Here is a 119,373-nt window from a genome sequence, read left to right on the forward strand (position 1 = left end):
AACATATAGATTATTTTTTTAGTTTGGAGCAGTGAAGAAGGCAGTAATATACTACCATATATACTTCCATATAAGCCCATCTGCAGATAAGCAGACCCTCAAATTTTTAACCAAAATACCATGAAAAATGCACCACCCATAGATAAGCTGACTCTAGAAATTTTTGTATGTTTAATTTTCACAGTTGGCTTATCTGCAGGTGGCACATTTTTCATGGTATTTTGGTTAAAAATTTGAGGGTCTGCTTATCAGTGGGTGGGCTTATCAGTGAGTATGTATGGCATATCCGGATACTTTTAAAAAGCTGAGGAAAAAATCTACCGTACATACTTGCTGATAAGCCCATCTGTGGATAAGCCAAACCCAATTTTTGAGGTGTATTTTGGCACCTAAAATTCTCAGCTTAACCCCAAGTATATACAGAATGATTAATTTGGGTGTAGTCTAGGCATAGCAGATATTGAGTCTAAGGAAAGACAGTTTCATTAAGGCTATGAAAGAATATTTATTAAAAATAAAATTTATCATCTTAGGCTCCTAACAATCAGAATAGAAATATACATTCAGGGGTTCCCTTTCTTTTGGGGCTAGTGCCCGGTCATAAAATGGCTGCCATTTGGGAATGGCTTTTCTGATTTATTAATTGGCTAGTATAATAAGTGAGATCAGTTACAGAAACAACAGGTGGGATGTTCCTTCAGTACTCCTTGTGGTCCCCAGAATGTTCACTGCATTGAGGGCAATAAAATTGATGCTAGAAACTAGTATCTTGCTGGGCTGTTTGTCAGTTTCCTATATACTGTTTTAAAAAAAACAATACTATTCAAAAAATGTAATGCTATATACTTTTAATTTTTTTTAAAAAAATGTATCCAAGTAGGACAGAAAGCAAGTTGGTGCCTCATCCCCCAGACATTGTGGAGAATTTACAACTACACAACAGTTTAGAACAGTGTTTCTCAACCTTGGCAACTTTAAGATAGGTGGACTTCAACTCCTAGAATTCCCCAGCCAGCACAGGGTGGGGAATTCTGGGAGTTGAAGTCCACGCATCTTAAAGTTGCCAAGGTTGAGAAACGCTACTTTAGAATCAGAGCCTGAACAGGCATGATGATAAAAGCAACTTTGCTGAAGATAAACATGTTCATGAAAAAACAGAGACAGGATACAAACATACACAAAATAAGTATATTGTAATATCCTCAACTTTTCTATTATGCCAGTACAAAGATTTAATTGTGAGTGATATTCCAATAGAAGCAAGGAGTAGAAAAGGAATTTGAGTCTTTCAAAAGTGAACACATTACTCAGGGCAAAGTTGTTAGTAACAGAAAATGCAATTTGGGAAAGCCATCTGGGTGCCTGAAAATTGTATTAACCCTTGGAAAACCTGGGTTGCATGCTTCTGGTTGGAAGACTGACAGAAGACATTATGAAGTTATTCTGTCTTTTCAACAGACCTTTTTCCAGTAAGCAAAACTCACAGAGAGAGAGGGGGGGGGTGGAGGTGGGGGGGGGGGGGAGAAGAGGTTGGAAAACACTGGAAGGCTGTAAATTGAAAACATCAGTATCTTACCCTTGTAAGATTTTGTGAATAAAGGATGCTAATTGTCCCACAAAAAAGCCTTGAATGGAGACTGTGTGTTCACTAAAACAGACAAATCTTGCTGGATGTATACATCTCCCAGACCTTATTAAACTCTAATTTTATAATAACTGACAAATAACAGCAGCAAAAATTACTAAGTACTCCATATCAAAGTTATTAGAATGAATCATCTGCCTAATTTTCAGGAATGATGTAATTTGATGAACTAAAGTTGATTGGATCTATTCCATTAAACAGATTTGGGGAAGTCTGTTTGCAGGCATGTTCAGCAATTTAATTAGATAGAACAGATACCAATATAGTATGTTCAGTTCAATTTTATTACGGTCACTGACCTGTACAAGATACAATTCTATAAAGATATACACATTAGCTTTAGCCTTAAAATACGAGCCATCTGATTTAAAAGAATTTTAAATCTGAATTTACAAGTTCCAATTAAATGTTAAAATACGTTTAGATCACAATGTAAATGAGCCCCTTAATCAAATTTAAAACCAATCTTATTAATTTGCATTATCATGACTAATATTCTATCAAATATAAGTGTCTATAAAGATATATGTAAATATTAAAAAGAGTAATAAAAAGAGTAAAATATTATATATACAATGTGATATATTGACCACAAAGTTATTGCAAGGAGTGCATTACTACATTTTTCCAATCATAATCTCACGAATCTTCATAGCAGCTACGCAGAATCTGGCTACTTGAGCCGTGACAGTTGGATGTTCGTCTATAAGTAACATTTGCATATAATCTATATCTTTCCGTCTAGGGTATTTATTGATGAAAGGTAATAATAATTTACTCCTGAGCTCTTTATAAAAAGGACAACGTAGTATGTGTTCTGCTGGTAAGACGTTTCTATTGTCTCCCAAAAACCGCAAGCCATGTTTCTAAAAATATTTATTTTTATTTTTATCCTGCCTTTATTATTTTTATAAATAACTCAAGGAGGTGAACATACCTAATACTCTTTCCTCCTCCTCCTTTCCCCACAACAACCCTGTTAGGTGAGTTGGGCTGACAGAGCGCGACTGGCTCAAGGTCACCCAGCCAGCTTTCATGCCTAAGGCAGGACTAGAACTCACAGACTCCTGGTTTCCAGTCCAGCACCTTAACCACTAGACCAAACTGGCTCGTAAAGTTGCAAAGTTTAGTGAAAAATAATTCCAATTTCAAAAAAAACTTGAAAGTTTGCAATACAGCTTCAGTAAGGAATCTGTTTAATCATCTTTACATTTTCTAACTGGTATTTTAGCTTTTCACTTTGAAAGACCAAAAGTGGGTTTTCGTCCCCAGTACAAGAAAGTAAATTCATTATTAGAGGAATTGAAAATAACCGCCCTTTAGCTAAAAATGAGTTTTTCAAAAAGTATTGAAACAGCTTGTTACTGTCATATTTATTTCACACTGAATTACCTAGATTAGTTTAATTATTGATGTTGTTTTATTTGGTTGAGTTAGTTCTTTTGCAACATTTGTTAATTATTAGCTATTTTAGTGTTTTATATTTGCCATAGATGTTTTAACTATTACAGAAGTTTCCATTGATTGTTTTGTAAACCACCGTTGTCTGTATTGATTCAGTGTTATCAAAATAGGATAAACAAAGAAACAAACTGTGGCTGGATTGTACTGGCAATGGGCCAAGCAGAAAGTGCACATCTGGCCAGAGACTGGGTAGTTTTGGTGAAACTCACTGACATGCATCACCTCCCATCCTGGTGGTCCCACACTGGAGACAGAGCATCAGAAATACCAGATCCTTGCCAGGTTTATAGGCCAGTTTTAAATAATAGCTGCAACTAAAGAAAAGGAAAATAAATAAAAAAAAAAGCCAAAACCCAGATGCAGTCTCTAGGCTTTTTCTTTCTGGCAGAAATAGAGGATGCGAAAAGGTTCATAGTCTTGACAGCATTTTCCAAGCTCCATTCTTTGAATAACAAAAATATTCCGTAAAGGCCAATAGGTCGCAGCAAGATAGTGGCCAAATCTACCATTGTTCTACCAAGTTCCCACAATTGGAAATGCAGGTGGGAAGGCACTGGAGGAATGTTTACATGACTTCTGGTTGCCGCATAGTGTGCTTGTGAAGATCAGCCTTTTATTTCATTATTGCTGCCAGGGGGGATTGAAAACAGCGTCTTGAAGGCACCCGCCCACTTTTTTGCCAGTCTAGATTCCTTTTGCAAGAAACCCAGACTTACCTGCCAGCCTCCTTGTAGAATCCACCCTGTTTCTAGAGCTTAAGGGTGTCAGTACACCCTAGGAATCAGCTACTTGCCGCCAATAGCATTTTTAGCCTTTCAGTTTTATTGAGGCTGTGGAAACATGGAGCCAAATTAGGTGTACACAATATGGAAAAGGAAGCAGCAAATCCAGAAACAAGCAGCAGAGCAAAAACTTTGCTGATCTACATGGACCTAATGATGAACAAAAAATCTGCCTGCTAGATGGATGAATGATCTGACTCAGTTGAAAGCAATTTGCTGCAATCCTAAGTTTACAGATCAGCATTCACTTTTTTGGGGGAGGGCAGTTAATATTCAATTATTTTTGTTTACTGAAAGTAATAACTTACGGAGCCCCATCTGCCTAAGTGACAAAAGCAATGTTTCAAACCAATATTTTTTTCCCCTTGCTATTGAAGGGAGCCTGTTGCTTTAAATTTGGGTGCCTATTGAAGATAACTAAAAAGTGCTATTCAGATCTACCAACAGCATATGAAGAGCCATTTTCCCATGTAATGTAACAGCTGATAAAAGCAAGCAGAAAATCAATTGGTCACGGTCGAATCTTCAGTGGGACCACTGTCAGGAATGATACAAATTCAGACTTGATTTAATTATGCTTTTCCTTGATTATTTAAAGCAAGGCCTCAATCAATCCACCTTTCATATCTCATAAAGAAACGGAGGTTGAGAAAGAGCACATCATTCTCACATCCCCTCTAGTCAAGGGAAAGGGATAAATCCTAGCAACTGAATTTTTTGGCCCATCAACTCTCCCCATCTGGCCTGTGGGACCTGAGGTGAAGCCCCCCTTGTCTACAAAGAACTGGGACAGGAAGGATCCAGTTCTCTGTGCTGAGAAAGGCTAGTTGCCAGGGATGTCCGCAGGAAGGGGTCAAAATCAGCAAGGTAGTAGACAGAACAGTGATGCAAGCCCCATCCCTTTTAGTTGCATTGACCCTGCATACCCTTTCAATAATGGCAGGGCTTTCATTGCACCATTCTGTCTACTATTCTGTCTACTATTCTACTATTTTGATCCCCCCAACAATCCTAATACTTGCCTTTCTTTGCATGAAGAGGCAAGGTACAGCTTTGAGAAGGTTGGTTGTGCCCCCAACAGCACCTAAACTCAGAAAAGATTTCAGGTCAGTCTTACAGAGTTTACTGACCCAGCAGCTTCCCCATGGCACTTCCCTGAATCCAGGGTCTACAATCAAGCCACCTCAAGTCACAAACAAATCCCATTATTCATAGGAAGACAGTCCACAGCCTGTCCACATAAAACAATGAAGTCCATCCCCTACAGGGATACCATTAATACATAACAATTCATACTTATAGAGGACAGCTGCCTAAGAGGCATCTGCTGACTAACAACTCTCCTTAAAGGTATAATACCTATATATCACAAGTCTGATATTTTGATCAAAAGGGGATTCTCTGATGGCAAACTGCCTTAAAATGAATTAGATTGGGGCAAAAATCAAGAGGGAGGTATTAGCTGGTTAGGTACATACTCAGGTATGCAAAATTCAAGAAGGCCTGCTACCACCCAAAGGAAGCACTAGCCTAAGGACACCTGAGCTTACTCAGTGATCATAAGGGGCCATTTAGAGGAAAACAGTAAGAAACTGGGGAGCAGACAATGAACAGGCTGTTTATAGTATCCTCAAAGGAAGAACGTTGGGCTGGCAAATCTGAATTCTGAACAGGAGATTTGTTCCTAAGGTCTGAAGACATCCCGCCAGATGATGTTGCAAGCCCTGCTAGTTGCCTTGATTCAGAAGCCTGCCTTTGACACAGTGAAGTCTAGAAGTGGAGTTCAGAAAACTACAGGCCGTGTCTCTGTATATCATTCATAAAATCAGACCAGAAAAGACTTGAGCACAGGAAGAAATAGGACTCCTGGCTCGCTCTACTATATCCGCAGGGTTGCTGCATAGCGATCAAGTTACAGCCATCGTTAATCACTTCCTTTCCTTCAAACATGAGCAGAGGAAAAAGCCATCCAGCCTGGATGGTAGGCAAAAAAGCAATAGAATTAAAGATGCAAGTAAGTTGCAATACTGAGAAGGAATTCTGAAAGGGAGAAAGCTGGTTGGCACCCTTGCAGCTGGAATTCCTCGATAAATATGGAGGGTTTGGAAATGCTGGTCATCTTGCTAGTCAAAAGCAGGCAGCTCACTTTCTTTCAGGCAGATGGAAAGTTCTGCAGAGGTGCAGATAGCTGGCATTTCCAAACATTTAGAGCAGATATAAATTGAACTCTGTGACCTTTGAATAAAGCTTCATAAAATAAAAGCAAGGATAGCTCCAGCTGAGTAGAGTTCTGCGTGAGTTTCATATGAATGGAGCTGAATGGCTGGAGTAAGAATTGCCTTTGTTTTATTTTACCCTGCCCAGAGCCATCTTGTGTGAGATGGGTGGCCATATAAATCTGATAAATACATACATTAAACAAACCTCCTTGCCATAAAATTGTTACCATTAGGATAGATGCGCAAGTCGATTAAGCAAGATATTTATTGTAGGCTAATGATTTTTGTGCACTTGCCTGCAAAGCAACTCTGTGGAACAAAAGACAGTCCCCAACATTTACAATCTCTGAGACCATGTTTATTTGGTGTTGATTTAGCATACTGTATGAATCCAGCCATTGTCATTTAGAAACTATGTTTAATGCACTGTGTTATATGCTTATTCAGCCACTTATATCATAGTCAGCAAACCATGACTCCCATTGTTTCTGCCCAGCCGGTATGTTTGGGCAGAGTGGATGCGCTCCAGGTTCCTTCTATTAAAGGTTGCCATCTTGTGGGACCAAGGAAATAGGCCTTCTCTATTGCAGACACCATCCTTTGGGACAGCATCCCCTCAGAGATAGGGATGGTGTCTTCTCTCCTGGGGTTCCAGAAAGCTCTTAAAACCTGGCTTTGGTCCAGGGCTGGGGTGAATGTGTTGCGGAGGCTGTTGTGCTTTATTTTAATGGTTCTGCTTTGTTTTAACGGTTGTTTCTAGTTTGGGTTGTCTTGTTTTGTCTATGTTTTAAATTGTTTTAATTTAGTATTACATTTTGAAAGCTGCCCAGAGTTCGCTGCAGAATATGGAATAAATAATAAAATGATTAAAATAAATCATGGCTTAGCATTCAATTGGCATTCAGCTTTCTAATGAAAAATGCTAGATGTACTCCAGATCTAAGTACTCAGTGGAAAAGCTTTTTGGATTCTTGATGCAGCATGCTCAGATTTCAGCTTTATCACAGAATTACTCTAACCTTTTATGGAAGATGAAAGAGAATTGTCCTTAAATAACTCTAGCCCTATAGCAACAATGGACAGTGGAGAATTTCTGATTCTTACAAGCCCTATATACAGCCCCTGTACCTTAAATCTTCTAGCTTCTGAAACCAACAGATTATTGCCAAGGTGAAATATTGGCAGAGATGCCTTGGTTTGCCATTCTATGTCTGGCTCTGACATCACATTGGTAATCATGACCAGCCAGAGTCAAACAGATTCCTTGAAATAGTAGTAGTTTCCTTCAGAAATTAGCCTCTATGGGCAGTAGAGGAGAAGTAGAACATTTTGAACAGCAAGAATTTGCCATGGCAATCCTTGAGCCAGGGATGGGGATGTGGGGGAGAGGGAGGGGTGAAAAAACAGCCAAGATGGTGGCTGTCGCCTTGCAATCAAAGACCTACCCTTTTTGCAACAAATGTAAAAATGGGGTGGGTCTTTGGCAGCTGCAGCCACCATCTTGACTTTTTTGATGCCTCAGGCTCTGCATCTAATGATAATTCCTAATCATCCTCATATGAGAGAGGTAGAGATTTTCATTTGCCTTAAAATAGTTTTTGTATGTGTACAAAAGAGTGGATTACAAGTGACATAAATAATATACCCTGCATTTCTGTTATTTATGCTCAGAAGATAGATCTAAGTAATCTTCTAATTAAAAGCTATGCAATACAGAAAGCTATGAAATCCATAACAAAGGGATCTCAAAATAAAAGCTAATTATTTAGGTCTATATGGAATGTCTATAATATTCTTCAGGAGTAAGCATCATTGAATTCAGTGCTGCTTACCGTATTTCTGACTGCATAGGATCAGGTTTTTAAAAGACATTGAGTTTAACAAAAGATAGAAATAACTTCAAGCAGCTGCAATGCAACTTCTAGGCTATTAGAAATGCAAGGAAATAGCAATGTTATCATTTAACCTACAAGCATTAAGTGGGAACCATGCTGAAGAAGTCACATGAAAGACATATTTGGCATCTGTTCATTAAGGTCAACTACACTGCAACCTACTGGGGTACAGGTCTTGACCAAGTTAGAGCAGATGCACTCCCTAGAGCCTCCACATTGCTCCCAGGCTTGCTTGCAGTTAGCAAACTATAGGCTGGGAAACAAGACATGGTGTGTGGAGCCAGCATTTCCAGTCCACAATTCAGAGAAACCCATGGGAGAAAAAGAATCTCATTTCTGGGGAATGAGGAACACCTGGAATGTTCACCTGGTCTCAATAAGTGACTTATGGATTATAGGCAGCATTATGACAGAGGTCCCTTCAGGAGCAGATGCAAGGTTTTCCCCAGCTGTGGTAAACCATATTATTTCCAGCCTTCTCCTCTATGCTGTTCTATGTCAAACACTAGTAGAACTAGGAACCTTCATTATCTCCACCTTCTCTTGCCTGAGCAAGGATAGTCTGTCAGCAGAGGCTTTGTCAGATAATATCACCACTCCTGCTTTGGGGAAAACAAGTTGCACTTCCATGGTTCCAAAGGCTAGGCTAACACATTCAAACAACACGTGTCTTCAATTGTTACGTTCAGATACTTTTTATTTGTTGGGCATAGGGCCTGAAAGGAGAATCTATGCAGGTACAGATAAAATACTTAGAGTCTGCCTGGCACACCAGAGTCCAGATTGCATTGAGAAGCCCACATACCTTCAGCTTAATGAACAGAGGTTTTCCGAAAGATCTTCTCCCTAATATGCAAAAGTTTAGGGATGCAGCTAGCAGGAATCTATGACTTTTTTGAATTTCTGAATTGCAGATTTTGAACAAGTGAATAAATAACTAGTTTGCTTGACAAAGCAGTTGCATGCTTTTGAGGGTTCCAGGAACTCTACATTAGGCATTTGGTTAAAAGCCAGGAGGGAAAAATAGGGAAATATGGCTGATCTTGGGATGTGTGTCTATTAGTTTTAACATTCTTATCTGGAGAGGAAACACATTGGGTCTTACCAGGTAAAGGTGACTGTTAGATTATATTGGGAGTTATCCTAAAGCTTGCTGATAAAGAGTGTTGATTTTAACAGCTGAAATTAATCTTTCCAAAAATGTGAACTTCCAAATGCTTGCTTGCTTTCTCTTTCCAACAAACATGAGAGAGCTCCTAGGAGTCCCTAACTAAATTCTGTACTTGATCAGAATCTAGAGACTTCATCTTATTCTAAGAATGTCAGATGCAAAGATGTGGTTTCAAGATCAAGCATGTTTTGTCCTTACAATCCCTTTCTTTTTTAAACCTTAGCCTTCTCATTTAATCCAGAGTTCTTAGGAATATGAAAGCTTGCAACTATTTTTGAAAACCTTGCTTGGTCTAGTAGACATATCACTCATTCATACATTGTACAGGTAGTCCTTGCTTACTGACCACAACTGGGACAACTCTGACATGGTCATTAAGCAAGACATCATATGACCATCATATGGACTTATGACTTCACTTCCACCACAGTTGTTAAGCAAATCACCTGTGGTCATTAAGCAAGACATCACGTGATTGCAACTTGCGATTTTACTGTCGGTTTCTCCATTGACTGCTTGTCAGAAGCTGGCTGTGAAGTGCGCAAATGGTGATCACATGACCGTGGGATGCTGCAACAGTCATAAACCCCTGCTGGTTGTAAAGCACCCTAATCACAATCACATGACCACAGGGATGCTGTGAAGGTTGTAAGTGCAAGGGCTGGTCGTAAAGTTTCTTTACCAGTGCTGTTGTAACTTGGAATGGTCACTAAACAGAGCATTTGTTAAGTGAGGACTACCTGTAGTTTTTTATTCATGGCCATCAGAATTACCATTTTTATTTCTTCGATTGGTAACATACCTCTGCTCACTTCCCGCCTCCATGGAAATCCTTATCTACATGTGTTTCTCCCATCAGCAAACTCTACAAAGGTGATGCAGGCTACTGTAGCTCATATCGGGGAGAGGTGTGTAGTGCTTTGTTGGCAAAGGATGCATTTGTTTTCTTTAATACTTCCTACGGAGACCCAGAGAAGACCCAGGAACTGCTTGTTCACACAGCCTGGGCTGAGCTGAAGACAGTGAGCCCATTTTGCCGTCCAGCTGCTGAGTCGCTGCTGTGTCACTACATCTTCCAGGAGTGCAACCCCTCCAGGATTGGACCTGCTCCAAAACCTGTTTGCAGGTAACACAAGTGAGCAAAGCAGACTTGATTCTTGGCCTGTCCCACATATTGCATGACATTCGGTTATGCAGACTGAACTTGAGATGTGTGGCTCAAGTGGACTTCTTTTCTTGAAAGCTTCATGGTCCTAGGGAGACAGTAAAAAGACCAACTTTTGTGTACAATTATATGCTATTTCAGCATACATGTGTGATGTCAGTATAATAGTCAGATTTCAGTACTCAGTGTGCTTCTGGACAAATGCATGGCATGAAGAGCAGTAATGATTCTCTATGAGAAGTGCAATATTTTATTTATTATTCATTGCATTGGCTAACCCCAAGTAAACTAGTAAGCTCCATGGTTGACTTCACCACTATTCTCTATAGGGTAGTATAAATGCAGTATGTTCATATAAGCAATTACATGAGTGCAGTTTAGGATTGATATACTAATATTTGGAATTCAGGGGGTTTGTGCAAAAAGGGAACAGGCATACTATACTTCTATAAGCAGGCCCAAGTAATTGCACAAAACCCAACTTCTGCTCTGCTGGATCAGAGCAAAGGGTCTTTCTAATCTGGCATTCCATTTTCAGAGTTAGGCACTTAGATACCCAGAAAAAAAAGCCCCACAAGTGATGTGCATGATATAACTTTCCTTTCTATTTATTTTATTCCATCATTTCACATTACAAGCCCATTTTCCTCATTAGTTCTTCCATGGCAATGATCAGAAAAGCTACATTACATGCATTCAAAAGTTTGCATGTCTTCAGGGCCTCTACCCTGTGCCACTGAAAAACATGCTTTGGGCATGTTCCTGAGTTTAAAGCTGTTTAGTGTGGGGTGAGAGGTTGCATGGAATTGGTGGCATATTCCTTTGGAATCTGACCAGCAATATTTTCCACCTATGCACCATGCAGGAGTATAGATTCACAGGTCATTCTGACAACATTAAGCCTTCTCAGATACTTTCTGGAGTAGGTTTCTTCCTTCACCCAGTACATAGAGACAGTCAATCACTGCTACCACCACCTGTTAGCAGAGTTAGAAGTATGGCTTTCTGTTTAGCTTCCAAGTGCAGTTAACTTCTTGTGAATGGGTGTGTTCTGCCCTTGCAAAAAATAGATATGCTGCATAATTAATGCCTTCTAACTATGTGCATGAATCAGATACACAAGCGTTGGTGCCATGTTTTGATAGGAAAGCAGTCTACTGGTCTTCTTTGTTGTGGATGGAATACAGTATGGCATTTATGTCTTGGTAGCTTTTATTAGTGGGCAGAATGTTGCCACTGAGTGACAGCTAGAGAATAGCAAGTGAGAAAGTGAGAGTATCCCCCATCATTGCCAGCTTCAAAGGTGCATTTGTTCATTTATTTATTTATACCCAGGATGTGCTGCCAATGCTCTGGGTGATTTACGTTCTATAATAAAGTTTTCAGCAGAGGATATGTAGGGGGAAAAGGAAGGAAAATAGTGGTTGAAGGAGAGGGAAATAAGCAAATATGAAATTCTCTTTCATACCATCACAGTTGCATAGCAACGTCAAAAGAGATGACCACTTGTGGAGACAACTCTGCCTCCTTTCTTCAACCAGCACATTCCTGGGGGTTCCTTTTCCAGCCAGTGGGGGTACTATGGAGTTTTGTTCTTTATTGCCAAACAAAGTCTTTGACATCAGAAGAAAGTATGGAGTGGAACACATGAAGAACCTTCTTTGCTGTTGACAAAACATGTTAATGCATGCACACAAAGTGAGTAAAGAAAACAAAGCCAAAAGGTGGCATGGTTGTCCCCAAAACAGTCCCAGACAACATTTAAAAGATCATTAAGACAATGTCAGTGTACAAAACAGATCCTCCACTAGTTTAAAAGATTCAGAATTAATATTCCAACTCCAATCTTATTTACACCATTCTGTGGTTGTGTGTATACAATCCATTGTGATTGCAATACTGTGATTGTGTGGCTGACTATGCATTCCACTGTTGTTTATAAAACAATGTAGAGAGCATTGCCTTGCTGTAAAGGATCTCTACTGCTTTAAGGAATGGCTTTCAATGGAAGAAAATGCCCGCAAAGGCATTTACAAGCCTGCCCTGATGTTGCTTACTTTGCCAGAGTGTAACAGGCTTCCCAGCATGCACCAGGATCCCCCAGCCTGCACCAGAATCCCACATTTTGGTAAGTGGCTTAGTAAACTGCACAACTGTGGAATAGAACCTATCTTATGGAGCACTCTCCTTCCAGCAATCTGGCTGACCCTCACCCTTTTAGCCTTCTGGAAAGCCATCAAGACCTGGCTCTTCCCCTGGGCACTGGGGTAGAGTGAGGAGAGCCTGTGGATGGTTGTTGGGGCATCCTGGGAGGATGAGTGAGATGCTGGGTTTTTAGTTTCTGGTTTTCTCCTTTTGGTAGTTTTATTGTGGTTGTGAGCCGCCCAGAGGTGTGCTCTAAGATGGGTGGCCATACAAATCTTTTAAATAAATAAAATAAATACCCCCAAAAAAATACTTGTGAAAATTATGGATCTGACATGAGCGCTAGCTGTCAGACCCAAGGTTCTGCCCAATTTTCCTTCCCATCTGTTTCCCAACTTACAAAGGCAGGATATATATTGAAACAATAAATATAATAAACAATATAAACAATATAATAAACAGTTGTGTGGGTAATGGGACTCTGATTTAGCGTCTAAGTAGTCATGGGCACAATAGGGCAAGAAGCAAAAGGGTTCTGCCCTTAGGTAGAGACAAGTAGCTGGCAGCTTTGGCACATGTGAAATTTTCCAACTTCCACATATTACTGAATGCATTTTAATCAAAATGGTGAGAATCTCTTTCACCAAGTGCTCTGGGGCCTGGAATAACGATTTGACCTGGAGAAAAAAATCAGGTTAAAATGTCCATGCCATGGTGATTTATAGTTACCTGCAAATGGCTGATCATCTAGCTGGGGATGAAGGCATAGCTATGATGAGTGGTTGAAAAGTTAATATCCCTATAATCATGTCTTCCTAAAAACCACAGCAACAAACCTTTCATCTTGGGATCACTATACAGGATCTTGATTATATCTTTTTTCTATCTTTTCCTTTCCTCAGATCTGAAAAAAGAAGGCACAACAAGTAAGTAGTTCTCTTTGGAATCTGGAGTTTTCACACAATATATGATTTTGTAAAATGTATTGGACAATTTAGCAGGATGTGCAGAAAGTTCATTACTGTAACAGTAAGAATTTTAAATAAATTAACTGGATTTATAAAGAAAGAGAAAGAATCTGAGGTTTAAGAGAGCTGTTAAAGCAGCCCCATAAATAATCTTGCTGAGTTCCCGATCTATCAAAAAGACCCCAGTGAACTGTATTCATTCTCCCCATTTAACCCTTGAAAGAAAACTCATGAATTTTTCAATATTGCCAGAGCAAATACAGTTTGTCTACTAAGTGGAATGTGTTCGCTATTTGACCATCCTGTTTGGTTTTGTTTCTCTTCAGAAACTTGTTATAAAGGCAATGGGTTGACATATGAAGGTTCGGTGAATGTCACAGCCTCTGGCATTCCATGTCAGAAGTGGAGTGCGCAGGTAAGAAAACTTTTTCAAAGTGGGGGAAAGCTTTGGTGCAAAGTAGATTTGAACCTACATCTCCCTCTGGGAATCATTGATAAATTATTTCTGGACAAGGAAGAAGATTAGCTTTTGTTTACAGGAGAAGAGAGATGGGGCTTGTTTATGTCAAGTTCATTTGCAGATTAAAACGGGCTTTATGTTGGGAGATGAACAGCAGAGTTTGAACTGTACTGCTTAGTAAGAGGCCAAAATGAGAAACACATTACTAGCATGCCTAAGGATTTTGTTCGTTCTGTGTTACAAAATGAAATGGACTGATCTTCCTGACTAATGAGTGGATTAAGATGCAGTCCTCTTCTGCAGTTCTCACTGATTTGCTCTGTAGTTCTCTCTGCTGAAAAAAAGTACCAAAAATAGATATGGAAACAAACCAAAAAATTGGTAATATATTTTGAAAAGCGGAGAAAATCAATTCAAATTCGTATTTTCTTGCAGAGTTGTTTTTTTTTTAACAGAGTAGTGTGGCAGTAGAGTAGACATGACAAATGGATATGTGAAACATACGGCTTGAAAATAAATGGATCATTCCATTCATATTTTTCAGTGGGGAAGGTATAGCCTAGGACTGATTCATCAGCTCTGCCTTCCTGGAGCTTTCATTCTTTACAAAATTCTATTACGATTTATTTTTCAGAAAATGGTTACTTCTTCAAAAAAGCAACTTTTTCAATGTCAAAAGAGTTGAGAAAATACTTGAAAAATATTCACTATCTTCTCCCTGTCACTAGGTTCCTCATGCGCATAGAAAAACACCTGAGATTTTTCCAGAGCTCTTCAATGCAATCAATTATTGTCGTAATCCAGGGGGTGAAAATGCACGGCCCTGGTGTTATACAAGGGATCCTTCTGTACAGTGGGAATACTGCCATATACCTCAGTGTGAAGATGGTAAGGTCCCATTACAAACACTGTACAGTAAAAGGAATGGTTTGGTGTGAATGTTACACAGTGGATCTGCTCCAAAAGCTGCAACTCACTACTTCAAAAGTTTTGATTTGGCATTACTCCAGGATCTTCTGCTTCTGTTTTGAATTTGGCTCTAAACAGTAACAAAATGGTTCTGAAATATTACAGTATCTTATTCTATTGGTAGCTTACCACAATACATTACGAATGACTGGTATCAATAATTAAATCTGATAATCAATGATGCTTTTTTTCAGGGTGGAAGGAAAGTTAACCAATAAAGAACCATCTGTTTTTGAATTTACTAAGTTGCAAGGGTTTAATATGACTTACTGTACTTTAATAAAAATGTATATATCCTGAATCTTAGCTATTCATTTCATATTGGTTCCCTTCTTTCTTTTGAAGAACTCAGGGCAGTGTGCATGTTTATCTTTCTAACGTTCCATTAAAAGCAAAATAGTGTTCAGCCAAGAATGGAACTATGTTATGAAGTGAATGTAGGAGCGGATGTGCATCTGCTTTGGAGAAGATCTGGCACTTGTAAGAAGGGGGGGGGTACTTAATACCCCTCATCTGCAGATTCTTCCTGCAAATGGTCCCATGGTATTTTAACCTTGTTCGACATACTGCTAGTTCTAAAATCATTTGGAGATCACATGTGATGGGAAGATTAAAGCAGTTATAGAAAGGTTTGATGGCCACTTTCAGGGCTGGGTGAAACACTAGGACTATTTCAGAAGGATTGTTTGCAAACCAAACACCTCTCCTTGGAATGCTAGAGTGACTGTGATCCTTAGAAGGCTCATGCAGCTGCTGTGAAGACTGTCCCCAGCTGTCAGTGCATGCATGCACATGTACAGCTGTTTTGCTGGCCATCTCCATGAAGGGTGGTCTGGGCCTTTAAAGCAGCTGCTATCTGGCTCTCCAGAGGAGGTGGTTGCTTTAATGCTGCGATGGGAGGTGTTTTGTTTGGGTCAATGCACTTTGCAAAGTGGCTGTGTTGAATGCTTTGTTCCACCCCATTGAGTGCTTCTGTCCATTATCATTTACAAAGTCTTTACTTTTGCTGTGTGGGGGTTAAGAATGGTATGGTGTTCTCTTAAAATAGTTTTCTGCACTAAAAGAAAAAGAGCCCAACTCACTATTCCCTACACCTCACTGGACAGTGCTTCTGCTTATTCAGGCTGCTTCCAAACTAATTTCCATGGCAATATGATAATGGCATTATCATGGCAACGGGGCCTTCAAAATTGAAGTCTCATTTGTTTCCATTTTAGACTCTTTGTCCCAGGAAACAACAACAGGGCCTACATACTCTATGACTGTCATCATCTCCATCATCTCCAGCTTCGCAATGCTCATCATTCTCATTATTACGGTCCTTGTTTGTTGTCGGAGACGCAAGCGATGGAAAAACAAAACAAGGTAAGTGTTAGTGAGCAGGAGCAAATTCAGAAAAATGAAGAGTTGCACCAACTTTACTGAACTGAAGAGCTAGTTTGGTGTTGTGGTTAAGGTGCTGGGCTAGAAACCAGAAGTCTGTAAGTTCTAGTCCTGCCTCAGGCACAAAGCCAGCTGGGTGACCTTGGGCCAGACTCTCTCTCGGCCCAACTCACCTCACAGGGTGGTTGTTCTGGGGAAACAGGAGGAGGGGCCATTGTGTAAGCTGCCTTGAGGTGTGTAAAATAAAGATGGCATATAAATCTAATGAATGAATTAGGAACAGGTTAAACCAAACTGTGGTATGAAAGCAGCTGTAAAGTAAATGCATATATATAGTCCTCTGACTAAGTACCATAAATAATACCAGATTGCAGTCCCAGGAGTAAATCCTATTCAGGGAATGTGCTCTCTCCTAGGCTGGAGTTAGGAATGGGAACAAGCAAAAATGTGGTTATTCAGACAAACTCTAATTTCAAAAAGAATTTTCATGGCCAGAGAGAGACATGCAAGAGTAATTAATAAGTTGGTCCAGAAATCAAAAACCGTGCCAATCTGAATCTAGTTGTTCCAGAATCTGAAGACAAGACAGCAGAAGTTGGGGTCCAGGCAGTTAAGAATCATTACGTGAGGGAGGTCTGTAAGGCAATTAGGATTCAGCACATACAAGAAAGTAGCCATTCATGCTCACAAGCAGCCGACATTGCTTCCACCAATCATCTACTTTGAAATAAAGAACTTCATACTATATAAATAGTAGACCGAAGCTACTAATCCTTTATCTTGTTGGTCTCATTAAGAGCACATCCATACATGGTGTTTGCACTCCTCAGCCTATGTCATCCTGCATCATCTCTGTTCAGCAGCTGAGCCAACTTATCTTCAATAGAAAACAAATCTGTTTATTTTTTTTCCAGTAGAAGTATTATACCTCTCAGACCTTAGGGCTGTGGGCCACTTTCAAAGGAGCTCTTGCATCACTCCACCCATTGGGTGCATCCTCTCTGTACAGAACTTAAGCCACTATAGTTTTGTATTATCTGATATTTTAATGAATTTAGCAGGGAAATAGCTCCTTTGTGATGTGGCATCTTGATGGGTTTGTAGATGATCTTGATTCTAAATGCGTAGATGTTTTAAAAACAGACTGAGGATTGGGGGTTGGGTGAGACACTGGTTTTTACCCTTTGTTGGTTAGCTACTCAAGAGATTCTCTGGGTTTTGAGGCCAGCAGCTTTGAGAAGGACCACAGGCTGAACTGAAACTAGTTCAGAGCATTTGGGCAACAACAGTAATAATGGCTGCAAGTTACCTAGTCTATGGGGTTATCCTAACTTGGTAGATCCTGCTTTTGGCCCAGATGCTTTGCTAGGATCTAGCTCTACTGGTGCAGAGAATTTGATGGGCTCATCAGCCTTGTCTTCCTTCAGACGAGGCTATTGATGTGGAACTGATTCTGAATAATCATGTATGGGGTTGTATTCTTAGGAGGGGGAAATCCAGAATTCACCTGGATTTGCTTCACCTGGTCACTCACAGCTTTAATTAGGTTTTCAAACTGTGCAACTTCTGCCATTAGATACTTAAAACTTTAACAGCAAATTAACAAGTTGTGTTTTTGTACTGTTCTTTGTTTTTAAATGTTTTAGCAGTTGTAAACCACTCAGTCACTGGGAGTCGGACGGCATATACATTTAACAAATAATAATAATAATAATAATATAATAATCTCTTCTGTTGTAATCCCCTGCTGTTGCTCTTTCATTAGCCTTACATAGCCAGATGGGGATTATGTGACCTGCAATCCTACAGAACTGGAGGAATCAGTTTAGGGAAGGCTGCCTTTTGTATATAGGCAGATTTAGCCTTTTGTAAGTAAAGGCTTACTCTTAGTGCAAAGAATCATGGATACAGATGCTCCTAAGAGTAATTCCTGAGACAGGATTGCATACCCTAAATGGTGCTTTGTCAACACCTGGGATATAAATAACTTCCTAGTTTAATTTGTGTTTTATCATAATTATGGCATCCCTCTATTTTTGCTTATTCCATACACCCTGTGTTGAACAGACCCTAGAATTCTGAGTCCCCTAAGGTTACATGTTGGTGTGATGCAAGGCTTACTCCAATTAAGCCACAGATTCTCCCTCCCTCCCTCATTTCAGGGAATTGGCACCACCAGCCCTGACAACTCTTCCTTCGGAACTCCTGTTGGACAGGCTGCACCCAAACCCTATGTACCAACGCATGCCTCTACTCTTGAACCCCAAATTGTTCAGTTTGGAATACCCACGAAATAATATTGAATATGTGAGAGATATTGGAGAAGGTGCTTTTGGACGGGTCTTTCAAGCAAGGTAAATGAATGGTTAACCAGTCATGATTGGGCAGCTGTCCTTGGGTTCTTCCTGTTTAGAGTTGTGCAGCCTAGTTAAAGAGACTGAAAATAGGGACCTATTTAAATGAATTGCAGGACCCAGAAAACTGGGACTACACAAGCCAATATTAAACGTCCTTCCAGTAAGAGGACTTTTCCACTTCTTCCAGGCAAGCCAAGGCCTTCAGTGCTGTGGTACCATTGTATGTAGGGGGGAATTCTGACTTCGAAGCGCTTAGTCATAATCCCACAGGTAGCAGTTTCATCTATTGGCTCTTCAGACACCAAATGTCTGAGTCTGCTGTTCTTCTTATATTGAGCAGAATGACTAGTGGGGCAATATATTCTCACTAGAGTAAAATTAATCTAAAACAGGAGTGGGGAATATATTATACAAAATAATAAATAAATGTTTAAAATTAGTGAAACCGTGCTGTGAAGGAAGCTGTAGCAATATGGAAATGTAAATAATTCTTCCAAATTGCAGAATTTTAGTTTTGTGGCTGCAGAATTCCAGATCCTATGCTTTGGCTCTAGAAAGCCATTAATATGCCCCAATCCAAATTAGAACCCCGTTGAACTTCCATTGCTCCAAGTGCTCTTTAATGGCAGCAAGGAAATCACACCTTTTTCCTTGTCTCTTTCTCATGGAACAAAATATGTTGCAGGCACATTAAAAGAGCTCCCTGTGGCTCATCACCAGTGCCCAACACTTTCCGGAACACAGTTCACTTGAGCTTAAACATTTTCAAAGAATTGTGTTGCTCTTGGTTGCAAACTTACACAGGCTTGCCTTGCAGCTATGTGGCCACTCTGGATGATTTGATTTCAGACTGGCATTTTGCCATACTCTGGCATTTGACAATGACAGGACATTTGCTGCATCCAGCTGCACCTGTCCGGCTGCCATATGGTCAGAGCAGCCATCACAAAAACTAGAAATCTGTTTTGGAGACTAGAACCGCTGAATAGCTCCTGAATTGTAAAACAGCCTGACATTTAAGCCAACAGCTGAGCAAGTTGACTGTATGCAGCTACTATTCCCTTCTATATACAAGAACAGAGAGGAACTACATGACTAGGATATCTCTTCCTCATGGGCAGATCAGATGTAAATGTCTATTAACGTGAGATAGTTTGAAGTAGAAATTCCCCTCCTGAGCTTTAATTGTATTCTGTTTGAAGTGTGTTCTTAATTACAAACTGCATATTCTTTTTTTTTATCATTAGCCATTTGAACTTCAGGAAGGATGTAAATAAATAAGCATTCTTTGGTTGAGGCCAGGGAGATATCACCATGTGTCCCATCACCTATGTTAGTTTTCCTGTATAGCAGTGTTTCTCAACCTTGGGAACTTTAAGGTGTATAGACTTCAACTCCCAGAATTCCCTAGCCAGCATGAGTTGAAGTCTGCACATCTTAAAGTTCCCAAGGCTGAGAAACACTGCTGTAAAGGAATGACTTACTAGTAGTGATGGGCTATGACTTCTTGCTATGTTCCTGTGTTCTTTCATGGTGATAACAGTGATGGAACTGATTTCCATAACTGATGGAAAGAAAATACTTTCCATGCAGTGCTAAGATAAAGATCATGGTCTGAAGTAGTATAGATATGGTGTGGGTATGGTAATCTCTTGTACCATTCTTGTCCTATCTATAACTTCATCCTTTTTGGACCCTCCTGTCACATTTAGTCATGACAGCATAACAGCCAATGGCAGGAAATTTTGGGTGTTGCATTTCCACAAAGGGCTCCATCCAACCTGTAACTTTTCTTTCTGTGTCTTCCCTTAGGGCTCCTGGACTGCTTCCATATGAGCCCTTCACAATGGTGGCAGTGAAGATGCTCAAAGAAGAAGCCTCAGCAGACATGCAGGCCGATTTTCAAAGAGAGGCAGCTCTCATGGCTGAATTCGACAATCCAAACATTGTCAAACTTTTAGGTACCAAAACCAATCCTCTCTGTTTTCCCTTTCACATTGTATATGTACGTTTTAAAATGTGCCTTTACTATATAGATGGCCATCAAAGATAACTTACTGATGTACCAGAACCTGAATTTTGATCTGGGAATGCTTTGGACACATCTGGCTATTTAGCATCCTCTGCAAAATTACTTGAAAGTCTTGAGAACCTTCTTGCCCTCAACCTGATATATCAGAGGATCCAACACTTCCCTTCCCTTCCTTTCCATAATACAGTGCTCCATTTGATATTCTCTTTCTGGCCCTTTCCTTCTCTGTCACCTCACATCAAAGGCTATTGAGAGTTGCAGATGCAACCAGAATCAAACTGCTTTTCAGTAGAAATAATACCAAATGGGCATTTATGGAAACTGAAGGGTTTGTTGTGACTTCCCCTGGCTGAAAGGATTGCATATATTTCAGCAACAGAAAGAGGAAAAAGAAAACAGGAAGTTGACCCTCTGCTGGAGAAGTGTGGGGGTGTTTATTATCACCATATTGGATACATTAGGAAAGGCCAAAGGGTTGTGGGACCGCTGAACATCCCTTGACCCAAAACTTTCATGTGGACACTTTTCTTTGAGTCAGATCCAGATGTTTTCACACAAAGAAATTCTTCAAAATATTGGGGAGGGCACTAGCAAAAAATCAAACCCAGCTACTGAATGTTGATTAGAAAAGTATATACATATGATCAATATTTATGCATTTCTCATTCTCCATTTTTCCTAGTTCAATAACATTACTAATGGAAGATTGCATTTTCTGATGATATGTTGAACAAGGTTCATCTGCTTGATGTCTGGTGCCCTCTCTTAACTCACAAATGACAATGAGCTTGAATGATCATTGGATGAGAGAAGGGCACTTTGTACACACTTAGGTGATTCCTAGTTTTATCATTCACATATTCCTGGAATCCTAAGCTAGTTACATCATTCAGTCACAGTTGATTCCATTGTTACTAGAAGCTAAGGTGTTCTTAAAAAGTGGGAAAGTGTTCATATTTCTGTCCCCAATCCCAGAACATCTGTGAAAATCCTGATGATCAAATGATCATTGTAGTGGGACCTGTAGCTAGTGCTCTTGAGGAAAATTCATTCTGGGCCCAGTTTAATACAAAAGAAATTGCTTTTGGAATTCTTTTCAAAGAAGAAAAGCATTTTCCTGAAAATCTCAAAGAGGAAGTGTGTTTTTGCATGCATTTGGTTAAAGAGTGTATGCGTGGAACATTTTGCCTTTCATTTTATAATAATTTTTACAGCAGCCTGAAGTTTTCCTGCCTTCCCTCCATCTCCACTCCAAGGGAAGACCTCATAAGGGAACTTCTACTGTTGGACTTTTTTAGACTGGGTTGTGCAGGCTGCCAGGGAGGCTTCAAAATGGGGAAAGGGTATACAACCAAAAGCAACAGCACCTTTTACCCCCTGCAACTTGAAAGGAGGCTCAAAAATACCACCCCAAGAAATTCAAAAGATATTCCCAAGCACCCAGAGAATAATGTAGAGAAACAGAAACCTCTTTAATGGGGTGATGGAGGGAAGACAGAGAAATTGCAAGGCAGATTTTGGCACAGCTACTTGCAGTAGTAAAGAGTTCAGCTGTTTGTAAAAACAGTGAATTTTTCTTGAAAATAACAAGAAAAGCCCTTGCCGAATGCACTGTCTACTTCGTACGGTCTCTGTAGTTCCTGGCCATTTGGTTTGCACATGGAATTACTCCATATCCTCTTTATATTGCCTCCCCTCCTTCCCTCTTCTTCTTTCTCCTCCTCTTTTACCACCATCATCAAATGGTTATTTCTGTCCTCCAGATAATGAGCCATTAAAATATCTGTTTTTCTCTAGGATAACTCTTTTCTCTTGAGGACTTAATTTTATGTATGTACTTACATTTAATTGTAACCATTTATATGGCTGCCCATTCCATGGCAGTGGCTTCGTAACAGGAAAAGCAGCCTTCCCTTTTGGTAGTCCAACCTGGCAATTTCCCTGTGGGTTAGACTACAGTTCTCATCACATCTGGTAAGCCAACAATGTGGAGGAAGCACAACACGTATTCAAGTGTTAGGGAAAAGAATGTATTATGAGACATTAGTTATGAAGAGAACCAACAGGTACTATTTTTCCAACTCTTCTGTTTCCTGGCATACTAAATAACCCGTTGTTCTCGCTTACGAAATGATGAACGCAAACAAATCGTATTTGTCTAATGGAGATTCTTGATTTCAGGGGTATGTGCTGTTGGAAAGCCAATGTGTCTGCTTTTTGAATACATGGCGTTTGGGGACCTGAATGAATATCTGCGTAACCGATCACCACGCAGCCTCTGCAGCCTAAGCAACAACAACCTTGAGCCAAAGATCAGGCCCTCCAGTCCTAATGTGCCCACTCTTTCTTGTACTGACCAGCTCTGCATTGCCAAACAAGTAGCAGCCGGGATGGCCTATCTTTCAGAACGCAAGTTTGTGCACCGGGACTTGGCCACCAGAAACTGTTTGGTAGGAGAAAACATGGTGGTTAAAATTGCTGACTTTGGTCTCTCCAGAAATATGTACTCAGCAGACTATTACAAAGCCAATGAAAATGATGCCATCCCCATACGATGGATGCCCCCTGAGTCTATCTTCTACAACCGTTATACAACTGAGTCTGATGTCTGGGCCTATGGGGTGGTCCTGTGGGAAATTTTTGCCTTTGGCATGCAACCCTATTATGGGATGGCTCATGAGGAAGTCATTTATTATGTAAGAGATGGAAATATCCTGTCGTGCCCAGATAACTGCCCTTTGGAGCTGTACAACCTTATGCGCCTTTGTTGGAGCAAGTTGCCTTCAGATAGGCCGAGCTTCGCAGGCATCCACCGTATTCTGGAGCGAATGCATGAGAGGGCAATGGTGGCTGAACAGGTGTGAGCTATTCTCTGGAGCAAGCAGCTCCCAAGCTTAACCCTTCAGGTATATTGGACAACAAATCTGGGGATTCCCAGATAGCCTGACTACTCTAGTCCAACACATCTGGAGGACATTAGGTTGGGAAAGTCAGTTCCTGAGAGCAGCATTTCCTTACTTCTTTCTTGAATGTTTGAATTTGGAAAAAGAGAGAGCTTGCACTTGCTGTTTCACTGGTCTTTGTTATTATGACTCAGGCAATTTTTCCAATAGGAAAGTGAAGCAGGGTCTGAAAGAGACATCACTGCAACTTTTTTTTTAAAAAAAAACCTAACTCAATTCTCTAAATATCATTTTTAGTTTTAAAACTTTCAAATCACTTTCCGTCATGCCCCAAAAATCCAAGGTGGCTAGCAAACACAGTCTGCATCAAAATGGATACTAAAAACAAGATCACAGTCAGCTAATTCAGCAGCAGAATCTCAAGTACGAAATCAGCTGAAAGAGCAAGTAAGGAACCGCAGCTGGGTCAACCTTCAGATTATTTCTGAAAACCCAACTCCAAATGATTTCTAGATCAAGAACACCACAGTTGATTTTGCACATCTGCCTCTCCGTATATAGTTGCTTTATCCTAAATCTGAACATTGTCTCATCTAGCTCTGTATCCTGCTCTGACTCTAAGGTCCTTTGGACAGTGGTCTTTCCTGATCTCTCTTTTAGATTTTTTAATTGGAGATAGGAGGGACTGCATTTGAGGCAACTACTGTATTGTGGAAATGGTAGGTTCCATCACTCCGTGTGTTCTTACTGCCGATGCATGGAAGGCTGTTCTAGAGGAGTCAGATGAATACCATAGCTATAGCTGGGAGGTTGGAATGAAAATGGAAGAAATTTGTGCATGTCAGGTAGAACCTGTGCTTTTGAAACAAAAAGAAACCAGTTTGGAGGGGGGGGAAACAACTCTGTGCAGTGAAAGTGAAGATTTGTACAGAAGTTTTTATTTTCAATTCATAATCTGCTGATTTAAGGATATAAACTGTTGAATTTTCTAGTTTGTCAAATTCAGGGTGTATTCTAATATCTGTTCCTCCACCTTGCCACACCTCCTAATTTGACTTTTCACAAAGATAGGAACTGAATGAACCTATGTTGTATTGGTGGTTGTACCAAACAGTGGTTTCTATGATTGCCACTTTTGGTTTAACTATCATTTTAACAGATTTTTTTGTTCAAGGTATGGTGGTTGCTGAGTCAAGTGATGATTGATTGACTGGTTACATCATCAGATCAATGTCAACTCTGAGCAACCACATAGGTAGATTTTTTTCTCCATGATGATCTCTCTCAACATGATCCTTCAGGTCTTTCAGTAGTGCATCCACTGCCACTGTAATTGAGTCTATCCACCTTGCTGCTGGTCAATCTCTTTTTCCCTTTCTTTGAACTTTTCCCAGCATGATAGACTTCTCAAAAGAGCTACTTCTTAGCATAATCTGTCCAAAATATGATGATTTGAACCTGGTCATTTGAGCCTCAACTGAGAACTATGGATCAATTTGTTCTATGATAGATTTGTTTGTTGTCTTGGCTGTCCATGTATTCTCAGGACTATTGTCCAACACCAAAATTCAAAAGCATCAATATTTTTTCTATTCTTCTTCAAAGTCCAACTTTCCTTTCCATAGAGTGTCACAGGGAATACCATTGCTTGCACTATTCTGATCTTTGTAGGTATAGACTCATTACAGCATCTGAACACCTTTTCCAAGGCCTTTATGGCTGCTCTACCAGTGCTAGTCTGCAGCATACTTCTTGACTGTTCATTCCTTTACTGTTGGTGGTTGATAGTAAAAGGCAGAAGCTATCCACCACTTTGATACCTTCTTTGCCAATTCTAAGGCTGGTTGTTCTACCTGTACATTTTTGTACCTTGTTTTTTCAGAAGTCTTTCGGTTAGAAGCATGAAAAATAATATCTGGGGGGTGGGAGGAGTGCAAAGTCATATACGATAAAGCTGATGTGACAGAAAGGTTGATGTCTAGATCTTGAAAAAAACTTAATTTCTGCAGTGCTTCTTCTGGTTACTCTGCTAACTCGTATCACTCTGCTGTTCAGCCTGGTGAACATTTCTCATGAAAAAGATATTGACTATGACATGCTTATGACCTCAGATCTTCCATTTTAATTTTGGCTTGACATCCTAAATGCTCTTAGCTACAGGAACATGACTCCTTGTTGACCTCCTTGGGACCATGGAGGAAAAAAGAATATGAATACTCTTCTCAGTGCCATGGGGGAACTGAAATCAATCTAATGGATTGAGCTGGGGGAGAGCCAGATGATCAGAAAAAAAAGAGTAATGGGATTGATTCTGTTTGTATGTTTCTAGCCTATGAAGGCTCTGATTGCATAATACCTCAATAATACATGTAGGTAGGAGTGATGTGGGGAGGGTTAAGTTGAAAGCTTGTAGAGGCAGGAAAGGGGCAACAGTGAATTCTACTTCTAATCATGTTTTCCTAAATTCTCACACATTTTTGCGCCCCAAATCCATCTTCTTAAAGACATTTTGTTTAAAGCTAAATTCAGCAGGAGGCCTTGCTGTTATACATTAAGAGAATTAAGAAAAAGCTGGATGCATTTTCTCTTTGTGAGATATCTTATGAAATTGCCCATTAGCTGCTCCTTATTTTCTCACTGAATCCCATATATGACTCATAAACTTACAGGACTGAAAACACCTAGATTATATGGCCATAATGCCACATCTCTTGATGGTTGGGTTTCTTCACCAATGCTAAATGCAAACTTCAATACCCTGTGGGAGGCTTTATTAAGAAAGTGGAGTCATACACAGTGGTGAAAGGTAAATAAGGGTTTTCATAGCTCTTGCCTTAATAAAGCCTTCATTTGTATACTGTGGGTTGGCCTCATCCCAGTGACTTTTGGTGATGATGTAGTGGTACAGTTGAAAGGAAAATGTAGCTCTTTCTAGCCTAGCATTCCAGCCTTTGTGGTGTTAGTGAGAAATAGAGAAGGAAAGCCTATGATGCTTAATAGCATGGGGTTGCAAAGCAAAGGAGCATACCTAGTGCAACATTCCTCTGGTGCCCTCTAGATGTGTGGAACTGAAGTTCTCAGGAAGCTGACCCAGTATATCTGCAGAACATCATGTTAGAGAAGGCTGCAAATATGTAAGAGAGAATTTTTTAAAAATCCATTCAATTGTGTCCGATTCTCAGAGACTGCCTGGACAAGTCCCTGCAGTTTTCTTGGCAAGGTTTTTCACCCGTGACTTGCCCTTGCCTGTTTCTTCCTAGGGCTGAGAGAAAGTGACTGGCCCAAGGTCACCCAGCTGGCTTTGTGCCTAAGGCAGGACTAGAACTCACAGACTTACGGTTTCTAGCCTGGGGCCTTAACCACTACACCAAACTGGCTCTCTAGGAGGGAATAGACAAGGACAAATCTTGATGTATGTCAGTGGTGAATAGTATTATGTGGATAGACTATGAGCTATTATTCTGACTAAATATTGTCTCAGGGTACTTTAAGTTGCCTTTCTGTTGCCCTTTCATAGTTTTCTCTCTTTTGGGTTTGAGTATTTGATTATATCCCATATTACGTTCCCAACCCTCTCACTTGGATTTGTTGATGAATGTGCTGTCTCAGTAATATACTTGTCTCACTTCATACAGTTTACTAGATTATTGTTGTTTTACTGATAATATATCAGGTTTCTGGATTAAGATATCAGTGCAGTTTAACCAAAGCACATCCCCAAAGTAAGAGGTTTGAAATTTATACTTGGATTTAAATACTGGGTGGGGAATCCAAGTAGAGTCCAGAAAGGGTGAATTGACAAGTTTTGTGGCGAATGTAAGCCACAACCATCTTTGTGTTTGCTAGCTTTGAATAAACAGGTATCATGCAAATCAATCAGTGAGTGACCAATCAGAAACAGTTATCCATAGAAACGATGGTCCAGATGTCATTTTCTTTTGCCATTTTGTCTAAATATGGATACAAAGGATCTCACAAGCATGAAGAGAACAACTTTTCAGTCTGCTGGGATGGACATGTTTACCCAGTGAGACATATTAGAATTTTCAAAAGCCAAACCCCAAATTCTACTGCAGTCAGTGCCTTTTGTGTGACATTAACTGGGCTTTGATGGCAAGGTGCAAGCTTTCCTTTTTCCATAGCTTTGCCCACCATTGCAAAGATGCCATATCAAGTGGGAATTCTGGCAAGCAATGTATGCAATGTATAGATCTGTTTCTTGTTTTATAACTTTTGTTTCATAAAATATAGAAATAAACTTTATTTTACACTGATCGTTGGAGCCTTATTTTGAATGGCCCGTTGTCTGTTGTGGTAAGCTACAATTCCTCCTCAAAGGTGGCTTTTATGAAATACAAAAAGTAATCTTCTTTTTCCATGGCAAACCCCTCATGGAGTAATAAATTGTCACTGGAGTTGAAGCAAACCCCCTCCCTCTCAAGGTTCAGGAGTGGACTCAACATATATTTATTTGCTCAGCCATTTAACAATCTAATATTTTCATGTTTAGAATTTGGGCGGGAGGGGCTTTATAGCTTCATGTTTTATTATTGTTTTCATAGCATTTTTCTAGGTCACCCATAGCCATTAAGGAATTGGGCAGCATATGAACTTGCTAAACAAATAAGTAAACACTTCTTTTTAATGTGAAAAATTGTGTTTCTGCAATCTGGTTGGTCGATGTCAGATTTATGGAGTGTAGTCCTTGGGAGCCATGAATTGCTCACCTCCGTTCTAAATGATTTTTCTTCCAGCTGACTTTGTATCTGGTTTGAAACGATGGGAATTTGTCCACAGAGAAAAGGTCATGGGAAGACACCTCAGATTCTTCTGCCTGAAAATTCAACCCCACTCATTTATATGCAGATATATACATGGTGTCCGAGAAGCAATAAGGCAGTCACCAAGATAAATATCAGTCACTGGTATTTTACTATTACTGCCAAATTCTGACTGCCCTACTACTTCTGGGACACTCTGTCCTCTCTCACACACACACACAGACGCACACGCACACACACATGCTTCATTTCATATAATCTACCATCACAGAAAGCATGAATGGGCAGCAATTGTAGTTCCACACTGATTCATAGCTTATTATGACTGACAGTTTTACGCATGGTTAAAACATAACAGGTACTGTTGAAATGCTGCAGATCTAAACTCCTTTCAAGCCTCGTATATTACCTTTGAATGTAAGGGGAATACACAGTATGTATTGGCCAGGCGCAGAGGGATATTTCTGTGCTACAGTCACAGAGGACTTTGAATTTTTGTGACTTTAGCTGGAGGATCAACATCCTGTGTAAACAAATAGCTTGGTGGAAGAGCTGATCCAGGAGGGTTAGTGAATGAAAGGAGCATCATTCACTCTCCTTGGCAGTGATATCACTGACTTCTAAATTTACCAGTTGTAATTTGGAGCTGGTTTAGTTCATGATCTGGGATGCCAAGGAATGAGACCGGCAGGGTCTGATTACAGAAGACGGGGGTTGGGAGTCTTCAGCCCAGTTAGCAGAATGATACAGCATGTCTCCAAGAAAAGAACAGGAAGTTCTTAACATGCAGACATGTGACAGTCTGTTGAGGGAAATACCAAGTGCACTTCACCCCTGGTGAAAAGTCTGCAGAGCTATGGAATGGCTGGAAATCCTTTTAGCATCCACTTACGACCCCAAGCTGATCCAAGAAATAGGGTGTAATCACAGTCCTGGACTCATAAGGCCCTAGACAATTCCTAGAAACACAGTCAAGAAAGATTGTCTTTCTGATGCAATCTCAGAAAGGATGAGTTTCTTCTGCAAAAGGGGCACTCAGATGAAATCACTCTGCAATTCCTTATCACCCATGACCTCACAAAACTGAATATTTCTCTTCGAGACATGCAAGGCTGGCCTTAGGCTGAGGCTGAGAAGACACTGGCCTAGGATGCCAAAGCTCAGGGATCCTACAATTCTCCTTGTGAATCATTCTAAAAACACACATCTTCACATTGGCAGAAGGTGGTGCTTAAGTCAATGTTGTGTAAGAGTGCCATATATCCTTGAGCCAGCACTGGGGACATGGCTTGAGAAGGCACAAAAATGATGAGCTGCTGTTGCAGGCATACCTGTCATGCTCCCTGATCAGATGTTCTGGGAACATGCATGAATGAAGTCAACACGTGTCAAGACTTGAGAGTTGGTAGAGTGGGAGGGGAACACTCAGGAGTGAGAATACATCATGTTTGGACTATCTCTTATACCCAAGGTCAGCTGGCTGAGCCGTTGAAGACACCTGCAGGGAGTCAAGAGACTGGGACGGACTGGGAAAAGGGGGGGTTGCATACTAGAGTGAGGGAGGGGGAATCATGCACTCATTGGACTGTTTAAGTCAGGGAAAATGCAGGAACCTTCATTCGCAACTTTCTTGCCATTCTGGATGCTTCTTCCATTAAAGAGATTTCTACTGTATTTACGTATGAATTGGATTTAATGGTGATAGAGTGTTGCAGTCATTACAATACCATTTAAACCACTTTGCAATTGTATTATTCTACAAAACGTTTTGTGGGATCAGATCAGGGAACTACCCAATCCAAGATTTTGTTTTGTATGGTGGAAATCTCAATCTGGAAAGATGTGACCAGTTACAAATAAAAATAGACATCAAGGCCACATCTTTGGATGGAGTGTGTTGCCTTTTCACAGAGTGCTTTTAAAGAAAGATAAGCACACATTTTCTTGGGATGAGTGGATTGCAACTGAACCCTCTCCATGAAGCCCTTGGTCTAGCAGAGATGCGTTGGTCAACCTTGCAAGCACATCATTCTTGCTCAATGAAACACTGACCTACTTCTGATCTTCTGATGGGCAGAAGCTTGTTGTTGTTTATTCGTTCAGTCGCTTCGGACTTCATGGACCAGCCCACGTCAGAGCTTCCTGTCGGTCGTCAACACCCCCAGCTCCCCCAGGGACGAGTCCGTCACCTCTAGAATATCATCCATCCATCTTGCCCTTGGTCGGCCCCTCTTCCTTTTGCCTTCCACTCTCCCTAGCATCAGCATCTTCTTCAGGGTGTCCTGTCTTCTCATTATGTGGCCAAAGTATTTCAGTTTTGCCTTGAATATCATTCCCTCAAGTGAGCAGTCTGGCTTGATTTCCTGGAGTATGGACTGGTTTGATCTTCTTGCAGTCCAAGGCACTCTCAGAATTTTCCTCCAACACCACAGTTCCAAAGCATCTAGCTTCCTTCTCTCAGCCTTCCTTATGATCCAGCTCTCGCAGCCATATGTTACTACTGGGAAAAACCATTGCTTTAACTATGTGGACCTTTGTTGTCAGTGTGAGGTCTCTGCTCTTAACTATTTTATTGAGATTTGTCAATGCTCTTCTCCCAAGGATTAAGTGTCTTCTGATTTCCTGACTGCAGTCAGCATCTGCAGTAATCTTCGCACCTAGGAATACAAAGTCTTTCACTGCTTCTACGTTTTTTCCCTCTATTTGCCAGTTATCAATCAAGCTGGTTGCCATAATCTTGGTTTTTTTGAGGTTTAGCTGCAGGCCAGCTTTTGCACTTCCTTCTTTCACCTTCATCATAAGGCTCCTCAGTTCCTCTTCGCTTTCAACCATCAAAGTGGTATAATCTGCATATCTGAGATTGTTAATGTTTCTTCCAGCGATTTTAACTCCAGCCTTGGATTCCTCAAACCCAGCATGTTGCATTGTGTGTTCTGCATACAAGTTGAATAGGTAGGGTGAGAGTATACAGCCCTGCCATACTCCTTTCCCAATCTTAAACCAGTCCGTTGTTCCGTGGTCTGTTCTTACTGTTGCTACTTGGTCGTTATACAGATTCTTCAGGAGGCACACAAGATGACTTGGTATCCCCGTACCACTAATAACTTGCCACAATTTGTTATGGTCCACACAGTCAAAGGCTTTAGAATAGTCAATAAAACAGAAATAGATGTTTTTCTGAAACTCCCTGGCTTTTTCCATTATCCAGAGGATATTGGCAATTTGGTCCCTAGTTCCTCTGCCTTTTCTAAACCCAGCTTGTACATCTGGCAATTCTTGCTCCATGAATTGCTGAAGTCTACCTTGCAGGATCTTGAGCATTACCTTACTGGCATGTGAAATGAGTGCAACTGTTCGATAGTTTGAACATTCTTTAGCATTTCCCTTTTTTGGTATGGGGATATAAGTTGATTTTTTTCCAATCTGATGGCCATTCTTGTGTTTTCCAAATTTGCTGGCATATAGCGTGCATTTCCCTGACAGCATCATCTTGCAAGATTTTGAACAGTTCAGCTGGGATGCCGTCGTCTCCTGCTGCCTTGTTATTAGCAATGCTTCTTAAGGCCCATTCAACCTCACTCTTCAGGATGTCTGGCTTTAGCTCACTGACCACACCATCAAAGCTATCCCCGATATTGTTATCCTTCCTATACAGGTCTTCTGTATATTCTTGCCACCTTTTCTTGATCTCTTCTTCTTCTGTTAGGTCCTTCCATCTTTCTTTTTGATCATACCCATTTTTGCCTGGAATTTACCTCCGATGTTTCTAATTTTCTGGAAGAGGTCTCTTGTCCTTCCTATTCTATTGTCTTCTTCCACTTCCGCGCATTGCTTGTTTAAAAATAATTCGTTATCTCTTCTGGCTAACCTCTGGAATTTTGCATTTAATTGGGCATATCTCCCCCTATCACTGCTGCCTTTTGCTTTCCTTCTTTCTTGGGCTACTTCTAGTGTCTCAGCAGACAGCCATTTTGCCTTCTTGGTTTTCTCTTTCTTTGGGATGTATTTTGTTGCCGCCTCCTGAACAATGTTGCGAACTTCTGTCCAGAGTTCTTCCGGGACCCTATCTACTAAGTCCAGTCCCTTAAATCTATTCTTCACCTCCACTGCATATTCTTTAGGAATATTAGTGAGCTCATATCTAGCTGATCTGTGGGTGTTCCCTAATCTCTTTAGTCTGATCCTCAATTGTGCAATAAGAATTTTGTGATCTGAACTACAATCAGCTCCAGGTCTTGTTTTTACCGACTGTATAGATGTCCACCACCTTTGGCTGCAAAGGATGTAGTCAATCTGATTTCGGTGTTGTCCATCCGGTGAAGTCCATGTATAAAGCCATCTCTTAGGTTGTTGGAAGAGAGTGTTTGTTGTGCAGAGTGAGTTGTCTTGGCAAAATTCTATCAGCCTATGTCCTGCTTCATTTTGTTCTCCCAGGCCATGCTTACCTGTAATTCGAGGTGTCATTTGACTGCCCACCTTAGCATTCCAGTCTCCTGTGATGAAAATTACATCTCTTTTAGGCGTGTCGTCCAGTAGGTGCTGCAGATCCTCATAGAACTGCTCTACTTCAGCTTCTTCAGCATCTGTGGTTGGGGCATATATTTGGATCACTGTGATGTTAGATGGCTTGCCCTGAATTTGAATTGAGATCATTCTATCGTCGGTAAAGTCCAGCAGAGATGCGTTGGCCAACCTTGCAAGCTCATCATTCTTGCTCAATGAAACACTGACCTACTTCTGATCTTCTGATGGGCAGAAGCTGCTGTTACCCAATCAAGCAAATCAGCACAGCATCCCTTTGTTTAGACGTGCAGATCATGGTATTGGCTGGAAGCTGTATTTCCTTGACTATCTGACAAAGAAAAACACCCTTTCAGGGATCGGCACAGCCTCTTCTAATGCAGGCCACAATGTTTCAGTTGCAGCCCTATTTTATTAGTGACTTCCATGACATAAACCATGGTGCCAAAGTAATGAGGATGTTGTTTACTCCCAACCATATGTTGACTCAGCACGATGTTGCACAAATATTTTCCTTGGCTAATTTACTGTGTAATTAAGCACCCATTTTGAAAGAATGTTTCTTCTCCCCCCCACCCCCCCCACCCCCAGAGAACAAATTGAACAAGCCCAAGAGTTTCATAATCTGGCAGTGATGTTTAAAATGTTTTAGAGGATTTGGAAAGATAATGCTCTTTTTTCAAAATCCCAGGGTGTAGATAATGGAAGCAAACTGATGATTCCACGAAATCTAATGAAAGAGTGAGATTTTTCCACTGAGAAGAGCTTGTTTAATCAGCCTCTTCCCAACTTGGCATCCTCCAGATAGGTTGGGATTACAGTTTCCAAAATCCAGAGGATTAACTGGGAGATCCTACTTCTGGAGTTCAAATACAACTTTGGTATGTATACAATGCACAGCAGAGTTGAGGAGCAAAGAAAGGGAAAGGGAGCATGAGAGAACCAAAAGAATTATAGAAATCAATCTGCATTAATAACTTTTAGAAAAATATCCCTTAGCCCATTTTGAAATTTGGTTTCTACTTTTGGGAAGCTAAAATTGTGATAATATGCACATTCCATTCCTGCCTGCTTTTAGTTTCAAATTACCATAGGCATGAAAAAAAGAAATTCTAGAGAGAGTTAAGGGCAACTGCATGCTTGGATTCAAAGAAAAACTAGCAGGTTATTTTCTTGGGTTATAAGGTGGAACACACACACATTTGATAATATATGCACCTCTCCATATTTATTTATTTATTTATCTATCTATCTATCTATCTATTAATTAATTATTCAAATTTATATCACCACCCATCTCCCCCAAAAAGGGGGACTCTGGGCAGTTCACAATAAAACCGTAGGTATAAACATGCACACACTAACACCTCTACCTACGAACAGATGAAAGGTCTCAGGGGTGTCTGCAAAGGGAATCAAAAAAAGTCAAGATGGTGGCTGTTATGATGTAACTGAAGCTCTGCCCTTTGCAAATACATCATCCCATTTTTATTCCCCTCTCTTGAGGAACTCCCACCGACATTTCATATCCTTTTCATAATTCCGGAACTTTGGGCTGAAAAGTCTATAAAACGGTATGCAGTGTAGAGAAAGTGGGTTGTCAACATTGTTTTCTCGTAATGCCAAGGCTCAGAAACTGAAGAATGAGAGATTCAGATAAAATGAAGTACTTCTTCACAGGGCATATGAAATTGAAATTACTTGCCTCCAAATATAAAGGTGGCAGCCACCTTGGTGCTTTGGAAGGACTTTGGAGAAATGTATGATGGCTACACTTTAGGGCTGTGCAAAGCTTCAGAGACTATTTTCCTTGAAGGCAATTCAGTTGAAAGTTCCCTTTGGATCAGCTCACTGAACTGAATCGAAGTGTTGAATCTAATTAGGTGATGTCAAACCACCAGACAGATTTAGAGGTGATTCAGAGATTCACATATTACAGCAGATAACCTTTGGCAGGAAGAGAGACAGAATAATACTGACACAAGTACGTAGCCAATGAGTTGTACCATCTCTGAAAACCCTGCTTATTGTACAACTTGTGAGAGTTCTGTTCTACTGCTTTTGTCTTACTCTTCTGCTAGAATTTAGTTAGGCAGGTTTGCTTTGAGGAAGAGAGAGAGGGGAAAAACTCTTCAGATTTATTCTATTGCTCTTTTTTATCTGGCTTGCTCTTTGTGAACCTATATATTTCACCTTTTATTTTCTTAACCCTCAGTCTCCTCTCTGAGCTTTGTTATAGTGCTTTCAACCTCTTTGTCCAGCCTGTCTATAGCTTTTCAGCACTAGCATTCTTTCTAGTTCCATTCACAAATCAACCAATCAATCAACTAAAAAACCTCTGTAGTCTTCCTGCAACTATTCCATGAGTTTATCCACCAACCAGGTAGCTCTATCACCAGCATGGGCCAGCAACCACTTTTAGAGGTTGGGAACAGACATTGCTGTGTACTCATCACTCACAAAAGTGACCACCTGCTCTGCTTTCAAAGTACTGTAGTCCAGCTTTTACCATCCCAAATGCTACTTTCTGGTTCGCCTGTAGCACTTTATTGTCATCTAGGCCAGATCCTGCATTTTGATTGGCTGCTTTGCTGAGGCAGGAATGTCCTCTCAAATGGTGCTCCATTTCATCCTTTTTAAAGTTCCTAATGTAACAAACAAATGACGAAATGGTACATTAGTGGACTTATTTAAAAATAAAAAAAGCCCGAGGGCAAACTATGTAAATAATAATAATAATAATAATAATAATAATAATAATAATAATAATAATATAGGAACATATAGTTGAAAAGTAGTAAAAAATGAGCAGGTTAAAATACTGTGGGATTTCTGAATACAAATTGATAGTTCTACTGCATAACACACCAGGTTTAACTGTGGTTGAAAAGAAGAAAGTGTGGATAATTGATGTGGCAATACCAGGAGATAGTAGAAGACAAAGAATTGGAGAAGATCACAAAGTATCAAGATCCTTCTCTTTTGGGGGAAGGTGGTTGAGAAAGTGGTGGCATTGCAACTCCAGAAGATTCTGGATGAAACGGATTATCTAGACCCCTTTCAGTCAGGTTTCAGGCTGGGATATGGGACAGAGACTGCATTGGTCGCGCTTATGGATGATCTCTGGTGGGAGCGGGATGGAGGGAGTGCATCCATCGTGGCTCTTCTTGACCTCTCAGCAGCTTTTGATACCATCGACCATGGTATCCTTTTGGGGCAGCTCAGGGAGTTGGGGGTGGGCAGCATGGTTTTGCGCTGGTTGACCTCCTTCTTCCAGGGCCGGTCCCAATCGGTGGTAATAGGAGATGAGATATCTGACCCTCAAACTCTTTTGTGTGGGGTCCCACAGGGTTTGGTGCTCTCTCCCCTCCTATTTAACATCTACATGAAACCACTGGGTGATATCATCCATCACCATGGGATGAGGTATCATCAGTATGCCGGATACTATACATCTCCGTCCCGGGTGAAGTAAGTGATGTGGTGACTGCCTTTCTCAGTGCCTGGGGGCCGTGGATGGGGAACAGGCTTCAGCTGAACCCTGGTAAGACAGAGTGGCTGTGGGTTGATGGCACCTTTGTATCCAGGAGGTTATCATCTTTAGTTCTGGATGGGGTGGCACTGCCCCATTCAGACCCAGTGCGTAACTTGGGGGTCCTCCTGGACTCACAACTCCTGCTTGAAGAGCAGGTGGCAGTCATGGCCAGGAGGGCCTTTGCACAGCTTTGTGTTGTGCGCCAGTTACTCCCTTTCCCGGATCAAGATGCCCTCCGGACAGTCACTCATGCCCTGGTCATCTCCCACATAGACTATTGCAATGCACACTACATGGGGCTACCCTTGAAGAGTATCCGGAAGCTTCAGCTGGTTCAGAATGCAGCCACGTGGGTAGTTATGAGTACTTCAGCACATGTGACACCACTGCTGTGTGAGCTGCACTGGGTGCCAGTTTGCTTGCGGGTCCAATTCAAGGTGTTGGTTATCACCTTTAAAGCCCTACATGACATGGGGCCAGGCTACCTGAGGGACCGTCTCATCCCCATAACATCAGCCCATCCCACCCGGTCATGCAGAGGGGGCATGCTACAGACCCCGTTGGCAAGGGAGTTCCACTTGGCAGGGTCCAGGAGGCAGGCCTTCTCTGCAGTGGCGCCTGCCCTTTGGAACATGCTACCCCCCGAGGTGAGGCAGGCCCCTTCACTCTGGACCTTCCAGAAGGGTTTGAAGACCTGGTTTGGCCGCCTCGCCTGGGACGGGAAGGGCAACAGCTCTTCCTGGGGGTGGCTGGTGGCTGATGGTGTAGAGTTCTCCCTATCGAATGTAATCTCCACTACTTGGATTTTATATTTATTATTTTATTCTTGGTTGTTTGTTTGGTCATTTATATATGGATGGTTTTAAATGGTTAATTTTATTGTAAACTGCCCAGAGTCTCCTTTTTTGGAGGGAGATGAGTGGTGATAGAAATTTGAATAATAAAATGAAAGAAAGAAAAAGAAAGAAAAGAAAAGAAAAGAAAAGAAAGAAAGAAAGAAAGAAAGAAAGAAAGAAAGAAAGAAAGAAAGAAAGAAAGAAAGAAAGAAATTGACCTGACTGGTTTCTTTATATCTTTAGTCCTAGTTTGTTCTACCTATATTGTGTGTGTACGTGTGTGTTTCTGGATGTATAGACCTACCTGGAAGATTAGCAGCTGAGTTAAAAATGAATTAGCAGCTGACTTAACTAAATGAAAGTAGAAACCAGTGGAGAAAAGGAAAATAAATTCTCATGCAGGAGTCAAGAGGATTTCTTTTCTGTTTGTCCATCATTTAGTTAACCTTAACATATGTAATAAAAGTCTGACTTTATGGAATCAGCTCACTCATTCCAAAAGGAATACTTTCTTAGACTAAGCTACTGAAAGGGCCAGCAGGCCAACAGTGGGAGGTTTTCCTCTCTGGTCTGGCTGAGTAAAGGTGCAGAGTGGAATTTCTCTGTCATCTGCAGGAACTTGGGAGGGTACATTAGTTGCAATGGTGGGGGAAGGGCTTAAGTGTTCCTCTGGAGGGAACCAGACATCTGTGTGTGTGTGTGTGTGCGTGCGTGCATGGAAGCACATGCTGCATTATACCTTGAAAGTGATAGGCTGTGCTTGAAGATTCCATGAATGTTCATATGGAAGAGAACACATGGAAGCTTTCTCAGCACAGAGTTCAGAGTCAGGGATCGGGTGTACAATCCATCCACTGTGCTAATTGTGGTATGTTGAATAAACCACAGTTGCCTGGATTCACAATTAGCTAAGCCCAAATAAACAAACCACATTATGGCTTAGTACTATTTTTGAATACAGCCCTTGTGACATAAGTAGTGGCTAAACCAATCTTCTAAACAATTCAACTGTCATGTTCACTGATTCAATGTAGTTTATACATCGTAACATTTCACATGCCATGGCGCTGATGCGTGTTTCTGTTTGGGAGGGAGCTGCTGTGAGACCTTGTACCAAGCTCTGTATGTGAAATCAGTACCATGGAATGTGTTTGGGTTATGTTATCTGCTCAAGGCCATTTCCCGCGGACCATCAGAAACCGTTAGGAGCACCTGGGATTGTGAACTTGAGAAGACTCTGCGGGGGGAGGGATTTCATTTGCACCGAGGCTTTTTAGTTTGAATTGGCACGCTTTCATCATTCTCAGCTTTCCCTGTGATCCTGCATACTAGTCTTTAAAAAGTCAGATATCTTTGAATTCCTGCTCATGAGTCTGATGGTGTTTTAGAATAGGCAACCATTACATCGACATTCAAAGCACACAATTGTGGCAAACGATTGTATCCCATCTTAAACCATATCTAATCTGTAATATTCTCAAGACTTGTGTTCCTTTTCTCCATTTGTGGCACACACCTTCTGTTCAAGAAGTCTTTAATTAAATCGTGTTCCATTTCCTCCTAAGCCTGGGACTATAACTGCTAGCTTTTGAACAACCAAAGATATCTCAGTTTGGATTAATATCCAAGATTGTGGTTAACATGATGCTTCCTGGGTTAATTGTGATTTACATGGAGGGGAAGAGGAAGACTCAATTCTAACTCAGCTTAAGAAGCCAAAATATGATGGTTTAGACTGGGCCAATGGCAAACTGCCCTGCTACAGATTTCAAAATCTCTTCACCTAGGATGCAGCTCCTACTTCAGAACAACTGAGCTCAGGTTTTTGTACACTTGCAAAATGCTGACCTATTTCATTTTGGCAATCCTACCTGTAACATCTGCTCCATGTCCCATGTTGGAAATAATTATGTGATATTATGTAATGATGTGTGTGCCATAAGAGCTGAGTTTCCAAAAACACAGCTTCACCCTAAAGATTCACCGCTGTTGGGATGGCTTCAAGGGAAGTACAAATACTCTAATGCTCACCTTTTTAAAAAATATCCTGCCTGGGATTCTTTAACTGTGGACTTTTGAGCTAGGATTGATGGTTTCAAAGACAAGGAGAGAGGGACTTTTCCTCTGGTGCTCACTAGCCATTTATGCATTCTTTCTCATTATGAATTGTTCCATGCTCTGACATAACTGGAGTCTGTAGGTGACCTTTCTTGCAAGATTTGTGACCCCAAATTTGCTATTTACAAAACTGTATTGGGATCCAAACCATTTGACTAATATTTAAATATCTGTGTTCAGCAAGCTGGATAGCTAAACATCCTGAAATGCTTTTCTTTTGAATGTCACTCTCAAAGAGTTGCATACTTAATCTGGCAGATGCCCAGGAGAAGAACACACACACAAACAATTCAGGTGCACAATCCATACATACACTCTCTATAGTTGGGACTGATTCCTGAGACAAAGAAACCTGATGGGACATTCACAATCACAAACAAATAAAAGAAGAAACCCACTAATGTTCATGGTATATATGACAAAAATCTTTACATCTCAGGAAAGGATGTCAGAATGTTTTTTTTTTCCATGCCCTCCATGACTGAGGTAAGATGAATTTCCATTGCCTAACATATTTCACCATCTTTTTATAAAATGCAAAGTATATTCACAAGCTGTATATTCTGGGCCTTGCATTCAGTCTCCTGAGAGGAATGTATGGATTTCTCTCCCAGAATCTTGTGCTGGTAGAACTATTGTTCATAAGCTGTTAAGCGTGAATCACATTGGATTGGGCTGAATATAAGTTTGTTTGGAAAATAAAGATTGGGGTCAAACGTCACAGGGGGTTGAATAAGCTGTCATGGCTGCATTCACCCAACACACTAACCACACTGTGGTTTAAGGAGATCTGTGAACCCAACCTATTTGTATGTGCAAATAGATACATTGTTATCCAAGACAGAGCATCTATATCATACAGTGCAGTCAGTTGCTACTCACATATGTTTTCCTGATACATACAAAGAGGGATATCAGTTGGACCTCAGAAAAATGTACAGTATGTGAATAGTAGTTGGCTTTCCTGAAAAGAACTGCATGTAAGGAGCTATTTATTTGTCTGTTTGTTTATTCCATAGACCAGTAAGGAGATATATATTTGAATGCTGTCATGGGTGTTGGGGGGGAGGAGGAATATAAATCTGCAAGGTAGCATCTAAGCCCTGCCCCTTTTGTATGTGCATCGACATCACATGTGCATGCAAAAGGGGCAGAGCTTGGATTGCGCTATCGCATCTGCCATCTTGCAGATACTGAATCCCCCCAGCAGACTTAAATTAATTTCCGAAGATGATAGTGATGATCTGTGATGACTCATTTTTTATACTTATGTCATATCTTGTTGCAGTTATCAGATGATGAATATGAATATGCAAACAACACATTACTGTATGTATATTCATTATATGCAGAGAAAGTGAATGCTCGTTATACAAGTGTGATCCAAGTCCTACTGCCATCATCTTCCAGTATTCCCACAACTTACTGTTTCTTTTAGTAAGTTAGTGCAATTGAAAGAGCATTTTCAAAATCTTTCTAATGGGCTAAACCTCTGTTCTTTTTCTTGTGTTAGGAGAAAATAAATAAAAAACTGCTCTCTGGCACCTTAGGGTGAGTTGACCTCATATTATTTCTTGATTTCCAAGAAAAATATAATCATCCATCATGTTGTACTGTTTAAAAGAAGCATTCCACACAGCTTATCTATTCTTACTATTTAATTTTGTTGTGTTTCCAAAAGTCTTTGTTTAAATGTGGTCCTGAGTTCAAAAGACCACTGTCAAAACAAGTGCTCTGCAATCTTTGTGTGGCCTTGCAGACCACACATGGTTTTTTTCCTTCATGCAACAGGCAGGCTTCCCATAGTACTTGGAAGCCAAACAGCAATCACAACTTTGACTGTAAAATTAAAAGCTGTGTTAGTTTTCAGATTTTGCTTTCTCCCAGCCCAGTAATTAGCAGCATTTTAAAAGAGAATTAGAAAGTGGAATATACTATGCCAGTATATTCCTCTATGCCTTTTTTTGTAATCTAAGAGCAGAAGATATTCAGGAGGTAGATGATAGTATAGTTCATAGGATATCCCTGTGCAGTTACTCAAAAGCAATTTCCAGGATGGTTAATGGGACCTACTCCTGCATCAGTGAGTGCTGGATTATAATCTAACTATGGCTGTATGAAATGTTACAGTAAGTCAATCCAACGATTGTACTTCATTCTAATGCTTTTGGAACTGTTTGTTCCCCTTTAATTAGAGGAAATCCACTGGGGCTGTCAAAAAAAGTCAAGGTAGTTGGCACACCCCCGTAATCAAGCCCTCCCCCTTTTTAATGTGCATTGCACACACGTAAGAAAGGGTCATGGCTTCAAATATGCAGTCAAGCTTTTTGATTATTTTGACCTCTTCTGGGGAGGCCCTTGTCTTTGATTCTCCCCATCTGTAGAGGTTGTGGGAAGGGAGGTAAGCATCCCAAAATATGAAGGAATATGGAACATGAGTGGCAAGATTTGGCATATTTGTTGGAATATTTTCAGCAACACTGGCATTAGAAAGCAGCATAAATGTCACTATGTACATGCTTAAATAACACAGTCAATGAATACATAACAGGCTGACCTATGGATAACCTCAGCCTTTATTTTTGCTCCCAAGAAATTGGGTTTTGACAGAGGCATGTGGGAGACTACCAAGTTAGTCTTCTGATATTCAGTGGAATAGTTCAAATCCCAGGAAGCCTACATGGATTAAAATGACATACATTCTCAGGATATCTTTGTGGCAGATATTTCAGCTGAACTTTTAAAGAATTTTCTAAAACAAAACCATAACTTTTATCCATAATTATAAAATTGAGCTTAAGTATAAATGAGATTCTCTGAAGAAGGAAAGCACATTAACTTTAGATTAGACATTAACAAAGGTAGCCTCAAACAGTAAACATTTCCACAATTCAGTTGTGAGATAGGATCACCATTGATCTATCAGCACATGCTGATCAAAGGCACCCAAGACCACCAAGGCCACATGTAGCAAGTCAGTGCTGTAGAACTGGGGGAAAATGATAGATATTGAGACAATTTTCATTGTTTACAAAACAAATGGATTACATTTCTAACATACAATGTGCAAGATCATACATCTTTGATCATACATCTTTGATGAAAGGACAAGATATAGAGGGATGAATTCTGTGACATCAACTGTCAACTGTTGTTTAACCTTGACCTTAAAGAAACTATTTGCTGAAAGTCCTGCCACACCTGGCCTTTCTGTTTTCCTCTACCCTTCCTGGTTGTTTAATGCTTCAGAGGACATGTGTGGTAAAAGATCAAAGAGCAGCTTTGAAAATTGCTCTCTGCTACCGAGTGATGGAAGAATGCCATCTAAGTAAGAAACGGCCCTTGAGTGGGTCTTTCTGTGATGGACACCAAGTTCTTTTGTTGATTACAATGCTGCCTTCATCCAAAAGAGTAGAACTGAACTTGGGAATGGAACTGCCTTGAGCTCCTGAATGAAAGGTTGGGGTATAAATCAATCAATCATGAAAAAATTCCAGGTCCTTAATATTAAAAAAATAAGCAACTCCCCAATTCACATGCAAAGTGGCAAAGAAGCAACACAATGTATTTTTTATGGTGGGTCAAGTTGTTCTTTGTTATTTTCTGTGTAAGAGAATGATAACGTTTCGTATGTGCATCAGTGAGAGGATGAGCAAATGTGTCTGCAGGCAGCTGTCTAAACTCTAAAGGAAATCTTGCATTTGTTATGAAAGTGGGAGGGCAGTGCAGGAAGACATGCCTGATGTACCAATACCCAGGACACTTGCCTTGCACTGGAGAGTAGATAAAGCTTATGCATTGTCTCTGGGAGTGGCAAAGGAGAATATAAATAAAGGTAAAAAGAGAGAGCATTCCCAATATAGTTCTCCTTTAGTTTAAAGGTAGCAATCCGAATTAAATTAATACTTTCAGGAAACCCAGAAGAGCTGAAGCGTGCAGTCCTTTTAATAGCTCAGGTGTTATATCCAGGAAGAGAGCTTGCTAGTGATATTACTAGACAAGACTTAAGAGATGACTTCCCAAATCATGAGCGTACTGCCAATGTATTGAGTACTGTCTTCATTCATTTCATTTGATACTTTTCTTATGTTCCAAGTTGCAATCTTCCATATGTCATGGTTCTCACCAGATGAGCCCATAGATAGTGACCTTTGCTGCCCATCATGGCTTCAGTCATTTGAAGTTTTCACATAGTGGTTTTTAGTAAAACAGAGCAAGTGTAGACTAGATTACCAGCCTTATCTGTATCTGCCCCATATGCAGCATTTCCTACTAACAGTAAGGACAGCACCAGCCTGTTTTGGCAGAGTTTGGTTGTTCCACAAGTAAAGCCCAGTTTTACCTCAAGCATGCTCACACTATCTGACGCAAGCTAGGGTTTCTAATCTACAGATTACCATACAAGCCAATGTACTGTTGCCCATATTTGTCCAACTAAGAGGCACATGCAGTATACTGACACACACTTGAAATATGAGTACAAAGACAAATCTTTTAATAAGGAAATATGAAAAGCTAATGAGAGTATGTATCCCATCGAGTGGTTAGGATGGATACTGTACCATCCCTTGCATGAATATTGTAAGGAAACCATGTGTAGAATGTGGAATAGTGACAGCTGTTAAATAAACAGTGATTGCCTACACAGGGCCGCAACTGGGGGGGGGGAGGGCAAGCGGGGCATGTGCCCCAGGTGCCACTCTGGGAGGGTGCCAAAATGAGCGCAGAATCCATGTTTGGGTGACACAGACCCTAGTTGCAGGCCGGTGCCTACATATTGGTCCTAAAAGTCAGACAGCCAAATTCAGACCATGGACCAAGAGGCTACACATACTTCTACTCAGGTAACAACTCTTATTTTTTATTTAAGGAAAAGCATTCCATTTAGAGGGGTCAAATTCAATAGTCCACTGAAGATTTACTTTTCTTTCTTGCTAGAACTTGTATCTTTTTTTTCAGCAGTGGCCTCTCAACAAAAGAAGGGCCAAGGCTGGAGAAATATTGATCCATATCAGCTTGGGAGGCTAGCCCAAGGTAGAAACACAGAATCAATTAACCTTTCGAACCTCAGTTACTCAGTTTGTACTTTTATTCACACAACAAGCTTTATCTTCTCTGACAAACTAGTCTGGCTTTCCAATGCCAAACAACCAAAGACACCAAGCACAAATAAATTAAATCTAAAGGTTGGTGTCCCAGCCACCTTCATAGCTGAAAATTCTTGTGTTTTAATTCACCATTTAAAAAAAAATAGAAATTCAGAGCAAGCCATTAGAGTTGGAGCCATTGAACCTTCAGAAGCTGTGGGAGAAATAAAGGACATATATGAAGAAGCTGGAGCAGTCAGTCCCTGAGATTGTTTATGGAACTTATATGGCCACATATCATGATGATGATTCTAGTGGCTCACAGCAATCAATAAAAACAGAGATAAAATCAAGAATGACTTTCCCCCCATGCGCCAGACCAAACAGCCTCCCAGCTTAACCCTCATCCTAGCCCAATGCTTGGGGGAAGAGCCAGGTCTTCATGACCCTCTGGAAGGCTAAAAGGGTAGGGATCCCTTGGATCTCAGGTGGGAAACTATTCCAAAGAGCTACAATGGCCACTGAGAAGGCACACCTCTGAGGTCCCATCAGGTGACAACATCTAAGCTAGTAGGAATGGCAGATACCCTCAGGGAGAGGTAGTCCCAAAAATAATTGGCCCTGTGCCATGTAGGGCTTTAACTGTGATAACCAGCACCTTTGAATTGCACCTAGAAAGCAACTGGGAGCCAGTGCAGTTCACTTAGCAGAGGTGTAACCTGGGTGAACCACGGGGCACCCAGAACTGTGCATGCTGCTGCATTCTGGAACAGTTACAGCTTCTGCATGGTCTTCAAGGGCAGCCCCATGTAGACTGTGTTAAGGTAATCCACAAAGTCAGGTCATGGTGCATTTATTGAATTAACCCAACTTCCTGAGTTCACCCAATGGACTGAACTATAGATTAACCATGTGAGCCAGGTTCCACTGCTACTTCAGTGTCTCAGTGGAATATCTAAGCAGGAGTGGTCCTGGGTAGCACTTGGGGGTAGGACTACCTGGGAATTCCAGGACTGTTGACTGGACAGGGGATTCAAAAGAAGGCAATGGCAAACAACTACAACATAGCATGACAAGAAAACTGCATGGGAGTGTCTGCCTAAATCATCTGAGTGAAGCTTGACTTGAAGGAGTCTTTACCTTTTAGTTAATGGTTCAGGATATCCATGTGGTTTGTTTGGTTTCGACCCGGTATGTTATGTGAATGCGGTAGATTTAGAAAAACCACCCACAGAAAAAGGATAGGGCCAGATAAGTTTTTATCGTCCCGTTGCTCTCCCTCATTTACAAATTTTTCTGGGACGGGTATGAGCCAAGAGGCATTGTTTCCCATTTGTAACTTTCTCTGTTAAAAAATCATTAAGGAAAAGAAGCCACAATAGCTGTATTGATTGGTAATGTTAGGAGCTTCCTTAAATTCTAAGCAGGTGAAATTTCCACAGCTCAAGTTGAGCCTTTCGAATTCCTTCTCTGCCTCCTTTGCATAGATACCTGGAAGACTGGAAACTAGGCCATTTTTAAAACTGTAAATAATCCTGTCTGGCATCTTCTTCTGTTTCTGCAGTATTGTGAAACAATAAAACCAAAGAAAACTATAGTTATATTAAATTATTTGCATGTAACTTAAAATCCCTCTCAGAATTTAAATCAGGGAGAACCCTACACCAATGCCTGTATTTCTCAGAGGTTAGCTTCATAGTACAGGCTGCTCTGATGCCTGTTCTGTAATTTAAGATATAATCCTGAAGTGAATATAATTCTGGACATGCTGACAATGCACACCAAGTGTTCCTGTTCAGTGTTCGATCAAGTGCAGTATAAATAATTGAACTGTAGCAAATAACCGTCCAGTTTGTAAGGAACCTCCTAACGTATAGGAGGTATACCTGACATTAGGGTATACCTAGCAAGCTCTGGATACTGCAGTATAAGTATTCAAGATAGAACTCCAAGAAGCTATAAAGCAGGAATTCCAGCTCTTGCAAGAATATTTTCATTACAATATTTCAAATCTGAAGAATGGTGAAAGGATACACACAGCAAATATTATACACTTATTGAAAAAACTTTATTAGTGGCTTAGCATGTAGTGTATTTTTAAACTTTCTAACAGCCTGACCTGTTTTATTACACAAGTTACATAAGTAAAGAAGAATGGGCTCACTGATTTTAATTTCAGTATGAAATTCATATAGTATTTTTTGTCGGATGAACCTTTCGTGATTCCTGGATACCTTCTGGTAGGATCAGCCACACTTCCCTTTAATTTCAACCTACTCACTTTGTACATCACTAAAATAGTCTATCGTTTTGACATTGCTATACTTTGTTCTTAGAAATCTACCTACTCTACCCAAATAAACATGATGCTAGCTCAAATCTATTATCCTTCATTTGAGAGCTTTTGATTGATTTGTTTCCAACAAGGGTTCTTATGTAGGCAGGTTTTCAACATAGAAGCAGACTGTTGCAAATTGCCAACACTGTGCAATTATTTATAATGGTCCCAAATTCTTCTAAAAAATCCTCAGCCTTCAGTGTAGACATTTTTATATTTGATCTTCATTAAGAATTTACAATCACAAAGAGAAACATTTTATTTTAAAGTCACTTTTCTCATCCTTAAATCTATTTGTAGGAATAGAATACTGACAAAAACTTATTTCATGGGGTTCTGGGTAAAAACTGAATGGAATTTGCACTTTGAGTAAGGAAACAGTTGGATGTGAGCAAAATTACACAAGAGACAGTGCTCCAAATCTGTCTATTCTTAGATAGCAAAATTGGGATGCTATTTCAGTTACTAGAGGATACTATAAAAAGAATAATTCAGTTTCAGGTCCAGCATCCCTTTGCTTTCTCCAACATTTAAAAGTGGCTGCCTGTAAGAGGTGCTACAAGACCAACTCTACCAATTCATAAAATGAAGTTTTCGCTTTGGGTGGTAGACTAGTACAGACACTAATCCACCCACTGCCCATAGACCTGCTACCCAAATCCAGTCTTCCCTTGTAACTAAGGCATGCAGCTCTGTCCCCTTTGCACATGTTGCTCTAAAGGCATCCTTGGAGAAATGCATTGTGAGATCATGTCTGTGGAAACTATCTTGCCCAGACAGCTGCTGTAATCACCTCAGTTTACATCACTCTGAGAGAGCCTCAGAGTTCTGTTTACAGACTACCAGGGCAATGAGCAAGTGGCAGAAGCATGCAGAAGGGAATGATGGGGAGAGTCCTGGTCCATCTTACATCTCAAAGGCAAGTCCTGTTCCTGTCTAATCAGGCAGCAGGTCCTCTTAGGATGTCCATGGGCAGCTGGCAATCTCCCTTTCTCCACTCACCCTCTATCATTTGGACAGAGTGAGAACCATGCAAAAGCTTTTGTTTGAAACCTCAAGAAAATGGGTAAAAAGAGCTTGATGTTGCCATCCTCACAGGCAGAACCTTTAACAAGGAAAAGAGAATCCCCGAACACAATACATTTGATCACCAGAAACTAGACTTGCTTCTCAATCATATCCATTGTTGGGAGTGTGGTATTAACCCTCCCTAAAATCTGGGACAGAACTTGAAATCTGGCAAACATATCTCAGCTCTCATTAAAAAACCTTCCCCTTGGCGCAAAACAGCAAAGAATATGCCTTCTTTTAAAAGCACTTTTTCTAAGAGCCGAATCCCATTAGTCAGAAGACTCAGCCCCCAAAATATACTTTATGTAAAAGTTGATCTTTTAGATCCTTTCTATTCCACATTAAGGATCTGGCCACAAGAAAGTTGAATTTTTGTTGCATGTTACACTCTTGCTTCTGCTCTTTACTTATGACAATTAAAATGTCCAGGACAACAACACTTTTATATCCCACTGATTGCAGTGTGAGAATTAAATGCATCTGCATATACATAACACGCTTGTTCCCAAACACTAATAAAAACCAAGGTATAAAGTTATTTCCCATCATTATTTTGATATGGTTCTCATTGTTATTGGCAGTGTAAATGTAAGTTAAAACTGTTTCATTCCTTGCCCAGAAAATGCCTGTCCCAAAGCAAAGTGATGGGGGATGATTATTAAATGACATGCATGGGGGGGGGGAAGAGGAAGCTTTAGTGCCGAAATGAAAAGGCAACGAAGCAGTTACGAAGCTTATAGAAGTGGAAATGGTTTTTGTTAGGACTGTCACAAAAGCATCATCTGATGAATGGCTAGTGGGGGTGGCTTAAATGGCTTCGACGAATATTTTTCAACTCCCCAGTGTGAGCTGCTTGTTTTACTTAAAAAAAAAAAGGAAAAAGAAAAAAAATATTTCTAGCCTAGGGAATTTTCGTGGGCTGGGCAATGTGAATAAGTACTATAATCCATTAGTGAATAAGAAGAACTTGTAAAAGTTGTTATTCTCCCTGCTTCAGAGTGTCGACAATGTTGTCAATAGCTTCATAACTAGGTATTCACCTAGCACTAAATTTATCTTGGTTGGATTTTGTTCAAACCACTGAGTGGTCACTGCTGTGTACTCCAGCCAAAATGGTGTGATTCAGTGAGGAAGCCGAGCGGTCAGAGCCTTCTGTCGGTCCATTGGCGCTCTCACTGCGCTGACAGCAAAGAATCTGCTTGAAGGTGGCACTCATTTCTTTGTCTCGGTAAGAGTAGATGATGGGGTTCATGGCAGAGTTGAATTCAGCGAGCAACAAGAAGAACTTTTCATATGCTAGGACATTGCACTGTGGGCAGCAAACATCAAGAAGCAGCAGAACTAATCCTGGAGTCCAGCAGATTATAAAAGCACCTGAAAAGGACAAAGAAGAATATATTTGCTCTTCTTGATATTGTATTTCTATCATACACTTCTTTTAAGGAGCCCTGCAGCATTATTCCCATTTATCCACTGAAAGCCTCTATGAGCTGGACTAGGCTGAGTGATTATTGATTAGTCTAATCTATGTGGTTGCTAGGAGTCAAAAATGACTTGATGACCCATAATCAAAGTCTGAGAGTGATCTTCAGAATGAAGCAGGGAGTTGAATCTAGATTTATTATCCTCTATACACCATACTGACTCTCAATGTTTTGGTTTGCTTTCTATATATTCTGCCAAGGACATACAAAGCATCCTAATTTTCAAAGAATAGAACATCACAGAATCATTTGTGAATCTAAATCTGGATTAACTTTAGCAGATTAACTGCAAAGTTCTTAAAAGTAACTAACTCAATTAATAGGTCTGATATATGTCTTGAAGTAATGAATTCCATAACTGAGCATTATCACTAAGAAGTTTCTATACTGTACCTTGTTCTTGCTAACTTTGTAGCCCAATTGTACCATACCTACCAAATAGGATTTTCTGCAAATAATTATCTGTGCACTGAGGGCAGAGAAGGGTCAGTTGTACATCTGCTGAGAAGCACAAATGATACTGTTGTCAGCTTCTTAAATCTAATGTATCTTTCCTTGAATAGGTCCAGTTCATTTAAGGAATTGCCAACAGCTGTGGTGTTGCACCCAGACATGCTCCAAATCACCTTTTCTCCTTCAAATCCTGATCACTGCACAACCTGCTGAAACGTATAGGTGCCTTTGTAGATTAATCAGAGTTTGGGAGAGGCTTGTTTTATCCTTTTTGTAACACTGAAATGCCTTCTCTTTCTTTTCTTTCCTGCCTGTCCAGTTGCCGCTTTGTCTCACCATGATCAAGTTTGTTTGTTATATCAATTTATATGGTGGCCCAAATCAAATTCATGACTCTGAGTGACTAACAGTAATTAAAACAATATAAAAAACATAAAACAGTATGAACAAGAACACAGATGTAATCTGCAACCAAGGTAAAAAAAAAATCAATCCTCACAACAACAACAAATCAGCACACACATCCAGATCCCCAGGCCTGGTGAGTTTTGCTCTCCCACTTCTTGCCCCTTCCTTCCCACTGCTATATTCCTCTTTTACTCTTCTTTTGGGGACTATTATTTTACATTCAGTTCATCTTCCTATCAACAAATATGGCATTGTTTTAATAGTAATCTTAATAACTTGGGGGAAGTTTTACAACTGGAATTGCAATTTATATTCAAATTACTCAGATTAATAAGATTAAGATTACTGTTCAACTATTTTTAAGGTAATGAATATTCCACTGTGTGTAAAACTGAAAGCATATACTGGGGAGTCCTCGGTGCTCTCTGAGCTTTGTTTTCTTGCAGACACTTCATTGCCAGACTAGGCAACATCTTCAGTGCGGGGAAAAAAACAAGCATATATCCTGGCCAGAGATGCCAAAACGACAAACTGAATTGTGATGTCACGATGCAAGAACCGCCCTTTACATATTTTAATGCAATGTCAAAACCCAGGTATAAAAGTATTGAAATTTTGCATTGTGACATTGCAGCACACAGTTCATTGCTTCTCTTCTGGGGAGTCATGAAGCACATACAAAAGGGATTGAGTTTGTATGTGATATCATGATGCAGTTTTCATAATTTGCCATCCCATGATCCACCCCTTATGGATGCCCATGGCCAGAGCCGATATAAAGTGGGGATACCTTTTCTTTCGTCGTTCTTCCCCCCAGCATTCATTTTTTCTTTTTTCCTGCCTTCCTTCACTTTTTCTCTTACTCTCCTGACATTCTTTTCTCCAGCAGCCAGCAACAGGGAAGGGATAGGTAGCTCTGACCAGAGACCTGATCAGATACTTGTAGAGAAAATAAGGCCAAAAGTCATGTGAATTTTAAGCCAAGGGCTGCATGGAGCCCCAAAGCTTAACGAACTCTATTCTAACAATTCCATAGTGATTTTGCCCCTCCATTCTGGGTAGCTACTTAAAGTAATTCAGACAGCAGCTTGAGATGTGTAAATATTCACGTCTTGAACCTTACTAATCCTTATTTAGGTATCTGAAGATATTGAGAAAGAGGAAAACAAGGAACTCTCCCCAAAGTTTCAAAGTTAGAACAGGCCTATAAGCAAAGAGATCCGAGCTTTGAAGAATTAGGTGCATTGTTTTGAATGTTTCACCTTTCATCGATGTTTTGAAATAACTTCCTTTTCCTTCTGCCATGCTCAGCATTTAAGTTCTCTGTCCATGCTCTCTAGCTCTGCTGCTTACTGATTCCTTGTCCCAGTCAGACCAGTATTTCTTTTTTAATTCATTAAAAGTAATGACTTTCCCCACTTTCATGTTCAGGAGGAGGAAAGAAAATATTTTGAAATGTGGAATGGTTTAGAACAGTGTTATGTGTCTTGGAAGAGGCAGATAAATTTCAATAAGCAAAATGAAATGTGTAATGCTTGGGTGATGCTTCATCTGTCTGTTAAGAGAACTTTCCAAGTAGGCCTAGATTTATTATAATTTAAAATGAGAATTTATCTTCTTGCCAGTACTGGATGCATTAAAATAGCACAGTTATTTGTAGGGATTTCAAGAACTGGATTTTAACATTCTTAACCTCAGAGAACATTTTTCATATTCATTTATCTATAAAGAACTCAGAAAATTATATTCCTGGGCATATTCTCAGGATGTGTTTAAAAAGTAGCACTAGTACTATATATTTAAGAAATCCAATAATATATTCATACAGCCTTTTGCTTGATAGACCTTAACTTCAGGAAGGGCTCTGGGTGTTGCTACTATATATTCAGGAACAGCACACTGCCATAAGACAAAAATAGAAATCCTTGGTGTTCTTACACTGCATGTCCTGGTGAGATAAAACCACTGGTTTTCTTTTGTGTTTTTGCCATATTTAAATATGTCACATTGTCCCTAGTTGTCGTTTTGTGCAAACTGACTGAACATCCTTGAATGTCCCCAATATTCCCCTACTGTTGCATCTTACAAGGGGAAATTGGCAGTAACTGTCTTACAGATAATACTGAACAGGAATTGTTCCTATTTGGTGAACCAGAGGCAGGTCTAGATTTGAAGGATCCCCGGGCAAAATGCCTTCGGAAGGGCTTCCTCCTTCTGTCCTGGTCTATCTGGCTGTGGAAGCCTGAATAACCACAGGCAGCTAGGTCTCTACCAGTGTAAACAGGGCCTGTATGCTCCAATATATTACAGCTGCCATTCAGTACAGAGCCTGCCAAGCAAACACAGTTTGAAGTGCTAGCTAGAATTTTTCACTACAGGCTCAGAGTAGGTGTCAAAAGAGGCTCTAATATAGAACTGGGATGTCGAACAGTGATGGTGGCCCTTGTAACTTAAACTTTATTAATTTATGGTCAGAGACTGACCAACCAACCAACCCAACTGAAACCGAAACCCAGTACACAGAAGGAGATTAGTGATAATTTTCTAACAGATCTATATAAAAATAGAGTAAAATGCAGTTATATATTTCCATCCATCCATCCATCCATCCGGCAGTTCACTGCTCTTAACCAGCCTAAGAATCAAATACAGGGTCTTCTAATCCCATTTGCAACTGAATAAAACTCCATTACATTCCTGGACATTTCACTGCAGAAAAGTCAGCAAGAAAAAACCAATTCTAGTTTCAGATCAACCCATACCATGAGTAAAAAGTGAGGTTATGAGTTCTGTGTGCCAATTGCAATGGAGAGGGCAATAAAATAAAATACAACCCACTTTACTGATTTGATTGCAGAGAAGGAATAGATGCAGAAACATTGTGCATAAGGGATGCAATTGTATTAGCCATCCATGAGCATCTAAGGTAAGGCAGTGAATCTTGCTAACATAAATATTCTGTGTGTAGCAGAAGTAATTCTATGGAGGTAATTGGGGAATGTAAAAGGATTATGAAAGAGCTCCTTGAGATATTAAGATGGAATGTGAGGTCTGTTATTCTGCTTGTCCATATCTAGCACTGTGTAACTACTTGCATGAGTTTATCTTTTCTGACAGATAGTAGGAATGGGGCAGAAAAGCTAACTGGCAGTGGTCTTCTTTCAAGTGGAAGTAAATTTATATGCCAAGGTAAACTGGGTCAAAACTTCACTTGAGAGGCCACGTCTGAGCCAATTATTTCAGGTAACAGGTTTTCTTTGGCAAACATTACTTTAACCTTTCAGTGCTAGATAAACCTCATAGCAGGATTAGTGGCAATTTTAGGGCCCATGGTCATATTTGGAATTTTGAAAGCATGTTGCAGGCACAAAATAAATTTCATGGAGTCCTGCATTCACAAAATAGCTGCCATGAAGGGCATAATCAATCAAAGAAGTTGGAAGACAAGTTGTTCCCTATTTACTCCCACCACCTCAGCTTAAATCTTTCTCTTTCTTGGACTGGTCACCAAGCCTCCCAACAAAATATTGGAGAGCAACAACTCATCGTTTTTCTTTTTAAATAATTGCTACAATACCCAGTAGGATACTCAAATCAAAATGATGCTGGATTCTAGTTCTCTGCAGCATTGTCAAAGAAAGATAGGGCAGAAGCCTTGCAACTGTCAAACCCTGTGGGGATTCTTCCATAGGCACCACAGTGACTATACATGGACCATAATATACAGCCTTACTCTTTAGCATATTCAGATGAAACAGAAAACACCGAAGACCACTACTTCTAATCCTTTTGGTAGGCCATATGATGAAAGCATGTTGGTCTTTACCAAATGCTCCACACTGGGATGGCTCTCATCTCAAAAGAGTGGAAGCCCCAGGTTATTTGTTAATTTATTTTCAAACCAGAATTATGATACCTATCCATGGTTGTGTTGCTTATATTTTCACCGTTTAATATATCTGCCTCCCCATGGAGCTTACTTAAAGCTAAAATTTAATTTAGAAAGTCAAGTAATACTATGAATCTTCATTACATGTATTTTGATACAGTAAGTTGAAAGCCAGCAGAGTACACAGAATTGATACTGTAGGATCCAGTTAACTATTCTGAAGTGCATGTGTCTGTACCAAGTATGGCACAGGGGAGAAATCTGCTAGGCCAAAGTGTTCAGTTTGATGAATTCTGCTTGCATATTTTAAGCAGATCATTGGTTCAAAAGGTCAATCCTTTTTGGTGGAGTCATTTATTTCATATAGCCACATCAGCTTAAGCCTGGCTAGCACCAAGCATTTTTTAAAATTAAAACAAGAAATGAGCAATAAAATTACTGAAGTCATTTTTCTTGAGAAAAAACTTTCTTCAGAAAATTACTGAAGTCATTTTCTTTTCTTGCATTTTTATAGACCATGTTTCAAAATTCATTTTGTTTGTATATAAATTTGTATCAATTCTTCAGAGGAAAGTAATATTGATGCCATCTCATAATTCCTTTCACATGAATGAACCATTTTACTTCACCATTTAAAATATCAAATTACATCTTGAACTAAAGTATATCCAGTCTTCCAAATGAGTAACTATGTAGAATGGTGTTAGATTATCAGAACTACCCTCTGTTTTGTGTCTACACTATTACTGCTGAAAGCATAGACTCCGTTATTAATATTGAACCAATTTTCAAAGTAAAGAAAATGCAGCTATTAAAAAGGCATTTTAAGATGTCAAGCACAGGTATATATTTTTTGTTAAACGGTGGCTCTAAAGTTGATTAATTAATCCCAGACAATTTTTTTCCTTGAAGATTGTCCTTTCCTGCTCTTAAATTATATCCATTTTGGGGAAGAGGACAGATTTATATAATTTAAGAGTAGGAAAGCCTAATCCTTAAGGAATAAAACAAGTTTGTATGGGATTTATTAATCAGCATTAGATCCACTATCTAAAGTTAAAGCTTTAAATTTAAATCTTCACATGAAATCATTTAAAATTTAAATTTAAATTAAACCATTAACTCTCAGGGAAGAGAAGAAGATAGCCACAGTGGTGTAGTGGTTAAGGTGCTCGATCTAGGAGTGGGGAGACCAAAGTGATTGCTTTCCCCAGGAATGGAAGCCAGTTGGGTGACTTGGGCCAGTCACCACCTCTCAGACCAGAATCAGCATCGGGCTCTGCAACAAGTCAGCTGAAAAACAAAAGTCCTCATCACATCATGCACTGATAACTCCCCTTCAAGAAGTCGGCAAGCACAGTGCAAAACAAGCAGATCTTGTAAGCAGGACAAGAGTTAAGAACAGCAACAAACAACAGCTTGGGGAAGAGGAGACTGTCCTAACAGTGAGACACACGCTGAGATGAGGAGTAGTTCTCTAATGTTTATTACTGCTACATAAACAGAATCCTAACAAACTGAATAAGCGTGGGAAAAACCCAGACAGATAAACCCCAAAGGCTAAGGTGGGCCTGATCTGTGTCTCTTTGAATGGCTGCTTAATTCCTCAGTACTACGCATGCGCTTTACAGCCTGGATGGGAGCCCCCTGCTCGCCATCCTTACTCATGACAGAGACACAGTTACTCTGGTGAGGCTATGGAGAATGAATCCCATTTACACTGAAAACCGGGAAGTTCCCTCAAATCATTATTATTATTTCAGTGGGGACAAAAAAATCCTTTTTTTAATGTACTAAGGTTTTTTTTTTTAATAAACATTGCTTGCTGTGTTAAATAGTATCTATTACTCATACCTAATATGCATTGACATCATGTGTGGAAATAAAATACACTATTTCTGGTAAGGTACTTGGTCCCCTCAGTCGTCTGTTCCTACTTCAAGTGAAGGGCGGGAGAAAAATTACTGATAAATATTAATTTTTGAAAAAATCATGTTTCACCCCATGTTTGGATTATGTATCTTATCACTCTGGCTTCCTGCAGGCTAATTAGATTTTTGAATATATGGTGAAGAAATCAGAAAAGAGCTTTTCATAATGTGACTTGATCCTAACGTGGGATCCATCTGGGATAAAACATATCTATGTTTCTTCTACAATTTTTTTCTTTTTTAAGTTTCTCCTCTTTCCTATTTACAAACTGTCATTTGGTTTTTCTCATACTCTTTGGGACATGTTTAGTTCAAAAAGAGATAAGGAAGGGTTAGAAATACAGCGGACACTAGATGAAGAGGAAGGTCTGAACTCTTCCCTGAGGTTAATACTGTGGCTTAGCCAACACCATGCAAGTAGTAAGAAACAGGTTTCTTCTACATATCTTAACAATCAAACAGAATCAATACCTATCTGGTGGATGGATGAGGCAACATTAGTGTAAAACAAAACAAAACAATAAAATGGCACAGCTGAAGGCTCGGATCCAGAGCAGTAATTTCTGTTTCAACCTTAGTCAACATAAAATTTTATTCACCTCATATTTAATGTCTGGATTATTTTTTAACGACTTAAATTACTTTTTTGGTTAACAAACAGAGTTGCTTAAACAGATAACTTTCAAGATTACAAGAAATGTTTAAACGAGGGTGGGAAGGCCTTTCAGTGATATCTACAATCAGAAAAATATGTGAAGTTAATGTAATGGATGAGTCCCAGCTGTTGTCAAAACAATTTGAAATATTTATTGTTACAAAACACATAAAGCTGCCCCTATGGATTCTCATCGTTGCCGACGGCCAAATATAAACAGGAAGTGTTTGTATCTTTGTCTTCTTTTATCAATTACACAACAGCTCTGTGCTAGGAAAACTATGTAAAAAGGGATGTGGCTGAAATGACTGAAACTGAAAAACCATGTACCGCATGGTTAAAACAAACTTTACATTAAAACAATGAGCTTTAATGCTTTTTTTGAGAGAGTAGTAATGGGTTACTGTTTCTCTCTTGTATCAGGGTTGTGTCTGCGTACCTTAAATGAGATTTCCCCAATTTGATAATCTTCACTTGTTAGACTTAAACAATCATTCCAAAGCCAGCATGGTTAGGAAATTATGGGAATTTAGTTCTAACACAATTGGAGAACACTGGACTGGGGAAGCTACCCCAAAACTGAGTGATATTGGCAGAATCCATTGGTATGTTTTCACCAGCAGAAAGGGTTTCCAACATTATCCTAAATGTTAGGTGCATTCAAGTAGTTGTTTATTAATAGTCAATTAGGGAGGCAATGACGAGCCAGTTTGGTGTAGTGGTTAAAAGTAGAATCATAGAATCATAGGGTTGGAAGGGACCTTGAAGGTCTTCTAGCCCAACCCCCTGCCCAAGGCAGGAATCCTCAGACCATCTCAGACAAATGGTTGTCTAATCTTTTCTTGAAAACCTCCAGTGTTGGAGCACCCACAACTGCGGGAGGCAAGCAAGTACTGGGCTAGAAGCTGGCCTTAGGCACAAAGCCAGCTGGGTGCCTTTGGGCCTGTCACTCTCTCTCAGCCCTAGGAAGAAGGTGACAGTGGCACACCGCTTCTAAAATCTTGCCAGCAAAACTGCAAGGAATTGTCCAGGCAAGCTCCAGGAGTCAAGATTGATCTGAACACACACACACACACAAACAGGAGTGATATACATGAATTTAATGTCATGTTTGGGATAAACAGGAGATTCTAATGTATACTAAAGCTTGCTTGCATGCCAGAGTTTCATTTAATAATCTTCCATCTTTCTGAAATGTTAACCTACAGGAAAAAATGCAATTGAGCAAATATTAACATAACTTAATTTGTGAGAACTAACAACATACTATTATGTAGCATTTACTTGATGGTAAATGAAGACTGTATATGCAGGTTTCCCATAATTTACTTCCAGCAACTAGGCTGTAACTAGGTTTGGCTAAGCATTAGTAACTGTCCAAAGGTCACCCAGTGAGTTGTGTGGCTGAATGTAAACTGGATTCTGCATCTCTCCAGCTCAACGACAATACCTTAAGCCCTACATCAGACTAATGCATCACACAGGACAATTAAAAGATTTAGAATGAAGCAACACAAAGGGTAGGAGAAAGAATTTAGACAGCATTCATCCCTTCCAGCTCAAAACATTAATACTGAATTAAGCTCATTAACTAACCCATAGCTCGATGAACCAGATGCATTTCTGATTATTCCCACATTATGTGCATTGTTCTGGAAAGTACCAAGGGTCTGCAAGAGGAGAACATCTAAAACCTTCAGAATCCAAAGCTGCTCCTTGACTCATGGAAAGAGCTGGAGTTTTCTCACAGCAACACATAGGGCCCTTGTAGTTTTGAGAAAATACTAAATGACAATTCTTTGTAAACATTTCCCCAGATAACATTATGAAATATAATGAGGTTGAACTGTTTAGCCACCTTTCTAATATACCCAGATCCAAAACACTTATCAAATTTGTTTTAGGGGAAAATGACCACTGAGCACTATGGATGCCTTGAGATCTTATGAAAGCAGACCCCATTCTAAAAAATTCCCGTGGCAATAAAGCCTCTATCCATTTCCTGCAAACCATGAAGTTTCAAAGCAACTCTGTTACTGCACCCTCTTTGGCTCACCACAAGAGGTCACAAGAAGCATGAAGTGGGCAGCGGACATGCATCAGCAAAAGCTGCCAACAGCTCCGAAACAAGCTATCTTTGTATGATTTCTCTGAAATACATACTTTGCCTATTTAACCACAATAGGAAAGACAAAGCTTTTAAGATAATGAGACAACACCTTCACTGCCAAATACCAGCATATGAGAGACCCCAATTCTGTTTTGTGCTGGTAAGCATATCTGGCGTTTTGAGAACATGCATAAGTCTTCCAGAAGAGCTTCCTACAACCCATAAATACATCTTTTCTTGCTTTTCTATATTTTTTATATTTTATTGTAACTATATATGTTGAAATTGAATAAAGTTCTTAATAATCAATATATATATATATATATATATGTATATATTGTAAAAGGTGAGATGATATCCTCCCCCCCACTCCTTCATTCTTTTTCTTGGCAGATGGGCCTGGTGTATCCATTCACTCTTGTCCAGTGTTTCTCAACCCTGGCAACTTTAAGATGTGTGGACTTCAAGTCCCAGAATTCCCCAGCCAGCCATTGCTCTAGTCATTATCCAACTTTCACATTTGAAGTTAAAACAGTGTGGAAGGGAACAACAGCAGACACAGAACGCTGGGCAAGGGGTACAACAAGGGGGTGATTAATGGGCCAATTCTATGCATGCTTACCTGGAAGCAAATTGTACTGTGCTTAGAGCTGTGTATAGCTTTACAGCCTAAAAGAGATAGGTGTCATTGGTGAAATCCTATTCAAGCCACCTCTTCCCTATAAATTCACTGGGGATTTAAGCAAGCCGCTGACTATCAGCTTCATGTCCCGCAGAATATAATGAATTTATGCTGCCCTGCTTTACTAAAGACAGTATAACAATAACTATTACCACGATTATGACTACTAAGACTATTAACGCAGTACAAGTACCTCTTCTTACATCAATTGCTATTCAGGGAATATCTGTTTCTTTAACCACCTCTTTTGCTTTGCAGTTTTCTAGTAAAGATCTCATTAGGCCAGAGGACTGAGGGCAAGCTTTGACCACACATGCCACTAGTTCAGTGTTGCCCTGTTTAGATGTGGGAAGTACACAAGGGGAACACAAGAAGCATCTTACATCAGAACCTATTTCTCTACCTAGGCGAGAATTTGTCTATTCTGGCTGTTAGAGACTCCAGCATATTAAGAGTATTTATAGTACAGTAGACTCTCAGTTAACTGTCACCCATGGGGATTGGTAGATGCCAGACAAATGTAGTTTCTGGTTGCTTGAGAGTTACTATTAAACCCTAATACCCACTAGATGGCAGTAGAGAGATACAGATTTTTTTTTCTGGTTGCTTGAGAGTGCTGGCTTTTTTCCCAGTTGGATTTTTGTGCCGGTTGCTTGAGAGTGCTGGTTGCTTGAGTTCCTGATAACTGAGTGTCTACTGTAGTAACTCTTCACAATAGCTATGTTTTAACTAATGACGCCAGGGACTGAACCTGGGACCTTTCCAGGCAAAACATGTTCAGTTACTGTGTCTCTTCCATCAAACTTCAGTTGAGCATCTAAGCACCAAACAGCACCAAACTCATCTTGCAGACACCACTGATTTCAGACATACTTTTTCTTCCTATTTTGACATTGTATTTCACACACAGCTTAGGTGGTCAATCTAGCGAAAAGAAGCGAAGTGAAGACATACAGTATGTCCCAATTTGATACACCCTACCACTACACTAAGAACAAGGCACTGTTGCTCTATGTGTAAAACTTCACAGACCATGACCTAACTAGAGTATCTGCTGTTGTTTTCTCAGAGTTCATAACTTATGGGCCTGATTTTGTAACATGCTTTGAAATGCACACGTTACCAACAAAGGTAAGTGAAGTAAGAACACGGGGGACGGAAAATACAGGGTTCTGTCCTTTTCATTTTACTTCATTAAATATTCCCCAGCTGGTATGTTCCAGGTGTGTGGGTCTCCCAGAATTCCCAGCTACTCCTTTAGCAGTCATTCTGTTCTTATAAGGGACTAATTTTCCCCAATAAAATGCTGACTTTACATAACACGTCTGAGCATAACAGTTTTTTTTTTAACCAAATGTGCAAACAAGTCTCTGCATTTAACACTTTTGGAAAGGAGCGTAAAGTTTGTGCAAGGTGTGCCACTGTTCACCAAAAACAAACTGGTGCAAGAAATAAGAACAATGTCTGTGACTTTTTTAAAAAAACACATTCATCGAGTTTCAAAGATAAATAGGAAGAAAATATTAGAGACTTCTGTCATTCAGGAGGAGCAGCATGGTAGCCAAAAACACTGGAATCGTGACACATTTACTTAGCAAGGGATTTGGAATAAAACAGGAATGTTCATCAGGGACAGAACACACAATGAACTTTCAGCTTACTGCTCCTTGTACCATCTGCAGTGACTGATCATGCAAGCTGGTGTAGACATCCAATGAAAACTGGGTTATTTTACTGGGGGGCAGGCTTAAGCTAGAGCTTGTCTGTGCGTAGCACATTTAGAGAAAGTGAGAGACAGCTCAACTACACACAGCCTTCACCACCACAGCAGGATAACTTCCTTTCTGTGCTGAGATTAGCACTCAGTATTACTGCTGGTTTTAAAGCTGACAAAGCAGCTTCATGCTGCCAGATTACACATATGCTTAGGTCATAACTCACTGTCAAACGTGCACTTAACAGTCTGTCTGGCATATGCCCCATATGTGTGAATATGTTTTAAAAAATCAATAGTTCGGGAACTTGATGCTTAAAGCGGGGGGGGGGGGGGAGACCTTCAGTAGCTCCGTATACATTCTTGTTGCCTACCTTAATAAGATAGTGCGTTTCTTTAAAGAAAATCCCAGACCTTGAACCTAGTTAATACGTTTTAATGCAGTGCTTCCCAAACTTTTTCCTTCATTACCCAAAATCACTTATCAGAGAGTCCTTTTTACCCAATGTAGGTAAAAACACTTTAAGTCAATTTAATTGTCCCTGTTGTGATTGGGTAATGGGTTCATGTGTAGAGACAGTATGGTTCTTTTGTATATTTTTCAGGGTATCTCTTTTAATATTGACTTCCGTATTATTTTATAAACATTGGCAATGCAAAGTCCAGAGTCCTGTTATACTGTACTCGAGAATACTCTTAAGGAAAAAAAACTTGTTTCAGGTCTGCAATAACCTGAATTAATTCAAGGTTTCCTAATACTTCCAATGTTTCTTATTTTTGTAATTATTTTTGTCAGCTCAATTTCCTACCCACCCATAAGGACTAAAAATTTTCTTTAAATCACAGCTAGCAAAAACACCAGGAAGATACATGAAAAAAAGATGGTTACTTTTCATCAACACATCATATATTATTTACCTCACTGCCCCCATCATTTATTTAATTTATGTAACTAATATATTTTATGTATAGCTTGATCTTTTTGCTCACCCGTTTTCAGAGTGAATAAAAACTTCCTATCAGAAACCTGCATTTGGAGAAAATACATTCTTGAAATGTAGGTTTTCAAAAGATAGCTGGTAAATGAAAGTACAGCATGTTCCAAAGCATCTTACTTCATTTTAGCTGCTTTTTTTCATCACCAACATTTGTTATTTCAACTCAATCCATCTTCAAGGGTTTATTTTGTATTCCACTGGTACATTCCACTTTCACTGTCTTTAGTGGAAAACATTAGCTCTTCCCAACTGGCACTCTCTGATGTCCTCCTGTATCATTTTCAGTTATTTCCCATTAATGATGATTAACGATGACAAATGTAGGGAAGCTGAGATCAGTGGCAAGAAATAACCTTTACTTGCATATCAGTTCAGTTTATGATCTATGCAATTTAAAAATAGATTTATTCAAAAAAAAATCCTGCAGAAACTGAAATATTTCTGCTTTTATTTCAGATGAGAAACTCGATTCCTGAGTTTACTGCTTCCCCCCCACCTCCCGATAGAACTGGAGTTAGAGGTTAGTTTGGTTTGGCAAAATAGGAACCGGCTTCTAAACTGAAAAGTTGTAGTGGTGTTTCTCAGCACTGCTTTCCTTAAACTCTCAGAACAATTTGCTGAGTATGCTTGCATGATCTCAGATTCCAACTTTCTCGTTTGAAAATTTTAAATAGCGATTATCCTCTTCCGCTTGTGTCACCAATCCCAATGAACTAACAAAAATGTAACAGTCTTTCCTCCCCCCAGTCCTACAGAATATGTAAAATCTGTTAATGATTTCAGAATCAGTCTGCAAAGAAGGATGAATGGCATCAGAAACCACTGAGATTGGTGGGATCAAAGTCTTCAGATCTCCAATTAAGGGCTTCTCTATTGAAGTATCTGACTGCCTTGTTGTACTGTTCCATTTAGCAAAGAAAGATGTCTCTAAGCTGTCCTAAATATGAACAAACCACTTCTGTTTTCTATAGTGCTGACATTTCTACAAGCACTGTTTCATTCTGTCTTCTTCCCACATTGTTTTAAAAATGCTCTTTTAAAGTCCATATAACAATTTTTATGCATTCAAACTATACAGATTTTGATACACAATTTCCCCTATCAGTTTTGGGAAGTGCATTCTCCTAATATATTCCTTCTTATACATTTTAATATATCTATTTTCATGTTCAAGTTTCTTTAATTTATGCATATTTGCCCCCAGAACTACATTTCAAGTATTAGTTTGAGTATTCGTGTAGGAACATAAGTTACGTTGGTTCATGTTATCCTATGCATACAAGCGTCTTATACATTCCTTCCAATCCTTATACAATTGTCACATACGCTTATCAGGAATATAAACCCTTGCACTTTACCAACGTCAAGGTTAATTACTAGTAAGTGATAGATAAGGCCAAAACAAACAATAAAATATAAAATGTGCAAGAAGGCAAGATCATAGTTTTGAAAAAATAAAGTTATTGTGCCAAGTAGGACTATCCCCATCACCTCTCTTAAACTCATGCCTACTACAAAGTCCTTGGACATATTCAAGAAGCATCTTTTACTGCAGCTGTGCAAACAATGTTCTACTCTATTGCACTTTTAAACACTTATCTTCCAGAATCTCTCAGTACATTCCCTTTGATGTGCCAGAGCACCCCTCAAGGGTTGAATTCAATATAATGAATGCCTTATTAAAAATTACTGCAAACAGTAACAGGTTGTATCAAATGTGTGTTACTAATTAGGTTTATACCCATGGGTTCTTTGTGGTTTTCAAGTGAATCAGTATCCATCTGTGTCCCCAAGTAACTGATGTTGCTTTTATAATTTTCCACTTGCATAAAGCAGCATTAGACAGGTTCAAATGGTAATCTCAGCTTAATGAATGAGCCTTGTAGATGTGTACTCAGTCTCTTCACTGTAAAAATGAACAAACCAGCATCTCTTCAATTAAGTTCATGATGGTGAAAGATTTTAGGTGAGTGAGGATAGGATATAAAGTCAGCTTTAAGACTTTTGCTTCTATCCTGGCTTATTCTGAAGCTATGACCCAGCATCCCAGATCTGACAAATTGGGAAAGTATGATTAATGGAATATAAACAGAGAAAGGTTTCTTTACTTTCTTGTGAAAATAAGCTGCATGCCTGTCATTAGTCTTGCTCATATCTCATCTTATTAAGAATATAATTGTTGAAATACAGGACAGCAATAACATTTGTTATAGCAATGCCACAGAAAATATCTTCCCTATAGCAATTTATTTCCCCACCATACAACAGGGCTGAAGCTGCTGTTATTCAGGATGAAGTCAGACAGTACATGATTAATCTATATGCCCCTGGCTTTGTATTCTTGATGGTTTCAACTGAGAGGCCATGGCTATTTCTCACACAATTTATGACATGAGACAAAATTAAGTGTAAGAGTCTTGAGCTGCACAGGTAGTCAAATTTTGATTTGTAAGTTAAGAAATTCTACACAACAAACTAGCAATTTTTTGCTTTATTATTTCAGTTCTGAACAAATTTATTCAGTGAGATTTCAAAAGAATTTGGCTTCAGAAAAGTATGCTTAAGATTGCAGTCTTCTGGAAGTACAAATAAATTGCACCAACTATACTTCTGCAAGATTTCTTTTCTAAAGTACATTTCAAATATAAAACTCTCCTATTATAATTTGAATCTCTGCCTGCCCAAGGTCCATTTTCATGCCTATGTATGCTTTATAAATCAACCCTATGTAATCCCCAGAGAAAAGAGACATGCTGTGGAAAAAGAATTTTTATGTTCTCTATTGCTTTGGATATTTCAAAAGCAGCCTTGTTAAAAAGAGAAAAGTGATCAAACTATGAAATCATTTCCTTCTGTTTGAAATATTTTACTCAGAGGGAATCAAAAGAGCATATAGGGGATGGGGAAATCTCTTCTGTTTGACTCTGCCCCAAGATTCAACATTTCAGCAATTCTGTGGGATGATGCCATTTGCCAGCTCCTGAATGCTCCAGCCAGAGGTTCAAGTCCTCTTAGTCATAAGGAAAAACAATGAAACCTCTTGTGAAACTGGATTCCACATCACTCATGCCTTCAAGAGATCCCCCCCCCCCACCTTCTGGAGAAAGGGTAGCTATCCTCTTGGAGCAAAGCATGGCTGGAAGGAGATGGCAGACACAATGTCAGGCATTTTCTGGGATGGATAAACAAGATTCTCTTGTTTGGCCTTTGTACAAGTGCAGAGGGATGTATGAAAATACTTTTCTGTTCTTGGAATTATTCCCCCCCCCCCCCCGCATTATAAGGGAGTGACTTCAAAGGGAGAGGGAGAGGGAGAAAGAGAAGTTGTTTGAATTGCTGTGGGGGGTGGTTTAAATTAATAAATGATGTCATAAATCTCTGATTTTAAACATTCTCAGCAGTCTAGTACCAAGACTGAAATGGGGCTTACTTCTATATGTGCTTAAAATTATTTCTGAAGAGCTGTATATTCTTTACTATTAAAGCCAGTTTGCATTCTGGAGGTATAGGCATGTGGACGGTTGTCATTAGACATTTTGTGGTCATGAATTAGTCAATGACCCACATAATGAATACATACATATCTTCAGTTCTCCTTCATGATAGCCCTTAGTTGTGGCCATTGTTATCTAATTCCCATGAAACCTGACCAATCTACTGAAGATCTTTCTTTCTTTCTTTTAATCCGTTCAATCGTATCTGATTCTCAGAGACTGCCTGGACAAGGCCCTGCAGTTTTCTTGGCAAGGTTTTTCAGAAATGGTTTGCCCTTGCCTCCTTCCTATACTGTAGCTAAGGGAGAGCACCTGGCCCAAGGTCACCCAGCTGGCTTTGTGCCTAAGGTGGGACTAGAACTCAGGGTCTCCCGGTTTCTAGTCTGGTGCCTTAACCACTACACCATGTTCCCTTCCTCCCTTCCCTTCCCCTTCCTTCCGTCCGTCTGAACAACTAGGCCACTACAAAAACCTGTGTACAATTTCTCCAAACTGTAGTCTATACAAAAGTTTATGATGCACAAACCATATGTTATTTGGAAAAATCCATGCAACATGGAGATAAAATTTCAGTAATATTTTCCACACATACATCTAACAGCATAGGGCGATCTTTTTTTCCAAGACCAGGAAATTCTCCTAGCAGCATTATAAAATAAAGATTCTCCAAGCTTGCAGGAATGTAGTCTTTCCCTTCCTAGTATCCTTCAGATGTGTTAGATTTCAATTCCCATCAACCTTGACTACTGCCAGAATTAGTGTAATATATCTGGAAGTGATCAGGCTGTGGAGTTTGGGCTAAGATAAAAAGTTTAGCTTTATTAATAAATTTAGTTTACAAAGATATTATTCTCAGCACAAAGGTCTACTTAAAGAATCAGGGATGATTAAGTAATAAAGAATGACAGATGAAGATTAAATTTCATTTGCCCCTGTGTACACTATTCGAATGCTGATTGTTCCCTTTGAGAATACCTGCTCTGGATTTTTCTTATCCCAGGGTAGTTTCCAACAAGTTCACTGTGTGAATGTAAAGTCTACATATCTACTTATCTAGCCAGAATAATACTGTGACTTTATTTTATGCCATTTTTCTCTTCCCATCGCCAAATAATTTTCTTCCTGAGTGAATGATAAAATACTTGTTGGACTGGGGTGGTACAAAGACTGTTCAATAAATATATAAGGAAAGGATTTAAAAATAAACAGATGGTCCAATTGTTTCACTGTATTTCTTTCTTAAAACAGTATTTTAAATTGCAGTTAAAGTTCAGGGTGCCCCGCACCCCCTCTTAAAACAGAATGTTGGAAGCAGTTGTATAAAGCCATTTGTCACCAAGTGGCAGAAAATACATCATGCAGTGATTTCAAAGGCATTATATTGTATGGTGATAGAGAAGATTTATTTCCTGTATACTGGGGCTGCTGAACTTATTTTTGGAAGACCAAATTCACTCTGAACAAGCATGTCAGGGGCTACATGACAGCAGCAGGCAGGGACAAAGCACTTTGGGCATGTATGTTCCAACATGTTTTTCTACATAAAAGCCATTCAATCATGTATAAACACATTGTATTTAGTGATATACATTCCATTCTTTTTTTAGACACAGATAGAAATTTTAATTAGACATTCAATTAATTGGGCTTATAGAAAGATTGAAAGATGGGGAGGATTTAACACAATTGACGTTTGTCTTGTGCAGCAGCAACTCCCTCCCTTTGAAATAGTCCACTATGTGATACTGTTGCTTTGTGTTAACTTTCACTGATGCCAATAGAGCATCTTCTTCTCAGGCATCTTGCGGTCTGGAAAAGTTAGTATTGAACTGTACATCGCTGTTGCTATGTAATTAGGAAACAGGGTTCAAGGCCTAGGAAAAGAGGGTGCACTGAGTGGCGAAGCTCATTGGCTGCAGGTGTGTCTCATAATACTCTGATCCCACTATATTAAGAATAAAGCAATTTAGCTAGTATGCTTATCTGCTATTATTTATGTAAATATTACACCTTAATTACTTGCATATTAAAACCATATCCAAATACTCCAGGATATATTACTTCCTTTATTTATTCAAATTTATTAGCTACCCAACTCCAATGTACTCTTTTATTTGTATAAAACTCGTAAAGTTACATACAAAGGGAACCTCTAATTTATAGAAAGGGAAAAGAGTTGGTCGAGGGAATTTACTGTCTATACATTTTTTACGCATCATAGAAATAGACTGTATAATAAGGCTGATTCCTCAGAGCTAGGTGTGTGATTATATATTTGGAAAGAAACAGCACAAGTTGAATTCAAGCCTAACAATTACCACCAGAGTAATGAGAAAGTCGCTCCTGCCAACCTAGCAGTTCGAAAACATGCAAATGTGAGTAGATTAATAGGTACCGCTTTGGCGGGCAGGTGACGGCGTTCCGTGTAGTCATGCTGGCCACATGACCACGGAACTGTCTACGGACAAACGCCGGCTCTTTGGCTTTGAAACGGAGATGAGCACCGCCCCCTAGAGTCGGACACGACTGGACTTAATGTCAAGGGAAACCTTTACCTTACCTAATGAGAAAGTCACAGTCCAGTTTGGTGCAGTGGTTAAGGCATCAGGCTAGAAACCAGGAGACTGAGAGTTCTAGTTCTGCCTCAGGCACAAAGCCAGCTGGGCCAGTCACTCTCTCTCAACCCTAGGAAGCAGGCAGTGGCAAATATAGGGAAGCTCACAGCAATATACAGGGGTGACTTCAGTGGGAAAGATGCCGTTGCAGAGAATCTGCTTTCCATGCTACTCTAGTAGTATTAGAAATTAGAATTAAATTTATTTTGTTTATTTATTTTACAAGGCTTGTGTTCTTATTAATTAATTAATTAATTAAATTTGTCTGACTCTGAATGGCTCACAGATCTCCAGAACAGTAGTTAAGATTAAAAATTAAACATTACTACGCAATATAATTGTAGTATGGAAGATGACCTTGACAGAGATATGCAAGCTCCGTGGCCAAGGCAACCAAAGGGGCTGATGCATTTTTTAGGTCCAGTATGGCCAGATAACCTTCAGAAGCAGCTCAGACAGATACCTCCCTAATTCACTGAACTCTAAGGAGGGGGAGGAACAGCACAATCAGGCTTGCAAGATTCTGCTATTATAGCCAATCTCTGTAAAAGTAGTTGCAGCACTTCTGTGGAGTTGATTTCCTGGTTTGGTCTACCTAGAGGGGCTGACAATAACAGCATAAAAAATAACATCCCAAGTGCTGAGGAGCAAGCCTAATGGGAAAGAAGGGCGGCAGCAGCTGAGAAGGCAGGACTCATGGATTCCTGCAAATGACATTCTCTAAGAGTTGGGACCCAGAGGAAGCTTTCTCTTCCAGTTCTTAAAGACAGGCAGAAACAACGAGAAGGTGGTCCTGCAGATATCCAGGTCCTGAACCATAAAGGATTTTCAAGATGACAGCTAGCACCTTGAGTTGCACTCAGAAACATACTGGCAACCAATACAGTTCTCAGAGCAGAGGTGTTACACGGGCAGGTTGACTAACACCCACAACTTATTTATTTTATTTATTTTATTTTAATCCCGCCTTTATTTTTTTTATAAATAACTCAAGGCGGCAAACATACCTAATACTCCTTCCTCCTCCTATTTTCCCCACAACAACCCTGTGAGGTGAGTTGGGCTGAGATAGAGGGACTGGCCCAAGGTCACCCAACCGGTTTTCATGCCTAAGGCGGGACTAGAACTCACAGACTCCTGGTTTCTAGCTCAGCACCTTAACCACTAGACCAAACTGGCTCTCTAACGCCCACAATTGCTTGAGCCACGGCATTCAGAGCAGGTTGCAGTTTCTGGGTAGTCTTCAAGGGCAACCCCCATACGGAACACACCATAGTAATCCACACCGGAGGTCGTCAATGACACTGTACAAAATCCCTGATCCAGGAAAGGCTGTAATTGGTGTGCAAGGTGAATTTGTGCAAAGCCCCTCCTAACCACAAGTAGAACTACCTTCAACTTCAACAACTTCAAATAGGGGCTATATGTTCTGGAGGATTCCCAGAGTAGAAAACAGCTGTGTACAAGGAAACATGACCACGTTCAGAGCCAAAGGTGGAATATTTCTGGAATTGGAGGGCTTCCATACCCAAAGCCACTTTATTTTACTGGGATAGAGTTGAAACATGTTTGTCTAGACCCTCACAGCCTCCAGACATTGGAAAAGAACCTCAATCACACCTCCTGTTTAACCCAGAGTGAAGCTATACAACTGAGTATCAGCAACATACTGATGTTACCTGACTCCATGCCCATGGATTACCTCACCCAACAGTTTTATGTAGATGTTAAGTAAGATGAGGCATACTATCAATTTCTGTCAGCAGAGTATCTAGAATTTACCTCTCATTTTCCCCTCAGCAGGAACTGACCAATTAGGAAAAAGGAGAATTGCAAAAGCGTTGCTCCCCTCCTAACCATCATAGATAATCCAGAAAGATACTATGATTAGTGGCACTGATGACTGCTGAGAGATCAAGCAACACCAAGAGGGTCACACTTCCCTTATCTTGGACCTGCTACAGGTTATCCATGAGAATAACCGTTGTGAATTTTAGGCCTTAGGCCTGAGCCCTGACTGAAAAGGGTCCAGACAATCCATTCCCTCCAGAGCCCTCACCAAATAATTTGGATATATATCTTTTATATATAATATAATATATAATATATAATATATAATATAATATAATATAATATAATATAATATAATATAATATAATATAATATAATATAATATAATATAATATAATATAATATAATATAATATAATATAATATAATATAATATAATATAATATAATATAATATAATATAATATAATATAATATAATATAATATAATATAATGGTAGCGTCTCCCACACCTGTGTGATAAAAAGATGGAATTCTTTAAAAAAGCCTTCACAATAAGGGGTTGGCCTAATTGGTTGATAATTCAGCAACAAAGAAAAATATCTAAAACCAGAAAAATCTATTGAGGTAACTGACAATGACTTAAAAGCTTTAGATCTAAAAAGTCACAGAAAAAATAGTTAATATTTCTATGAAAATACTAGAATAGGAAATATTTTCCTTATTAATCTGTATTATGACAGTATAAAATACTTTTAACATGTAGCATTTCCATGAAATACATTTCCTCTATTTTGAGGAAAAACCATGTCTCAGGATACTTACCAAGTACAATGACAACAGTCTTTAGGAGACTCATCATGGTATCCCGATTCCTGCGTGGCCCCGAACTATGCCTTGACATTCTCATAGTCCTCTGGCGCACGTATCCAAAGATATGAGCATACAATACCACCATGACTACAAAGGTGACCAAATTGAAAATAGCCCAGAAGACCAAGTAAGAGTCACTATAGAGTGGTGCCATGTTGGAGCAGTGAGTAAGATCACAGATGCAATTCCAGCCAACACTTGGTATAGCACCCATGACAATAGCCACAGTCCAGATGACCACAATTACCACCACCACTCGCCGATTACTCATCCGCGTATGGAGCTGCATACGGAATACTGTGATGTGCCTCTCAATGGCAATGGCCAATAAATTGGCAACTGAAGCAGTCAGGCTAGTGTCAATGAGTCCCTGACGAAGAAGCCACGTGCTGACAGTCAGTCTTCTAGTGTTGGGTCCTGTGTTGAACATCAGGTAAAAATATGCCAGCCCTGCAAAGAAGTCAGCAGCTGCTAAGTTAGCCATTAGGTAATAAATAGGAAAATGGAAACGCCGGTTGACGTAAATGGCCACCATAACCAAGAGGTTGGCTAGCATGATGAAAACACAAACTGTAATCCCAAGGCCCATCACAAGCTTGCTCACAGTGTTCCATTCAGTTGCGAGATACTTCCCACTTTGGTTATAAAAGAAAGCAATGGTTTCATTGTAGTAGCACTGAGGTTCACTCATGCCTGCAGACTGGAAAAGAACAGAAGGCAGAATCTGAAGTTAGAATGAGAAAGGACTGAGGTGTCAGAGAAAGAAAAATTGCCCTAGAATGTTGCGCAGTTTAAAAAACAAAGGAGAACCATAGTAATTACTATATAATTGTGATTACATTTCAGGACTAAAATTGGGGCTGTAGAAAACTTTGAAAATGATAGTGAGATGCTTCTGTGATGGGCACATTGGTGGAAACCGAGTTTATATAAATTAACAGATAGCAGTTAAGTAAAATATACTAAATCTGTCACCTTATGTCATCTTATTTGAAATTTTGTTTATTTTTAAGATATTTCGACTAATAAATATGGATGCTGGTAAAAGTGACACACTATCACTTTCATATTGTGTCACATAAAAATAACGAATTATTTGATAAGATCCCTTAAAGCTGAAATAATTTTCTGACTTGCATGTACCCAGTAGATTTTCCATTTCTTACATGGTACAAAAAGGAGAATATTCAGGAAATGGAACTTTACTGTGATACTGTCTTCACTACAGTCATCTTCAGATGACTTCTTTCTGTGGAAGTTTGCAGATAGGAAGCAAGCTAGTTCTCCTCCTCCTCGTCATCCTGATGGGATTTTTTGCAGAAGAGAGTTAGCTCTACCCATGGAAGCTCTATCAAGAATTTTAGAATCCTTTTAAAATCAGGATTCTAACATCTCAGAGAGAGTCTCCATGGACAGAAAAGGGTCTCCTTTGAACACAATCCCCTCTGTATGTACAATGTAGTGGCAATGGCCTGGCAGAGGCAGAACAAGTGTACTTATTCCCATTATTCCTATTCCTATTTGGTGTCCTCACACAAGAACCCCTGAAGAGGGCATCTCTCTCGTGCTGAATCTTTTCAGCAACAGATATTTATGAAGAGCGATCAGTCTGAAAACTACAGAAAACATCATCTTTGTCAAAATTAGTGTTGATGGTAGGAATATCCAGATTAACATTGCAACTGCTGATCTTTCTGGATATACAATCATCCAGTTTTTCTTTCCTTTTTTTCTTGTCAGAAAGTCAGGGGCAGAAAAATAAAGCTGTGCTCTGATTTGGAGCGAATGTGCAGGGCAAAAGGGGGAAAATTCAGGGTTGCTTTCTGTTAGACAGGATGGAGGTATGTAACTGACAGGTGAAATGATGAAGATGGCAGTGGTTGTGAGACAGGCAGGTGCAAATATCTGTTATCACTACAGTGACACCTCACTGTCATCCAGCCTCTTTTGAGGACTGTGAAATTTATATATTTCATCTCCTTTCCTCTTCCCATTACTCTTTCACAATGTGGATATTACACTGAAGTCTTTTCTGCTCTTTAAAAATAATATTCACTTGCGCTGTTTACACAGCCCTCATTTCATATATGTATCTCTTCTGCAAATCATTCATTAATTAGTTTCTATTTATTTTAACCGTGTAAAATTGTAAATAATACAGGTTGAAGCTTTATCATAAGTACAATTAAAAAAAACCCAGGAAAACTCTTATTTGTGTGTTATTGGTAATGTGCTGAACTTTCAAGCTTAAAAAAAGTTATTTATTCTTTTCGGAAATGTGTGTTTCTCCTGCTGCTGCCCACCAGAAATCAGAGAACTACAGTCTGTGTTTTGGGGCAATATGAAAACCACAGTTTCTGGGATCTATTTTGTTTCCTATATAATACCTTAATGTCCATCCAGACCTTGCACTAACTGCCTAAAACTTCAGTTCTTAGCATAAATGCACAATTTATATGTACCTTGATGTTGACTTATATTTTCATAATAAATAAATAAGAATATGAAAATATTCTATTATAATTCTTTGCTTCTTTTTATAACCTTTCTAAGAATTCTTGCTATTGTTGAATTTTTGTCTAGAGCAGTGTTTTTCAACCTCAGCAACTGTAAGATGAGTGTACTTCAACTCCTAGACTAGACAATACATAGAGCAAAGGGAGTATGTCTTACTAAAAAAAAAATTAGGAAGTGATACTACTTATGCAAAAGGTCACAGATCTCATTGGAAGCTATGATTACAAACAGCCACTGTCCCTCTTGAAAGCTATGATTACCAAACCTCCACAAACCACTGGTTAAAAAAAAATGGAAGAAAATGCTGACCTTTCTTACTATTTATGCATTCTGAAATTACTATATATATATATAACAAATTGAAAAAAGAAGAGTTTTTAAGAAAGGGAAAAACAGAGTATGTGCTAGTAGCTTAAAATGCAGTGTCACACTCTGAAAGGGATATTTCAAACCATTTATCTGTATACATTATAGAAATGTTATAGCATATTCCCTTGTTGGAGTTGTGTTAAATGAAACCCCTGGTAGCACGTGTATAAACCTTGCACAAGTTTGCTTGTCTTACTTATTTTTTTATCCAAGGGGATAGTGCAGCGATAAAGCAAATGTGCTATGTAGAAGGTTTTCGGTTCAACCCCAGCAACACCAGGAACAGCTGGAAAAACTTCTGCCTGGAATATCAGTCAGCATCAATAAAGTGGACTAAACAGATGAAGGCTCTGACTTTTTAATATTTAATACTTTGTTAAAACATTTAAGGAACAGAATAAATAGCTACTGTAATAAAAGGAAAAAGGAAGATACAGCAGTGCATAAAGTACAAAATATTCAGTAACAAATTTTAGAATTATCATAAAATTTAAAATTAATTAATTAATTAATTATATGTATAGAACTAAATTCATTATATCAACAAAATGCTATGCAGATGATGCAGTACTAACCATTATGCAACCACAAAGTGCAGTAAGGGAGATGACTAAAACAAAAGTTTTGGTGAATTCTCAAGACATTAAATTAATGCATAAAAAACAAAGATAAGACGCTTATCCCAAGAAAAAGGAAGTTTTGTGCAGAAAGAGTCAGGTTGCCAGTCAATAAAAGACCCAGTGAAATATTTGGGACTGTATTTGACAGGCAGTAACAAAGATATATTTGAAAATAATTACACCAAGTTCTGGAGAGAAATTAAAGAAGATTTTGAAAGGCAGAAAAATTTAAAATTTTCCTGGTTAGGATCAATTGCAACTGTTAAAATGAAATATTACCCCAGATAATTTTTTTATTCCAAATGGTGCCAATTTCAATCCCAGAAAAACATGGAAGATTGGCAAAGAACTTATAATTTTAATAAATTTATTTGGAAAGGGAAAAAAGAAAACAAAACAAAAACTAGTTACAAACCCAGCATTAAAACCATGGTCCCAGAGGAAATAACATACTTCTTTGTCCCTGAGATAGAGGTTTTTTGGCAAGGTCACCAATTGATATGGGATATTAAGAGCTTATGTCTGAAGATGTTTTAATAGTGTAACTCCTTACAGTGCAAAAGTATTGTGCATTAAGAGACAGCATTGCACACATTTGTATGTAAAAGAATTTGCATTATATGTAATATCCCAAGTTTGCTTTTAGAATACAATAGTCACTGTACATCAACTTTCAATTTTTAGAATGCACATTTCTTGTGTGTGCCAATGAAAGTTTCAAGAACAGGAAATCATTTGCTTTAAAAAAGGAAAAAAAATATTTGGTCCCTAGGGTCATTTTTTATTTCCAAAATTCTGTCCCACTTATTGATTCATATGGAACTAAGGACACAGCTAGTCATAGCCATGAAGATACTTCAAGCATCAACAAAGCCCTTGGCAACAGGAGGAGCTGGAGACCCAGATGGTTTTTCTTCATAAATTCCTGACATGGCCCAGGGAGAGAGAAGAATATTGGAAGTGAATAGTTATGTAGATGGTACTAGTGGGAACTGTTTGGATATTTGATGCTGGGATATATTTCTACATTGAGGGACCCCTGGCAAAAGATGGGCTATACCTCACCAGAACTTGGAAGAACGTATCTGGAAAGCACCTTGCAAACCAGATCCAGAGGGCTTTAAACTCAGTGGTATGAGGAAGAGAGCCCAGGACCACTGTGTACTAGGAACAGGAGTGGGAAGGGTATGCAGGCTATGGAGGAACATAATAACAAGCATGTAAGTACAGGAAGGAATAAGCCAAGTGATACATCCCAAGGATTCTAGTTCCTGTATAGAGCATGGGGAATGTCCCTGTATAGAGCATAGAGAAATGTATAGAGCATGGGGAATAAACAGAAAGAATTAGAAGTCTCAAGGCAGAAAGGCAAATATGACTGAGTAGGTATTATTGAAAGCTAGTGGGACAGAACTTATAAAGGAAATGTCAACACTGAAAGGTATAGCTCAGTGTTTCTCAACCTTGGCAGCTTGAAGATTGTGGACTTCAACTCCCAGAATTCCCCAGCCAGCATGGCTGGCTGGGGAATTCTGGGAGTTGAAGCCCACAATCTTCAAGCTGCCAAGGTTGAGAAACACCACTACAGCTTATTCAAAAGGACTAAACCAGAAAAAAGGGGAGGAGGAGTGGCATTAAGTGTGAAGAAAGTGCAAATATGCACTAAGATTCAGGAATCTGAGCATAAAGATCCACTTGAGAGCATCTGGGTACAGTATGGATACAGTATCCATAAAAATATACTTTGTGTTACAGACTGTTAAAACAGGCAGAAGATCTGGATAATGTCCTCCTGGACCATATCACAGAACTTTCAGGGACGATATATTTGTGCACCTTCGAGTCAGTCTTGACTCCTGGCGACTGACTGGACAAGTCCTTGATGTTTTCTTGGCAAAATTTCCGAAGTGCCATGGCCCCCTTCCTGGGGCTGAGAGAGAATGACTGGTCGAAAGTCACCCACTTCATTTCCATGGCTGAGAGTGTATTAATCCTGGGTCTCTCCAGTGCCAGTCTTACTGTTTAACCACTAAACACAGTGGACAGCACAGTGTTGAGAAGACAGGACAAGAAACAATGGGTTTAAATCATAACAAAACAGATTTCAGTTGGAGATGACGAATAATTTTCTAACAATAAAAACTGTTCTGCAATAGAACAGACTCTTCTTTGGACAGGTGTGTAAACAAAGGCCACCAGTCAGGGATGCTTCAGTAGTGGATTCTTGCTCTGGGCAAGAAGTTGGACTAGATGATCCCTAAAGCACATTCCAAGCCTTACATTCAACTGTATTATGTGGAAAATGCATCTTTATCAAAAAATCTAGTAATCAAGAGATACTTCATTTGGTTCTAACACACATTTTCTGCAACTCCTTTAGACAGATTGAATCTGTTCTTCTTTGTTTTTGACACAGTTTTCACTTTGTAGAGTTGGTGTGATTCATGTAATGAAAGCACTACTTACAAATGATTGTTTCAGAATATATTATACATACGACACACATACAGTTTATCTACATTTTATTGGCAAACAGGCAGAATAATCTGAGGCTGCATCTACACAGCTGTTGTGCTGTGCTCTCCTCCCATCCCAGAACCAACAAGAAATCATGCCACCCTCGATTTTGTTGCCCCCATAATACCCGCTAACCGTGTATCCAGAACATGAGCGTGGCATGCTACTGCCCTTACAACTTTAATGCCCAACATTCTAACGGCTGCAGCTGGTGGTTCGCTCATCTGAAATCTCAGTCCTGCCCAATGTAACCCCCTGTAGGAAAAGACTTTTCCAACCAGCATGCACAATGCCTTGGTTATTCCATGCAGTGCATTTTTTCCTTTCCCATTGTATTGTTGATTGATATTTTTCTTCCTTAAACGATGTGTTGACCTATTGACTGTTTAAACTTTTGACTACCAAATGACGGCAAAGAGGTTTTTTTTAAAAAAAAATTATGTAGCCATCCAGATTTGTGTAGCTGAAATGCCCATGTATAATTACTGCTAAAAAGCTGAAGTTTGAGGAAGCTGTTTAACCATGAGGATGGGTATGAAAGCTATAAACTGCCCTAAGAATATGAGAAGAGGAAACAAGATGCCATGGCCTTCTTGGGAGCAGGGATCATTGGGAAAATAATTCTTAATCACCCAGGATTAGGAGTCCAAGAGCTGAGTTCCTGTAATTGCATGCATTAAGTTAGGCAGAGACTGAGCAGGTTCAAGGTGTCATACCCTCTAGGTTGCCTAGCTGACTGGCAGTTGGAGTTTCAGTGTCCCTTGCAACCCAGAGAGGACTGATGGGGCAGGGAAAGAGATCAGGGAAAAGAATGAAGGGGGTGGTCTCCCAGGAAACCAGCAGAGCTAACTGGAGTCACCACATTGCCAGCAAATTGCTGGCTGCTTCCCCAATGCACATCAATACATTCCTCATTGCCTACGTGCAGATTCCTGAGGTGGGATATTAGAAAAACACTTCCAGAACGTAACACCTTAAGCCATTTTTGGACTGTCTCAGCTGCGGGAGGACACTGAGATACAGGCAGAGGCCTGCAGAGATATCCTTGAGAAACACTCAGTGATCTGTTCTCACTCCAGGGAAAGGAGGTTGTGTGGATTTGCCCTCAGGTTTTCTTTGCTTTGCTAGATCTCTATTGGACATAAGTAAAGGTAAAGGTTTCCCTTGACATTAAGTCCAGTCGTGTCCGACTCTAGGGGGCGGTGCTCATCTCCGTTTCAAAGCCGAAGAGCCGGCGTTTGTCCGTAGACAGTTCCGTGGTCATGTGGCCGGCATGACTACACGGAACGCCGTTACCTGCTCGCCGAAGTGGTACCTATTAATCTACTCACATTTGCATGTTTTCGAACTGCTAGGTTGGCAGGAGCTGGGACTAGCAACACGCTCACCCCGTCACGCGGATTTGAACCGCCGACCTTCCGATCGGCAAGCTCAGCAGCTCAGCGGTTTAACCCGCAGCGCCATACCTACATATAAAACCACTATGTAAATAGAATGCTGTGGCAATGCAAACTATGGTCCCTTTAGTGGCATGCCACTGAGGTAAGGCTAGGCAAAACTATGAACACAATTCCAGTGCCCTATTGGATATAACTTACATCTTGAACACTACTCACTCCATGCGTTATAGTGAGAAGGAAATAAAAGATGCTTGAAATTCTACAAAGCCTTGCTTTTAGAAGTTTCCCAGTTGCGTTTTTGTTTGCTTCTGAAAGGATTTTAATCTTATCCAAAACTGTTATAACTATATCTTCAGGCCTCTCTTTATTACTTCCTAGTAGCAAAATGTCTGCTTGATAATTGAAAAAAAAGGGGAAAAAAAAGATCAGCACAATCATAATTACTAATTTATTGTCCATTCACTAATTTACTGTCCATTCTAGCCATAAGCAAAGCACACGATCTTATAACCATAAAATCTGCGATATCTAGAGTTTGACAGTTACGTAGGCATAAAAGATTAAAGAACACACTTAAGTTTAGAACTTTTTCAACTTACTTCAATTATCTGTGGCTGTGTCATCATAAAAAAGGGTACTTCAGCTGAAGGATCCGCCATATTTATTCAGCAGGGTTAATAATTTTTGTAAAGAACCCTCTGCCTTCTATGCCTTGGATGTTATGAATAAATTCTTGAGATTCTTGATCAGTTCTCAGTCATGCTGAGATTAAGCCCTAAAAAATAGAAATAGGCTTTAAAACCTTAGGAGACATTAAATACAATTCTCAGTAACACAGCCTTTTTACATGAATAACCATTTATCAAAAATCAAATTGCATTAGAACATATATATTCACATCATATATTAACATCTAATACAAAATGTTTATATGAAAAAACAAATACAGCTTCCAACAGCTTTTTCATTAACTTACAATATATTCTTTCATGTATAAAAATATGTCACAAGCTGTATATTGAAGTTGCATTTCAAAAAATACTTTAAAAAATTAACCCATGGATTTGAATTTCCATTTCTGCATTCTGCAGAAACAGGAAGAGCATTCAAGCAAGAGTTTCTAGGCTGTAGGTTAGCCTTAACGTCAGCAGTGCCTCCAGAATCCTAAAAATATTTAGAAACTTTGGTGCAGGTCAAACCTATATTTGTCCTTTTGCGTACTGGAAAATGTAGGGTTGCTAAATGTTCTTAACCCAAACCATAGGTTGGAAGAATGGGACGTAGAGCACTGATCTTGTATACTCCTTTCTTCCTTCATCAATGAGGGAAGGGATTAGAAGTTTCTGTTCCTCATTAGCAATAAATATTTTCCTGTTGTCTTTAAGTGCAACAAACTGTTAGTTGAGTGAAGCAGAGTTTGCTGCATTTGTATGTAATAGAAACCTAGAGTTTGCCACTGATTAGAAGCAGAAGCTTATAAACATTTATCTTCAAGCTCAGATGAAGGGAATATGATTCTTATTTCCATCAGATACCACTTATTTCATGATTTGAAGGATTATCTGTCTAGATGCCCCACACACATTTATATTATATGGTAGGTCCTCCTGCATCCAGGTCCTCGGTTTTAGGATAGTGGGGAGGGAACTTGTGCTTGTTTTAAGAGAGCCCACCAAATCAGTGACATGAGAAAAAGAAAACTAAGCAAATATCACTCTATTAAACTCTAGCTATTTAGAGGAGATTGCCAAAGGGTTTTCGTTTTTCACCTGGCCAATTCTGCTGAATGGTACAAATGAACTCTTACAGCAAACCAATGAGTTCCTGAGCTTCACAAAATTATTGTTGAGGGCTACAGTTAACAGCCTTTTATTGAGAAAATGAGTTTTTTCTTCTCTTTTATGGTATAAAAGATGTAGGATATGTTTGCACAATTTCTACTCCCTACCCTGAAAGAGTCTCGTGTTGTTGATGTTTCCTACTGCAGATTAAGGTTGCTATAGTAACTAATTATTTTGGCAGAGTGAAGAGGTTGAATTTAATTGTCTCCTTTTCACATGTTAATGGTTGCATCACCTGGGGGGGAGGAAGCTGCCCTGGACTTGTTTCAGTTTCTGTTTCCTCTTCTGTGCAGACATGTAGAGAGTCAAGCTGCTCTCACTGAGAGCCCAAGACTTTTAAATATGTTTTGCTTTTGTTTTGCTTTCTGTAAATAAATTCTTTTTATAGAAATGCCTGGTGTGTGACTTTTCTGATATCTCCTGGGCCAAAGGCTTTCCCAGCAATCTGCCAACATGTGTGACCCTTGGAGATCCCTGTTCTTTGTGCTACAGATATTCAGTGCTACCATTTTTCTTTGCTTTGCTGTTGGTGTGACACTTTTGAGAAAGGATATTTCTTTAACTTTGTTTTTACCCTGGCCACACCCATGTTTACATAAAGGCCCCCTTACTGTTTCAACATGGCTTCCAGCCAGAAGAACCACCTAAAGGATCAAAATCCTTCCCACTTATTTTTAGAACCTGAACTGGAACCCATCCCCAAATATGAGTGATTTCTTTTCTGTGTAGGGAAAAGGGGAAATATGAGAAGGGGAAATATGGTATGAGAATTTTTTTTTAAGCTTATGGCATGTACCCTCAACCTTAATGCTTATATGCAAAATAATAATGTGCAGATCATATAATATGTTGCATGCAAAACATTAAGGTTGAGGGTACATCCTAGAAGGTTAAAAAAAATGATCATGCCATATTCTCCTCCTTCTTACATAGAAAGAAAGTACTCAAGTTCAGGAAAGGGATCCAGTTCAGGTTCTAGAATGGAACTGAAGCATCCTGTCCATATCCTTAGGTCTCATAAAAACAATTGTCCTTGAGAACTTTCTTTGGTTTATGATGCAGTTGATAGTTCACATTTCAGTATAGAAAATGTCCTTTATTTTGATTTTTTTTTCTGCAAAAACATCATGCATCATGTCCTTTTGGGACTGGAGGGCATATAAACCCTAATCAATCAATCAGTCATCTCAGTCACTCATTTTATTTTGGTCAATAACCAGCAAAACAGATCTTTGAAAAACGGAGTCAGATTTAACACACCAAATACCAATGCAGCAGATACACCACAGAAATTGACTAGAATAAAACGAGCTATATATAGCAATACAACTAAAATTGTAAGTTTAAGAATTTGGGGTGTAAAAATTAAAATGGTAAGGCATTACGCAATTAGAATAAAGCAATTAAATTATTTAGAATAATAGAATAGTAAAATTACCAACCTAAAATAGAGAACCATTATAATGCTAAAGTCTATGAAAAAGCTGTAATTGATATTAATATTATTATCTAGAGAAAAATATGGTGATGCAGTGTATAAATAATAATACATAAGGAGTGATTATGGCTTAAGAAACAAAAAGTTAGAATCCAATTATGATTATTTATCTATATTATTAAAATGACTTGGGCAACTATTAATGAAAATGTCATGTCATGTCAAGTGACAGCAGAGTCAGATTAATAAAACAAAATACATATTTAAGCACTGCAGTGGTATGATGGAAACTTCAGGTAGTCCTTGCTTAGTGACTGCCTCAGACAGTGATTGCAGTTACAATGGTGATGAAAAAGTAACTTTGCGACCAGTGCCCGCATTTACGACCTTCACAGTCTCTCTCTCTCTGTCATGTTTTCATCATTACAGTCATTATGTGTTGTCCTGTGTAAAATCGTAAGCAGAGTTGTGGTCATGTGATTTTTCATTTAGTGACCCCTTCACTTGACAACCAAGTTGCTGGTCCCAAATGCAGTCGTTAAACAAGGACTACCTATATTATTTTGCTTTAAGCACATTGATACAATGTGTCACGAAACGTTACGATGTATAAACTACTGTTTCAATGTAGTTTATACATCGTAACGTTTCACATGCCATGGTGCTGATGCGCGTTTCTGTTTGGGAGGGAGCTGCTGTGAGACCTTGTACCAAGCTCTGTATCTGAATTCATTACAATGGAATGTGTTTGGGTTATGTTCTCTGCTCAAGGACTTTTCCTGCAGACCATCAGAAACCATTAGGAGCACCTGGGATTGTGAACATGAGAAGATTCTACGGGGGGAGGGATCTCATTTGCACCGAGGGTTTTTAGTTTGAATTTGGCGCGCTTTCATCATTCTCAGCTTTCTCTGTGATCCTGCATACTATTCTTCAATAAATCAGGTATCTTTGAAACCCTGCTTATGAGTCTGATATCCATTGGAATAGGCAATCCTTACACAATGTTATTTTCACCCTCCTTCTTAATACTTGATATTATTTTTGTTGATAAGAAAAACAGGTTAACAATATGCATGTTCTACCTACATTTCAAACGCTATATGGTTTTGCAAGTCGAGTACTCACAGGCCTAATATTGTGTTCTGAAAAAGCTGACTATATATTCCTATTTATTTCTCATACCCTCTTTCTTGCCTTTCTGTTTTCACCTTAACATTGCCCATTTCTGACCCCAGCAAAACTCTCAGCCCTCCACTACGTATAATTGTTTCTGCTCACTTCATAGTTTATATCTTAACGTGTTTCAAAACATGCACCTCTATGTCACACCACTTTGCATATGCATTAAATAGCCCAGAATACATATAACTTGTGAATTACCAAATCAAATACAGTTAAACAGGTAAGTGGGCAAACACCAGGAACTCAAAAAGCTTATTTTTGTGGTCAACTGGATTACAAAATAAGGAAGTCTGCCAATCCTTGGCCAGCCACAATTTCTGCCTGGTGGGCTATATTCAAAAAAGCCTGGCTGAAGTAGTTCCACAGAATTTATGAAACAGCAAAATCTTGCCTCTACAGTGACATGATCCATGTAAAATACACACTCTTGCTTTGAAATTCAGCTATATTGGCTAAATTTTGCCAAGATATGTTCCGTTGAGGTTTTCTTATATAACTTGGAAGTTATCATTTCTCTTGGGGGCTTTATAATTCCTTGTGCAAAGAATCAACCATCCCAAACCTAGAATTCACAGATTATAAGAACCATTAAAACAGAATATAAATTACCAATTGTTTGTAATGTTTAATTATTTACATGGAATAACTTTCAGCCAATGAGATAAAGGTCTATGATGTTATAAATAAAAATAATGAAAATCTATAATTGGATCCAGATTTAGGGGCACGCAGTAGGGGCTAGATGTAATGGGCTAAAACGAGTGAATTCCTCTGTTCTCTCTTACCTGTGGCAACTTCTCCATTCCTCCAAAATGGGAGGAATTTCTCCTCAATGGGACTGACTAGAGCTTGGGAAAAAACAGGATTCCCCAAACTAATTAGAGGTATCTTTCATGATCCAAACTGTTAGCCATCCCTCAATCTTCCTTGTATCTTAATTTACACCCTTCAGCAAAGTCCTCTAAGTATGTTGGTGTAGAAGGGGAAAATGATGAGGAAACTTAAAGGGAGAAGGAATGGAGAAGTCTGATTCTTCCACTCCACTGCAAATGCCTGTATTTGTATTCAACTGGCTTCAGTGTAGGTCTTGTGTGTGGAAGGGGTCAGCTTCTCTATTTTTTTTTAAAAAGCACCAGATGGTTATTAGTTATGCAATTTAATGAAGACCTCCTGCACAAAGAAAAATACACTTGGCAGATTATCAACAAAACACTGATAGTTTAGCCAGACCCAGCAGGATGAGAGAAATCCCTTCCCCATGTTCTCGTCTTACGTAAAAGTCAAAGGAGGACGGACTTTTATGTTTGGAATATCTCCCCCAAGTCCTCTGGCATGCACAAAATACTCCACAGAAAGAGGCCTGCCTGTCACATTGCAGATATATTTGCAAACAGGGGCAGCAAAAACCTTTCTTGGTATTTCTGATTGCCTTTAAAGTACACTGCAAAGTGAATGAATGAATATTTTCAGTGGAAGAAATGTTGTGAGTCAAAGCCATAAGAGGCATTCTTATTTCTGCCAGATGTAGAGAACAATCCCTCTTTTCTCAAGCATTCTATATGTGCCAAAGAATTGAGAGATGAGGAGAGTGACTCCAAATGAAAGCAGGGTACTATGGACAGAATGACTTGATGGGTCCCTGCAAGGCAAGTAAGAACTTTAAATAAGAATATATTATGCTTACTTAATTTGTATCTTTCTGGAATAAACCTTAGACTCAGATACTATATCTTAATTTGTGAGGCAAATACAAAGTTTATATTGTCTAGCCGATTTGGTAATCCATTCTGAGTTTGTAGACCAAGCTTATCTTCCTCTAAAGCAGGGAAAGGCAACACACAGTCTTAAGATCACCCCAAATCCTATTTCCTGTAGCCTGAAGATTTTTGTGACTCTTGAAGTCTCCTCCAACAATCTTGTTGAAATTTGTCAGTGAATTTTCCAAAAGTCAATAGTTCAGTTTCCCACAATGTTGAAGTGAGAAACACATTAAAATCATAATTTAAATTTTAAAATGATTAAGAAAGAAAGGGAGGGAGGGAGGAAAAGAAAGAGGAAAGGGAAGGACAAACCCCAACTTCTCTCTAAGCCAGAAGAAAACGGTAAATCCTGCCTTGATCTATATGGGACATGGTCCCACCAACTGTACCTGTCCTCCACCACAACCACCATCATCCAGTATATGCCAAAACATCTTAGAACAGTTTACAGTAAAAACAGCAATAAAATACGTAATATAATAATACATAAAACAGTATTAAGCAATATCAACCTTATTCAACGAAATGTATTTGTTAAGAAGATCAAGGAAAGTGGGAAAAAAATATTCCCCTATTCATATAGGGAAGGCCAGGATGTAAAGATTAGTTTTCAACAGGTACCTAAAAGGTAGTATATTAGGCATCTCCTAAATTTCAGGAGGCAAAGCATGCCAAAACATGGATACCACTACAGAGAAGACCCACCCATAAGCAGCTACTAGCGGCATTCAGTGATTCTTGGTACACTTGTGAGAACCCTAATTAGCTCAGTAACTAACTAGGTCTGTAACAAAAAAGGCAATCCGGACGGTGGCCTAGTTCCAAGTTGCCCTTCTGCTTCATAAGCAAAACCTTGAATCTGGCTCTGCAGCTAACTGGAGTTGTTTCCACAGTTTTAACATATGCCTAGCTAAGCGCCCCACTCAGTGACCTGTCTGTAGCTTCTGGACCAAGCTCAACAATACTTCACAGGAATCTAAATAAGAAATGAACAAATTTAGCTAGACAGGTTGTATATGTGTGCCCTTTTCAGGAACAAACTGAAGTTGACACTAAACACTTCTAGCCATCCTGACAATGCTGACATAAAGGAGCACCACCAGACAATCTCCTTATTGGAGAGTATAGACTCATTTATTTATTTATTTTCCAAATTTCTATTACCGCCCATCTCTCCCAAAAGGGGGACTCTGGGTGGTTAGAATTCTCAGACCCAATTCTCAGACCCAGGAACCACCCACCCACAAAATCTTTGTCCTATCGGTATTCGATCTCTATTTACTGGCCCTCATCCAACCCATCAGTATATCCAGGCATTGGTTCAGGCCATGCACAGCTTCTTCTGATTTAGATAGGATAGGGAAGTAGAGCTGAGTGTCATCTGCATATTGTTGACATGCATCTCCAAAATTGTTAACAATTGCATCCGATTGTTTCACTATAAAAGTTAAATAGCACTGGGACAAAACATGGACTTCTGGCACCCCATATCATAGGTATCCAAATGATGTGGCTCAATAATACTTTCTGAGATTATTCCTGCACTGCCCTTAACTCCCATCAATGATCCAGGAAAAAAATCCCTCACAGCATTAAAAAACTCATCAGGTTCTATAAGGCTCCAGGTGGACCACCTTAATGGGTCCTCTCCCCCATTCTCAGAGAAGAGAATTAGTTAAGACATGGAAACTGCATTTAGTTTAATTACTGAAACATTGGTAGGACTAAGTTTCAAAAGGAAATCAGTGATCCCCAATTGCTTTGTACTGTTCAGTCACCTCCTTTTAACACAGAGAGAGCAAATTTGATTGAGAAGGTCAAAAAGTCACTGAAGCTCATCTGAGGAAAAAAAAACATTTTTAGCAACTAGTTACAACTGCAAATAATGCAAACTAGCTTATTACTGCACTAAGAAACCAGGTGGGCACAGCTGAGTCAACTCTGTACCATCCAGCTCACTCACCCAAAACTCAGTAATAGATGCCAGGTCAGCTCTTTTACCCACAATCAACTGATAGATGATTCTTGTCTTACTGGAAACTGACCTGGACCTTGCTGTTCCCAAAATTGAAGAGCAGCCCACATGTGCACCAAAGATTTCTAGTGACATAGATAAATGAATTGAATTATAATCAAGGAGCAGAACATCGATTTTAGGTTAGTTCCAGGTTTTGGACTATATGCATTAGGATTTTTTACTTACTTTGCCTGAATACAAGTCACCCTACACACACACACACACACACACACACACAAATATAATATTACCTGTACTAGGTCTAAATGTACAAAGGAATTATAAGTCTAAGTCTCAAAGGAATTACAGCTTGAACTTCAAGATCTAAAAATTACAATGTTTAAAGTATAAGTATGTCAAGCATGGATCATGTTGACTTAACACTGTGTGCACAATTATTAGGCAAGTGAGTATTTTGACCATATCATCAATTTTATGCATATTTTCCACCTCCAAGCTGTATAAACCTGAATGCTTATTGGATATAAGCATACCAGGTGATGTGTATTTGTGTAATGAGGGAGGGTGTGGCCTAAGGAGATCAACACCCTATATCAAGGTGTGCATAATTATTAGGCAGCTTCTTTCCCCAGGCAAAATGGGCCAAAAAAGAGATTTAACTGACTCTGAAAAGTCAAAAATTGTAAAAAGTCTTTCAGAGGGATGCAGCACTCTTGAAATTGCTAAGATATTGGGGCGTGACCACAGAACCATCAAATGTTTTGTTGCAAATAGTCAACAGGGTCACAAGAAACGTGTTGACAAAAAAAGACACAAATTAACTGCCAAAGATTTGAGAAGAATCAAACGTGAAGCTACCAGGAACCCATTATCCTCCAGTGCTGTCATATTCCAGAACTGCAACCTACCTGGAGTGCCCAGAAGTACAAGGTGTTCAGTGCTCAGAGACATGGCTAAGGTAAGGAAGGCTGAAACTTGACCACCACTGAATAAGACACATAAGTTGAAACCGCAAGACTGGGCCAAGAAATATCTGAAGACAGGTTTTTCAAAGGTTTTATGGACTGATGACATGAGAGTGACTCTTGACGGACCAGATGGATGGGCCCGTGGCTGGATCAGTAACGGGCACAGAGCTCCACTTCGACTCAGACGCCAGCAAGCTGGAGGTGGGGTACTGGTATGGGCTGGTATTATTGAAGATGAGCTAGTTGGATCTTTTCGGGTTGAAGATGGACTCCAAATCAACTCCCAAACCTACTGCCAGTTTTTAGAAGACACTTTCTTCAAGCAGTTGTACAGGAAAAAGTCTGCATCTTTCAAGAAGACCATGTTGTTTATGCAGGACAATGCTCCATCGCATGCATCGAAGTACTCCACTGCGTGGCTAGCCGTTAAAGGCCTCAAAGATGAAAGAATAATGACATGGCCCCCTTCCTCACCTGACCTAAACCCTATTGAGAACTTGTGGGCCCTTCTCAAACGGGAGATGTACAGTGAAAGAAAACAGTACACCTCTCTGAACAGTGTCTGGGAGGCTGTGGTTGCTGCTGCACAAAAAGTTGATTGTCAACAGATCAAGAAACTGACAGACTCCATGAATGGAAGGCTTATGACTGTTATTGCAAAGAAGGGTGGCTATATTGGTCACTGATTTTTTGTTTGAAATGTCAGAAATGTTTATTTGTAAATTTTGAGTTGTTTGTTTATTATTCTCACTTTAACAAATGAAAATAAACGAGTGGGATGGGGGAATTTTCATTTTTCATTTAGTTGCGTAATAATTCTGCACACTAATAGTTGCCCAATAATTGTGCACATATAGATATGCTCCTAAGAAAGCCAAAACCTAACTTCTACTTTCTTAAATATTCAGGTTTGAGGTTTATTAACATTCTGGATTGACCGAGAGCACTGTAGTTGTTCAATAATGAAATTCATCCTCAAAAATACAACTTGCCTAATAATTGTGCATGCAGTATAAAGCTGACAATGTACAATGTATGTTGGCAGTAAAAGAATTACCCTTTTTAGAGTTACCAAGTTCAACTGGTGATCTGCCAGGCCCAATCTGTGATGTGGATACTGTAGCTCTGCTAATGTGGACACAAGGAAGTAATTAATGTGCAATTAGTACTGAACGTTCCAGGACTAATGAATCAATACATTTGTTTTGTTTTGTTTTGGTGAAGTTGTAAATCACTTTTACAGTTTGAAGAGACAACTTCATCAAAACAAAAGAGATTGATGTAAGCATTGACATAATGGAAAGACTGATAATTCATTTGTTTTAAATTTTTTAATTCCCCCTCTTACAAAATATCACAATAAAGCCAACTTTTGGTCAAGAAAGCTTTGTAAAGCTTCTATCCTGACCATTAAGGTCTTTCTAAATGAACTTATTGTTTGGATATTAACATTTTGTTCATTTGAAATACAAATACAAAAGTTACAAAAATAGAGCTTTTTCCCTAGGACTTCAAAGAATTGTGAAGCTGGGAAAACGTAATTTCTTCCACACTAGTACTTCTTTTGTAACGGACAATGGAAGGCAGAACAGGTCATGTGGACATCACAGCATGTTCTAGTTCCTGTACTTGGCAGAAGGAAGCAACACATCTATAACCATTTGTAATTTTTCAAAGAAAGTTTTTAAAATATATTTAGAGGCTGAATTCTTTTATTATTATAAGGTACAGGACATATGAATATTAAAAAATAATAGCAAGTGGAACTGTCCCCTCATTCTGGAGCAATGCACAGAATATTTCAATTTATTATTTCTATTTTATAAAATGGTTTTATTTCTTTAAGGTCCAGAGCTTTAAAATGAAAAACATCAAAGCAGGAATGGTCCCCCATCCTCAGAAAGGCTCCATTATCCATTATGGGGAGGTAGAAAAATTTGCTGCTATAATTCAACCCAGATTAGTAAGAGCCATCCCATTTTCCCTCCCTCCGTAATGTACACATGAACTCATAGACGTAACTCTATTCATACACATGGTAAGTAGAGGATCACATTTTCATACCCAACTTATTACATAGCTCAGAGGAATCTCGAGACACCAGCTTCACAGGAAGAGTGCTTTCAACCATCAAGCTGGCTTTCCACCATGAGCTTGCTTTCTAGAGTTAAGAGGTGTGAAGGGCCACTGTTTCCAGATGGCTCTCATTAAAATAGGCTTTCTTCTCTATTTATAAGGGAAATGGGGCTTTCATGAGTGGGAAGGAATGGACTGGAGCTGGGAAGGCTAAGTGGCCTGCTCCCCTAAGATCCCTCTCCCTAGCCCAGCTTCTTTTTACAATGAAGGGTGGCATTTACAAATTATTTTTAAAAGATAACTACCTCTCTACTTTTAAGATGGCTATAGACCTGAAGAGGGTTCTCAGTGAAAGCCTGAGCAAATCAGAATGGCAAGGACTGACAGGACATATTCAACCTAAAGGGAAGAGAGTCATCCCTGTTTTACAAGGAGAATCTATTTATTATGCATGAAGGAGTTTTGAAATGATGCGTTTTGATAATTATATCATTAATATTTTTATTTCTTAAATCCTGTAATGCCAGATAGCCTTAACATTCAAGGATACACCAAGTATGTTTTTACATTGATAAAAATATTTCTCTCTAGACTTCAGTGAAATCTAATTGTCAACGCTTATGTACATAGTTATAAAGACCTTTGAACTGGCTATGGTTTTCTGCCAATCCCTCTATTTATGTTTGCTGATTTACTGTACTACATAATTCTACCCAGACAGCAAAGGAGAGTTGGATAAGGAAGTGCCTTAGTTACTTTGCAACCAAATAAAGAAAAGCTTCACTCTATGTAAGCAGCTCCCACTATTTTCAATGAATTTTCTTTCTAGATAACTGCATAGAGAGGATTGTAGCATATGATACTATACATACTGTACATTTACTCAGGAATAAGCCCAATTAATACTTTTTGAAGTTATGAAATTATATTTTTTGAAATTAATAAACATAGAGCAACAATAGTGTATATCACTGCTTTTTTATTTATATAAACAAATGTACTGGAATTCAGTTTAGTATTTGTACCAAATGCAGCTGTTTCTACATGTGCATATCCATACCAATATGTGAGGGCAAGTTCTGTATATGCACATATGTAGCATTTCTGTACACATATGTCAAACATGTAACATTATTAGGGGAGGGCTGCAAAATGTTTTCTTTCTGAAAAGTTGTCCAGCTTAACAACAGGCTCATATAAAGGAGAGCAAGGCTAAAGTTGCCCATATTAGCTAGCAGCAGGTGACATCTGGTTGAAATCTTTCTCATTAGGGTGAAATGTATTTTTTTCCTATTTAAATAACAATTACTGTTCTTAATACACGCATTTTATGAAAATCTGTGCCTTTGGTGATCTGTTATGTATTTATTTTTTTAGCAGTGTGTACACACAAGCATTTAGATATATAGTGATGAGGAACACAAGTCTGTGTACCCTGATGAAGAACATATATTTGGAGTGATTATATACAATTTTGCTAACTACAATACAGAACCATGAAGTCAAAAGCAAAGTTTAGCAATCCTAAACTCTTAGCAACCCTAAGCTCTTCTTGTGCAACAACTGTGATATAGGTCATTCTTATTTCACAAGCTTTATTTTATGGAATCCACAATGCAATACAGTATGTCACAAGCAGAGAACTAAAGACTAGCAGGAGGTAAGTGCAACAGTTTGTATGGGTTGTTGGTAAAATAATTGGTCCCTCACACTATTGACCAGAAACAAATCTGTACCATTATCATAACACTGGATGCTTGTATAAAGAGGTGCATGTTGAGGTGAGCTCAACAGCCTTAAAAGAACTTTTCTTAAAATGCAGAAGATACCGGTAATGTTGCCTTGGCCCACTGATTAAAAACAGACCTAATAAAATAAAATGAAAAAATGTTGCACAAGGGAGACAATTGATATGCAGTTTTCTAAACCAAAGGCTGAGTTTTTGTAGTTTAATCTAGAGTATTTGTCTAAACTGAAAACACAAATTCTGTATCACTGCAAATTTGGAATTGAGGACATCAGGTGAAACCCTGAATATAAATAATGATGAATATTGATCTTCATTTTCATTTAGGTACCATAATTCAATTAGAAAATCATGTGTCAAGTATGAATATACCTCTTTAAAAGAGCTCCAACTAAACATAATTAAAAAATTGTTTTGCATAGTACATGTTAATGCTTAAGCATGATTTCTGGTGGTATTTCTTGTTTTTCCTATGAATACAAGAGCATTTTTACCTTAATCTTCAGTTAAATCCTCTAATGCTGGGAAATGAGTGGGAGAGTATGCTATGAGTGTTGCTAGCTACAAAAAGACATTATGCCAACTCCTGGGGGGGGGGGGGGGGAGCTTTTATACAAACCTGACACTTAATAACCAGACCCAGACCACAAACGACTTTCAAAAAACAATTAAGTGAATGATAGCTACTACTACTGTGATTTCCAGAAATGCTCACAGTTCTTTACAGTTACTTCTTCAAATATCATCTTACCTTTGCCTATTCCATATAAAAGAAAGAAAAAGATGCTGAGACAACTCCAGTGGAAGTGTCAGAAAACAAACAGACCAAAACATTGAAGAGTCTTTTGGTTTTGGTTTAGTAACTTTTTCAGGATAGTTACAATATTTTAAGAACAAAGCAAGATTTTCCCTTACCTCACCATTTGAAATTTGCTTTGTTAAGTATAAATAAAGACTGAAAAGGAAGGAATAAAAGTAATGTCATAGTTATTGCAACCCAAATACAGCTGAGGTAAAGTAACAAGAAAATAAATTGCCCGTCCTAATTTGAATATAAACAAGTAGGTTTATATTAGTTTACCCTCCAGGTACAGCAGGGAGAATTAGACACATTAGGTTAAGAAGTAAAAAAAAGCTTACTGACTTTATTCTTTGTTGCTTCTGCTACATCCATCTTGGTGGAAACAGATGAAGTTCCTTTGTTCTTCTTTTCTAATTACATAGTTTGCCCTAAACTATCAGCCCTACAGCTGCCAAGAGGTACATGAAAGAAAGGGCAGAATCCCTCATCAAGGCCCAAGCACATGGCCCTGATGAAGAGAGCAGCATCCATGCTGCTTCTCCCTGGCTGGAATAGATGGAAAGAGAGAAACAGGAAGTGGGAGTGGCAACAAACAGCTTCCTCAGTGTTGCATTTTGGGCAACCTAATTTACATGTTAATGAGGCATGCTGGATTTGCCAAAACTTCCAACACCCCTTCTCAAATCCTGCATGAATCATGCCTACACAAGATTTAACTCACTTCGTAGGCCTTGATAGACACCCTTTGCAAGTGGCTTTGTCAGGATGTCGGCAATCATGTTCTCTAAGGGACAATACTCCAAATTTATTAGTCCTGTCTCCTGTGCCTCTCTAATCACATGGTAACGAACATCCATGTGCTTGGTCCACCCTCCCACCTTCTTTGATAGAGAGAGTCTTATACAACTTTGGTTGTCCTCAAAGACTCTTATTGGAGCAGGAACACTTACCCCCAGGTCCTCAAGTAAATAGTTGAGTCATTGTACTTCTGCACATGTCTCAGCTGCTGAGACATACTCTGCTTCAGTAGTTGAGCGGGCCAATATAGTCTGTTTGCGACTAGTCCAGCTCACAGCCCCTCCCCCAAACAAAAACACATTCCCACTAGTGGATTTGCGATCAGTTGCATCCTCTGCCCAATCTGCATCGGTGTATCCGACTAGTTCAGGAGAACCAGTTGCTGGCAGCTTAAGCTTCAGGTCTGCAGCCCCCTTCTGGTATCTTGCCACCTGCTTAATGCCTGTCCAGTCCCTCTGGGTGGGTGTGCTGATTTTTCTGCAGAGGATCCCCACTGCAGTTGAAATATCTGGCCTTGTTGTGTTCAATAGATACAACAGCTTCCCAATGGCCTCTCTGTAGCCACTGTTCTGAGGCAACAGTTTACTAGTGTCCTTGACTTTGTGAAAGTCTGGTTCCATTGGAGTTGGCACTGTGTTTGCATCTTCTAGCCCCAGGCTCTCCAATAACTCTAGAATCTCTTGCCTCTGACTAAGGAGAAAACTTCCATCCTCCTCTCTTAATTTGTATCCCCAAGTAGTAGCTCGCCTTCCCAAGGCATTTCACTTCTACTTCTTTGTTCAAATTGGATACAATTTCATCAATGGCCCTTTTGATCCTCATAACAGAATCAGATCATCCACAAATGTCAGAATGAACACGTCTCTGCCATTCTTGTGTCGTGTGTAAAGGCAGGGATCAGCTTTGCCTTGAGTGAAACCTTGCTTTATTAGCATCTGGTTTAATTTCACATTCCAGGCCCTGGCTGCTTATTTCAACCCACAGATCCCCTTCTGAAGCTTACACACTAAAACCTTTGGACTTCTCCCTTTTCATTTTGTTTGGCCTTAAAGACCCATTTGCAACCAATTGCCTTTTTGCCAAAAGGCAACTTTGTGAGTGTCCAAGTGTTGTTGTGTTGCAGAGCCTCAAGCTCTTCTTGAGCTGCTTTCATCCACTTACTTGCTTCAGCTGGCGGGAGCTGTTGCAGTTCCTTCCACGATGCAGGTTCTTTCAGCAATGCCACTCCTGCGAGGTAAGACAGCCACTTGGCTGGAACTCCCTTGTTGGGTCACGATGAGCGCCTCAGGTCTGGAACAGGACTCAGGTCTGGATGACACTGCATCTCTGCCCCTTCTGTTCCTCCTGGTTCCTCATCATCTGACTCAGGCGGAGTCTCTGTCTCAATGTCCTCTCTCTGGACTTGCCTGCTCACTGCACCTGGAAACGCTGGGTAAGGTACTTTGAACAAGTCATCATCACCTACCCCTTCTGCAGTGCTATTGGTTAGAGGATTCTTATTTGGCTCTGTTTCATCTGTTGCTTTTCTTGGTAATCTATTTTGTAGGTAAGTAACTGTCATTGCTACTTCCCCCCGTCTGTTACCCCCAACAGATGCCTGAATCGGCCCACACAGCTTGGTGTGAGTCTGCTCCAGGGGCTGCTTGGAGCTCCTGGTGCTTTGTTTTGAAATTGCAGGCCTTGTGGCCTTTCCCTGCATGCAGGCTTTGCGCCCTGCATCAGTCTTACCACAGTCCTTGCTTGCCAATCCATTTTTCTTCACTTGAAGAACTGCATTTAAATCCCTGCATTCAAATTGTCTGTCCCAGAAAGTGGCTCTCTTGTCCTCCTTTCCTTGGTGGTTAGCCACACATGCTATGTCTGGCCTCTCACAATTGAAAAAAATCAAACCTTGATCTAGGAATCCTGTTAAAAAGACACCTTTTTGATCCATTATTTCGCATCTGTCACCCTTAAATCAAAGGGTATGCCCCTTCTTCATGAGGGCAGATGCGCTAATCAGGTTCATTCTCAATCCTGGAACATACAAAACATTATTTGCAATTATATTTCTCTGTGTGGTTCCATTTCCACACCTTAGGAGGGCGTGCCCCTCCCCTTCTACTGCGATTGTTCTTCCATCAGCTAAACCAATCCCTTCCTTTGAACTTGGGTTCAATTCAATAAAGAAAGAAGGATCATTTATCATGTGCATACTGCATCCGCTGTCTATAATAAAAGAAGAGCAACTTTTATTAATGGCTGAAAATGCAACAAAAGTTGTTTCTGAAGCCCTTTCTCTGTTCGTTTTCTGCTCTGCCTTCCTGGCCCAACAATTTCTCTTTAAGCGCCCACTCTTTCCACAAAAATGGCACTTGATGGCTTTCTTTGTCTGTGAAGCACCTTTCTGCTTCTGACCTCCATCTTTGCCCTGAGGCTTTGAAAAATAGCTTGCCTCTTGATGGGCTTGATTTGCATTTGAACAGAAATCCTGCCTAGAGTATTCAGATTTTAATTCCTGAATTAAATTTGAGAGTGGCTGGGTAGAATTCCTGTAACTTGCAGCAAAGCTTGAGAAACTTTGAGGGAGAGATTCTAATAAAAATCCAACTTGAATTCTATTATCCAAAATCACATCATTACAAGCAAGCTTGTGCAATAATGACTGCACTTCGGAAATATGCTTGTCAATATCTCCATCTGGTTGCAGCTTTATGTTGGATAACTCTCTCACCAAATTAACAACTTGGGAATCTCCTCCTTCCCCAAAGAGTTTAAACAATTCCTCCACCATTCCTTTTGCAGTCTCTCTGTGCTGGACCTGCACCAACATTGATCCATCCAAGGAACTCATAATTAGTCCCTGAAGTTTCAGATCACTGGCCACCCAGTTTGCATAACCCTCTGAATCCTGACTAGGAGGATCTTCCTTCAAAACATTATACAGATTCAGAATCTTTGCATGCCTCTCCACCCAAATTCTCCAGGGATAAAACTCTCCTGGTTTGAGTTTAAAAATCACCAGATTGTAAGGCAGTACACTGGCCATCTTTGTCTAAGCAAAAGGATTTAAAAATCACTTCAAAAGAAAAAAATTCTTCACTTTATGCTTAAGGCTTTTTCTTTTGTGTAAGATACTCAATAGACTGAGTATTTTCTCAAAAAACAATAATGCTCATGCAAAAACAAAACAAGCCCAAAAGGAAAATTTCTTTTTCTGAAAAAAGCCTGGGCCCATAACCCGATGAAGCCAAATTCAGCAGCCTGCTAGAACCACTGAAATGGAGCAGAGCTTATAACACAGCTTAGAAGCTGGCCCAGAAAAAGAAAAGTATCTTAGATAGCTTCAATGAGCATGCCAGAGAAACACAGGTTATTGATCCTACACATTCAGCCCTCCCAAGCATAAAGAATCACATGCTTAGACACATTAGGTTAAGAAGTAAAAAGCTTACTGACTTTATTCTTTGTTGCTTCTGCTACATCCATCTTGGTGGAAACAGATGAAGTTCCTTTGTTCTTTTCTAATTACATAATTTGCCCTAAACTATCAGCCCTACAGCTGCCAAGAGGTGTGTGAAAGAAAGGGCAGAATTCCTCATCAAGGCCCAAGCACATGGCCCTGATGAAGAAAGCAGCATCCATGCTGCCTCTTCCTGGGTGGAGAAGAGGGAAAGAGAGAAACAGGAAGTGGGAGTGGCAACAGACAACTTCCTCAGAGTTGCATTCTGGGCAACTTAATTTACATGTTAATGAGGCATGCTGGATTTGCCAAAACTTCCAACAAGTTGCAAGGTTTTTTTCTAGCTGCTATTATTCTAAACAGGAAAATTCTCTAATTTAACTCTCCTGCACAAATATACAAAACCTTCTATGCTTTCTATGCTGTTTTTTTGTTTCCTGTTACATCTTTCGTCACTGATTGTAACATACACACACACACACAAACAAAAATTTATATATACTCAGTAATTTAGTAACTCAGTATGTTAATATTTCAGTATTTTACTCTCAAAGTAGTTTTATGATTTAGTCAGATTTAAGTATTTAAAATCTTTTAGAATTTTGCTTTCACCCTTTATAGTAATCTGAACCATTTTGTTTACTTTTATTAATCTTTCAGGTGATGTCTGTGTATTTTAAATTTAAATTTAAATTTTTAATAAAAACTTGAATAAATGGTGATCAATCACCATAATAAAGATTTTGAGACAATTTCCCATGCTTTCAAATTCAGTATTTAAATGCCTATATTCAAAAGTCTTGCAAAGGTTAGACTGCAGTCACATAAACACTGATCTGGGACTAAATTAGGTGGGGCTAACTTTTGAATAGGACTCTACCCTTTGTATCTTAAAATAAAGCAAGGAAAGAATTCTATGGTATAACTTTACATACTACTTTATTCCAGGGTATCATATTTCAAGGGGAAAAGCTACACTGCCTAGCAGGATATGCTTTTCCCTCAGAAATTCACACACTATTTCTTTGTTATTAAAGTAAATATATCTCATGACATGGGTGAGAATTCTTAAATGTTTAGCCTCATGAAATCTAGAAGGTACCAAGTTGCAGAAAGCTGCGATAAATGAAAAAGTACTGGGCTAAACTAATACCTTAAAAGATAACAGATGTGCCAACTAATGCTACAATTGGTGTGTGAGTGTGTGTGTGTGTCTTTGATCCACTGTTGACTCCTGGCAACTGCCTGGACTAGTCCCTGCAGTTTTCTTCACAAGATTTTGGAAGTGGTTTGCCATTCTTATTCTCAGCTATCTAGGAGTAAGCCAACTGATAAATTCAAAGAATTGCATTTAACTGTAAAATTGAAAGGTGTGCAGAGATCTTCATTTGAAGGGCAAAATGTGGACTTTGCATAGGTGCGCATACAGCACCTACCAGGAATATGTTAAAACAGCTGCATGTTTCCCTGGCTTATATGGTTGCCTTCTACACCTGATGCATAATCCTGGGAAAAATCTCTTTGGTTTAAGATATTCCTGAAAGGAGCTACATGCACATTTGTGCATGCTCCAAATCACATTTCAAACCCAGGTAACTGCACAGCCATATGCAATAGTCCTGTTAATGAACTATCTTCAATTTATGTGGTATATAGGAAGTAATACACCAGACTGGACTTTGATGAAGCAGGAAAGGAAGTATATTGACACTTTTGAACTCTGGTGTTGGAGAAGACTCCTGAGAATACCATGGACAGCCAAGAAAACAAATTGTTTCCTGGTGGAATGCCATGAAAAGAACCTGGAATTCTGGAGGGGGACAGGTGGGCTGTTTGATTTTCTTAAGAAGCTCTGCGTATATCTTGGGAACATGTAACTGCTCTGGTCTATTTTGAAGTGGCATAAGGGTTAAAGAATGTTCATTTGGTTTGCTTTAAGGATTTGACTGATGCTATTTGCCTTTAAAGATTTGGATTCACTGTTTTGAATATTGAGATTATTATAATTGTTCTATTATTAAGTACAATAGCAGACAATTTATGTGCTTTTTAATCTGATTCTTACTATAGTAGACAGAAATGTATAGAATAGTGGTAGGAGGGAATAATTAAATGTTTTATCTTTTGGAGGGGAGAAAAATGTTCAAGAGATTTATACGAATTTTATTTTTTCTTCATTTTAATATAAGGGGGAGGAGTAACTCTACTTAGTGATTTTTATTATGTGTTAAAGTGGAATGACCCTATAGAAATAATGTGGTGTTTTGGTTTAATATAGAGTAAGAGATTGATTATGGAAACTTTGTATATCCTTGCTGTTAAAAGCCAGAAGCCACACCTTTCTGTACATTTTAAAAAATTATATATTTTTTTTATCTCTTGTGTTTCTGCACTTTTTTAGTTTTCTTTCTTTGTAGTTTTTATTTTCTTGAAATTTAATAAAATTTATTACAAAAGAAGTAGATGATTTATTGTAGTATCCCTTCTAGTTGCACAATACTATCTCAGAAATACCTGTTGTCAATCCCAATGTATTTATTTTTAATTTAATTAATTTAATTTTTAATTTAATTAATTTAATTTTTGAGCCTTTGAAGAAAACGCAAACCAAAATACAATGATCCTTTATGAAAGGTTATGATTCAGCATTCCCGGCCATAATAAAAAAATAAAATGCACATTTTAATGGAATATGCATACAGAATATGTCTATTAGTGAAAACATTATACACGCACGCACGCACACACACACGTTAACAAATATTGCTTGTAACCAGGTGCTCATCAGACATTTTTGTACAAACTAACATGATCTAGATGTGATACAAACCAAACACAGAAAAATATGAAAGAGGAAAACTGGAACACAGAGCTTCAAACTACATCTGGTTTTAATACTTTAGGGGCCCAGTGCAACACAAGGTTGGGAGGGCCCCCTTAGACACAGTCCTAGATTAACTTTCAGATGGATTCTTGCAAAATGAGAGGGAGGAGGAAAAGGAAGAGACCGTTTGCTTTTGAGGAAATGGCCTTGGCTCTGATAAAATAGATTGGGAACAGAATAGCCTCACTCACCATGCAGTAAAATCTTGCTTAGGATGACTGTCAGCCTGAAATACATAATGGCTAATGTGAAGTTGCATTAGCCAATTAATAGAATGGTTCACTTGAAAATGGCATCAGCCCAATTTACCCACTGGGTAAGAGGGAGATGCATTAGTCTATGGGTGGATTTGCTGATTTGAATACCCTGCAGGAGAAAATCAATGGATGTTTATGTACCCTTAGATGATCCCTTGTAGCCCATTTTTGGCTCCATCCTATTTAAGCCCCCACCTCTTTTCAGGGGCCCAATGCAGCTTCATAAACTGTGACCATAAAACTGGCCCTGCACCTATCTTTAATCTTAATAGCAATTTTCTTAGATAAAATTCATAATGAACACTTGACAGGATATTGATCATGAATAAACTGTTCAAGTGTCCATACAGAACATCCACAATAAGTTTAACAAAATATATAGTGATGCCTGCAAAGTATATCACTTCCTTCCCCTTTAGTGCACATCATGTTTTAATCTCTAAAAATCTCATTTACTCAGTGGGACTAGCTTCATTAAAAAAAAGAAACCCATTATTAGGTTAACCTATTTTACTGGCAGACAGAGGCGGTATTCAAAAATAGTTTATTTAATTAGTTTAGAAAGTTAGATACACCGAATAACGTGTCACTGTACACTAAGAAGTTTATTATGTCCATAATGTCCATAATAAACTGCTTACTGTACAGTGACACGTTATTCGGTGTTGTTTTAAATGGTATACCTTTAAAGCCATGTATAAGGAATATGGGATCACACCTGCTTGTCTAAATGCCTGCACAGAAAGGGACAGGTGTACATCAATAAAGAGGAGGTTCCACAGCACTGAGGCTATAACTGAGGGCATATCTGCATTTACAGTTCTAGCTGCTCCTGTCCTGTGCTCATGCTGGCTTGACTCTAAACCAGCTTCAGAAAACCCTGTTCAGACTGAGACATTTTAGCAACATTTGGCAAGGTACTCAGGCCAGACTGCAGGCTATCACATCCTCCCATTGGACAATTCCCATGCTTCTGTGCCCTCCTGCTTCCAGGTCCAGGAAAATAATTGGTAATTCCTGTGGGTGGACCTTACCAGAATACAGTATATACTTTTATATGTGTACATATAAATATACAAATACACACGCACACGCACACAAAGTTAAAATGAATTTAAGTCCATCATTTCTTTGTTTTTCCAGTCACTTGATACAGAAAGATTTCACCTATGGGCTATTTCAGAGCTGTAGGTGAAATCTTTGTGCCCCAAGTGACTGGAAAATTGATGAAAAGGTACAATACTGGACTTTTAAAAAATGAAGGAAAAATTAGGTTGCTCAGGGAACAGAAAAGAGTAATTTAAAAAGGTTTCAGCAGGGTTTCCAGCCAGCAACCTTCTATTTACAATGCAAGTATTGTAGCCACTATACTATTACAGCATTCCTGATAAAAGTTGCTCAAAATAACATTAGAGACGGTAGTAACTACAGTAACCAAGTTGCATGGGCATTCTTGTCTGTGCAGTGTAGACACTGAATTGCTGGGATTAGCTTGCAATAAACTGAAGCACACAGGAGCACTCAAGAAACAACATGGAACAGTGTACTTTAGAAACCACAAAAACATGCCCAGAAGTTTCCTTGACAGTGAATGGGGGATTAATAGAAGGCAATGTTGTTCATTTCTGCTCTCCAAAAGTGGTTACCCATTCTGATGATGGGCAGTTAGGTACTGTTGATAAGCCAAGAAAAATGAACTCCAAACCAAATGACCTATTTTGAATCACCCTCTATAATGAAAATAAGAGGATACCAGGTTGCTGTTTCACTCATTTGGTATAACATAGTACTTAGGCCTTAAAATGTGTCCAATTCATTTTACTGTAATGACTACAACTAAGGACATTAGAATATTATCAGTAAGATTTATATTTTCTTTTGTGAAATCTGAATCACAGTGAACACAAAGCACCTGCACATCCACAGTGATTAAACAAAGCCTTTCTACAATCTCCCCCTTTAGTCAGCTATAATTTCTCCCAGTGATTTCAAAGGAATTAAATTCAACAAATTTAATCTGAATCCAACCAGGTAACACTTTTCAATCTTACTGCATGATTTTCAATTTACAATCCAAACACCACATTAGCCCTTGTATTAATTTTATTATATAGAAGAAGATGTTAAAAGTAGTGAGATAACTAGAATTCTAAAAGCCTCATTTGAAGCCCTCAACGTAAGTGTCCTAAGTGACTTTCAGTGGAATTGTGATATGTTTTGTTTCTCAGCCTAAAAAATATTTCTCCCTGTAATTTCTTCTCAGCTTTTAAACCTAAATGTTTGATAATTAGATGGAATGCTATGAAGTAAAGTCGAGAATACTCTGCTAAAAGGTTAACGCAGTAAAACATTACCTTAGGTAAAGGAGCCAAATTGGTATTTGCATCCTGCATTAGTGCTTCATTACCACATCAAAGGAACATTCTTTCTTTCAAAGCATTTGCCCTCACAACAGTATACACAAGTGTCAAACAGTCTCCCAAACCATTCAATCAATCACTAAAAATACACCTGCCCTGCAGCACTTGCAAGACACAGACTGACATGGAAATTGTTTTGGAATTTGGGATAATAATGTACTATAACCCCAAAACAGACCAACAGTGATGAGTCTTCTGTTAGTCATACTGCCTAGTTATCTTCTCATTTTAACCTTCCCTTTCTTGTATCAAAATTTAAGAAGTGGCTTTCTTAACGTGACTGTCTCCGTTCTAGTCACGAACGGAGACCATTCAGCCTATATTTATTTAATTTTCCATGTTAATACATATATTTTGTAATCCTTCAAGAAAACTGTTATCAGGTGATTAAAAACCCAGTGAAAAATAAACAACATCGGAAGTTTCTGAGTTGCCTTCAAAGGGAAGCCTCAAGTACAGCATGCACTTAAACAAGGCATATCTACTTTGCTGAGAAAGGGCTGAAGCAGATATAAAAACCCAACTCAATAAAGGTAGTCCTGGACACTGCCTAGAATCCTGTGCCTTCTTAGACAGCAAAGAGTCCAGCAACAATTCTAAACCTCTAATGTTCTCCAATATGTGCAAGAGTTGTTCATTAGCAAGATGGCCTTCTGCACAGCAATTTGTACACCATAAAAAATATGAGGTTCGATATACAGTATACTGGCCCAAATAAAATTTAATATTGACTGACCAAAGTTGGGTGATTAGAAGCAATACATATATTCTATAGTATCCCATCATAGTAAAACTTTGACCATGATCGTATTTCCAATATCCTTCTTGGAAAGCCACTGAAACACATGTAGCCACCATAAATGGAAGACAATGTACAAGCATAAGATTTAAATAACAGCAACATATCCCCCAGTATTCCAAAGCACATCACATCTTAGTAACTTGATTCTGACATCTTATTAAGCCACAGTTTGTTGAATATGTCACAGCTGATGGATTCACAAAATACATTAGGCCACAAATCATAGATTGCAAATCACGGAGTAATCAAATGTTGCCTAAGCATGAAGTATGTTTAGTTTTGATGTACACAATTGTGTGAACCCAGCCAAATGGTTACCAAATCCATCTGGTAAATTAGTGAAAGAGGTAAATGTAAATGGATTTTCTGGCTCAGTCTAAAGGGATATACTGAGGAGGACATTTCTGTTGAATCAAGGAGGATTTAATATTTCTTTGGTTGGGATGTTCTATTTTCATTTTGGATTGGGCTGTTAATTATCATACAAACTCTTCATTCCATGCTCAGACTGAAAGAAAAAAAAACCAGTATAAAAATCTATGGTAATTCAGTGTAATTTTTAATCCAAAAAGGTCAAAATCTATCTTTATATAGCCAATATATTTATGATGAGGCTAAAAAAGAAAAAGGAATGACTAACTTCAGAACATATAGTTTTCATACTTTTGTGTTTCTTTTGGTAGTCAAAAGCTATGACCTATTTTCAGTTGTTCACATATGTTTGTTTTCACATAGTGCTGAAACTGTATGAATGAACTGGCAAGCCTTCCACTTTTTAAACACAGTTATACCATAGACATAAACCAAGAAAAACAAATCTAAATCCTTAGCAATGTAAACAGAAAGAACAGGTTTTTTTCCCCCCAGAAATGCTGTTTTCTTCACAACTACAGTCAATTTGTGTCTTGATACAAGCTTCTCCAAGACGGAGAATATGGTTCACTGAGTCATAATTCCTGAAACAACTTTAAACACTTACTTAGGGAAGATTTTTTTTAACAAAGACTAGACTATCAGAAGGCTTCAAGATATTCTGTACTACAATTTCTATAAACTGTGATAATAGGCCACACTGGCTAGGGCTTCTGAAGGTTTCCTCCAAAACATTTGGATGAAACTTTTCTCCCTAACCATTTTTAGCATCTCAGCACTACAGTATCTGGGTTAGAGGGTGACACAAAGCAAAAACAAAATCCTACTAAAAACTATAGGTGCCCCTAGCAAGAAATTTCCAGCCAGCTAAAGCAAGTGGATATACAATAGGTAAAGGTAAAGGTTTCCCTTGACATTAAGTCCAATCGTGTCCGACTCTAGGGGGCGGTGCTCATCTCCGTTTCAAAGCCAAAGAGCCGGCGTTTGTCCGTAGACAGTTCCGTGGTCATGTGGCTGGCATGACTACATGGAACGCCATTACCTGCTCGCCGAAGCGGTACCTATTAATCTACTCACATTTGCATGTTTTCGAACTGCTAGGTTGGCAGGAGCTGGGACTAGCAACGGGAGCTCACCCCGTCACGTGGATTCGAACCGCCGACCTTCCGATCAGCAAGCTCAGCAGCTCAGTGGTTTAACCCGCAGCGCCACCGCGTCCCTTTGGATATACAATACAAGATGAAAATATATCTCCCATGTTGTTTGGCCAGCTTATCCTGATAGAAAATTATTTCCACATAGAATTATAGAGCTGAAAGGAGCTATTTAGGCCATTAGGTTCCATCCTGTGCTCAGTACTGGAATCCAGATTAAAGCATCTCAGACAAGCTACCTCCACTTGAACACATCCAACGAAGGCAAGCCCATCACCTCTTTGAATGACTAAGCCCACTATGGCTACTAGGATCTTATTTTAATATATTTTAATACATGCAGTTATCAAAACGAATATTACCTCTTCACAGGTCCGTGCATTTGATTTTTGTCTCCTAAGTGAAAAACTTTGCAACTGTATCTGTAAAAAATCATTGCACGCTAGCAATGATTAGAGTTTATTGACCAAACACTAATTGTTTTTATTAAACAGAGGGGAACTTAAGTCTAGGCTTTGGTTGCAGCAAAGAATTTGAACAGAGATTCTGAATCCTCAAAGAAAGAAAAATTAGATTATTTGAAGCATTCTGATAACTGGGTACACAGAAGTTATATTTTATTGCCCAAAAAACATTCAGCAGCATTTAACATACAATTTTTAAAGTTAACCTCGTACTTGTTTCACAGACTATAAAACATTTGGAACAAAGCACAGGCACAGTTTATTCATAATAATTATGTGGACCTCAATGGTCACATCACCAAATAGTAGTAAGAATTAGTATTAGTACAGAATTGGTTTGAATTGCCCAGAAATTAGTTATCATTTTTATACAGAAAAACAACAAACTACTAATATTAAAACTGAAGTATCAATTACACACAGTTCAGATTTTGCCAAGAAATTCTCGGTATTAAAGCTGCAGTCCTATGCAGACTTTCCTGTGATTAAATTCTGTGGATGCAGGAGGACCCCCATCTCAGTAAATGTGCAGAGGTCTTCCCTGTAAGGTTTTCCCTCCATATAGTAAACACACTGCCTTTACAAATGACAGAGCAGAAGCCTGGTGAGCCAAAATTAACTGTATAAACAGCTGCCATGACACAAATATCACAACCCAAAGCTTGAAATGCTAAAAACTGTTGCATCTATATTTCCTGCTTGATAGCAATGTGAGAATTTGGCCTGGTAACAATAAGAACAGATTGAAGAACTGGCAATTTTCACTGACGAACAGAAATTAGATTCCCAAACTTGGGGGAAAAACGTTATTTGGGAAGAAAAAAACATAATGCAGCAAAATATATTGGTATCAGGGAATGACTGTTTCTAAAGATACAGTATTGTAGGAGGAGAGTCTATGGTAGCCCAAAATCAGAAAGCGTCTGGTAGCACCTTTTCAGACTAACAAATTTTATTAAGCTTTTGTGGAAATGAAGCACCAGCTATCATTGTGTGGCAGCTTAGGACAGGTGAGGAGACACTAAAAAAGAAAAACCCAACTTCAGTGAATTTAAGTTTCCTGGGTCAGATTAATCATGCCCAAGGGACCAAGGAACAAGTGGAGGTCATCTCAGAACCTCCAACTATAGTCTTTGATAAAAACTGGTAAGGCCTCAGAAGACCAGAGGAAGGCAAAGGCTGTCCTATTTTCAAAATAGAGAGGATGAGGAGGACTTATGAAATTACAGATCTGTCAGTGTGATATCTATACCGGGCAAGGTGTTTGCGCCTGTTTGAGCACTTCAATAGGAGTGCAACAATTCACAAGCCAGCATGGGTTTGTCACAAAGAGGTCATATCAGACTAACCTTACCTCATTTTTTGACAGAGTTACTAACTCAATAGATTAGAGGAATGTTGTGGACATAGTGTACTTTGATCTCAGGAAAGCATTCAGTGAAACCTCTTATGGATATCCTCATTAAGAAAATGTTAAAATATAGGGCTTAGATAATACACCTGATAGATGGATTCATAATTGGCTGAATGACCACCCTAAAGAGTTCTCATAGTTTCCATCAGCTTGGAGAATAGTATGGAGTGGAATGCGGCAGGATTCTGCCCTGGGTCCTGTGAGCTATAACATTTTTATTAATGGCTTGGATGAGGGAGTTGAGGGGGGAGATTATCAGAGCTGCAGACACACAAAACTAGGAGAAGTGGTCAACGCTTTAGAAGAGAAAGAGTAGTTTCAAAAAAATTCAGACATAGCTGACCTGCAGGCTGAAATGAGAAAGATGAAATTTAACAGGGAGAAATGTAAAATCCTGCACCTGTGGCTCTGGGTTCCTTTTTAAGATTTGCATCACACTGTTCTGGCATTTTCAGCTTATGATCTACTAGAACACCAAAATCCTTTTCCCATGTACTACTGGCAAGCCAGGTCTGCCCCAACCTATACTTGTGCCTTTAATTTTTTTTCCTCAGCCTCTGGAATGTTTTTCTTACAGAATTCTATCCTACTCTATCCTGAATAAAATCCCTTTGATCAATAAAAGTCTTTTTGTTCTGACAGATCTCTGTCCTGTTGAGTTGATTTGTGTTTCTCCTAATTTCTGATGTCTATTTACTCGTTTTCCTTGTTACAATTGCTTTTACAAATAATCTTTATTAAATTATTAATTACTTCTACAGTTCTAACTTCCTGAGAAGGCAAAAATGATAACAATCATGATAATAAAGATTAACATATATCATATCATACTGCCTTAAAATTTAGTACCAGAATTGTGCATAATAGTGTATAATTACAGTATTAAAATATTTCTTGTAACATTTTCTCAAGGTGGGAAGTCATATATATGTAAAACCTACCATCTAGGAATCGAATGTTCTGGAGAGCTCTAGAATGTTCCATGGGTCCTCTGATTCACACTGATCTAGCTGTTCTAGGAGTGGTTGGGCAGTTTTCCAGAAATTACTCTTCCAAACTGAAGGTCTAGAGTGCCTTCAGACGTAGTTCTCAGATAAAAGAGCCTTGTTTCAGGGCTTGCCCATGTCCAATGCTAGTAATAGATTCTGGTTCAGAAGATTCGCTTCTGGAAAATCATCCAAACAGCTAAGCTAACATAGTTTGGAAGAGAACTTGAATGTTTCGGAGTTCAACAGAACATTCAATTCCTGGAATGATATGTCCATCTCTAAAGATCATATATATTTCCTTCAAGGATATAATTCCATAAGTGCACAGCCACTAAAAAAAGGTACTGTTCCTCATACGTACCAACCTAATTTTACCTATCAAAAGGCAGATAGTCTTGGTTGCCACTGTTAAAAACACATGTAGAGCATGTAACACACATATAAGAGTATTCTTAATTGTATGGTCTGAAATTGTTTAGGGGTTTGAAGGCCAATGCTAACATTTTAAATGGTTCCTGGGGGCAAGACAGTTTAATTAGTTCCAAATTGTTTTAATTTGTTCCAAATATTTAATACCCAATCAACAATATTGATTCATTACTGAAAGACAAATTATGTACAACCTGTAGTTTGCTAATTGGCTAGTTTAGCTCTTAGCTAAATAGCATCTCTGTCTTTTCAGGATTATGGTTTTGCTTTGTTTGCCCTCAATCATCGTATCACTGGAACCCATTCAGAACATCTACTGCTTGGGCTATGAATGTGAGAGGCATAGTTTTATATATGTAACCTGTATACTGATGCCATAATAGCTCTAATATTTGGGTATTTCTTATAGTGAGGTCATGTTACATTATCATTTTTACTCCTTTCAAAGTTCAATGGCAACTATGAATCCTTATAAAACCAATATGGCATCTTCCACTAAGAAGTGGGTGTTAATATGTTTGGGTTTTCTGATCAATTCTAATAAACATTTAGCCAGCATTTCTTCAGAATCAGAATTTGGCCTGGACAGATTCCAAAGGAAGAAAGATCCTATCAACATGGAGTGGAACACAGTAATGCAAGATAATACATTTTGAATAGTCATACAAAAAGAAATTCCCAGTTTTACTTTTTGAGTCAAAGAAGACAAACAGTGAAGATACTACCTGGTCCATTTGATTTCAACATTCATTTATTTCCTTTGTGTTTGTTTTTCATGTAACATACACTATACTTGGTTAGGCTTGCTTAGCTTACTCAGATCAGCTTAGGCATAATTTAATTGGATACAGGACTACTTAAAATTTTAGTACTTTGGTATTAGAGCTTCTCTGCCTTGATCCCTCTATAGTTAATGTTTCACTAGATTATACTGATACCCTTTCTTCTCTCTTTATTAAGGGAACACATGTATATATGATGAAGGAGATGAATGAAGGACCTCAGGAAGGCCTTAAGTCAGTCTAGAATTCGTGACCAGTCTGTACCATATAATCTATGTAAACCTTATTATTTTGGAAATTATGTCAGCATTGTCCAGTGAACAAATTCAGCAGTTACAACATATCTACCATCTATATAGTACATCTACCCCCTACAGTCTACCAAATGTAGAAGATCAAATGTTGCTGTACAAAAAGTGAGATGCAAATATTTAATAAACTAAGATGAATCCCCTGATTTACCCATTCCAGGGTTCAGTAAAAACGATTTGGATGGTGCTGCAAAACCAATTAAGACCAAGAAGTTCTTGTAATCCATATTAGTGCAGACCTACTTGTTATACAGAATGCATGAAACAGAAGAGAATCCAATCACTGGCATGGATTGCATAAGAAATAATCAACCATTTTGCAACCATTTCAACTGCAAATGTGACTAAATCAGTGGGACAGAGTACCTAGTCCCTACTAAATAACATTGCATGCACTCTCTAAGTAAATATTGTGCCTTGGGAAGATGAAAGTTAAAGAGTTAATGCTCCAGTAGAGCTTTTCAAGTATCTCAACACTTCAGCTCAGGATGGAAGTAATAACTCTAGAGTGTCTTCTCTCTTTAAACATTAAAATACCACATGGCTTCAAATGAGAGGAATAAATGCACACTTTAAGCCATTTGGAAGATAAGAATTTAAATTGCAGTTTCCACCGTGAATAGAACTCTAATTCCACAACCGCAGCTACTTTACAGATGCCGAAGGAATCCTGTTTATTATATAGCCAAACAAAAGCTGAAGTACACTTGAAGACGAAGACAGCGCCACACAGAATAGTCTGCTCTCGTTTCCATTAACATCACTAGAAGGCAGGGGGAAAAAAAAATCAATTCCACTAATTGAAAAGCCAGAGACGTGTCAGCAAGAGGAGGGAGCCGTGGAAAGGGGGGAAAGAGACTTCCAGACAAAAAAGTATCGTTCTTGCACTCCCAATTATCCTTCTCTCAAAGCAAATGCCCAAGCAGCAGGATAGAAGGGGAAAAGTAGGAGCAATATGAGTTTTAAGTATATAAAAATAAGCGGACGAAAACTCAAATCGATGGAGGGGGAGTGAAGTTTTACTTTTTAAAAAAGTTGCCGAGGCCGGAAGGTGAGGACAACGTTGGCATTTTTGCTATTGCTTTCTTCCTGGAAAAGCAACCCGGTCTGCTTTCTTACCGAATAAACCGGCCAAGAATGGTGGGTGAGGGGAACCAAAATCAGCACTGACCACAGGAGCGAGCCAAGAGGGAAAGGGAGGACGCCAGTTGCCTTCCAGAACAACCCACCCCCATCCCTAACCCAATTACCTGGGCCAGGAGAAGTCCTCCGGGCCGCTGCTGTTACCCCACGGAGTTTCTCGTCCCACCAAGCCAGCCAGACTGAGCCAGAGCCAAAAGGGTCTTCCCGCCCTCGCCGCCTCCTCCAGCCGAACGCCTGCTGGTGCCTCTTTCCAAGTCGGCGGACTCCGCTCGTTCACTTGCCTGCGGGGTAGCCGCAGCGGGGAGGCGGCGGCGGCGGCGGCGGCGGCGTAAGGAACACCATCCTTTGCCCCGGCGACGCTTCAGGGAGGGGGCAAAAGCGAGGGGGGCGCTGCTTGGCGGAGAGGAGGGAGGAGAAGGTGAGGCTGCGGCAGCCTCTCGCGCGGCAGCCCTGCTCATCCGACGCGGCGAGCGGCGGGGGAAAGAGCGCAGGGAAAAGTTGCGAGGCGTCGCCCGCGCCTGCAGCAGCCGCTGGGCGGGTTAACTCTGCCTGTGTGCAGTCCGGTGGGTGGGGTGGCCGACTTGCGCTCCCTCCTTCGCACCGCTGGGCTCCTGGCCCCGCCAGAAGCGGCTTCGCGAGGCGGCAGCTGCTTCTCTTCTTCTTTTCCCGCTAAATCGGCGCCTTTTCTCACCTGCCTGCAATGCCGAGGTGGCGCTTCGCCTCGCTGGTTGCTGTGCGCTCCCTTTCCGTGTAGCGCCTTTCCCCAAGTGGTCTCCCAGTTCTCCTCCTTCACACGTTCCCTTCGCAATGTCGTGTCTGTCCTCCACACTCCGTCTCCGCCGAACAAGCCAGGTTATCCCTTTCTTCTTCTCTTGTCTTCTCTGACCCTGTTTCTTCGGCCACCTCAGCTGAGCCAGGGGAAGTTAGGAAACCAGAAAAACTGGTTCAGGAGTGTTGGCCCTGCAAACCGTTTATTTGGGGAGCGGGGATTTGATTCGCGCTAGAGCTGGACTTTAAACTCCTGGGACCCATAGTAGGAGAGCCGAAAGGTGGAGCTCAGCTTTCTCAACCAGGTACCCAGCAGAGAGCTTTGGATTGCCATGTACTTGTTTATTTATTTAATGGATTTCTCACAAATACTTTTATGCCAGTTTGGTTGAACCAGACAGGTACAACAAGAACATATAAAAAATAAACTTCACAATATCAGTATAAATAATCATTCCATTCCAATCTTCATAAAATAAATAGTGCCAGAACCATTCCCATCATCCAGGAGGAGGATGGTATCTGGCGGGCCCAGGGTTGGAGAAGTATAGTTTAAACAGGAAATAGGGAGGAGGAGCATGATAGACTCCGCCCTTCTCAGGAGAGCATTTATAAAGTCTCTTCACCAAGTTCAGTTGTGATATTCCTTAAGAGCCACATTTCCAGGATGTCTTTGCCCAGATGTTTAAGGAGAATGTGTTGAAACTCTCCGGCCTTGTCCCCATTTGCACTTTAACATAGTACAGTCATGCTCTGACAACCCCACTCCTTCCCTTTGGCCCCATGGCATAGCTTCATGTTGAAACCATTTGTTTCGTTTTGTTTTTTCCTGTGCCAGTCAGACTTGACTCCTGATGACTACTACTTGGACAAGTCCATGCATTTTGCTAGCCACCATTTTCAGAAGTGGTTTGCCATTGCCCTCTTCCTAGGGTGGAGAGGGAGCACCTGGCCCAAGGTCACCCAGCTGGCTTTTGTGCCTAAGGCAGGAACATAGAACTCGGGTTTCCCCACTCCTAGTTCAGCTTCTTAACCTCTAGGCCAGACTGGCTTTCACGGACATCGTTAGGTATACTGATTTTAAAGTAGTTTTTTACTTAAACGGGAATTATCTCACCACAGCTTTGGGGTGGGTAAATCTGTAATGCTTTATATTCCCCCTGAGCCTGGTGCTGAAGTCAGCTGACTTGTGGTGAGTGTGATCAGAGGTGTATTTTGGGACTGCGTGGAGGAGTGGGCATGCTTCACTCCTCTGGTCCCTACTCAGCCTCTGCCATGGGCATCTCACTCCCTGCGTTTTCTCCTCCCTTAGTTATAGGGTTCCTGAGTTCCTTTCATACCCATTGGCTCCCCACTTCCCTATTTTTGAACAACTTTCCTGACTTCCAAGAAAGTAGAAGAAAGGAGAACAGGGCTCCACGATTTTATTTGGCAAAGAAGAGAGATCACATTAATCCTCTTCCACTGTAGCATATTTTGCAATGTATTTTTACCTTTAGTTGTAGCAGCCTTGTTTTTCCTTATTGCAGTATCCAGAAAATTATGAGTTGAACTGTGCTTTTATTGTTTAAAGGTCAGTTTTCCTTTTCTTGTCAGTTTTTATTGCTCCCCCCCTCCCCTCAGAGAAAAAGACTTGGATGCCTAAGAGGGGGTTAATTTCAGTTTATCTAGCTATAAAAATACTGTAAATTGCACAGTCAGGCCGCATTCTCTCTTTTCTGGAGCTATTTCTATCCTGGTGTCTTCCCAGATTTTTCATTATTTCACTTTTTAAAAAAATACGGAAATGCCCAATGAGGTGCAGGAGGAAGGGCAAACCAGGAAGCCAAGAGAGGCCCAACTGAGTTGCAAAGTCAGGTACACACACACACACACACAATACCTGCTGCACCACTCTGAAAAGGGATGGCAGCAAAGCCCGAGGAGAAAACTGAACACCCTGCCTGAAACAAGTGGCACGGTTAGAAATCAGCACAACACTATTCATCAGTGGCTTAGAACAGATGCAGGATAGGAATTGACAGTGGGAGCAACATTGTTTTCAACTGACTCAAGAATGGATGGATAGCACTTTTAACTCAGAAGGGGAGAAAGATCCTTTGGCTGGACTCACACATTGTGTCAAGCCTAATGTTTTTGTTAGCATAGAGTAGTATATGAACTAAACTACTCTGGTTTGTAATCCTACTTAGGGTTTACAGGTGAGCCGGGTCACTCGTAACAGATCCTCCTTAGCTATTTCAGTTTTTCTCTTTGTATTCCCTCAAGATTGCTACTGTTGAAAGTCCAAATACGTCTTTGCATAAGACAGTTGTAGCATATCTGAGACATACCTTTTAAGAAGATAATTTTTCAGTGTGTCTATTGACATCATCACAGTTTCATGCTGCCAGGAAAACAGAAATAAAATGAGCTGGTATGACCACCAATCCTTTTCCATTTAAAAAAAAAATCAAGAAAAGCACGTCTTGGACAAATGTATATATATATATTCAAGAGTTTCTTCTTCACCAAGCCAATTTAGCCCAGCATCCTGTTTTCCACAGCAGCCAAAATAATAATAGTAATAATAATAATAATAATAATAATGACAAAATGATTCACTGGAGCATTTATAAAAATTATCTTGTGCCAGTAATGAAAAATTGGTGGGAATACGTAGTTGAAAAAGTAGTCGAAAATGAGCAGGTTAAAATATTGTGGGATTTCCAAATACAAACTGATAAAGTCTTGACACATAACACACCAGATTTAACATGGTTGAAAAGAAGAAAGTGTGGATAATTGATGTGGCAATACCAGGGGATAGCAGAATAGAAGACAAAGAATTGGAGTAGATCACAAAGTATCAAGATAGTTTGAGATAGGTGGTGATAAAAATTTGAAAATAAATAAATAAAATAAATAAATAAAGATCTGAAAATCGAAGTTGAAAGATTGTGGCATAAACTGGCTGAGGTGGTCCAAGTGGTTATCGGCACACAGAATGCCATATGAAAAAGCCTTGGATGACACTTAGAAAATCTGCGCATTGTCAAAATTTCCATCTGTCAACTACAAAAGGCCACACTGCTTGGACACGCACATATACTACACCAATACATTATGACATTCTAGGTTCTTGGGAAGAACTCAATGCGAATGAAGGCCAACACCAGCTAAAGAACTGGCAGCTGTGATTTCATGTTGTGTATGTAATAATGGAAAGCCCCTTATGTTGGTCATAAGAGTACTGCAATAACCTTCTACTGATCTTCCAGAACAGCTGATATTTGCAGGAATGCTGATGGCCTTATCTTCCACAAGTCTTTAACCCTTCTTTAAAGTCATCTAAACTGGTACTGTAGCAGTCACCACATCCTGAGGAAGCAAAATGAGTAGTATAACATTAAACACATAAACTTAATTATGGCTGGTTGCATTTGGAGGAGGAATGTGCAAGCCAAGATTTTACTAAACTGATTTACATAATTCCAAACTAGTGAAATAACTTGCAACATTATCTAATATATATTTATTTCAGAAAGAAGTCCAGTGGATTCCACCATGATTTATTTAGATATTATCATGTATAGATTTACAGCCTTGAGTATGCATAGAAAGTGTAACAACTTCATGGGGAGCAAAAACGTTAAGGTTGCAGGCTTCTTCTAGTGTGTTTTTCAGGCTTCCCCAGAGACCTTCAGGAATAAGCAACAGTAGAAAAAAATACTTTCATGCACTGTAGCACTCCTGCAGAATTTGAGATCTGCAAGAGAGGACCTCTTGAGGATATCTGCTGTTGTCGAAGCTCGTTTGTTAGGCAGGTAGGAAAGTCCTTTCTTTGTGTTACTCCCAAAATTGGGAGTTGGGATTAATCCCTTTCTCTCTGCTTTTTGAAAAGGCAGCAAGACATACTGTTTCAATTTAGTTTTCTGAACTTCTTTATTAGTTTAAAAATTAATAATGTTGAAAATATTTTATGCTTTGTAGCTTAAAATTTGTATACGGCCTTTAAAGGTGGAACAGAAATTTGGAAACTAATAATTGTAACAATCAAATTGATGAAGATAATTTTGAAATTGCTCTTATTTAACTTTCTGCCTGGATTAATGAATTCCTAATTATCTGGCATTATTCTTTGGCGTCTTCTGACATATTCACTTGCAATTTACTGTTTAAATTTGTTACACAATTGGACTTTACAGGCAGAGCTATTCCAATTCTGGTTACCATTGGCTTCAGTTGTATGATGTCATAGAAGGACTAGATATTTCACCGTTTACAGGTGGGTAGATGAAAGCTAGAAAAAAGAAGAGATCTTGGAATTTTAATTCCAGGGTCTATTGGCAACATGTGTTTTATTGAAACAAATAGTAGTTTCAAGCATGCTACATATCACCTTGGCACAGATTAGCTGAATATTTTTGAAGGCGTCTGATGAAAGGAAGAGAACAATTTCTGCTTATGTATGAAATAACACTTCTTTGCAAATTAAAAAAAAGAAAGATTGAAAGATTATTAAATCACATCAAACTTTATTATGGTCTAAGACCAGAATATAGTCAAAGTACTGGTTGTCAAAATAAAAATATTCAGTAGATAATATAATATAATATAATATAATATAATATAATATAATATAATAGTGTACTATGTACTATATAATGTAATTGTCATATGGGACGTAATTAGAACCTGATTCCAACTAGGCCTGCCTTTAAAAAGTTCAATCAGATTTCTTAAATCCTCTTTTTCAGTTCCATAGATATTTTCCCAGCGTAGTAGGAAAACTAGAGGTTGGGTTGACTATCTTAATTGACTTTCCTTCAAATGTCTTCTTTGAGTCAGCACTCTGGAGTCATTTTGTGTGTTCTTGTTGCTAAGGAACAAAATTTGGCAACTCTAAGTATGACCTCAGAATCTCTAACAGCTAAAGTAATTGAACATAAAATTCATCTGAATGCCTCAGATTTTATGAAAATAAAAACTGAATTAAATTAAGCTGAGAATCTAGTATTAACAGTGGTAGTAGTAGTAGTGTGTGTTTAATTGCCTCCATTTCACCAAATTCACATGGACAGAACCTCTGAGAAACTGAGGGTTTATGAAGCCTGCTTTTGAAAAGAGCCAAAGGTAGGGTATTAAATTTGGCTCTGGAGAACACCCATCAGTATTTGGAATGCATAAGTGAATACAGAAAAGCTGCCTGATTAGAAAATCTCTGAGGGGTTGATGTATGTCATTCTGTAACTCTGTATCCCAAATCCTCTGTTTAAAAAGCTTTTTAGCTTATCTGGTCTTAGAGATAATAAATACTTGGGCCACAGGAATATGCTTTCTTGAGGTGGTCTTCCATCATGTAAATCAAAAGTTGTCAAATGATATTAATGATCACAATCTCATTGGTTTCAGGATGAGTCTTACCTAGATTGTCAGGATAACTATCTAGATTTTGGCTTCAATTTGGGGCAACCCAACCTCTGGTTTTCATACTACTCTGGGAAAATATCTGTGGAACTGAAAAAGAGGATTTAAGAAATCTGATTGAACTTTTTAAAGGCAGGCCTAGTTGGAATCAGGTTCTAATTATGTCCCATATGACAATTACATGATTGATCAGCATAGAGTTTAATAGCTACTGGGATAAAATTCCCTCTTCGATTTTTATGGAAACCTATTACTACTGTGGCACTTTTTTCAGCCACTAAGGAGGTATAGTTAATATGAGCAGTTTTCCTTCTGGAAGCTTGGGAAAAATTAAGGGATTTAAAACATTTAAGTTGTTCTATGTCATAATTATCCATGTGCCATCTGTCTAGCTGAGTGACCTTTGCCTTATACAATTAATAACTAGCCACTTCTCTTGGCAATGTTGAAAAAATCCTTAAGGATTCCTCTTGAAGACTATATGACCAGATGAGTGTCATCAGCATAAAGTACAGTAGGAAGAGGTTTGTCCCCCAGTTTCATTTCCTACAGGTGTTTCATAAGGAATGTATGTATGCCCCGACCTTGTTAGCCTTTCATAAGGCTCTGAAGATCTGGCTGTTTCCCTAGATGTTTGGGCTAGACAATTACGGAAACTCTGGTGCTGATGTGGTTTTATGATTGGGATATATTGTTTAGCTTGGGTGCCATAAATTATTGTTTGTAACTGTTGGTTTTAATCTTGGTATACTACCTAGAGTCACTGTTGTGAGATGGATGGCACACATACATACATACACACACACAAGAAAGGAGCCAAAAGGACATATTATCAGACAAAGTTTGATAAAAGCATAGAATTCTGTAAGGAAAATAATAAGCCCAACAATCCCATCATTAGCTTCTCTTTTAAATGCTTTCCATACTTGTTCAGTCAGACTCCACAAATAGATTAAAGACACAGCAAGAATTATTCAGTGAAGGCCAGAATATACCATGGTTGATGTACTTACAAATTGCTGGAAGGAAAAAATCTGATATCAAAAATGAGTGAGGGACTCTAAGAAAAAAGTGAGAATTTGAAACACTTAAACAAAATCAATACCATCTGTTAGGGTGCGTATATAAACTACTCAGATCTCACACAGAGACAGAACAAATAAATGCATGATAAAATGGATGCAAAACTTTGAAGAAACATAACACAACAATGGGAAGAACTATGGACCAAATCCATAAAATTCACTCCAAGTTATAATCTAAAAGAAAATTGGTATAAAATGTTTTACAAATGGTACCCAATTCCATCAATAATTTCCAAGATAGACAAATCATACAGTAACAGATGTTGGAAATGTTAGGAAACAAAAGGAACATTTTTCCACATTCAGTGGACATGTCAAAAAAACTCTAAAGTATTGGAAAAAGATACACAGTACTATCCAGAGGATTTAAAAAATTAAATTTGAAATGAAATCACAATTTTAAAAATTAGATATAATTCCACAATATATTAGCAAGAAACATCACAATTTACTGAATTATATGCTCACAGCTGTCAGAATAAACTTTGCCCAACATTGAAAGAAAGATACAACACCAACGATATCTGATTGGGAACTTAAACTTGGAGAATACCCAGCAACAGCACAATTAACAGGCATATATCCACAACAGAAGTTTAACCAAATTCAAGCAAGAATGCTTTCCATATACACAATACATCACACAGCAAAGCAAATAGAAACACTTACAGTATGTTTTCTAAAGGGGTCTAAATATTACAAATACTACAAATCAGTTGGTGTTTAAGAAGGGAAAAGTTAGAAATCAAATATCTAATTTTCCAAGCAGTCTTCTTTCTCTCCCCCCCTTAACATTTATGAACAATAGCAAATAATAATACAGTGGAGACCTTAGTATTAAGCATTAAGCTCAAGACAGAAATCTTTTTTATATTATAAAACAATTTAATGCATTTTGCAATTGTCTATCCATGCTATATTCAGCTTTAATTGTATAATTTAAGCAACCTTATATTGATTAACATTTTAGAAATTATATTCAACATTGATATACACATTTTTCCTTCTTTTTTTCCTTCTTTCCTTCTTTGTTCTTTTTATCTTGTATTAGTTTGTGTTAGTTTTTATGTTCTCTTTAAAACTTTTAATAAAATTTATTTTAAAAAACACATTGATATACAGGTTTTTGTTAACAATTACTGGTTTATACTGTATGAACACCACTGTACCCAGCTAATATCTATATTTTATATTGAAGTAGTCACATCTTATAATGAAATAAAACCATTACTTGGGGGGGGGAAGGAAAGGGGCCAAAATACAGCCTTACTTGACTCCCTTGGCCATTGAAATGGAATTGGAGAGCTGTCCAACATGACTGCATCTTACTCTGAGGAAAATAATGATGCCAAGACAGGATCCCTCGAGAATACATTTGCCTTTTATAGCCCTGCTGGAATAAGCCTGTTTCCAGGAGCTTTTCCTTGCTTTAATTGGTCTATGAACTGTTGGTAATGCTGGCTGGGGAATTCTGGGAGTTCAAGTCCACACATCTTAAAATTGCCACAGTTGAGAAACACTGCTATAACCAATACTGAAGTCCAGCATTGTAATTAGTCTGGTGATTGGTCCAGTGAGAAAGTAACAAAGAGAAACAGCAACATTGCAAGTTTTAAGGCTGTTGAAGAATGTAACAGCCAGTAAACTATGCAACTCAGAGAAATAAAAGATTATATGTATAATTGTACACAGATGTCAATTAATCATAGAAGACATTAGTGGCATCTTAAAATCAGAAAAGGCAAAATGTAAAGTTTTAGATTAAAAGCTTAGTTAAAAAAAATAAGTACATTTAAAAGAAAACATGGTATTTCTTTTAAACTCAGAAAAGCGATACCTTTCCTATAAAGATTAGTTACTTAATTCTGTTTCTTGCTTACGTGTCTAATTTATGTTCACAAAAACCAGAAAATTCAGCATTAAGGTGGTCTGTTTTCTGCCCATTCAGTTGATGTCTGTATAATATTACAAACTACCTTTTAACTGTGATTTTAGTTATATTTGAAGTTAATACCTTTAGGCACAAGACATTTAATAAAAGGAAAGGTCTCAGGTTTTATTTAGATACAATCTGTTTTACGTGTGGTCAGAAAGCCAAAATCTAGATCAGTAAAATACATCTAAGTATAGTTGCCTTCAGATACACAAAAAACTCACTGTAAGTTGTTTTTCAGAAAAGTATGAATAGTTCTGAAGAACAAAGTATATCCAAAATATGCTTATCACTGTTGCTAAGTATTACAGTAACTCCTGATATTTAGAACATATGATTCAGAGATCATTTTCTATGTT

At 39.1% G+C, this 119,373-nt stretch overlaps 2 protein-coding genes across 2 annotated transcripts in view; one reads left to right on the forward strand and one right to left on the reverse strand.

Annotated features, from left to right (window-relative positions):
* The window catches only part of MUSK (muscle associated receptor tyrosine kinase), a 44,519-nt gene extending 20,804 nt beyond the window's left edge, over positions 1-23,715 (forward strand). The window contains 10 exon segments of the mRNA XM_063296694.1: positions 6,624-6,630; positions 10,036-10,302; positions 12,294-12,469; positions 13,389-13,412; positions 13,781-13,869; positions 14,643-14,862; positions 16,101-16,248; positions 18,429-18,620; positions 20,436-20,584; positions 22,837-23,715. Of these exon segments, the coding sequence (XP_063152764.1) occupies positions 6,624-6,630; positions 10,036-10,302; positions 12,294-12,469; positions 13,389-13,412; positions 13,781-13,869; positions 14,643-14,862; positions 16,101-16,248; positions 18,429-18,620; positions 20,436-20,584; positions 22,837-23,519 (1,955 nt within the window). The 3' untranslated portion in view covers positions 23,520-23,715.
* Positions 23,716-46,480: 22,765 nt separating this feature from the next.
* Positions 46,481-110,636, reverse strand: LPAR1 (lysophosphatidic acid receptor 1). The gene is made up of 4 exons (XM_063294985.1): positions 109,927-110,636; positions 78,963-79,138; positions 70,893-71,640; positions 46,481-49,219 (listed from the first exon to the last, which is right to left on the reverse strand). Exons 2-4 carry the CDS (start codon positions 79,020-79,022, stop codon positions 48,918-48,920), a joined length of 1,110 nt encoding a protein of 369 aa, XP_063151055.1. The 5' UTR covers positions 79,023-79,138; positions 109,927-110,636; the 3' UTR covers positions 46,481-48,917.
* Between the last annotated feature and the right edge of the window lie 8,737 nt (positions 110,637-119,373).

Source organism: Candoia aspera, chromosome 2, assembly GCF_035149785.1.
Source record: "Candoia aspera isolate rCanAsp1 chromosome 2, rCanAsp1.hap2, whole genome shotgun sequence".
In the NCBI taxonomy this organism is placed as follows: Eukaryota; Metazoa; Chordata; class Lepidosauria; order Squamata; family Boidae; genus Candoia; species Candoia aspera.

Excerpts from the sequence above, each read along its gene's own strand:
- LPAR1 (XM_063294985.1), bottom strand. The coding sequence starts at position 79,022 with ATGGCGGATCCTTCAGCTGAAGTACCCTTTTTTATGATGACACAGCCA. Across the intron at positions 71,641-78,962 it reads CACAGCCACAGATAATTGAA|TCTGCAGGCATGAGTGAACC; the intron begins GTAAGTTGAAAA and ends GTTCTTTTCCAG. Across the intron at positions 49,220-70,892 it reads GACTGTTGTCATTGTACTTG|GTGCTTTTATAATCTGCTGG; the intron begins GTAAGTATCCTG and ends TGTCCTTTTCAG.